Source organism: Tetrao urogallus (assembly GCF_951394365.1).
Source record: "Tetrao urogallus genome assembly, chromosome: 15".
Taxonomy (NCBI): domain Eukaryota; kingdom Metazoa; phylum Chordata; class Aves; order Galliformes; family Phasianidae; genus Tetrao; species Tetrao urogallus.
In genome coordinates, this window is record NC_136828.1 from 2,090,578 (window position 1) to 2,213,560 (window position 122,983).

At 47.7% G+C, this 122,983-nt stretch overlaps 3 protein-coding genes across 3 annotated transcripts in view; 1 reads left to right on the forward strand and 2 right to left on the reverse strand.

Moving 5' to 3' along the window:
• The window catches only part of XPO6 (exportin 6), a gene marked incomplete at its 3' end in the record, with an annotated part of 34,758 nt that extends 31,340 nt beyond the window's left edge, over positions 1–3,418 (reverse strand). The window contains exons 1-2 of the mRNA XM_079543053.1: positions 3,334–3,418; positions 1,946–2,058 (exon numbers count right to left, since the gene is read on the reverse strand). Coding sequence (XP_079399179.1) covers positions 1,946–2,058; positions 3,334–3,385 — 165 coding nt within the window. The 5' untranslated portion in view covers positions 3,386–3,418. The remainder of the gene's footprint in view (positions 1–1,945; positions 2,059–3,333) is intronic.
• A 20,088-nt stretch (positions 3,419–23,506) lies between these two features.
• On the forward strand, positions 23,507–30,755 carry SBK1 (SH3 domain binding kinase 1; the record flags this gene model as incomplete). The annotated part of the gene is given in 5 exon segments (XM_079542927.1): positions 23,507–23,537; positions 23,540–23,692; positions 28,766–28,963; positions 29,052–29,254; positions 29,967–30,755. Coding segments are annotated over 5 exon segments (1,374 nt in total).
• Positions 30,756–37,576: 6,821 nt separating this feature from the next.
• DNAAF8 (dynein axonemal assembly factor 8) lies at positions 37,577–120,309 on the reverse strand (the record flags this gene model as incomplete). The annotated part of the gene is made up of 31 exons (XM_079542677.1): positions 37,577–37,654; positions 38,461–38,530; positions 41,758–41,843; positions 43,385–43,599; positions 45,426–45,546; positions 46,941–47,035; positions 50,486–50,681; positions 55,367–55,536; positions 57,691–57,744; positions 59,278–59,340; positions 60,902–61,228; positions 62,285–62,479; positions 63,939–64,070; positions 67,210–67,357; positions 68,707–68,861; positions 71,369–71,472; positions 74,203–74,506; positions 76,651–76,795; positions 78,903–78,995; positions 87,428–87,622; positions 91,755–91,922; positions 94,491–94,682; positions 107,924–108,080; positions 109,850–110,221; positions 112,846–112,911; positions 113,682–113,828; positions 115,059–115,197; positions 115,584–115,686; positions 116,594–117,070; positions 118,213–118,326; positions 120,163–120,309. The coding sequence occupies 31 exons, from the start codon at positions 120,307–120,309 to the stop codon at positions 37,577–37,579; spliced, it is 5,028 nt and encodes a 1,675-aa protein (XP_079398803.1).
• Positions 120,310–122,983: the final 2,674 nt, after the last annotated feature.

Sequence of the window (122,983 nt, forward strand, 5' to 3'; positions counted from 1 at the left end):
GAGCATTAATTGCTCTGCCTCTAGGGATAATTTACACAGGAGACCTCTTACAGGGACACTATCTGGAGCTGTTTGCAGGCTTACAGCTGCAAAATGCAACAGCAGGGAATGCTGTGCAGTGCTTCTGTGTGACATGGAAAGCTATGCTTATGTTCAGAGCAGATCAGAGATACAGTACCAAGGTTCCAGTTTAGTGTGCAGAGGTGGATATACACATACACACATATAGTTGGCTCATAGACACGACACACAGAGTGTCTCAAAAAGGTTAAAAGGCTTTTTTTTTTCTCTCCTTTCCCCTAGAGAAGATCCAGAAGCATTGCTTAGGAACCAACAATGGCCCAGTTTCCAACTGCAAGACCAGAACAACTTCTGAAGCACCCATAAAACTGGCAGATGCTTCAGCATTGATATCCCTCCCCGTGTTCACAGTTCACCCCATTCATGTGAAAGTGGCAGCTTTCTTCTCCCGAGAAATGCTCTTGGGAAGGCATTCTCTTTTCCCAGAGCCAAAGGAGACAACAGTTCATGTGGAAGGGGGCCAGGAGGGGGGCCTTTACACCAAGTCAGCTATTAGCTTTTTGGATATTCTAGAAAACACAGCATTCAGAGGAAGTTTTAGGGATGAGCCTTGTGTCCCTACACATGGTTGGACCAACACTCAACACAGAGCTGAGGAACAAGGTACAGCTGCAGACCTGCAGAGGAATGGCCAAAGGCACAGCGCTACAGTAGTTAAGATCAGGAATGCCAGCTTCTGCACTGAGAGATCTTAATCTCTCAGCTGAGCTGTGGATTGCTTCCCTCACTTTACACTTGCACAGTGATTTCTTTGTTCTGCTTAGTTCTGGGCACAATTCTTTTTTTCAGTACTACTTTCTCCCTCTGCCCAGGGAGTCGGAGGCTCAGTAACCAAACACGTTTTCCTCTTCATGAAAATCAGTTTAATTACTGTTCCTGTGTAACATCCGCTCCATACAACTTCTGCCACTCCTTTCTGAGAGGGCTCTCCTGATGGTTAAGGGCCACACGGATTCCATTTGTAGACAGATCTACTTCATCCTCCTCCCTTCACAGCCCTGGATAAATGGAGTCTTATACCTTAAGAAGTCAACAACAACACGGACACATAAATTGCCAAAGCAACTTCTAAGAACAGAGTTGTTTGCTCTGCCTGTAGAGCACACCACTGCAGAGGGTATTAACACTCCCTGAGTTTGGAGCAAGGCTCAGACTGCAATCCAGCCCAGAACACAGTGCAGAGATCCAATGAAAAGAGAAACAGACCCAGCTGACCACAACCAAACCCCAGAGTATCATCAGGGAAAGATAACGCACTGCTCACTGAGAAACGAGCTGATAAGACCAAGTTTGCACAGAACACTTTGTTTCTTCCAGTAGCTACACAAACCAATACTCAGCCTTTCAACCATAACTTTTTTTCTCTTTCATAAATAAGCAGAAAGTGGGACGTGCTCTTCTAAGAGTGACCTTCCTTCTAGAACTCACACAAGCTTGCAGGATGTAATTCCAAAAAGAGCACGTCAGAAAAAGAGATTTCAAAGATAAAAGCAATTTGGTTTCACCCCTTAGCATTACAGTTTGCAGCTGCTAGGAGGCAGCCATACACATTTCTACTATAGACAGAGTATAAAAAGAAGTAATTCTTAAAAGCATGGTGCAGAAAACTTGAGCAGCCTCTCAAACTGCAGGTAATTTGTACTTAGAGATGCCAGGAAGTTAATTCTTCAATTTATGTACAAAGATTCTCCTACTGTAAGCCTGCCATCAAATAACTTCTTTAGGAGAGAGCAATAAAAGAAGCTGTATCACTGTCCTCATTAAGGCTGCCTTTTCAGAGAAACATTTCAAACAGAATCGATTGTCATACAGAACTGCATCAGACAAGGAGAATGCACCGTGCAGACAACAGCACACATCTTACCTCAAACACAGTCAGACTGTACATCATCACGTAGTCATTCCTTGTGCTTGACAGGAAATAGAGGCAGAACCTCCAGGCTCCTATCTGCTGGGCGAAATTATTTAAAAGCTCCTCTGAAAAAACAAAGAATTAGAAAATGCATTAAAATACTCAAGCTGCAAACAGAGTCATAACAATGTACATACAGCACACACCGAGCTCAGAAAAAAAAGCCACATCCAGGGTCTCTCAAACAACCAGGGCAGGGGGTATCACACTCAAAAACCTTGAAAATAATCCAACAGCAGGCTTCAATGAAAGAAAATAAGTGTGTCAAGTGACAGAAGTCCTACACTGGGCTAAGTGCTGGATGTTGAGACAAGTTGGAAAGAGAAAAAAATATATTAAAAAAATTGCTCTTGTTTAAATGCAATTGCTTCAGGAGACATTGGCTTGGTAAGTCAGCACCAAAAGCCTCAGCACCTCCAATGATGGTGGGCACCTCAGGTCAAGCAGCTGCACATCAAATTGGGCAGGAAGGAGAAGCTGCAAGGGCTGTGCTACAGGCTGGCCACATTTCAGCCTTCACAGCGGGTTTCCTTCCTGCAGCTAGACTAGGAGAACAGGGAGATACTGAAAGGAACACAGCAATGGTATTTGTGATACCTCCACTTGGACTAAATGAAAAGCTACGATGGAGATCCACTCTGGCACTGCAGGTGATCTCAACAGAAGAATAGTTGGCCAGTTGCTCAATAGTTCATCCAGATTTTTGGAATAAATCTTTCACACTGATCATACCTTGGCACTGAAGTTTCAGAAGTGGCTGAAGTTTGAGAAGAAAAGCAGAATGACCTATTGATGCCCATTAGGCACAGCAGAAAGGAGCTGTTCTGGAGGACCAGGGTGATCTCTGCTGGTTTTCAGGACACATTTAATAACACCGCTCAAAATGAAATCTCACTGTTTATTCCCCCTTCATTTCACATTAATTAGGACATTCTTCTGCTTTCCCTCCCTGGGGCAGGACAACTCCTCAAGTCCACGCTCCATCTCTAGGCAGAAGGTGGGCATTTTCCAAGCCAAGCAGCCTAACACCATGCAGGCAGAAAAAAAAACCCAACATCCCTCCTCCACCCAAGTTCCCACTCAGTAAAAAGAATCTGCAGCTCCATGCTCACAGGAGCAGTCACTGATGTCAGTTACCTGTGGTGGGATCTCCCAAACCCAAGATACATGAGCCCTTACTTCAATTCACACAAGCAGGAGAGACAGTGATGCCAGTTCTGCATCGGACAGGGTGCTCTTCCCTGCTGTATTTGTTTAATAAAAGCACAAAGTGACCTCTGCTGAGGTCTGCAGGCAGCACAACGCAGTGGGACTGGCCCTTGGAAGGAGCAGGCACTCACCTATCTCCCGCTTCCTCTCATTCGTTGTGCAATTGTGGAAGAACTCAGTCATCAAACTCTCCAAAGCCCGGAGCGAGGCCTCTTCAGATGCCTGCAAACATCATCAAGAGGAAGGAGTTAATGCAGATTTCCACTCTGAATTGCGCTCAGTGTAGATGATTTCTTAAAAGACAGCACTTGGAGGTCGACATCCTTTGTGCCACGAAAGCAGAAGAATGAAATCCAGACAAAAAGAGCAAAGCAGTGTAGGATTCAAACTGCTCACTGCACCCAGCAGCAACAAGGTTTGTCAAAGGGAAAGTCGGGACCATCGCTAAAGGATCACTTGCTCAGCTGCATTAAGCAGTGACACCAGTGGGAAAAGGTTCCTCCTTGCCCCTGGGGGTAGTCAGTAGCCACAAGTCAGCTCAGCCGTGTCACATGATTCTCCCCAAAACAGCAAATTCCAGCCAAGATGCTTCCAGCTGATGCCTAGAAGGGCGCACATCTGCAGCACCAAAAGAACTGTGGCGGCAGCAGCTCCAGAGATGAAAGCATTTCCAGCCCTTTGAGAAGGGACACGCAAGCATTCAGAGGTTTGATCAAAGATTTGGGCCCCCTGTAGCTTTTACTATTGGAAATAGTTACAGCTCAGTATGGGTGAGTCAAGGTTACAGCAATTTCATGCCTCTCTGGAGCCGAGATTTTAGTCCAGTAATATCCCTGCGCTGAGGACGGCCTCTACCTGCACTGCAGCTCCCTTTCAACTGAACCCAGTAATGGATGGCCTTAGGAAGCAGCAGGTCCATGGCTGTGCTATTCCCCTCCCTCTCACGTTTTCAACTCATGCTGTCAACAACAAATGCTGCAAGATTCAGGGCCCAACTTCCCTCTGTCTAGAGACAACGCAAACCAGGGAAGAAAACTTGAAAATTCTGCCTCTAAAAATAAAACCCAACCCATCCAGTGCCTGGCAGCCCTTTGCAGAGAGCAGAGCAGGACAGCCCATAGGAGCACCACTGCTGCCCACTCCCAGCTCTCCCACCATCTTCCATTGTTCAGCAAAGGAAGACAGGATTTCAGCCTCTTGTTTTCCTTCTATCCCCTTCCCATCACCCCCCATAAAACGCGTGCTCTAGAAAGCAAGGACTACATTAGCAAAAAATAGAACATTCTGCTAGCGAGCAACCGGCTTAAAATAGCCTACAATCGAATCAAAGCCACTCTGTCAACTTAAGGGAAAGCAAAGCACTCAGTCACTGCCTCCATCCATGTGCACGTGGCCTCTGTGGGCAGCTGCCCCCTGAGCTGCCCCCCCATCCCACAGCCCCCAGTGCCCAAACAGAAGCAGTGCTGTAGTGAGAGCTCCTTTTGAAGAGCCCTGTTGGAGCTGCTTTTGAGAAATCAGGATACAGCTGAGCAGCCACTTCTGTGAATTTCTCTCCTGGATGCTTCATGCTGTTGCAAACTCCTTCCTAACCTACTTAACTCTCAGTAAGATTCAGAGAGAATTTCAGCATTTCCATAACGCAGAGTCCCACTGGCAGCTTTGGTTGCCCAACACCCATAAGGCAGTTTTCATGCCTGGCTCCCATTGACTCGTTGGAGTAAGGCTTCCCCACTGGAAGCATTGCTCTCTCCATCCCCATGCTCCACATTGCTTTAGTTCAATGGAAAGCACTTGCTCCTTGCACAGAGATAGCAGGATGTGAAGGGTTTGGGATGAGTAAGTCAAACTTCCTTTAGGAAGGATACTCAAGATTAATCTTGCTGGATTTTTTAAGGTAAGATTCAAGATTAGGAGGCCCAGGAGAGACTTCATAGCTCTCTACAACTCTCTGAAAGGAGGTTGTGGTGAGGTGGGGGTTGACCTTTTCTCCCTTGTGATAGGATTACAGGGAACGGCCTCAAGTTGCACCAGGGGAGCTTCAGGTTGGATGCAAGGAAAGATTTCTTCTCTGAAAGTGGTCAGACACTGGAATGGCTGCCCAGGGAGCTGCTAGTCACTGTCCCTGGAAGTGTTCAAGAAACATTCAGATGGTGTACTAAGGGAAATATTTAGTGGGGAAACATTGGTGATAGGTGGGCAGTTGGACTGGATGATCTTGGAGGTCTTTTTCAACCCTGGTGATGATTCTATGAAGATTCATTTCCTGCTTCTGGAAGTTGCAGTTTTCATTACTGACCATCTGCTGCGTCCTCCACTGACTCCCTGCTTCCTCAGTTCAGAGATGTGGAAGATGACTGTAGGAACACAGCCTCTGACACTAAGCAGCACTGCTGCAATATCCCAAGTGCCAGGGGCAGGAGGGAAGAGGAGCACAAGGCTGGCACTGCAAAAGCTGTGACCAAAGCACAGCATTGGCACCTCGTCATGTTGAAGCTCATCTCGTTGGCCTCAGCCCATTGATGCACATCCCTCTGCAGGGCCTTCCCACTCTCAGGCAGATTAACTCTTCATCCCAGCTCAGTGCCACCTGCATTGTGACTGCTTTATGCTCCCACTTGACCTCTCCCTGTTGTTCCTGAGGTGTGGCCAACAGCAGATGAATCATAGAACGGCCTGGGTTGAAAAAGATCTCAAAGCTCACCCAGTTCCAACCCCCTGCTGTGTGCAGGTCGCCAACCAGCAGCCCAGGCTGCCCAGAGCCACATCCAGCCTGGCCTTGAATGCCTGCAGGGATGGGGCATCCACAGCCTCCTTGGGCAACCTGTGCCAGTGCCTCACAGGTGGAGCAGCAGTGATCAGACTGGACCTGCAGTGGGCTCCGCACAGACCAAAGCTAGCCAGGTTCCCACATGTGTTATCGGCTGCACACCAAATGCTCCCCACTCTGGAGATGGCCATGACAGAAAGGCAGAGAGCAGCCTTCTGCATTTGGTAGTGCCTCTGGGTATCCCCAGGTTAACCTTGCATGGGGCACGCTGCAATGATCCCACTTGCACGCAGCTCTCAGATAACTGGGTCGTGGTAAAGAGGATGCAAGGACGTGTGCTGCTGGAGAACTGCAGAGGGAAGTTACTGTACTTAGACAGCCCACAGGAATTATCCAGTGAGGCCATAATAAGCACAGAACTGTTTGCAGGACCTGTGCTGAACCCCGCTGTGATATCTCCAGTATCACCACTCCAGGACACCTCTGTGTTGGAGGAAAGGGACAAAAAGGGTCTGGGTAAGGAGCTGCTGCCTCTGCCCCAGGCAGCACACAGACACACGGGGGCTGCCCCAGCCCCACAGAGATGGGCAGGCAGGGTGAGGTGACCCCACAGGCAATCAGAGCCAGCAGTGCTCACAGTTCTCAATTCATTAAAGGCAGCCAAGGTCAGATTCCATGTGTCACCATCCACGCTGCCCCACCGCTTGGGATTCTTTAAGTCCAGCAAATCCCACAGCTTGAGACAGCGCCATCGGCCACAGCGTGGTTGGGTGACACACACAAGAAGTGTGCCAGGATACTGGTGGCAGACCTGCCAAGAATGTCACTCTTGGAATTGCCCATCTGACCCAGTGAGGCTGCCAGCAAGCAGGGTTGGAGCTCCAGTAGCCAGGACACTGCAAAGCTACACCCTGACCACCCCCAGCTCTGTCCTGATAATTTTGTGAAGGGCGATTCAATAACTTATCAAGACAGAGGTGTGCAGTTGCTTACTCACAGCATTTATCTCTGAGCTCCAACCTTTAATACTGGTCCCATACAACCAGACGAGCAAGACTCACAGGTGAGCATGTAGCTTCCTCTCTGAGCAGCAATTACTTGAATACCCACAAAGACATCCTTCATCCAGGAAATCCTCCAAAAATCATAGAATTAAAAAAAAGGAGATCTGTCAGATCCCCAGGTCCGATCCACCCCCCCATGCCCACATCCCTCAGTGCCACATCCCCACAGCTCTGGAGCACCTCCATGGACGGTGACCCCATCACTCCTGTGCAGCAGTGCCACTGCAGCACTGCTCTTTCTGACAATAAATGTTTCCAAATTCCCAACCTGAACCTCCGCTGGTGCAACTTAAGGCCCATTTCCTCTTGTCCTAAATAAAAAGGATCAGCAAAATCTAGATATACCAGCTGACCGTTTTAAGAGGCGAGTGCCATTAACTGACATTAACTTCTCTTTAGGAGAACAGCATTAATAGCTGCCTACCTGTGGCATTTTGGACTGCTCGGGGTCCAAATCAGTGCACCAGACAAGGCTCTGAAGGAGCTCTCTCTCCATACCTGTCATAGGCTCAGCCCTCACAAGGATGAGCTGCAGCGAGTGGGAGAAAATAGACAGGACAGCAATATCAACGATAAAACACTTGGGGCCACGCTGATGAGAGCTGCTGCCAGACGTAGGAATTGGGTTGTGGCTGCAATTTCGACCCTGCGTGTTTATTTGAGCAGAAAATGCTAAGTTTAGTTCACATCAAACCAAAGACATTTTCCCTCTTACAAAAGCATCTGAGTATTCTGGGAAATACGAAAGTGCTTATAAAAGCTATAACAGCTTCTAAAGCTATTTAAGTTTTTCCAGAAGAGCTTCCATTTAGAGCACACTTGCCTTTTTTATCCCCTTACCCCCCAGTTTTGTTTTCTGTTCTCTAAAGATCAGAGCTGCAAAGCAGGAAAGCTGGGTGCCTCAGCCAGCCCCAACCACCAGCTTCATTGGCCGTGGCCACGCCAGATTGTCACTGCACTCTCATAAATAAATGCTTTTAGAAAATGAAGCGATCATTTCTGCAAGAGGAAAGCTTTCCCCTAATGCTTGGCCATAAAACCCCACGCCGTTAACCTTTTGATGGCTGCTATTAACAGCTCAGCAGAGAATCGATCATACAAATGATGCTCAAATACGGCCCTGCAGCTGATGACAACAGCAAGAGGTTTTGTGGGCTTTTTTAATGCACTTGGAAATGGATATCACTAAGACAAAATTATGGCAACCTCCTGCACAAAGCCTTTTTTTCCTCCTCTTTGTTTGCTAAGATGTTAATTGCACCTGCAGCCTCACAGAGGTGCCTCCTGCTGTCCTTTGGGCAGTGCTGTATCAGCAGGGACACTGCACTCCTGTCCAAGCCAGAAGTGCTCCTGCAGGAATTCCCACTGTGCCCACATTGGCAACTGCTGGTAGAACAAAATTCATTAATTCCCATCTCTGCTGCCTCTAAATGATACTGTCCCATTCCCTTTCACTTGGGAACCTTCTGCATCCACTTCTGTGCAGTTACTTACTGACAGTCACACGCACAGATACAAACCATCACACTTTGCTGCTGTATTTTCTTCCATGTATTACCAGGCTGGATGTGGCTCTGGGCAGCCTGGTCTGATGGTTGGTGACCCTGCTCGTAGCAGGGGGGTTGAAACTAGATGGTCATTGTGGTCCTTTTGAACCCAAGCCATTCTATGACCCTATGATACACTATTTACAATATTGCAGATCATTTTTAAGCACGCAGTAAAGGAGAAGTGGATCACACACATAATGTGTATGCACGTGCCCTGACACAACAACTTACTCATCAGCTTTACCAATTACCAGGGTGTCTTCCAGAGTCCCTCCCCGTCCCAGCCCCAACGCAACAGGAACTCCCACATCATCAGTGATGGCCTCAGGAGGTGCTGGGTCATTTCAAGCCTGCATGATTCACCACAGCCTTCCTTCTGCTGCTGCCAGCAAAGCACCAGCATTGGCACTGCTTCGGTGACCTCAGAGCAGCTGTGGGCTGCGCTGTGCAGTGAAGTTTGGGGAAGAACTGAAGCACAGCAGCAACAGAATCAGTGCAATGGAGTGCTTCAAAAACCAAAACACAGCCGTATGACACCCACACACACTCCAGAAGGAATGAATGCACGCTACGCCGAGGCAGAGCTGTGCAGCTCAAAGCAGTGCTGTGTTGCAGCTCCTTGTTCCCAGCTAACTATAGGAGAAGACTGGGTTTCCGTACACATTCCACAGGTCTCAGACAGAACTGCAAAGCTTGCCCAGAAGCCTTCAGATAGGAAGCAGTGCACAGCCCCACGGCAGACGTGTTCCCCTGCAGCACGCTGCTGATGATATCAAGCTCTCAATTTCCTCGTTGCATTTCAGACATGTTTTTGTGGTTTCATGAACTGAAACTAGGCTGAAACTAGTGCCGTGAGAGCAGTGCTGGCTCCTGGTGCCATTTCAGGAGACCTCCCGGCTGCAGCACGCAAGCAGTCCTCTGCTTCATTTGCTCCAAGAGCCACCACTCCTGCAGTGCACTGACAAGGTGCTGATTCTGCAAACTCATTTCTCTTATATCGCAATTTAAGCCAAAAATCTGCCATAGAAGTCATGAATTACTGTTCTGAGGGCAGTGAAGAGTGAAGGAGGCAGTGAACGTGTTATGCTGTGCTCAGATCCACTGTGACAAAGCTGGTGCCCAGCACTTGAGCTGGGGAATCCTGCCTCTACTGCTCATCAATTCAGAACTGTCAGACTGCACCTCAGGAATCAATGTGCTTTATTTAAACATCAGCCTAAAAACAACCATAGGCTGAACAGCGCTGCACAGAGAACAGGCCATGAGAAGGCAGCAGTGATAAGCTGTTTCTGGAGCAGGATAAAGAGATCGCCTTACCTGTAAACATCATCAGTACACAGGTAATCAGGCACCTTTTAGAATACCTACAGGATCATATTTCTACAATCATCTTGTACGGGCAGGTTCAGTTACCTGGGTTCAGGTTTTAAGGCTGAACTTTGATTAACAGCCTCAGATGCGTGAGGCAGATCCTTTCCAAACTGATGGTTTGTGATCAGGAACTGACCCTGGGGCCATCCAGCAGTCATTCTGCTGCTCACAAAGGCTGCTCGACAAATGGCAACTCAACAATCACAAAGCACTGCAACCAATGCTGGAGAAGACTTGGCAACACATTATTTCCCCCAAACAAATAGCTCCTAGAGTCACAACGTACAGCTGAGAAGCGTAGAAGCATCTCACACAGACTACAGACAGTATTCTCCATTATGACTGCAAACTGCCATAGCACAGGGGCATCAGATGGGTACACACAGGTGATATGAAAACTGCTGTTCGGACAGTTAGATCCATCAATCCTGCAGCAGCCACGAGCTGCTCACAGACAGTTCTCAACTGCTGCCTGCTATTTCTTAAGCTGTCACTGATGGCACACTTTTGTCTGGGGCTTTATCAGAAAAGCAGGGGTCAGTGAGCTTTTCGGATGGACGCTGCGGGTGCTGAAGCACCACACGGTGCTCTGCTTCTCTCCCAGGGTTCAAAAGGAACTTGCAGTCTTACAGCAATGTCTAGAAAGTCACATCTGAAGGGCACAAGGCTGCGACTGCAGCACTGCGGTCTGTTCACCCACTTCGCATCCCTGGGGGCTCCCCCATGTCCCACACTGCACAGGACAGCCCTGTCCTTCCTCGTGATGTTCACAGGTGTGAGACAACAGCTGCAGGGCACAGACCACTTCCCCTTTCCTCTGCAGAGGGGAATGCAGGCAAGCACAGACAGGATCACAGCGCTGGCCCCACAAACAAATGCACACAACACATTGACTTTGAGATCCCCCCGTATCTCATCTGAAATAACCCAAGTTTTAAAAAGGCACTGGGGGGAAGAACCCAAACCCACAGCATTTTGGCCAGAAGCACGTTGGGGGACAGCAGGGCCAGGTGTGCCAAGAAGAAATCAAATTCTGAAGGAAAAAAAACACACACTTCTTCACTCAAATGGTCCACAGCAAATAGATGAACTCACAAGAGATGTATCCAAGCATGGTGTCCACTTACAACAAACACCTTTTAGTTTTAGCTGTGTCTTCCTCTTCCTGAGTCACACAAATGCAGCAGCTCCTCTGACCAGAGAGGAGGAGGCTGGAAAAGTGTGAAGATGTGATAGGCATCAGCTGATGTGTATCAGCACCAAGATGTCCACGAAGCATTAACAGCTTTTCCAGAACACTTCCCAAATACTTTAGTGAGTACAAATCCAAACTGGTGTATCTGAGCCTGCAGACAACTCAATATGTGGACATACAACCTGAACTGCAGCTGTTTGCAGGCCCAACTTCAGGAGTCTGAGGGCATGCACACATGCGTGGCTGGAAATTGAAAGCACTACAGCAAGTAAAGAAGAAAGTGAATGCAAAAAGAAAATACTTATTCAGCAACTTCTGAAAATGGCACTTCTATTCAGACGCAGCTCAAGCTGCTCTGCAGGGAGAAAGAAATCCCCCCTTTCTTTGTGGAAAACAGGCTGGGGTCAACAAAGCAAGGCTGGTGCTACAGGGAGCCTGGGACAAGGGCTGCACCTTGCCCAACACCCTGCAGCAGCAAAATCCAAATCCCAGCATGATGACTATGGTGTGCAGAGACATGGTGTTTTCTAGGACACTGGCAAAGAAGAGAAACCTCACAGTATTGCAAACTGAAGTGCTGGCAAAGGCCACTAAAACTCATGTTGGGTTTAAGAGCATACATGAAACTAATGTGGATAACATCATCAAAACACGTCTGTAAGACTTGGTTTCTTTTTTAATTAATGCTTCCAAAGAACAGTACGTTCAGGAAAAGCATCTAGCCTGTTTAAAGCAAAACAAAACAAGATGTTGACACCCGCAGTGCCCCAGCTTCTTGGGCTGCTTCCCAGCAGCAGAGCCTGCTCCTCTCCCTGCACCTCCTGCAGCACTGGGGCCCACTGCAAAGCAAACTCTTTCTCCTTGCGGGCTGAGCCCCACACAGGGCTGTGAGCAGCAAAGCCCTGCTGCTGAGCACCTACCTCAGTGTGCACAGCGGAGATCGTAGGCTGCTGACTGCAATGGCTTCCTCTTTCCTTCAGCCCAACCATGGCAGAGCTGCTCCCTGCAGCTGCCCCTGCAGAGTCCTGTGCTGCTCTCAGACACCAGCTTCAGCTCCTGGAGTGGTTTCAGGCTCTACACTCAGACAAATCTCAGTGGAAGAAGCTGGATGTTGCCCTCAGTCTAGCAGAAAAGAACTGGCAGCGTTGTAACGTACAAGAAATCACCTCACCCACTGCAGCAACACTGCATCAATCAAGCATGACACAATTTGCAAAGTTAGGATTTTTTCCAAATGGGGGATTTCTCTAGAAGGTAAGATCCCATCCTCCTGCCTTCAGTGCTGGCTTGGCACCTCGACAAGGCAGAATGCACATGAGACGAGCACGCTGCTGTCACAAAAAAGGGGACAAAGGAAATGTGACAACCCGTCTCCACACTGCAATTAAAGCTGTAAGAAAACATCACATCAAACTGCTAAAAATACACAGAGAGTTGCAGACCCAGCTACAAGCGTAGAGATGCTGAAACAAACAGAAGATTTGGAGCACAAATGCAGAGTGTTGGAAAATTGTAAAAGAAATGTTCTCAGCGTGATCCCTATGGGAGAGGAATTAGGAAACACTGGGGGAAAAAAATAAGGAATTTGTGATGTTGCTGAAGGAACACCATCTGAAATGTTGAAAGGTAAACTGGAATCAGAAACAGGGAGAAAGAAGGCTGGAAGATGTGCTGGAAAGCCCTTGCTTCCCCGCAGAACATCTCTGCCATCCTTGAGGTGCTCTCGTGCTGAAATCAGAGGTCACCCCAACCATCCCCAGCCTCCTCCTGGAGCACAGAACTCTTCCTTCTGTCCTTGTGGCTGCAGACAGAGCCTCAGGGCTGCCTGGAACAGAGGTCACTGCTCAACCGAGATAACAAGCCTGGAAAGAAGCTCAGTGCTTTCTCTCTACCAAACTGTTAATATTTACAGTCACGTTGGAACACAGAGAGCTTTCCAACAGATCAGGCATCTGCTGCATCCTTCACCTCTGCACGCGGCATTCAAAGCATTTCATTTTGAGACAGCAAAGTTAGTCAAGACCTCGTTCCTCTCAAAATAAGAAGGAAGGCGCCATGTTAATACCTGGGATGCAGAGAAGGCCAAGGCAGCAGTGACCCAACTAAAGACACAGCTACTGGTAGGAAATACCTGTTGACTGATAGAGGACAATGACTTGGACTTCTCAGGACATATAACACTACCAGCCAGGTGCCAGTTACAGATGTAAAAGCAAGTGCTTATTTTTTTTCTCCCCTCTATATTGCATATAACAACAGCAGTCTCCTCCTGATCTAAGAGACAACACCTAACAACACACATTGAAGTAACTGAGCAGAACACAAGCTCCCAGCAGCTGGTAGGTATCTGCACACTGAGCCACCTCTTTGCAGCACCAAACCCAGCTGCATGAACTTCACTGCACACACCAGATTTTAATGCTTTCCCCTAAAACAATCCCAGCAGCCACCACTCACCTCTCAGCCACAAACATCAGTCAGCAACAGGAGGCTTCTCCAGACAGTACAAGGGATCTTAAGGCTCCATACTTTTGCCTTCATACATTTTAGCCTGACTGGAGACAGCAGAAGCAGCATTCAGCTACCCAGCCTCTGAAACAAGACGTGTGACGTGCTTACAGGCAGGTGGGAAATGCAGAGCACTGTGCTGAATGCCATGGCATAGCTTGTGCCACCTGGCTCAGCATCACCACATACTGCCTTCTGCAGCACTAAGAAACAGGTGAACAGCTCGCAGGCATTAAGGCATAGCTCCCACTTTATGGTTTAATAAAACAGGGCTAATGCCACAGAGGGGCAGGAAAAGGTTGAGCGACTTGAAGGCTGAAAAAGGAAGCCAGATGTCAGAGCTGGGGCTGGAACTTGCAAGTTCCTATTCTCTCAGAACAGCTCTAGAACGATTTACTTTTCTTTCTGAACTCCAAAAAGCTGTCAGAACGCAGGCTGTGACACCTCACGGCCTGGTGCTGTCATAGAATATCCCGACTTGGAAAGGGCCCACAAGGACCATTGAGTCCCACTGTCACTATTCCAGCTCCCAGCTTCACCTCCGCCTTCCCCAAGGAGCAGAGGTGACCTCAGTGCTTCCTGCCCTCGTGGCACAGCAGCACGCAGCCTTACCCCACTCTCCTCCACCTCTCACTGCAGGGCACCCTGCAGCTCTCCAGGCAGAAGCAGCAGCCCAAGCAGCACAGTTTACACACCTCCAGCAGCAGGATGGCTGCAAAAGCAAGAGGCTGTTCCCGTGCCACATGGGACCTCAGGAGCAGTCCCACTAACATGGGATCGCCTCACTGGGCCCACAGACCTGCTCTAACCACAGGGCCACCAGCTGAGCTGCGCCAACAATAGACGTGGGTTGCTTCCATCACTCACAGCAGGATGCTCCTTAGTAACCAAGGGTGACAGAATAACTTATTGCTCACCAGCAACCTGGCTAGGTACACCGTGATCCGGGCATACTTGATTCCTTAGCAGATGGAAGGCTTAAACCACTCTCAGTTCTTCAAAGGAGGCTTTAAGCATAAGCAAATGACAGTACTTCATGCTAAGAAAATGACAACAGGGATGTGAAATAAAAGTTAGAATGCTGCCGTGAAAAGCCTGGAAAGATTCAAGCTACACACATCCACTGCCTCCTTCCATTTCTGCAGGCTATGCTTCACACACAACAGGGACACGGCTTTTTTGGAGCCACCACTGCTACTCCTGTTGTGTGCTTCCCACTTTGCTACACGTTTCTGAGGCCTATTGACAACAGGAAAGGCAAGTGCCTGCTGCACAGCTAACACAGGGCTTGAGGAGTCTCTCTGCAGTTCTCTGACAGAACAGCTGATTTCACACGGCATCTTTAAAGCCAGATATCAAGCAAAACGATATGGCTGGGAAGGAGAGCCTTCCCCTGAGCTATTCTTCTGGTGGATGGCATGATACAGGTCTCAGATAAACAAAGACGACATTCTCTAGGAGGTAACTGCCCGACTTGCAGCCTCCCATGAGGGTTCATTACGCACTATCTGGTGACTGCTATGCCCTAACGATCACAACTGACCCCTGACAGCCTCAGAGATGATCCATCATTGGTAGCAGAAGCAGAACAAGAGGTGAAGCATCAGCAGTGAAACAAAGGCAGAGCTTCTTTGGATGCAAAACAGTGCATTTGTTCTACAGACAAAATTTATTTTTAAGCTTTTTTTCTTCTTTTTTTTTTTTTTAAATCAGCCAGGAGGAACCTAATGTTTGAGTAGGAAACACACTGATGCTTTTTTGGTCTGCTCTAGAATTTCCTTACCAGTAGTGTAAGATTTGTGGAACACAGCACCCTGAAGTGGCACATGCTGCCAACACACGCAGTTTTTGAGCGCAGTGCGTGTCACTGCAGCTTCCCCTCCTGCCTTTGATGCTTCTCTCACTGACTGCTGCTCTCATCACTCCTCCTCAGTTAATCAAGCTCCAACTCATCACTGCTTCTCCTGCTTACAGCCTGCAGCTTTAACCCAGTTCATGATACAGAATCTGCTTTCCCAACTCTGGATTTTTACAGCGCAGTTTAATTATGCTGCATTCATTCCCAGTGTGCCTTACAGAATCTCATCTTCACACTTGTCCAACTGCCTCCAGGAAGGAGGGGGCACTAGCAGCAGAAGAGGCCCATCTGCAGGCTCCAAGGAGTGTGGAACAAAAGGAAAATCTTCCACAGGACTCACATGAAGCATTACAACAGTAAATTCTGCAGTGTGGCTTGATGACTGCTTCTCACCTGCCATACCCACTACTTGGCTTGTAGTTGAACCAAAAACTAAATGCTCAAGGTAAAAGAAAACAATGTGTAACTCAGCAGACTGAAAGAATATGTTTGTATGAAGGCAATGGAAAAATCAAGAAGCCTCTTTGAGTCTGTGAGGTTACTGCTGTTCCCCTGAAGCACAGAACTTGCTAACCTCTTTTCACATGCACAGCAGCAGCTTGCTAAACACCACAGGTCCAACAAATCACCAAAACCCCACAGCATTTATTCATCTTCCTGAAGGGTGGTATTCACTGAGAAGAACAGCCTTGAGAACACTACCCTTGGCTCCAGCTTTGGCCAAAGCCACCATCAGAAGGAGCCGTGTTGTCAGGCAGGAGCCATTCCCTGCTATGTCGGGTGAGAAATCCACAGCTGCAGAGCAAGATCCCAACTCCCAGAAGGAAAAGGCTGCAAAGCCTCGGCCTGCAGCATCTGAGGGAGCTTAGAACAGATGGGGGCTGAAAACCAGACCGGCACCAACAGCATTCACTTGGCAAAGCCGCAGTGGGCCAGACAGGCAGCTCCCCATTCCCTGATCACAGAATGGCCTGGGTTGGAAGGGACCTCAAGGATCACAAATCTCCAACCCCCTGCCCAGCTCCCTCAGGCTGTCTTTGTAGCAGAGGTGCTGCAGCCCCCTGATCACTGCACCGTCTGTGCACACAGCTGCCATCTGCCAGCAGAGCACACCTGGCAATGCCGGGCCTTCCTTCAGATGGAAGCAGTGAAAAATAATATCGTCATTGCTTAACACGACCCTGTGAGTGCCCAGAACGGAGCTGCAGACCTCTGGAGATAGACTGCAGGCTGGCTGAGCTCGAGCAGGGCTCTTAACACGCTTCTTCCACTTATCGAGAGGAAAAATAAAGAAAGGATTGTGCAAATCACAGCCGCACACAGCCGGGCCGACACGGCGCTCCGTAAGGCGGAGATGCGGCCCGCCGCCCCAGGCCTGCGGGGAACGGCCGGCCCAAGTCGCCCTGAGCTCGGGGCTCCGTGCGGCCCTGCCCACAGCCCGTCCCGCACTCACCATGGCTGCGGGCCGTCCGTCCCACGGGGCGGCTCTGGGCTGGGCGCCGCGCTCCGCTCACCTCATGGCCGCTCACCCCCCGTCCGCAGAGCAGCCGCCTGCCCCCAGGCCCCGGGGCCCGCCCCCGGCCGCCGAGCACGGGGAGCCCCGGGGCGCTGGGAAGGGCCGCCGGATGGCAGACCGGCGCGGGCCGCTGAAGGAGCCGGGAGCGGCGCTGCTACGGGCGGAGCGGCCACAGCTCCTCCGGGCGCATCCTGCGGTTCTGCCCTGCCCGCCCCGCCCCGCCCGCCGGAAGCGGCCGCCCGGCCCCACCGACCAATCGCAGCCGAGGCCGCGGGGCCCGGCGCGTGCGCACTCCGCCTCAGCACGCCTCTGTCCGCCATCTTGAAGGAGGGCGCGGTGTCTCGCAGGGCGGGGGGGGAAGGTGCGCGCAAGGAGGTGCGCCTCGCCCCGCCCCTGCGCTGCTGCGCGTGCGCGCCCGGCTCTTCCCGCCCTGCAGGAAGCGGGAAGGGGAGGGGCGGGGCTGAGTTGGCCACGCCCCCTTCTGAGGGCTGGGCGTGCCGGCGAGCGGCGCGTGAACGGGGCGGGCGTTGCTTGGCAACGCGGTGGGGCAGGCGCGGCCTGGGCCCGGCTCTGAGCCCCGCTCCCCGCACGGTGCCGGCTGGCCAGCCCGAGGCCTACCTTCGTTTCTTCCTACCGCATTTCTTATGGTTCCCAACGTCTCCTGTGGCATTTCCCGTTGCAAGAGATTGCTGAAACCAGCAGCTTAATAGGCTTTAGGGGACTGCGTACGTACAAAGGTATTGAACGTGCTTGCAGTTGCATTAGAGGATCAAACAAAACAGGAGAGGGAGAGAAATGAGCCACCAGGCAGCGTAACTGACTGCAGGGATTGGCAAGGAGAGGGGGGCTGAGCAGCGCGTGCTTTTCCCACTGCCCATTTTCTTCCCCATTCTGGCAGCACGCTGACCTGCACATCCTGCGCTTTCCGGTGCTGCATCCCCAGCTTTTGTATTCCCGTTTCCCTACAAAGTCCGTGGGGCTGCAGCAGGTACAGGATTTGGGGCTGGCAGTCCGCCCTGAGCTCCACGGGCTTCATCCCTGTTTTGGAAGCACCTCCCCAAGGCCATGAGAGCATCTTCGTGCCCTGGCTGCGCTGGGATGGAAGGTCCTATGCTGCATGGCTGGAGAAACCACTGCGGCCTCTGTGTTTCAATGTGGGGCTCCTTCTGTTTCTTAATCTCTTGCTAATGAGACTTTGCTCTCGTCGACCCAAGTTGGGAAAAGCCACGGAACATTCTTTGGTGAGGAAAAAAAAAAGAGAAAGAAAAACCAATATCTACACTGGGAGGCCAAGGGGAAAGAATTAGTGAGAATTGTTCCTTGCTGCATGGTTTATCCCTTGGTTATCTTTGTTCTCGCTTCAGACCTTCAGACCCAGCCAGGTATCTGTTTTCATCTCGTTCTATTGCTTCTGCCACAAATTGAGCCATAACTCATTCTGAGCGCCATGTACAAGTGAGTGCTTCCACCCTGAACTTCATGGAAAGGGTTAAACCATCTTTTGTAAGTACAATAAAGCAATATTGAAATGTGAGGGAAAGTTTTGTGTGGCCCAACCACGCCCTGTGTGTGCTTGGCAATAAGCAATTTGTTCATTGAGCAAGCTATTAAAAAACACAGCAGGTAAAGGTTCTGAGTGCAAATACCCTCCAGCAGCCATTAGGGGCTCCCATGGCTGGGCACCATTGCCTCTTCCCTTCCCTGGGAGAGCAGCTCTTCTCTCCATGTTCCTGCTCCTCTCCGTTCGGCCCATTAGCCGAGGCATTAAATTTTAACATTTTCCCCGTGCTGCTGTGAGTGAGTGAGTGCCTGGGTGGGTGCCAGGGCCCTGGGGATGCAGAGGGGCTCCTGATGACACCTGTGGGATGCTGATATGTGGGCATCCGTGCCCCTGGGGGCATGGATGGAGGTGATGGATGTGAGTTAGGGACAGCTGCCCTCTGGGTTCGGTCCTTGAGAGCTCTGCACCGAGGACGGGGCTCAGAGCCACACTCCCCTCAGCGCAGCGTGGCTGGGAGCTTTCCGGCCACAAGAAGTTAAAAACCCATCGATGTTTGCCATTAGTGTGGGAGTGGCTGGGATAAATGTGCTGCAACCAAACCAAAGCGCTGAATAATTCCCGGGGAGTGATGACAAATCTGATGGAGAAACTCTCTGTGTTCTCCCACTGCCATTCACAGGGAGCTGCCCCAGGGGCAGGACAGCAGCTGGGGTGAGGGGCTGGCTCCCGGCACCGCTGTGCTGAGTTTGCCAGGACTCCACCGCAGTGCCGGTGGGCCCCATGGCACCGGCAACGGCAGCTGAGGAGTTAATTCCCAGCCTCACCACATGGCTCTGGAGCTATTAATACCCACACGCTGCTGATCTGCCAGAGCGAGCGGCGGCTCTGCTGTGAGACCGGTCCTGTGCAGCCACGGCTCCTCGTGCCACAACTTTCCTCCGTGGGCACACCGAGCACCTGCTCACCGCAAGCACCTGCGCTGCCACTGCCGTGGTGACGGAGCTGGGGGCACCGGGGCCGTGCCCGACACCTGGCTGCCACGTGGGTGCCGGAGAGGGGCAGCTGCATCCTTTGGCTTTGGAAGCACGGTGGGGCTGAGACGGGGCCTCATCGTGCCCCAGCGGAGCCCTCACCCACAGCAATGCCATCCCAGATCCCCGCATGTGCCCGCTGAACACTGGTGCCAACTGCAAGATGGGTGCCGGGACGGCATTGGGCACCGGTGTGAGAGGGATGCAGGTCATAGCCTGGCCCAGAGCTGCCTCCTCTTGTGGTGAGCAAACAGCCCCAGAGCTCAGCCTGATGGTGTGAGGCTCCCCAGCACCATGGCACTGGCTGGGTGAGCCCCACCAGCGGCACTGCTGAGGGCGAGGAAGATGCCAACGCAGCTCCGGTGCTGCCCGGCCCGCTGTCCCCCTCGCCCAGGTGCAACGGCCACCGGAGCTGAGCGATGGATTCCTTCTGCTTCGTCTGCTTTCAGAAAGAGGAGCTGCAGCCCCTGCACCTCCACAGGTCAGTGCTGCGGGGACGCGGCGTGGGGCTGGGTTGGGAATGGTGGCTGATGGAGACCCTCCCGCTGAGCCCAAAGTTTGCATTGGAGCAGATGCAGCGTCTCCTGGACGGAGGGGACTGTGCCTTGGCACTGCGCTGTGCCGTGTGCTGTGCCATGTGCCATGCCATTTGCTATGCCATGATGTGCCGTGCCGTGCCACGTGCCGTGCTGTGCCATGTGCCGTGCCGTGCTGAATGGGAGCAGGGCTGTGGGTTGGGAAGCACCTCCCGCCACATCCCAACAGGTTGCAACAGCTCAGGAGGAGCAGGACGCAGGTGTGCCTGGCAGCCTGGAGAGCTCAGAGGACAGTGGGGTTTGGGCACTGCCGTGCCCCCCCTGGACCCATCCCTGTGCACCAGGAAAGCACTGTGTATCAACTCCCGCTTGGCCGTCCCCAGCCTTGGGACAACCACAGCACCTGGTGCTGTTCCTCCTGCACCGGCTCACCTGATTGTGGCTCTGCTCTCAGCGCTGCAGGACAGTCCCCAGGCAGAGCCACGAGTGCCGGCACTCTGCTCTTTCCCTCCCTGCTGCTTTCTGGCTCCACAACCTCCTCTTCCATCCGCGTTGCTGAGCGGCAGCCAAGGCAGCACACGGTGCCTGAATTAGCCGGACAGCCGGTGAGGATGCGAGGTGTGAATACCGGCACACGCCGTGCCCAGCTGCTCCTCCCCGGCACCGGGCCACTGCCGGCTGCTGTCCTGTGCCACCGTCCCACGTGCCAGGAGCATGGCTACCAGCAGGGCTGTGCCTTGTCCTCGGTGGGCGCACGGCATCCTGGCCACGCTGTGAGGACCCTGTCCTCCTGTCCCTCCTACCAGTACGCTGGAAGGTGTAGGATTTATTTTAGTGTTAATCCTGTTCTTGATCTGATGTCATTGAGCCCATGTGCTGGGACGGTGCAGCGACGCGGGTCACCAGGGCTGGGAGCGGTGATGGGGGATGGGGCTGCCGGATGGAGAGGGGCGCAGAGCAGCCCTCGGACCCTCCCAGCTCCCATCCCGCAGCTTGATCTGCGATAGGACTGAGCGGCCGCGGGTAACCGGCACAGGGAGGTGACATGCCGACATCCCAGCCAGGGCTTAATGACGGGGCAGAGCGGCGTGCTGGGCTGCTGAGGCCGGGTGGGCTCCCGCTCCGACTCGCGACGGGTGCCGGTCCCCTCTCCCTCGCTAGATGGTGCCAGCGGAACGGGCTGCGAGCGGAGGCTCGGTGCCGCGCGGTGCCGTGCTCCAGGAGCAGCGACTCAGCCGCTGTCTGCAGCCTCACTCCCAGAGCAGGGAGAGCAGTGCGATGCCGTGACCCCGCTACACCCCAGATCCCACCTGCCCTGGGATGACAGCCCTTCTGCTTTGAAGAAGCCCGCTCAAAAGAAGAGCACCTTGTTCCTTTTCAAATCTCTCGTCATCATTACGCTTCAGTCAGCGCTGCCTCATAGCTGCCTGCAAGCATCCCTGATGGCTTCATGCCCCCCTCCTCTCCCCAAGAGGGGGGGTGGCAGCGAGCAGAAGGCTTTGCCCCTGCTCAGCTGTTTGGGGTCCATCCCACTGCTGCTCCTATATCCCCCAGGAGCAGAGATCGGGCCTGGGGGCTGCAGGAGGGGCTGCAGGAGGGGGTGCAGCAGCCCAATGGCCGCTGGCAGCAGCTCGGTGTGCCCCCACCACAAAGCAGAACTGCAGCTCATGGCCCATGGCAGCGTGTGCTGCATCCCCTCCTGGACCTTGGGAGCAGCAGCCCTGGGGTGGGGGATCACCAGCTCCCCTGGCCGTGCTCCACCCTGGAAGCCCCCCTGGCCAGGTGCCACCTGGGGTTGAGAGGGCGCTGACCCCTTTATGTTGTGATGAGGATCCGGGCCACAATAGGATGAGAAGCAGAGGTCTGGCAGCTCCCGGCAAGGCAGAGCAGGGTTAGGGGCTCGATGGGGCAGGGACGGGGCAGATCTCTCAGGCAGCAGGGAGGCACCGCCGGCAGCTCCCCGGGGCACAGCGCATCCCCAGCTGCTCCCTGTGCTCCCGCTGCGGCTCCCGGCGTGCTCCGCTCCTGCGCGCTGCCTGCCTTCCCTCCCTCCCTTCCCTCCCTCCCGTTCCTTCCCAGCATCCCCGCGCCGGCTCCGGGCAGTTTCGGCTCATGGCACCGAGGCGTGACAGCTTGCGGAAGCGTTGGGAGCACCTTCGCTTTGGGCTGAGCCGCTCCCAACTCCCAGCGCCGGGCAAGGGGACAAACAAGCCCTGAATTCAGAGAGGCTGTTAGAAACGTTCTGGACTTTCTGCTTCTGGTTTGCCAGCGAGAGATGCTCGGAAGCAAACCTCTCCAGGAATAGGGGAGGCATTCACGGCACCTCTACCCACAAGCCGGGGACGCATGACCCAGGCTGGTCTCCACTTCGTGGTGCACACACAACTTCAACCCCAACGAGGCCCTGCACGTCCCCAGCTCGTCCTTGTGCTGCTCGTGGCAACGTGGGAAGCCATTCCTGGAGAGCCATGATTTGCTTCTCCAGGTCATTTCCCCACTGACTGAGCGCATGCTGGCGCAGGGCGGGATGTTCCCCCGAGCAGCAGCAGGAATCCCAGGCGCACTCGGATGGTCCAGGACAAATGTGACAAACACGTTTCAGCCATCTCCTTTCATTTTGCTGATCGTCGTTAGTTATTAATATTCTTTAAGTGCTTTGAAGACCACGAGCTCGATGCAAACAGTGGCGGGTGTTATTGTTATTGCTGTTCTTATTCGATCCGTGCGTGACCCACATGCCTGCCACGTGCTGGAGCTCTCTCTGCAGCTTCAAAGCGGCGTCTGATGGGAAGGATGGAGCCCCACAGAACCCTATAGAGCCCCATAGGGCCCCACAGAGCCTCAGGGAGCTGACACCCTTCCAGCAGAACACTGCAGGATGTGCCATGCGCTCACCCAAATGCGAAGGGGCTGCAAATGGCATCTCCCTCAGTGCTCCCTGTCCTCTGCCGCCACTTTGTCCCCCGCTGTTCCCAGGGCAGCCAATGCGTCCCGAGGAGCCGGCCGCCGGCCCCATCCAGGTTCCCCCCAGCGCCGCTCCTTGCACCTGACCTAGAAACAGCTATAAATAGGGACAGCTGGAGAGATCAGAGGCGCAGCTTCAAACACCGCAGCTGGGGGGTGGTGGCACAGGGAGGGGACAGAGGGGACAGCCCCACTGCGGATGGGTGCGAAGGGGGGGGGATGTTGGACCCGCTCCATCCCCAGCGATGGGCGCGGCGTGAGGAAGGTCGCGGTGCCTTTCATCCTCGGGTCCCCCCGGCCCTCATCCCCAAGGGTGGGACCGGTGACGGGGACGGGACGTCGCCGGAGGGGAGCGGGACACGCGGGGGGGTGGGGGGGACGCGGCCGGGATTCGATTCCCCCACGCGTGTCCCGCTCCCCGCGTGGATGGCGAAGGCGGTGCTATGGGCGGAGCGGCTCTGCCCTACCGGGGGGCTACGGGGGGGGGAACCGCCGCCGCCGCCGCCGCCGTCGCTCCTCTCTCCGGTTCCGTTCCTCCCGGGAGCGGCGGGATGAACCCGGCGGAGCGGCCCCGCGCTGGGGGCTGACGGCCGCCATCCGCCACCGAGCCCGGCTCCGTGCTGCCCCCGGTAAGGCTGGGGAGGTGAGGGGGGGGGGGAAGAGAAGGGAGGAGCGGTGCTCGCCTTTGTGCGGGCGGCGGAGCGGCCCTTTTGTCTGCACGGCGAGGCGGTGGGGAGCGGGTGGCGGTGGGGAAAGCGCCATTTCGGAAGAATCCTGATAAAAATCATCGTCGTCGCCATCAAATCACCCGAGCGCGGGGGGTGAGGGGCCACGCGCGACCCCTGGCAACAAGGAGATGGAGGGGGGGGGGGGGAGGGGGGGATTTGGGGACACAGCCCCGCACAGCCACCCGCTTTGCTACCACCGCTCTCGGGGTCTCGTAGCCCGCGCCCCGCAGGGCGGACCCCGCCCGGTGCCGCCGCCACCTGCACCGCATCCCCTCCCGGCGCTGCCCTGCGGCTGCGGGGCCGAACTCGGGGCCGGGCTCCGGAACGGTGTGGGTAACGGAGTTCGGTCGGAGGAGCGAGGCCGGAGCCGGGGGGCGATGGGTTCCGCCCGTTGGCACGCCGGGGACGCGCCGAGGACACGAGGGAGAACGGGGTTATTGGGAATACGGAGCGATGCGGTGGTGCAGGGCGGTTGGATGTGGGGAGAGGACGCGGATGGGGGCACCGAGAGCCTGGTGTCCCCGTCCGTCCCACAGCTGTCCCCGTCTTGCCCCGTCCCATCGTGCCGCTGTGCAGGGCTGGGGGCTCCGGGGGAATCACAGCCTTGACGCCGTGAGCCGCCAGCCCTGCACTCGTCCCAGCCCTGCAGCCCAGGTGAGGTCCCTTCTCTGGGCTCTGCACGGTGCACCCGCTCGGTGGGGCTCATGTGGGGCACCAGGAGCCCCAGAGCTGCTTTTGCAGCAAGGTGACAGCCCCACTGCCTTCCTGGGGTGTAAAAGAATGGGGACGCTGGGTAGAAGAGTTTTGGGAGGGCGGTGAAACCAATGGTGAAGGAATCACAAAGCCCTGGTGCCGGCGGTGGGGCTGGGAGAAAGCGGGAGGAGCCGGAGGTTGGGGGAGTGCAGGTCCTGCTGGAGACAAGGGCAGGGAACGCAGCCCGAGAGCCTCAGAGGAGCAGAGTGGAGTCACTGGGGCTGGAGGAACGCATGGTGGGATGGGACAGGGCAGGAGATGGCTCCTTATGCAGGGGATGCTGCTGCTGGGACGGCTGTGCTGGGACAGAGGCCTCTCCCGTGAGCCGGGATCCCGCACTCTCCTGCTCCATCAGCTCATCCGGAGCTGATCCTGGTTTCAGGGCTGCTGCTGGGCATGGAGCCGGAATGGGAAACTCCGGATCCCTGGGAACGGGGTGACATTGCTCAGGGAAGTGTCACACAGCAGGAAGCCACTGTGGCTTCGTGGAGATCTGGGCAGTGTGGCGTGAGGCTGAAGGCCAGCAGCAAGCCAGCACTTCCCAATGCTTTCCAAAATGCTGCAGGCCACTGCTGTGCAGGGTCAGGAGCCCTACCGTGGAGAACAAGGGGACGAGGCACCACGGCCCACCCATCATGTAGCTGTGGGTTGTTCCTTGTTCCTCCTGGCTTGTGGGACGTGGGGCAGCTCCCAAGGTGCCATCTCCCTGCACACATTTGCTGCTGTAGCACTGCTTGTGCCAGTGTTCCCTTGTCACTTGGCTCTCCCCAGCTGCTGCCCTTGGCCGGCATCTGGTCCAGGTGAAGGGCACGGCTGTGTGGCACAGGGTCTGCGAGTCCTGCACGACAGCACAGAGAAAATGAGGGACCGGAGTGAGGACATCAGCTGGGCCCTGTTTTTTTCCCCTGCTCTGGTCGCCTTCTGGCTTCGCCTCGTGGCTCTCACCCTGCTACACCACCGAGCCCAGCACACGCACCCCGAGCATCCCCACGCCGCCATCGGCCTCATTAGGCAGAGGTGCCCTTGTGACGTCCCTGGACTCCAGCAATGCCCCGGTGCCCCAGGAAAGGCAGCTAATAAAGCAGCTCTGCTGCGCTGCTCCCCACGGCACCGAGGAGCCGCGAGGCGCTGCGATGTTCCCGTAATGGGGTCACACGAGAGCGGAGCCGGGAGGCGGCAGAGCTGCCGATGGAGCGGGGCACGGAGAGCCTGCGGCTCGGCCTCGGCTGCAGCCAGCCGCGGTGTGAGCATCGCCAGGGCGGCGCGGGACGCGGGGACGTCGCCAGGTGGGACGGTTGCAGCGGGGCTGCGCCGGGCACAGGTGAGATCTGCTTCTGTCCCTTCGCTTCCGCGTGAGCGCAGAGCTGCGGTTTTTCTCAGCTCGCCCGCAGAGCTGCGGGGTGAGGATCCAGATGTGCGGTGGGAATTGTCCCCCAGCCCTCCCAGACGCGTCCTGCCGAGCGACGTCTCCGGCAAAGTCACGGTGCGGAGCGCTGGGCTGGCCGCCAGCTCTTCTGCAGCATCCTTCCCCGCAGGCCGGGCTCCAGGAGGCGCCGCACCGGCCGCAGGCTCCTCGTGGGATGCGGGGTGGCAGGAGGGGACCCCGTCCTACCCCAGCTGCCGGGTGCTCCCCGTGTCACCGCGCCTTGCCGGGCAGCGAGAGCTGCTGCTGACGCTCGGTGCTGGAGGGCCCCGTTCCGTGCTCGGCGCAGAGGCAGAACCGGGACGCCCGGGGCTGGTCGTGGCCCCGCACATTGTGCGGCCGCAGGAAGTCGCTTCCTTGCTTTGTGCCTCAGTTTCCTCCGCCGGGGCGTGGGGGCTCCTGCTCGCTGCCGCGTGTTTCTCATTCCTCGCTCCGTGTCCCGCGGAGCCCCGGCCCCGCTCGGCGTGCTCCTTCCCTCCTTTTCCCAAAGCCCCACCGCCGCGCTCCGCTCCTCCTCTTAAAGGTTTTCCTATCCCAGAGTAGCCGGGGGGTTATTTTCTCCTTCCCATCTCAATTCCCAAGCGGCCACCGCTCCCCTGCAGCCTCCTCTCCCGGCCCCGTTCTCCTCAACGAGCTCCCGGTCGTTGGCAGAGCCGATGCACCCAGTGGCTGAGCGGCACCGGGTGGCACCGGGGATGGTGGGGGCCGGAGAGCTCCGGGGAGCACGGAGCCAGCCGGCGCCGGGAGAGGAGCGCCTGCCTATAAATACACGGCACGGAGCGAGGAAGCGGTGGGTGGATTATCCTCCTCGCTCAATGAGATAAATGGTTCTCGAGCTTAAACACAGAGCAATTTTAGTCTGAATAGTAGGAGAAATGGTTCAGGACACGCAGATGACGGCGTGAGCCACCCGCAGCGCACGGTGGGGACCCGTGGCACCGGCGGTGGCTTTGCTGTGCCTTTGGCATCGCCGTGGCTTCGTGTCACAACAGTGCTGCTCACCACAGTGCTGTGCTGCTTCCCCGCCAGCGCCCACAGCACCCAGGACTCGGTCCCACCACCCTCATCTCTGTGTAGAGCCGGATGGAAGCGAATCCTCACCCCTGTTTGCACAGAAACCGACGTCTTTTCAAAGCATTTCCTTCTTAATGAAAACTTCTGCCTGTCCTTTTTTATTCCTTTTGCCTGGGTGTTGTTGGTGTCCCGGCCGTCGTCACTGTTGGGTGTTCCATGGCGTGGCGCCATGTTCCCATCCCAACCTCCTTCTGGGGGGACTGTGGCCAAACTGGGAGCGATGTGGGCAGCACCCACATCCCTGGGGACACCCCGTCCTTGGGGTCACCCATCCCTGGGGACACTCTTGTTCCCAGGCACCCATTTCCAATGCCCCTTTCTGCTGCAGGTGTTTCTGCAGCACGAACCCTGAGGCATCCAGGCCCAGGGCAGCAGCCCGTGGCGTGGTGAGCTGCTGTGCAGCACACACTCTCCCATCTCCCATCTCACTGGCAGATTGTCCTCTTTTTTTTTTTTTTTTCTTAAAGAACTTTGCTGGCTTGAATGATTGTCTTTCATCACAGGTTAATTAGCAGCCATTGACAAGCAGGACTGTAAATTCAAGTGCAGACAAAGTTCTTCTTGCAGGATGTTGCGAGCCGTTTTTAGCCCCGTATCCATTGCACTCCTGCATTAACCCACCTCCACCTCCAGGAACCAGACACCGAAATGCTGCTCCTCTTCCACGGGGCCAACAAAGCTCTATGGAGATGAGCCACTTTGGAGATTGTATGAGTCAAGCCGTTACATTTTTGGAACAGCATGATGTTGAAGTTCCTTTTCTATTTTTTGCCCAGCTTCCCAAGAAAGAAAGAAAGAAAAAAATAAAGAACTGGGATGAGAAGCAGCAGGGCCAGAGTGGAAAGAAACAAGGGTGGGAATGGGGCTCAGCTTGGATGGGTGAGCTGGTCACTGCGCGTTGGGGCTGGGGCAGTGCCTGCGCAGGAGGCGTTTGTGTGTGTGAAGGTCTCTGCTCTGCTCTCCTCTGGGATTGCCCCTCCATGCCCTCTATCCAGCTCCTCTTTGTTGGCTCTGTTCTCTCCATGCAGCCCCGTGGGGCCACGTGTGGGGCTCAGCCCCGCTCCTGGGACCTGGGGACGAGGCTTGGCCCGGGTTCGCTGGGATATATTTTGAGTTGTTTGTTGTGGTTTATTTTTCCACATTAAAAATCTAAATATATACCAGCGCCCGCCCAGCTGCTGTCCCATGATTTTTGTCAATCTGCTACGAAACAAAACGCTCCATCCCCTTCCTGCAGCCACCCCTGTGGTGCCTGATGCTCGTGGGCGCGGGGCGAGCCGGCAGCGGGGTGGTTTGGCTGCGTTCCTGTGGTGTTGGTCAGGATGGGGCTCTGGATTCGTGCTTTTGGGGCTCGGAGGGTGGTTTGGCTGCAGAGCAGCGCGGAGCGGGAGCTCAGCTGTGTTCGGTGGGGTCCCAGAGCAGCGGGTCGGAGCCCAGGATTGAGGGAGAGAAAAGGGTGGCACTGAGAGCTGGGAGTGCCGGGTGCTCTGGGGCTGTGCGTGGGGGGAGTCTTAGGTGGCCAAAAGTCGGTGCTGACGGATGGGAAGGCAGAAGTCGATGCCAGCAGATGTGTGGGAGCAATGAGCTGCGGCGCCGTGGCATCGCAGGTCCCAGGAGTGCTGGGCTCTGCAGGGACGCTCTGTGCGGGCAGAACGGGCTGTGGGACAGGACAGGGCCAGGCCCCAGGGGTGGAAGCCGTGACGCACCTCTGCCTTGCAGCGCAGCCATGAGCGCCGGATCGATAGAGCAGGAGCCGTCGCGCAAGCTGGCGTGCTGCGGGGTGCCGCTCATCACCGAAGACATGCAGTCCTTGGCCATCCGCACCCTCTCGGGCACCGACATCAACAAACACTACGACCTCATCCGCGAGCTCGGCAAGGGCACCTACGGCAAGGTGGACCTGGTGTCCCACAAAAGCACAGGTGAGGGGAGCGGGGGGCAGGCGCGGCTCCCGGGGGCGCATCGCCATCGGCCGTGCCACGGGCTCAGCCGGCCCTCTGCCCGCTGCAGGCACCAAGATGGCCCTGAAGTTCGTCAACAAGAACAAAACGAAGCTGAAGAACTTCCTGCGGGAGTTCAGCATCACCAACACGCTCTCCTCCAGCCCCTTCATCATCAAGGTCTTCGACGTGGTCTTCGAGACAGAGGACTGCTACGTCTTCGCTCAGGAGTACGCCCCAGGAGGGGACCTCTTTGACATCATCCCCCCGCAGGTGAGAGCTGTTCTGGGTGCTGGGCTGGGGATGTGAGGGCTTGTTGTCCCTGGATAAGGCCACTGTGCCCAGGCTTGCACATTGCTGGTGGCATAAGAAGGGGCCCTGGTGTTTGCACAGCCCCACATGAGGAGATTGCACATCTGTACATGGGCAGAATGCCAACACCTAGGTAGTGCATCTGAAAGCAGGCTTGGGACCCACTGCTCATGCTGTAGGTGGCCTGCAGCCCATAACCTTTCCCATTGGTGGCATGAGACCCCGCACTCATCCCTTGGGTGTTCTGAGATCCATAACTGATGGCTTGGCCATCCCCCAGATGACATGCAACCTGTCCTCTGGGCGTTCTGGGACCCGTAAGCGATGGCTTGAGACCCATCAAACAACCATAGTGCAGTCCAAGACATGTAACTTGTAGCCTGGAACCCATAACCCTTCCCACAGGTGGTCTGAGATGCGTCGCACATCTTGTAAGTGATCTGGGTCCCATAAGTGGTGGCCTGGGACACATCACGTGTCCTCGAGAAGGCACGGCAGCCATCAGCTGGCCCTGGTGGCTTAGTCCTGCTGCAGCGTGTCTCTTCTCCCCCAAAGTAAAAGGTTCAGGAAGGAGGAGGCAGGGCAGTGAGCGGGAAAGGTGCAAAGAGAGACGGGGGGCAGACGGGTGGGCTGTCGCGGGGCGGCACGGAGTGACGGTGTCCCACGGCCGCAGGTGGGGCTCCCCGAGGACATGGTGAAGCGTTGCGTGCAGCAGCTGGGCCTGGCGCTGGACTACATGCACAGCAAGAGCCTGGTGCACCGGGACATCAAACCAGAGAACGTGCTGCTCTTCGACCGCGACTGCCGCCGCGTCAAACTGGCCGACTTCGGCATGACCCGCAAGGTGGGCTGTCGGGTGAAGCGCATCAGCGGCACCATCCCCTACACGGCGCCCGAGGTGTGCCAGGCCGGCCGCGCCGAGGGCTTCGCCGTGGACACCAGCATCGACGTCTGGGCCTTCGGGGTGCTCATCTTCTGCGTCCTCACCGGGAACTTCCCCTGGGAGGCGGCGGCCGCCTCCGACACCTTCTTCGAGGAGTTCGTGCGGTGGCAGAAGGGCCGCCTGGCGGGGCTGCCCTCGCAGTGGCGGCGCTTCACGGACAGCGCGCTGCGCATGTTCCAACGCCTGCTGGCCCTCGACCCCGAGAAGCGCTGCCCCGTCAAGGAGGTCTTCTACTTCATCAAGTACGACCTGATGGCCGAGGTGCGCCGCCGGCCCTCCTACCGCTCCCGCAAACACGCCGGGGACAAGCTGCCCGCCGGGCCGCACCGCCACGAGCCCGGCGCCTCCTGCACGCCCACCCCGCTCAAGAGGACCATCCTGACCGACGGCCCCGGCACGCGGCTCAACGGCCCCGAGCCCAGCGCAGCCTCGTCCGGCCCGGCCGGCAGGACAGACGGACGGCAGGACAAGGGCAAGGGGCAGATGGTGCTGGCCACAGCGATAGAGATCTGTGTCTGAGGGCGCGGGGCGGTGCGTGGCCCCGCTCCCGGTGGCGCCGTCCCATCCCTTGGCTGCGGGTGGCTGCAGGGCCGGGGGCTGCGCCTCCGTACACAGAAACAAGAAGAGGACAGAACTGGTTGCGCTCAGTAGCACTGAAGATGCCGGTGCCGCCATCTGCCCAGCGGGCAGGAGCTGGGGGGCACCGGTGCTGCCATCCCCATCCCGGTGGCCTCGCTGCCCCTCCGGGACCCCCCCATGGTGCTGTGGGGGGAGGTCCTCCTTGACAATGCGACGGGGCTGTGCGGGGACCCTGGGAAGGCCGATGAGCCCACGCTTGGAGGAGGCCTTCGGGGTGGCCCCCGCCCCACACCGGGCACCGGGAGGGGACGAGGGGACCGGGATGGAGGGGACCCCCCCGGCCGCTCCCTGCCACGATGTAGCAAGTGTCACTGCGTGCCGCCCCATCCTCCCTGCCCGGAGCGATGGCCGCAGCGATGCTCTCTGACAGGGGGGGACAGCCAGCCGGGAGCCACGGGGTCACCCTGAGGACCCCCACGCCGCTGTCCCCTCCGGCCCCCAACTACCGCACAAAGGGCTATCATCACGCTCCCGAAGCAGCAGCAGTTTACACAGCAGTCGCCAGGCAGGTGGGGTCCCACCGCCCCTGCGCCCCCACCACCGGCACCGCTGCCCCGTCCCCACGCCCCCCCGTCCCCATATCCCCACGTCCCCACGCCCCCGTGTCCCCATGTCCCCGTGTCCCCGTGTCCCCCCGCCCGCAGGGCCCAGGTCTGGTGGTAGAAGTAGCACTGCACAGATGTAGAGATGTTAGGTGCGGTTCGTCCTCCTTTTTGCCTTAGGTCCCTCCACGTCCCGATCTTTCGTGCAATAATGTAGATAAGGAGCCCCGGTGCCGATGGCCGCCGTGCCGCTCGGTTTCGGGTTTTTATTTCGGGTTCCCCCGGCCGCCGGGCGCCGGATCTTCTTCCTGTAGGAGAGGCTGTAGTGTCACAGACGTTACCTCAGTTTGTCACTGTCAAAAAGGAAAAAAAAAAAAAAAAAAAAAAAAAAAGTAACTAAATACATTAAAAAAAAAAAACAAAAAAAAAGACACAAATATATCGTTCTAAAAGCCCAAAAAAGCGCTGAGTGGTGGCGGAGAGTTTTTTGTAGAGAGAAGCGAAGCGGTGGGCAGCGCTGGGGGTCGTGGGGACGATGCCCCGATGGCACCGCCTCACCGCAGCGTGGATTCCAGCCACGTCGGCAGGCTAATTTCAATTTCCTGCTAATTATGCAAATGAATGTGGATTTAATTAAGGGCAGATTTCATTAAAGTCTTCTAGGGGAAACGAGAGCAGGGTGGGGGAGAGGAGGAGGAAGAGGTAGAGAGGGGAAGAAGGAATGAAGGCAGCACCCAGGCAGGAGGTGGATGTCTGCAGGGATGCTGGATGGGGCTGCCGGGGCTTTGGGGCACGCGGGCTCACAGTGGGGACACGGGGAGTGGGCACGAGCCCTGCACAGCCACCAACGTCTGCTGCTTCCAATGCCCTCACATCAGGGCAGGGAAAGCATTTCTCGGCCACGTGATTATTGTTATTTTTTTTTTATCCAGCTAAAAATACAGATTTGGCCGCACCAAAGCTCCGGGAAATCAATGTCACTGTCAGCAGGCTGTGCTGGAAGGAGCCTCCCGGCCCTGTGCAGATGAGAGGCGAGCTGCGCTGTGACATCTCGGCCCACCCACTCAGCTGCACTGCCGGTAACTCGGAGCAAAGCAGCCCATTTATCTCAGCCCATTCCCCTCCCCGAGCCCCACGGACTTCAGGTGCTCCTCACTCGCTGTGCTGATTTCAGCCCTTCCACCTCGCACTGCTCTGCTCTCCTCCAATCTCGTCTTCTCAGCACCTCCATCACCCCGCAGGCTGTGGCCCCGCAACCCCAACCCCCCTGGGACCCAGAGCTCCCTGGGGCTGTGCCGTGTGCCCCAGCACCGCTGCATCCCCCAAACCAGCGTCCCCAAAGTGTGGTGTCCCCAAGGCACGGCATCCCCCAAAGTGCAGCATCCACCCGGCCGCTCGTTCAGAGTGCAGCCAACCAGCCCCAAGCAGCCCTTCACAAGGCAATACGGTGCCACCACCACGTACTGTGCAGGATGCACCCCTGCGATGGTGGCTCTGAAGTGGTGTGGAGATGCTGGGGGATGCACAGCAGCTCAGGGAGGTGATTCCTCACTGCACTTTGTGCAGCTGCCAGAGCTTCCAGAAATAGCAATGTTGGGAGCAAATGTGACTCATGGAGACCTGAGCCCCCACCTCGGGGTGCTGCCAAGGCCCGGTGCCCCTGCTGTGCTGCTCAGAGCTGTCCCCTGGCTGCCCTTCTCAGGGCCCTGCTGCTCTCTGCACTGTTGGCTGCTGTGCTGGGTGCTGTCAGGGTCCTGTGGGGACAAGCTGCCTGCAATGGGCATGAGAACCCATCCCAAAGTGGGGAAAAATACAGCCCCAAAATAGGATGTTTCAGCTGGTGGCAGGCTGAACTTCCCATCCCATCCCATCCCATCCCATCCCATCCCATCCCATCCCATCCCATCCCATCCCTCCAATCCCATCCCACTCCATTCCATCCCACCTCATCCCTTCAATCCCATCCCATCCCTCCCATCCCATCCCACTCCATCCCATTCCACCCCACCTCCATGCCCAGTGGAAGCAGCCCTATGAACATCCCCAGGCTCTGTTGGTGCCCCCTTTGGGCTCAGGCGGATTTTGGTGCAGGGCAGAGGCACCCAGGAGGCTGCTGACACCCCTAACCTGGCTGCAATTATATGAGTTTTGAAAATTTTCCTCTAAAAAAAAGTAGAAAATTGACATTTTTTTTTTCCAACAGCATTCTTGGGCTGAAAAAAAATTGGAGCTTTGTCAGTGGGCTTTTTTTGGGGGGGTTGACAAGTTTCAGGGTGCAATGAGGCCCAGGGCAGGCATGAGGGGATGAGGGAACACCTCCAGCACAGCCCCCCACCCGCAGCCCAAACATCTCAACTGTGGGCTCCAGCTCCATCGGCCTCCCATGTTGCCATGGCAACTGCTGCATCCCAGCCTTGGCGAAGCTGGGAGACGTCGGCAGGGATGGGAGATGCTGCAGGATGGGATGGGATGGGAGATGTAATGGGAAGGGATGAGGGCTTTACTAAGCAGCCTACACCGTCTGTAACACCTCGGGGGCTTACAGCCATCCAGAACACCTCTAGAGCACGCTTCAGGTGGATGTTCATTGTTTGCAGCCCTGGAGGTACCGCCACGGAAAGAGACTTTGGCACAAAAGCTCACAGGTGAGGTGGCAGGGCTGCACAGCCCCTCTGCTCAGCTTCCAAATGCACCCCGTAGTCCAGCACGGGTGCAAGCATTTGGGTCAGCCTCACGGCCCACAGCTCACTGCCAAAGGCTGGGGCACGGGCAGCACTGCGTCCCACTGCTGGCAGGGGCTCCTCTGCGCCCACCCGGATCCCAGGGCTGAGTGCTGAGGGGGGAGAGCAGCTCTGAGGGAGAGCAGAGCCCGTGCTGGAGGAGGCAGCTCCTGCTAGAGGGTGGGACGGATGTCAGGCAGGTCGATGGATGGATGGATGGACGGACAGGTGGATGGACAGGCAGACAGATGGACAGATGGATAGGTGGAGCTCCAGTCAGGGAGAAGGGAATGGAGCAGGGATGGATGCAGGCACCGCAGCCCCAAACACCTCCAGGGACGGGTGCTCACGTACACACACATCTCAGCTCTCTCTCCTGGGGCTGCACCTCCTCGCACAGAGCTTCTTCCTGCTGCCCATCAGCACTCCCCTCACGGAAGCATCCATCACCTCCAGCCTTGCACCTGCCTGGCCACCCAGCTCCCAGCACTGGCTAACAGTGAGCTGTGTTCCCTGCATTCTCCCCTTCCAGCTCCTCCGGGCTGGAGAGGTGCAGCTCCCACAGCTCTGTAGGACTGGCCCGGCTGTGCCACAACCCGGGGGCTCCTGAGGAGCCTTTCCCAGGAGCACAGAGCGGGGTGCAGCAGTGCCACACCGGGCACGAGGCAGGGATGGGAGAGATGAGGCCAGGTTGGGTCCGTGGGCTGCGCCTCACATCCAGACAGGCTTCAAGACAGCGAGGTGTTGGCTGATGGGCTGTGCAGGACGAGCACCGCTGTGCGGCCAGGATGGAGGAAGGATGGAGGGCCTGCGCTTCCTGCTGCCCACCCAGCGAAGTCTGCCAGCTACAGCAGCTCAGCCCGGAGCAGCAGCACACGGAGCAGCACAGGACGCAGCCCCCGGCCCCATCCGTGTGCCCAGCAGGGCGCTGGGCTGCGCTCAGGCTCAGGGAGCAGCGGTGCCATCGGCTCGTGGCCCTGCCAGCCCTGGGCTCGGTGCGCCCCAGTTCCGGCAGCTGAAGGAGCTCAGAGCCGATATCTCTACCAGAGCCTCAACTGCTTTAATTACCCACATCTGAGTCATCCCCAGCTCTGCTTTATCAAAGCTCGCAGCCCTGCAGACAAATCGCCCTTTGTGCTCCTCCAGTCCCTGTCCACGGGGAATTGCCAAGTGCCAATTAACCAGCAGCTCCTGCTGCAGCGATGCCGCGGGGAGATGAGATGAAGAGGGGCTGCTGCCCGCCCCGTGGCCTCAGCCTGGGTTGGTGGGGGAGGTGGCAGCTCCAGGATGCTGCAGGTCTGCACCGTGCCACGTCCCCGTGGAGTCCTGCATCCTCCAGTGCCCCTGGATGCATGGATGTAGCCAGCAGGTGAAGGCAATGCCGTGGCCAGCGTGTGCCTCCAGGGCCAGCGTGTGCTCCTTCACCTCTGCTGGCAGTGCAACACGAATTGGGCAGCAAGGATGACCTAAAACCGTGCAGATGCTGCTGCAAGCAGCAGAGCGACGGCACAGCTGTGCTGCAGGGTCAGAGCTGGGCAGGGAGCTCTGCTCTGCTCTGCTCCCTCTGCGCTCTGGGAGGGGCTGGCATACAGCCCTGGTGCTGCACAGGGCTGGGGCAGGAACTGCTTTCTGGGGGGTGAATAATGTAAACATTACAAAAAAACCAACATCATTCCGGCCCAAATCCAATCCCCACATTCAGTGTTTCAATGCCAGGTGGCACCTGCTTGCAGAGCTGCTTCATTCAGCTGAGTTACGGTGGAGAGGGGACGAGAAAGTGGAACATCTGAACACTGCACTCTGGTTGCTCATTAATTTTGAGTTCTTCCTTGTTGTTTGCACTCACGATGGCACTGGGCATCACCTAAAGCCACAAACCAGGCCTGGTGCACGGGGACATCAGCTTTGTAGGGATAGGATGGAAGGAGACAAGGTGAGAGCTCTGCTTCCCCACAGCCGGTGCAGGGTGGGGAAGGGACACAGCCCTGCAGGGCCCGAAGGAGTTAACAGCGAGTGCCACCTCCTGTATGTTATCTCCTCCATTGAGGCAGCTCCATGCTGGCAGCGGAACAATGCCAAATTCTGATGAGCTCTGGTTTTCCAGCTAGAGGGGAGGCACGGGAGGGTGGGGAATTAATGCTATTCTGCATAATTTTTAATCTAAATTCCATTTCTTTTCTTTTCTTTCTCTAGGAAGCAAACAATCTAGGGGGTTTTGTACTCAATTCCTTGCTTTCATAAGCTAAATGGATTGTTTGCAAGTAGGAGCCAGCTGCAAAGCTGGCAATCTCCAATCGGGTCTGCCTTTCTCCTCATTCCAGCCATCCTTAATTCACTCCTCAGCTCCGAGGAGCAGATCCTGGTGGCCCTGGGGCGGTTTGCAGGAAGGACGGCTGAGCTGCAGCTGTTTGTGGCACCGGGCAGCAGGATGGGGCCCTGCAGCTCTCCAGAGCGCAGAGGGGTGCTCAGGAACGGCTGCTGAGCCCACGATGGGATGCCAGCATTTTGGAAATACTGGAGGATGATGTTTTCCCTGCTCTGTGCGTCCTGCCGAGCCTCATTAGCCGGGCGTTACAATAAGGACTGAGGATGCTCCCAAAGCACCCAGCGCTGCCCCATTTCTGTTGTGGTGTCCGAGGCATGAGGCAGTTTCATGACTTGGAAACTGAGGCACGGCTCCCACTGTGTTTGCAGATGGGGTTCACCTCAGCATCCTTTTCATTCTCATTTGTTTCAAAGCCATGTGTGGCTCGCAGGCACGACAGAAGCGCGCTGGAGTGCAGCAAGATGACCTACTTACTGAGCTGCAGGAGCTGCACAGGCCTTGGGTCACAGCAGCTCCTGGGACCCCAAGGGATGGGGACAGCTGGCACACAGAGCCCACAGCTTCTCTCCAGGGGATGCACGGCCCCAGCAGGCAGCCTGGGCAGCTGGGTGGGCACACAGCTGGCAGCAGGGCCAGGGAGCAGGACACGTGAATGCTGGGCTGCCCAGCTTCCAGCCTCCCTCAACGCTCAGCTCCCAGGGGAGCCCATCTCCCTCCTTTTATCTGCATGCCATTTACTGGGGTTCTGTCTTCAGTTCAAAGGCCACAGTAGCATCAGAACATGGAGTCTCAATATGCTCGAGAGTGAGACAGCAGAGAACCTCTGCCCCCGTGTTTACCTCCTGATTTTTAACCCAGTCCGATGAATCCTCCGTGAACACAAGCAGATCATGAATGCACTCCATTAGAAATTATGCTGCAGTTCAGGAGGATTTGTTCCTGGGCGCTGATCCTTCACCACGCTCATTCATCTAACAGGATGCTTCAGAATTTATTATAATGACAAACAGGAGCTGGTGCTCCTGGAGGCTGGAAGCAGCTTTGTGCCCACCTGCACAGACACCCCCTGCAATATCACTGGCCCACGGGCTACCTGGGGGCTGTGACCAGCAGCTAGCAGCTCTGGGATTCAATGCGGAAGGTGCTGTCAGATGTCAGGGAGTCAAAAAGACAACAGAGCAGCTCTTCAGCCTGAGGAGACGAGAAGGAAAAGGAGAGCTGTGAATTTTGTGCATTGCAAAGAAACTCCCTGCAGATCCCTTCCCACCCAAGCTGTTCTATGGTTCTGTGATTCCCCCACGGGGTGTTACCTCCTCTCTTCTGCCCCTCTAATGGTGGTAGGTCCCACCCCACGGCCCCATCCCCAGCTGCACGCAGGGAGAAGCTCTCCCAGGTACAGCTGTATCAGTCTCCATCTGGAAATCTGAATTCTCATCCTATTTCCTATTCCCAGATCACACTGGGAGTCAGTATGAAGTTCCTTTTCTCTCCCATGGCGTGGCTCCACCAGTGAACACCACTCAGACCGTGAGGATTTGCAATCTGTGCTCACTTAACCCTCTGAACTTTGCCTGATATCATGGTGTTGCTCATTAGCTGTAACCTGGAAAGCCTGGCTGACATTTCATAAACTCGTTAGCAAGAGATCAGAGGATCAAACACAGTTTCTAGGGACATCTTTTGACCTGCAGCCATTCCCAGGTGCACAGACCTGGCTCTGTGATTTCCAAACCCACTGTGGACCTGGGAGCAAAAGGGTCCTTTGAAGAGAACCAGGGCTCACTGCTGTGCTTCCTGCAGCCCCAGGGAGAAGCCCTGCAGCCTGCACTGCCCCAGGAATGGCTCAGTCTGAGCTCTGCCCCGCTGCCAGCTGGGCTGCTCCTCCAGAGCCACACAACCCAACTGACATTTTCTTTTAAAATCCGACCCCTCTGGATAAGCTTCATTCACCACAGGGACACAGAAGGTCCATCTATTCCATAACCATCTCTACTTGCCTGCTTCTCATTTTGAGGATAGAGGAGATGCTGCGCCACGTCCAGCACCGACTGCTTCTGCCAACGCACACTGGGGGTAAAGACAAAGGGAAGGCAGAGTTATTTTGCCATCTAAGCTGTTGAAACTGCTGATGACCCAGCTTTAGGCAGGGCTACGCTCAGTGCCAGCAGCTCTGGCCGCGTGCATCTGTTACTGAACTTCTTTACACAGCTAAATCCTGGGTTTTACAAAGCTTTGTATAAATGGATTTGGATTCTTAAAATATAAGCCTCCAAACAAACAGTAATGACCCGTTGCATAATGGGGTCTGTGGGGCAGTGGGAATACGCACACATCCAGATATGCCAGGTCTGTGCAAGGGCCTTTTGCTCACCAAAGACCACCAATGTGTTTTCCCAGGCACTGAAGGCTTCCCGTGCTGCCCCTCACAGCAGGGCGGACTGCACTGCTCACCTCGTGCTTTGGTCCCCTTTAAATCACACGAATTGACCACAAGACATATTAAAGACATCTCAAGGCAAGACACAAAGCTCAAAATTGCTTTCTTAGCCAACCCCGTGCACGGGCAGAGCCTTCAGCCCCTGGAAGTGCTTCCAGCTCCCTGCCCCCACACCCAGCTATTGCACTCGGCAACAGTTTTCCCTCCAGTGGTTTCCATCAGCCCCAGGATTTCACATCCTGCACGTTCCTCTTTTGATTTCTAAACCTCCTTTCCCTCCAAAGCCTCCCAGAGACGAGCCTCCTATAGGGATAACATCGCTCCCTGCTAACAGCAATTAACACTTGGTAAGAACGTTTCAGCAGACAGCACAACATCCAGCTAAGTTCCTCTGCACTTGGAGCTGGCTCTGATTGCCTGCACTCCGATTTTCTTCCCCTGCAGCCAGGGTTTGGGTGTGCTTCAGGCCAGCATTGCTGATGGAGCTCAGCACAACGCAAGCCAGCTGAATTCCTGGGGACCCTACACAACACAGGTGGGTCCCAGCAATCTTACCAGCACCTGGAAGTGCTTTATGAGAGCTCAGACAACCACAAAGAAGTAATTTCTACTGTGGTCACTATAAAACAGCATCTCTTATTAAGGCGACTACATGTGGTTTGCCACGCACACCAAGCAGAGCCTTTCTCCAAGTTGTTGCTTTGAGCCTGCTTGTAAATTCTTCCCTCTGCCACCCTGCAGCTAGGAAATCTGGCTTTAAAAACAAGTTACGACAGGGAAAATTCAAATGCTTTCTAATGGAGACCTAGGCATCTGAGTGCTGGCAGAACTAGAAAGGCAACTCTCCCATCTGTTTTCCTTGTCTGTAGGTAGGATTGTGTCACTTCCTCCCCCAGGATCTGCCCTGGTCCCACTGTTCCAAGGCTGTGGTTCCCTTCCCCTCACCTCTTCCGAACACCTGACTCCACTGCCCTGCAAATTGCCCTTGGCATCCTCCTACATCTCACTCTGGCTCCGCTCTTTGCAGTCAACCAAGCTCACAGACTGCTTTTGTGCCCCCACCTGTGTAAGTTGTCCCCTCCTGTGTTCTTCCTGCACTTTGCTGCAGAAAGAATCCCTTCACAGACACCCAGAGAATGGGCAGAGTGCACAGGGTGGGTGCTGCTGCTGCTGAACACCACCACACAGTTATGAGAGCCGGCAGCTGCCCTTAAGGAACTGCTCCTCACGGCGCATCCTCCGAGTGTCCTCTTCACGAGCCACAGACAGAGCTGGCACAGCAAAGCTCCAGCAGGCTCAGAACAAGCAGCTGCACTAGCCAAGCCTGCTTTGTTCCTTCAGCACCTGATTCCTTCTCATCACAGCCCTGCTCTGCCCTCACATCCCCACGGATGGCCGTGTCTCTCCCCATGGCACAGTGCCTAAGTGACGTGGCTCAGCTGCGAACCGGATCCCAGGGCCGGAAAATAACCTCCCTCACTGCAGTGCTTCAGCAGTGCAGCAGAGCCAGGGCAGGTACTGGGATCCTGGGCCACAGCAGTGATACAGATACGTGGTGATGTATTCAGTGCAGGAGAGGTCACGTGGCTCCTGCTGATGGAGGCATAAGTGCAATTAACCTCAGATGTTACTCTGAAATGTTTATAAACTAGGCAGTGAAGATGCCTTAGCATGAAGTGTCCTTGTGAGACACTGCTTCAGTCAGGTTGGCTCGCAGAGACATTTGTAAAGCTGACTTCAAGCCATCTGATGGCTAATGGTGGAGCAGGGCACTGCTGGCTGGAGCTGATCTAGCCAAGGATCTGTGCCTCTCCACCTCCCAGCCCTGCGCAACACCCCGCTGCCCCTCCCTTCCACCAGCACCATCCAGAACAAAGAGTATTTTTGTAGAACTGGTTTCAAATGGTTGCACGAGTTCTGGCAGCAGGGCTGATGGCAGAGCAGCTCCTGCCCGTGGGAGTGCCTCCAGGATGCACGCACACAACAGCAGGCCAAGGTAAACCTACAGCAGGCAGAAGTGCTGTGCTGCAGGTCGCACCCAGACTCCGACAGCAAAACAAAGAGGTGGGGGATGCTGTGCTGCCTCCTGGCCCCACTGACAGCCCTCTCCTAAAACCTCCTCAGCAGTGATCTCTGGGGCTCCTGACGGCTCTCTTCGTTCCTAAATGCCACCCCCTGTGCATGGAAACTTTCCCTCTGGGAGGCAGTGGGTTAATTGGCCTGATAATCAGCCTGCTTCACTAATCAGTCCCTGTAGAGGAGTTCTGTTTGTTTTATCAGGCTCATAAATCCAGCGTTTCTGGTGATTTATTTACGAGGCTGATTTCTGATTTTGCTCTCTGGCGTTTATTTTAAACAATTTTTTTTTCTTCATAGCAAACAGAATCTGCTAAGATATTTCTCCTAGGAATTGTATCGATTCAGCAGGTCTATTCCCAACGTGAGCCCTTATCTCAGAGAATTCCCTGCATTTTGGAACCATGCTGCCAAGTCTTACAGACACTCTGAGCCCTTAACAAAGCATACAACTCACTAGCTAGCATCCCGAGCGTGACTTCAGCCTAAGGAGCACTCTGATGTGTCAGTACATTGAAAACAACATGGCTTAAAACAATCACAGAATCATTGAGGCTGGAAAGATAACTAGGACCACTTAGCCCAACCATCCCTCGTGCTTGTGACGTGCCTTCCTTCAGAGGAACACGTTGCCTTTGAGTGGCACCGAACACTGTGGGAGTCCAAACCACAAGTGAATTACAGAGCAGTCAGCTGTCCTGGCTTGGATCACACGCCCTCTGGTAGAGAAATGAGGCAGTGGTGAAAAAGTGCTGTTAAAGTGTTATTGTACCTCACTTACCTGTCCAGCAGGGAGTCGAAGCCAATGACTGCGCTGTCTCGCTCTGCTGCTACCACCAGGCACAAACCATCCATTAAGAGGGAGCACTGAGAGAGAGAAGAGCACAGCCTTGGTTTGCTTTCTGCTTAGATAAGGCTGTAAGCCTCACTGATGAGCTGCTGACAGCAGAGATAACTGCTGTCTGAGGGGAGGAAGGAGAGCAGCAGAGGCTCACGCTGAAGGAGTATCACGTCTGAACTGGCGGTTCACCCCTTCCTATGGCATGCTGTTATTCCTGCTCTCTCCTCTCAGAGTGAAAATAAGCTGGGTCTTGGGTGAGGTGATACTCAGTCACTAATTCTGCTGGAAGCAGGAACGTGGACATAACTGCAAATGCCTGAGACACCGCAGCAGAAACACTCCTCACTTGGAGGAGCCCATCGCCCTGCTGGCAAGGGAAAGCAGATGCTGTAAACGTTTGCCTTTGGCTCAGCAGTGCCAGTCCCTAGTGGATGCATGCCAGCTCTGCCCACAGCCATTCATCTCTGACAGGAGGACGTGTTTGCATGGCCAGCAGGGGAGCAGGGCCGTGCTGCCCTCTCCTTCCCACGCACCCCTGGGCTTTGTCCTTCCTGGAGAGATGTGCGCAGGGACGGCATCCTCGGGGGAGCTGCAGGGGGAGAAAGCAGTGCTCAGACTAATTGGATGAAATTGCTATTCTGTACAGATGTACTTCAAAGGGATGCTGTCAGTTTCAAAAATCACAACCTGAAAAGATCTTACCTGCTTTATTATAGGTTGCACCTAAGACACTCATAAGTACTGATGGGTTGGAAACTGAAATGATTTTATTTCTTCACTGGAACTGCTGCATGCCTCTGACAGCCCTTTGTTGATTGCTACTGCCAGTATAAGTAGCTCCCCCCTGTTGATTACTGTCTGCTCCTGACAATGTTTTCTTGCACATTCCCCCTTACTGCTTTGCTCTAGCAAGGTTCCTGGAATGGTGGGTTTATCTTATACCAAGCATAAAGAGAAAAACAGCTCTGAGGCGATGCTGCACTGCTGTAAAGCAAAGTACTGGCTTGCCCCAGAAGCAAACCTTGTGCTTACACCCCATGAGCACTTGCTTAAACCCCATGCTGGACTGCAGTGCGAGTTGTCATCACCAGCAGAACGAGAGATGAAATGAAATCTCTGCCCAGAACTCCAGGGCACCGTCCAAAAAGCAGAAGGGTTATTTAGCATCGTAGAGGAGGATTAATGGAGTGTGATTACAGAAAAGGAAATAGAAACTGTATTTATCGGGAAGAACAAGACAAGATACAACAGCAGAACATACATAACAGCAGCAACCGTGCACTGTGAGGTGAATGGAAGAAAGTGTCTAAAGGGGGTGTAGCATTCACAGTAAGGTTATGTTTGCACATCACGATGTCAAGTTCAGGTGTCTGTGAGTTAATGGAGATACAGGAACACAAAGTAGGGAGAAGCTGGCAAGGCACAGTGCCCAAATTACTTACTAGTGCATAAGAGATCAGATTGCAGTGCTGTGCTAAAGCTGGTTTACTCAGAGCTAGAACAGCACTGCATCAAATGGCTCTTCTTCCACGGGGAAAGAAGCAAAGCGTAAATCCAGACTCCATACCTTTGCTGCCACCCCGCACTTGGCTCTGCTCAGTATCTCTGAGATGCAGTGAGCCTGTGGTGCATCCAGCACAGTGAGGCGTACTCCAGTCACCGTGAAACCTTTGCCAGTGAGCTGATGGAGCAGTTCAACATAAGGGGGGTCTGAGCCCCGGAGGATTATCGCCGGCAGGATGAGGCAGGTGGTTTGGCAGAGGTTACCGAGCAGCGGCCGATCTGATGGGAAAAGATGAAAACACAGCAGATGCTTTACATCGACCCCCTTCCACTGCTAACCCTCACCACCACAAACATGTAAGCAGGAGACCAGAGGCATTATTATGTCATTTGGGATGTTTGCAGGTGTGGCTGCTCATCCCAAACTGCTGTGTGCCTGTGTGTATCTGGAGATCACCAGGCAGCAGGAGTGACCCCATTCCAGGAGTCAGGCAAGGACAGCTGTTGGTTTGCTATGGGAGGTGTTATTCCACTTACTTTCTCCCAAGCAAAGAAATCTGTTAATCCAGCTGCTTTCATAATCCAAAATGTAATTCTCAGCAACATACATAAGATTTAATGCACTTCATATTTTCCCCACGATAAATCTGTCTGTCCGTTAGGCTTTGTGATCATTATTTGCCAAAAGGAGACGTTTCCTCGTGTGCAAGAGCTACCTCTAGCGTCCAAGAGGAGGCCACGAAGTGAATGATGTGTCTGGCTTGCTGGCAGCACTCACTGTATTGTGCCTGACAGCCCAGGCATCACGTGTGCTTGCTTTTCCAGGACAGTAGCTCTTTGAAAAACATTTTCTGAGACACAAACACATCAGGGCTGTACACCGGTTTCCTTTTCACTCTGCTCAGAAATCTTCAAAGCAAAAAGATTCTCACAAAGCAGGAAATTGAGGGCACATACTTTGAGATTTGCTTCCCAGATTGAGCCATACAGAACCTGCAGAATACTCACGCTATTTCCACAAGCAGCTCTGCAGTGTTATTATTACTCTTGTTTCAGGGCTCATACAGTGGCTTAGGAATGGCAGAAATGTTGCAAGATAGACCTCAGCCCAGCCAACAGTTTAGTCTTAAAACTTCACACAGCCAACCACTGATGTATCAGTGTGGAGCACAAGAAAAGGAGGAGATATGGCCTTAATCAGGTGAGGATCATTTGCCAGGATCATGAAGTATGTGCAGGGCACGGCCCAGAGCCAACACAAGGCAATGGAAAGAACCTACTAATAATTCCTCCTTCAGAGGACCCCTCTTACTCCCTGTAAATACCACAGGGATACTTTGCCTGGTCACCACTTTGGTATAAAGGCTTGGGATCAGCCCACAGGATCCCAACACGGAAGCATCTATATAAGAGTTACATCTCCTGGCATAAAAAGCAGAGCATCACAACCTGCATCGTATTCACACCTATCAAGTACAGTCAGCAGAAAAGAACCAGAGAAACTACCAACATCTGAGGGAGCTGACAGGCCTGCTGCTGAAGTTCTGACTCGAAAACAAACTCAGACCAACAGTAACTGGAAGCTCTTTTTAGCTGTCAGACATCCAGCAGCTAGTGGGAACCCAACGAGATCTCAGACCCGTTCCCAAGAGATGGATGCCCACGCTGCCAAAAGCACTCCCTGCACAAACTGCTGCTTATTTACACCCAGAACAAAAGGTCTCCCTGTCGCTCATCACTGCGGTGCCTTGGTCACTCCTGAGCTTTGAATGGACTCGCAAACCACTGTGGCGAAACACACAGTAATAGTTCAGCTGTTGCTTATGTTATCTGTGCTGACAGTGCTTTTTCTTCTGCTGGTGACAAGATCAGCACTTCTCATCAGCCCTATGTTTAAACCCATAAAAGAAGTGGTGACAGAAAGGCCCAGCAGGCAAAGAGTTAACTGGCTGGACTCCACCAGAGCTGTTCGTTGTAGCTCAGAGCTGTCGCTCCCTTCTGAAAGGACGTCAATACCAAATCTTGCTGCCACCAGATGGTTTGTCTTGCCATCCAATTAATCAACAACAGCCTCAATCTACAACAAGAGTTATGCATTTCCTTACCAAGATCGCGTGGTTGCCCAGAGCCCAGCAAACTGAGCTTCCCTCCTGTTCCACCTTTTATGATTTTGCGCCGCTTGCTGATTTCCACACTGACTATGGGGTCACATTTCAGGTTATAGATCTGCAGGAAGCAAGGGAAGGGAAGGGAGAGAGAGAGAGGCAAGTCATGTGAGCACTGTTACCTAATCAGGAAGGACAGCACTTCTCAAGTATTGATTCAGACAAGCTGTGAAGGTTTTGTTGGTGTTGTGTGCTCCTGTAATTACCAGCCTAGAAAACACCTGGTTGTCTGGAGATAAAAGAACATTTTGCACGCATTCTTTCTTACTGGGACTTAACTAAGTGTGGTATCTTGCATCCAGACATCTTTCTAAGGTCTCCATTCCCAGCTCTTCAAGGCCAGAGACTCAAGGACCCCAAGTCTTTACCCAGTGCCTAAGTAGTGTGTAGCAGCTCCCTTCTGTCATGGAACAAATTGTCACAGCCATGCGCCCCAGGACAGTGCAGCCCTGATATTCTAGACTGAGTCACAGAGGAAGGATGTCCACATCGTGGAGCTCTTCAAAGGGGGAACTGCTACTTGATCCCATCCCTTTGTGGGCAAACCTCAGCACTTCAGACTCTCTGATTTTGAGAAGAAGCCGAGCAGAGTGGTCAACTAGTGATTAGTTAGTACAAAACTAGCTGAAGAGGAAAGACCATTTCATTTTAGCCATTGGCAAATTAGGGTACTTCAAAGCAGAGACCAGCATCTACACTGCGTGAAGGGCCAGAAGAGCAGAGCTGGCTGTACAAGTGCTGGTAGGCTTCTCAGCACTGCCAACAATACAGGAGGCAAGAACCTGGGGCTTTATACCTTCAACAGGCAGGGGAAGATGTGGGCATCCAGCAGCAAACTGTGCCTGTGACTTACAGCAAGGAGAGTCCAATCGGAGACAGCTCTGTCTTTACAGTGCTGTGAGTTGGTACCTCTGTTGGCAGGTTATGTGGGCCAGTACCCTTCTCACACCATGGGGCAGTGCTGCATGCCAGGAGCATGTGCACACATGGGATACGTTCAGCAGCCAGCGAGTTCTTTCATTAGCTGTCTCACTTCATCTCAATTGCTGAACACTACGTGTGAAAAGCTGGTAACAATCAGCCTGTGGGTCAGCTATGCCTAAACTATCATGGGTGATGGTGGTGTTGTTCCCCATGACCTGCTTCCAAAGCGATGCTGGCTCAGTGTAGGAACTTGGCTTCTAAAGCAACAGCCCTGAGCCTTCCTGAATTTATAGCACAGGTCACTGAACAAATGCATCTGAAAAAGCACTTTTCCTCTGAGACTGTCTGGGTCAATACAAAGTTAGCACATTGTGGCAGGGACATCCAGAGGAGAAGGAAATCTCGGCAGCTGGTGAAACACAGCAAGAAAGCATTATCTAAAGTGTAAGAGGAAGGAAATCAAGGGCTAGCAGGACCAAAGCCATGGCTCTGACACAGCAGGAGACCCTTCAGAAAAGGGCAGAATCCTACCTCTTCCTCCTGCAGTGTCTGACACTCGGCGCAGCACAGACCTTCTGGGAAAAACAGCTTCATATCCCGCACAGATATTTGGTAGGATTTGGAGCCTGAGAGATAAATACAATGAGAAGATTCTTTCAGGGCATGAATTAAACATTCTCTGGACTCGCACTCATCCTCCTGAAAGATTGATGGCGTGCAACTTACTGAAGTAATTGCTTTAAAGGCCAGCTGTTCTGTATAGTAATAGCAAACATTTAAAACCATTATATTTAGAATAATTCCATTGCGTTTTTGGTATTTTGATTCTGCTCCATTATCACTCACCTTGTCCTCCACGTAAATAAGGCTCCCTCTATTTCCTAACAGTGTAGTCAAGGGAGTTAAGGGACATTAAGGAGTCAGTAAACACCACCTCTAATCCCCTGTTCTCCCCATGCTTTTGGATCATGTCAGGCTAGTCGTGTGGAACGGAGCTACGGGTTACTAAAACCAGCTGTATTTCATTAGAATAATGTAAGCCCCTACCATGTTGGTGACTCCTGTACAACAGAGCAAAAGAAAGAAGATTAGTATGAGACACTACTGACAGCAGTGCATTGCACCGTTCACCTGTAGTCCTGAAAAGCAGACTGAGACTGGAAGAGGTACGAAGAATGAATGTGAAGGTCAGAGAAGGAGCGGGGAATCATCTGAAGAGTCTGAACTAAAGCCCTCTGCCTGATTAACCCAACATAACACAAAGCTAAGAAGGAATACAGCGAGGTGAAGAGGTCAGAGAAGGGAAAACTGCTTACAGTACATGCACTGGCACAAGAGCAAACAGATACAATCTGTGCATGACTGCATTTAGAATCGAAAACGTATGAAAATTTCCAGCTGAGAAGTTCTTTAACAGCAACCCAAATTTGGGTGAATGCTTATGAGAGGAAATAGATTAACTGAACTCAGTGACTTACAGGTCCCTCCAGCTCAGCAGCTGAGTATTTCTCCATAAAGTTACAGTGTTAGAAACCACTGCTCAGAAGGTTTTGAGGTTTGTGAGTGGAAAACGTTTGAGAAGGAAAAGCTCTTTCTAAATAAGCGGAGTTCAGACAGACTGTCAGCGTGCCAGCATGGATCCACACTCCTGGGATACAAATACACAAAAGGCAAATCTATTCTGAAATATTATCACTTCTGCAAACTATGCATTTAAAAAAAAATGGTGCCTTACAACTCCTAGAGCACTCAGCCCTGCGTGGGCAGCCATAATTCTAAGATCACATAGCCAGAGTGCTTAACAGTAGTTTACAGCCCTGAGATTGTATATGTCACTGGTGTATAAGTCATGCTGTGTGCTTTATGTACCTCTGTGTCAAACCTTCCCTGTTTAAATCACTGGTGCCATTACAAAGGGGACACAAATGTTCCCAATGCTACTCTTAGCAACGTTTTACCCTTACTTTTCTCAAGGTGTAATGCTGTATAAGAAGATCTTTGGGCTTGAGAAAAAGCACTGCACAGTGATTTCATAACACACCGGAGAGATGGAAGGAATGCAGGGTTATCTCTACAGCTGAGCCTCAGAATATTAGAACTGCTTTACTTGGTTTGACTGTTATCACCAAACCTGGCCTTCATCCTACCAGAACTTCTCTAGTCCCTTCCAGAGGAAACGCAGCTGGAGTTTGCTGCACTTCAGCACAATGGCACAAGCTAGAGACCTTCCTCAGCTGGAGCAAAACCAAAGAAACACGGCACTCCCTGCGAGGAAAGAAGCTCTTCCACTGTCCCCCAGATGACCACTTGTGCACTGACGACGTTTCCTGCTTAACTTGGACACAAATATTTCTTCCTTTTTGGAGGACAAACTCTAGGAGATGCGAGGCATTAAGGACAGGCTCCTCCTTGGCGTAGCAGCTGGATCAGATTCATGGTTTGAGTTGCTGTGTGCATAAGCTACAGCTGCAACCGTTTTCCTTGAATGTGTGCAATTAAGGCTTTGTGAGCCACGCGCAGAGCTGGGATGCTAATGCACAGTCTGGTCTCTGCAGGCAGGTGGGAGCCAACCAGCTCAGTTCTGTGCCCAGCCCAGTCGTGGAAGGAAGCAGGGATCTGAAGGGAATCACTCAGAAAACATCCGAGGCCTTTCTTAACACACAGCTCTCTGTAACCTCCGAGTGAGAGACAGGCTGAGAGTCAGCTTCCCTTGCTGATGTAAACTAATCTTTAGAAGAATTATGCTAGGGAAGCTCCAGGTGTTGCGTGGGTATATTAAGTTGGGGTATATATTACCCATAACTGATGAGTTCTCATTCTCAAGGCAACCCAGGAAGACAATCCATTAATCTTAAGAGCAAAAGAAGCAGGGGTATAGTGGAAAAGTACTGGCTGAGAAGCCTCGAGCATCTCTTATGTAGGTAGACCTGCCCTTCTGTCACTCCCACAAATGAGAACCTATGAGTAATTGTGGTGGGAGATCTCTCTTGGTTTAGTCTTGGTCCTAAGGACTATGATTGTATCTGACAAAAAGTAACTCCACATCAAGGAGTTGATTCTCTTCCCACAACTACATGTGGGGGGCTCCTGATTGTGAGTTCTCCTCGGAAGACCACAATATGGACAAAAAGAGGGAGCACAATACAGAGTGTAATAGAGAGCACCAATTAATCCAGTGGATCTTGACAGGAAAGTTCTTTTGGAAACCAAAAGCATCCAGTCTCTGCTAGCTCAACTGTTTTTATGGAAATTATTGATTGTGTTATTTTTATACTCCTTTAACTACATCCAGCACAATATTGAGAAAAACAAACTACCGATGAGCTGTCAATTAATAACGCTTAATTCCTTATGAATTTCTGAATGACATCCTTCCTCCTCCTTATGGAAACAGCCCAGATCCCCCATTATGATATCCTTGGTTCTCTTCAGCAGTCCTTCTCATTCTCCCATCCTTCACCTGTACTCTCAGCTGTTTCCCGTTCCAATCATGGCAGCATCCTCGTTCCTCCTGCTGCTGGTAGAGGACCTGTGGCTGGTTCAGCATTAAGGATGCTGACTAGCTGACGTGCCAGCTGGCAAGAGCCTCTCAGAATGGAAAACAGCTGAGTTTACCTGCTCTCCTCAGTGGGAGTAATTTTTGATCGCCTCCCTCTAGCCAGCCATTAATGTTTTGAGACACTACAGGAACTTGGTATCCTGGAGTCTTTTATCCCTCTGTGAGAGATGGCTAGTGAGTTATATAGTTACCAGGAAGAGAGTCAGAAGCATGGAGACAAATGGGTTCTTGGGGATAAGTACAAAATGACCAAGCGGGGAAGAGATTAAAAGAAATCTGTTCTGATGGAAGACAGATGTGGGGCTGTTCTGAGAAGATAACTTTTTGATATATCTTCTGGGGCAATATTTCATAGCACGAGATGTACTCAGGTCAGCCACCAAAAACACAATCAAAACTTTCTAGGGAATAATGGTCACTACTGCCTGCCAAGGCTGGATCTGTGCTGACAGTGCAGGAGGGTAACAGTACATTACGTTTTTACCATTAGCTTATCTGAGCCTTCACAAAAACCTACCATAAAATCCATTTTGGACAGTGCTGATGCCATACTGAGCCCTCCAGAAGCATGGATTTAGTGCTTGGGCTACTTGAGGGTCCTCTGGCCCCAGAATGTCGATCAATTTCTTCACAGCATTTGGTCTCTGAAGACACAGCACAAGAGAAGTGCCTGAGGTAAGGTAGGTACAGTGTGCTTCTAGAACAGCAGGATCCTGGAAAGAAACAGCAGAGAGGGAACAGATTACAATAAATGCAGTAGATGAGTGCTGGATCCCAACCCTCTGGCTCAAACCACCTCTGAAGCAAACAGACCTGACATTATTCCTTGCTTTCTCTTCCCTTTGCAACATTCATGCTAGTGGCCACTGCACGCACAGCTTCCAGAGCACATGCAATGGCCACCAACTCGTGTACCTGCTGTGCCATTCACCAGGAAATGGGAGGCCCAGGTCCCACCCTGGGCACGCACGGAATGAAGAAAAGTTCAGCACTGAGCTTGTATTTTAGCCATAGCAGCTTTCACAACTTCGGCAGTAATATCCTAAAATCCCCACAGTAAGAAAGGAAACAAAATCCTGTTTCTAAGAGGAAAAGAAGCCTTGTGCTGTGACTTGTTCTCCCATCTGGAACACAGACAGCAGAGCTGGAGCTGCCGTTTGTCCTTACCCACTACAAATGAAGTCTCTCTGAAGTTCAGTGCCCAGTGCACACATCAACCACTGATCTGTGGGATGCCCTTTTCACAGCACCTTCAGTGTGACATATGGGTAGGAAAGTGATGGTCATGCATACGTTCTAGGATAAGGAACCACATTTAGTTCTTCTGCTTAGGTAAGAAGACAAATATCAGAATTTTCTTTCTCAGTTTCATGAAAGCAGTGCCCCCACTACCCCCATACACACCGTGCTGTGAGTCTGGCTGGCAGAATTTCATACACTAGATGGGATCAGTGCTACTGAAATAGCGAGCTTTAAACAAGGATGCTCAGGACAGGACACTGGACTGGAGCTGAAAGAAAGCAGCTCAACTCCTGGCTTTCCCCCTGGTATGATGTGTGCTCCATTGCAAATTTCTCTACCATTTTCTTCTTTTACAAAGGTTGCCAGTTCACCCTGAGCAAAGAGATTCCTCACATAGCTGTGCAGGCCGCAGGATCCTGAGATCTTTAATTCAGGATAAGTGTTAATAAGCACTAGCACTCATTGCACTAGTGACAAGAGAGTGATTTGTTGGCCAGGGATGGACATAATGAGTGAGAACTCTTGAGAAAGACAGCGAGAGCCCAGGGCAGAAGGTGGCTAAGGAGCAAAGCAGTCCAGGACCCTGCTATTCTCATTGAACAAAGCCTTGCAGAGCCAGCTTCTTTGCAGATGTTTCCATTAAATGTGAGATCCACAGCAGCAGCTGCAGGCTCTTTCAGAGCCCTTCATCCTAAAGAAGTGGCAGAAGCACCCAGGTCTGCCTCCCTGCCATCCAAGTGACCAAGTGCAGCAATGCCAGCAGAGCATCTCAGCCAGCATTGTGCATACACACAGCAGCATCTGCAGCTTGCTGGCTAAACCAAGCTATGGATTTTTTACTTTTAAAGCCATTGGTGAAGAAATTAAAAGCTGGAGGAAAAGCTCTTGCTTGATTCAGCTGAATCGCATCATTCAGTTCCCCAAAGGTTTTCATTCCTCTCTTTTTTAATCTTTTCAAAGCACCAGAGAATGGCAATTCTCAAGATAAAACATTTCCAAAAGAAAATCCCACCCTTTCTTTCAAAAATATGAAAATAAAACACTTTGAGGCATCTTTTGTTTTTCTATCCTATGAAGCCATTCACTGACTTTGACCCAAATCTTCTCTCACTCACATTCCCCCTAAACTGCCTTTTTGTAAGCAGGCTATAAAGGAAAAATCATTGGCTCAATCCCAATCTTCTCCTCTGTATTTGGAAATGCAGAATGATCTGAGATGCCCCATTCTTAAGCTGGTTATTGAGATAAGAGGTCTGATACAACCTGTGATATTTGTGAGATCCCAGCCCATAGGAACACAAGACAAAGGGCAGCAGGGACAGCTGTGCTGGAGGAACACAGAGGGAAGTTTCAGAGCTGTGCTGTGATGAGGGCTCAGACATCCACATGTCACAGCATACTGCAAATGTGTGACATTAATTCAGTTCTGTATAATGCTAAGAAAGCCCTTTAGGCTTGGAAAACTTTGATAGTTTAAAATATATGCACATAATCCACTTTTCTAAGACGTCATCAGGACTTCTGCTGGGGAGACACAGAACACTGATGACGTCTCCATGCAAACTTCCCAAAGCTCTAGATACAACATTCCATCTAACTCCACGTCACACACCTGCCAAAGAAAATGTTCAGAGGTGGTTTCTGTTAAAAAGAATGCAACAAACGAAATTGTTTTGCCCCAGACCCTACAGAGCGCTTTAAGTTTATGTAACAATTTCTGTTGTCTCTGTATCCCTTCTTTCAGCTTTTCCCTGGGAAATGAGCAGGCTTCGGGCTAATGATGATGTTGTTTCTGATGGCTAGAATGGTGTCAGTGAGACAAGGTGACTTCTCTCCCTGTGCTGCACCCCCAGGTCTGGGCAGGGCTCTGCCAGCCAAACCATGCCTCAAACCGAGCAGCTGCAGCGAGGTGGCACGTGTGCAGCTGCCTGGAATTCAGTGAGCAATTTTGTTGATGCATACAGAGAGGAAGTTCCAGCTGAGTGCTGGCTCCGGAGGACTACAGGATTAAAAACAGCAGAACTGTTCTGCTTCCAGCATCAGACTCACAAGGCAAGGCTGGAGGGAATCCATCATGTTACTGAGTCCGGGGACTTGCTATGGGCAGTCAGAGCAGGTAATCCAAGGGCAGCAGATCAGCCCTGCTGTACAATCAGACTTTCTAGCTAGCAGCCACAGCTGTGAGTTTGGGATCTGCTGAATAAATGCAGAAAGGAAAACCTCCATAGCAGAACTGCCTCTGGAGCAGTTGCTTCTCACAGTCTTAATGCTATTGGGTCATGGTAAAAGCTGAGAAGGCAATGTCTGCTCTATTTAGCTGACCTTTGTTTTTATTATCATCATCATTAGCTTTCAGGTAAAAAGCATTGCTGCATCTCCTGTGATTGGGTAACCTCATCAGCCCATTATTTACTGCAGGCCAAAGGCCAGAAGCTGCTTAGAAGCTAAATGCTAGCATTGCAGTTGAAAAAGCAGTGATGTCTGACAGCATGTTGCTGAGGATATGGGCCAATGTGCAGGTAAGTCACACATTTGAAAGAGGAAGGAGATGCTGGCATTGCTTATAGTGAATAAACCCCTAATCTGACACCATCTCTCTGCTTACCTTGGGAGCTCAGCCCTGTGTGATGAAAGACTTTGGGTATGTTCTAAAAATGAGGAGGAGCCTCCATACAGCAGAAAGCATTTCCTACCATCCATTCCTCATTGCTAAAAGCAGCCTATCATCAGTATTTGTGCACTTTCAAGCCCTGCTTTTTTCCATGGACAAAAGCCCAACACTCTGCAATTCTTAAACTCAGTCACCAGCTCTCCAAGGAAACTGAATCAGTGCACAACAGCCACTCCACTCAGTTTGGGAACTCTGAAAACAAGAGAATTTTTTCCTGAAATAACCTCCCTTCAAATGTATCCCATGGATGTCTACATTTCTCCCTGAGGTTGACATTTAGCTTTTGTGCAATGCCTTCTGTTTCAGACGATGGTCTAAGTATTTTTGTGTTTAGTTGTGCAATTAAAAACCTTATTGGAAATACCTCCTCAGCAATTCTAGTGGCCACTGTCCCACCCTCAGCAGAGATCTGTGAATAATTAAAAACCAGGTGCTTCTGCCCCATTCCACTGCTATCATACAGAAAGTAATGATCTTTGCTGGATGGTGACGTTGGAGCCCTGTCTGAAGATGTTCCCAGTCTTCAAGAATCTATTAATGATTTCTACACTGTGTGCTTTAAACTCTTCCAACTTAACTCAAGAGCAATATCCATTATAAAGGCTTGTTTTCTATAAAAGTTAACTGGTTAAGTGTCTTCAGGAAAGCAATCAGCTAACAAGGATTTTGTTTTTCAAGAAAAGGAATCTAACTCCTCTGCAATGCTCAGCTTTCCATTTCCTGACTTCCACAATACCTTTATTCTGAGATGATAACAGATGAGTATTTTCCAAGTTGGGCGATGAATGAATTCCCAATGCTACAGAAGAGCAGACAAGTCTATCTTTAGCTGACAAACCCCCCTAAACACCCCAAGGTTTAAAACCCTCCTCACTGTCTATCAGACAGCAGAAATAACAGCAACCCCGTTTTCTCTATTTGCAGGTCATTCTTACAGGCTCTTGAACACAGGCTTCTGGAACAAAGCCTCCACTGCATATGTGATGTAGTACCAAAATGTAACCTGGCTCTAGAGGTACATATGCCCTGGCAGCACAAAGAAGGTTTCCCAGCTCCCACATTTAAACACACAGAAGGAAAATGAGGCACATGGGCAGAGCACAGCACACTCTGAACGATGCTCTACCTGGATTGACTGCAGGGAAGAAACAGGGGACTCCTGTTCTGCAGTTAAGAGTGAGCACTATAAATTAGCAATTTAATGTTCCTGGGAGGTCTGCAGCTCCCAGATCCTCTGAACTTTTGTTTTAGAGAAACCAGGTCTGTTTCTTTATGGCGAATGATAAAAGAAACTGTCAGCATGTCAGCTTGCTTTGTGCCTGGTATTGTACAGATCTGATTGTTCTATATAGCTCACTTCTAACAATAACCACTAAATCCCGGATGGGAGTTTTTGCTCTTTCAGGAATGGGTTACTCACTAGCAAACATATTTTCCCATTCTAACCCTAAACACGGCCACAGAACAGCCAGGTTTATAACAAACCTGTTTTGTTTCAGAAGAAAGGAGTCCTAAGGCGATGTCTGGCTCCAGCTGTACGTGTTTCATCCCAACCACAGTGAATTTTTCTAGGTCAAGCTTTCGGAGGATCCTTGCAAGATGATGGCTCCAGGCACCAGGTTTGATCAGCAGCACCGTGCAGAGGATCTGGGCTCCTGTAACAAAGCACACTGGTGAAACCCAAAGCTGCTCTTAAAAGCACAGACAAAACAGATAACTCTGTGTATGAGCCAGGACAGGCGCCTATAGAAGAAAACTGGCATGAAGTTCATAGGAATTTGAATTAAACAAGATTGTAAAAAAGCTGGGCATGTATATATATATATACGTATAAACGATCTACAGCAGTCTGGGCTTGTAGACCTTTTCCAGGAAGCCTGCTCAACAAATCCAAAAGTTTTACCTGGCAGGTCTGCAGCACGAGACTCCTTCCTTCATGCTGTGTGTGAACGCTTTAAGCAGGACAAAACGTTCTTCACTTCATCCTTGAGTGTGTTTAAAATCCGTTTGGATGTGGTGCTTGGGGCCACGATGCCGTGGGGGGCTGTTAGTTAGGGCAGTATGGTTGGGTTGAGGTTGGACTTTATGATCCTGAAGGTCTTTTCCAACCTGAGCAATTCTGTGATTCCACAATGAAATCCTTCAGCGGTTATTTTGTTCTCATTCCTCATGGTTTCATCTCTCAGAGTTCTGCACCTCTCTGTTAGAGCTACGTTTCAGGGAGGCATTAACAGTGTGACAGATCCCAGCTGATGTTGTGACCCTTATTATAGAGGGATCATGTCATCTAAAATTGAAATTTCAGCAAAAAGTTTTGGCTTTTGATAAAATGTCCCCAGCAGACCTGCCAGCCATACGCTGCAGAAGCAAAACAAAATGGACCACAATAGTTTGACTGTCTGGTGGCACCAAACCTCTCCAAAGGCAGGAAACAATCTCACCTCTAAATGACAGCATTTTCAAATCATTAGCTTCGCCAATCTGAAGCGCTGTATTAAATCTAAGCCCCTGTGTTATTGGGACTGTAGTTAAGGTTTTGTCTTGATGACACCCTTGAAGATTTACTGTCCACCACAATGTTGGGAGCAGTCAGCCAGGACCCACTAACTGCCAGTTCCTACCCACGTCAATTAGATGAAGCATGAGGTAGCAGTACTGCAAGCTGTTAAAACTGACGCACGATGATCTGTTTGTGTACATAAAGCACCATTTTATGTTTCCTGTACACCCCATTACTAATTATACAGATGTTGATGCAATGAAGCATCAACAGTGCTGCATGAAATTCGGTGCTTACGGATATTTTCAATTAGCAAGAAGCACGTTGGCGATTCAATGACAGAGAAATAGGGGATCAAAAATAAAAAGCCAGGATACTGACCCCATCTGGCATGAAAACTCAACCCTTATCCTACACAAAGGCCTCCTATTGAAGAATTGATGGTTTCATTTCCACGTATTTCTTGAACGGAAAGATGTAAATGCCATAGCAACAGCCTGCAAGCAGAAGTGAGGCACTCAGATCCACTCAGCCGCTCGCATATCAACTGTAGGAGCTCACATCAACGCGCATCGCCCTCGTGCTGCTTTCCCCACCATCTGCTGTGTTTCTGGGCAAGCTTCCTCATTCTTGTGGCGTGAGAATCACTGCATGCTGCGTATTTATGCTACTTGAGACACCTCAGGAGGGGATCTCCTTATCCCCTGTGCCACCTTGGTCTGCCCAAAGACAAGCACCTAAACCAAGGTGGGACACTTTGCTAGCCAGAGGTGGTTTTCTCTCCCCGGTGACTGTAAGTGCCAGCATTCACCAACACACCACTGCCTACCAAGGAACGGCTCCTGCTCACCATGTGCTACCAGGAAGGCCCGCTTGGCAGCCATCAGACACATCCAGCCCTGGTTCCGGCTGCTCTGCAGCTCTCCTGGACTTGCCCAGTCTTCCTGGTGTTTGTTACATACGTACAATATTTTTAGATCCTTTCCTACGGCCAATGACTCCACAGCTCTCCCCACAGTTATCCACATGCGTTTTGATTTGATGATGAAACTGAGTCACAGCACCGTATTTATTCATATACTATTCATATAAAACACTTCATATACGAGCACGGCTTAAAATAGCGTCAACTGAAGAGAAGCAAATACCAGATCTCCTGTCATGCTTAGAAAAGAGAATGAGAATCACTGCCAGTATTCAAGCCCAAGGGAAACGTTGGTATAATCCTTCCACTTATTTTTGGCTGGTACATCTACATGAGTTAGGTTCACAAAATCCAACCGCATTTCTCAATTTGCTCTTCTCTCACCTGCGTGCAAGTAGGCAAACAGTGATTCTGCGTGGCATCTCTGGGTCTCTTCCACTAAGCAAGAGAAGCAGAGAGATGTGGGTAAGTACATATATGCACAATCTGGGATAGTAAATTGAGAACAGTGCCACTATCTCTACATGACGCAGCTAACGCTGCTCTGACACGCTCATCATAAAATGTGATACCAAGAAATGCACGGCTTGATTCCAGACATGGTGGGAACCCATTTGTATTGGAACATCCTGGGAGATGTAGTGCTTACCCCCTCTTCAGAGACCCCAATTGCATGCACTGAAAAGGACTGCAAGGACCGAATTACGGTGACTCGGTTACACTTTGCGTTCTTTCTCAGTCACCATTTCAGGGAGCGGCTGAATTTTATGCCTATAAATAAATAATAGCATTTTATGCCTATAAGCCACCTTCATGCTCCCAGAATTTTACAATTAAGTTGGGAAATGCCATGAAACCCAGGACTGCTTATTGCCCTTGGAAGCAAAGAAGGGCTGTGTGTTCTGGTACACACTTAGGTAGCAGAGATCTGAAACCTGATGTTCCCTAGACAGGAATGGTCGACTTCAGAGGTTCCTCATGAGAGCAAAGCAGCGTGAAAGGAGTCAGGTGTAAGTGAACCATAACTAAAGCCCACATAAAAATGTTTCCTTCAATCTAATGATAAACCTGCAAGTGACCCAAAGAGGTGAGGGAAACGTGAGGCACGTGGGAATTGAGAATTGTGAATCCTGGACTTCTCTTCCCATTGATCCTTACTGGCAAATTTAACCAGTGAGATGTGCAAGGTAGGTAGTAAGAAAAACAAAATTTGTTTGCAAAACAAAGCAATCACCATTCCTTTGTATTTATTACTGTCTGGAATCCATGTATTTCTGTTTCCCAGAGCAACTTATCTGGAAGGTAAGTTTTTCTTTTCTTTTACTGAGACTTTTTTTCTTTCAAAAGGTGCATTCTATGTTGCTGGAAATGTTAAGAGAGAATATATAAGGTGAAAGCAGCTCTGAGGTCCTTGCCTTGTAACTTTTAGCTCACATCTTCACAGTATCACTTATTCTCTTCAGCAGTGATCTGGAAGAACCAATATCTGTGAAGCGCCTGCTGGTTTGGTGGCACTGTTGTGCAGAGAGCAGAGCTCCTGACTGAGGCTTAAGGAAATGTGTGTTCTGCTCTGATTTCTGTCACTCAGTCATTGAGGAATGAAGACCAGCACCCCTCTATAGGCTCCCACTATCCTTTCTGCTGACAGCTGAAAAGTGCTACTAAAGAGCTGAGATCTTCTCTTCTACATTCCACACCAGCCACAGGTAAGTGGTTGAGGCACACAAAGAACTGCAGAATAAAGGTGATTCTGCAGCAGTACTTCCACCCCCAGTACCAAAAGCAGGGTTATCCAACCTTTACTTCCTAATTGCCCAGGATAATGATGTCTAACCAAAGCTTCACCATTCCATTTTGACGACTCTGACAGAGGGCTTGGAGTTATATTGTTTCTTCCATCTATTTTAAGAGTATAAAATAGTATTTTTTTTTGTTATTGAAGAGGGAACTGGTGCACACGTCTGACCTTACCTCCAGCCCTGGATGTCTTGCCAGGTGGTGGCAGGTATTTGGCAGTAGGATGGTGTTCTGGATCTGTAAAAGGAAGATGTGATTTCGTGGATTCACTGATGAAGAATCTTTACTGTTTGGGAGGTGGGGACTAAGGAAAGTAGTCTTGTTTAGCATGGGAAATGGCAGACCTTCCAGTTGCTACAAAATGCTGAAGAGTTGTTCTCTAGCACAAAGACCCTTCCACTCCTCCCTCAACAACATAGACAGGAGGAAAGATGCAGTGACCTTATAGAAGTGATAGTGCAGAGTGCTAAAGTCATAGTGAGAAGACACAGCTGTGTCGTGGTGGGAAAGGTGATATTGTGATTATTACTGCCCCTCAGTAAATCAATCTCACAGTTCTGGATTTCTTATCCTGCCTTCTGGTGTCAAGACAACCTCAGTGAAGGATAGCAGTACATGCAGTCCTACAGTTTTATGCAGTAATTTGGGATGTCTGTTGCACCCTGTTTTGAAGGCTTCCTCTTTCTGCTCTCCAAACTCACACAAAACACCCACATAGTTCACTGTCAGATCTGACTTTTGTGATACTAGAATGAGTGATTTTTTCCTGACACCACCACATTTTCTTCTTTCTAGTCAGCAAAGCCAGTTTGTTATTCTGCACTACACAAGCACAGTGTGTTTGACACAAGCATCTAACTTTGTCTTGACAACAAAGGACCTTTCTTCCTCAGAAAAAGATAGGAGAAGAACTATAAATTACAAAGCATGAATGCATTTGTGGAACTCCACCATTCCTTCTCAGTTGATATGTGGTGTTATCACAATCTTCATTTATTTATGTGTCTGAACAATCAGAAATCATCAGGTTCAGAACTATTTATCTTGGGGGTAAGGAGTGAAGCATCCCCAAGAGCTTAGGTGACATCCAATGTATTCCACTTCAGAAGAAAACAGTGGGGGCTCATGCACTGCTGGTCAAAAGTATCCAGTATGAATAATATCTCAGTCTGCACAATGATTTAAAGGGTGTGGGCTACACATTTCTTGGTACAGCAGGAAACAAGCAGGTTTTCAGTGCTGAAAGATCAATGCTAGCATATATCATTGAAGTCTGAGAAGTCTTGACAACAGAGGTCTCCATTCCTCATGAACTGTTCACTCTGTTCCAGCATAAAAAGAAGTTCAAGAAAATCTGCTTGCTTCAGCTCTTGTAGATTGGAAGTACCTTCATCTCCCTGAGTATAGGGCAAGCTCAGGGCATCTAGACTGAAGAAGTCAAGCATGACAATGACATGCCCACACATAGATGGGATAGATCACGGCCTCTCATACACAGAAAGAATATTATTTACTAGTCCTGGTAACTCCTGTGATGTCTGTTAAGCATTTGAGTACCCAGAAACCTTCAGAAAGGGAACCAGGCGATGCGTTATATTAATAGGCCAACCTGCAGATGACCTCACCTGACTCCTGCAGATTTAATATCCCTGATTATATAGCCAAGTGAATAATTTAAACCCAAATAATTAAGTCTTCCTGTGCCTTAGAAAAAAAAAACTTAGAAAAGGATTTATTCATCCAAGTTCCCATACAGCCTGTATCTAAGAACAGTGTAAACAATAAAAGCATGGCTTACCAGCTACCAGATCCTTCTCTGTGAAGAAAAGGATGGCTTGTCTGAATGCTACCTCTGGGGTCAAGGCCATTACTCTCTGCAGAGCACTGTCACTTTCGCTTAGCTCCTCCCTGCACTGTGTTAATCTCTTTAATGCATCTTCAAGGACTTGGAAGGCATTGATCCGCCGTAACGCACACACAAGGACTGGATTAGACATCAGTGTATCAAGGCTTCTCCGCCAAGAAGCATCTCCAACCTCAAAAGGGGTTACTTCTTTTGCCTGACGCCGAGTGAGACGGGGCAACCACTTGAGACCTAGAAGCTCAAACCCTGCATCAGGTCCTTCTGCAAGTCAAAGGAAATATTTCTAGTATCAGTTGACAGCATACGTTTCATAAAAGTCACAGTACTTTTGCAGACAAGTGCTCTAATCTATTAGACTAGAAGTCTCAAAGTTGCAAGGGGAGGTTTAGACTGGATGTAAGAAAACAAGTTTTTTTGTGTGATAATGGTGGTAAAACAGCGGAACGGTCTGTTCAGAGAGCTGCCCATCCTTGGAGACATTAAAGGCCAGGCTGGCCTAGGCTCTGTGCACCTGACAGAGCTGTAGGTGACCCTGCTCACTGCAGGGGACTTGGACCAGACAGCTTTTAACGATCCCTTCCAACCCAAACAATTCCATGATATTTAGAGGGTCAGTCCATGAGTTCAGGTTGCTGGAAGTTGCAGTCAGCTGGAATCTCCTCTTTACCTACTGTGATATAGATCTCACTAAACAGCCCCACCTCAAGAGAGCAGGACATAGAATAAGAGTGCAGACAGTATGCCAGACTTCTGCCCTTTATCAGGGCAGTGACTGCATTATTGCACACTAATGCAATCTGCATCATGAAATTACATACAATCTTCATCTTGTTAGCACCTGACAGCACTCATCATTTGTGATCATTTAATGCATGGGACAGCGTCATCACTCCTCCTTTGCATGAGGAAATGAGGCATTAAGAGGTGTGCTGTCTTGTTTCTGGTCACAAAGGATGTCAGTGGACCAGCAGTAATAGAATTTGTGACTTCCAAATTCCTGTTGCTGTGCCTTCCCTGCACAGCTGCATTTTCTCTCGCTGCTTAGAAGACGGGGAAAACATAAAAGGCTTCGCACATACTGGAACTATTTTGACCCTCTCTGAAGAAAATGCCTGCCTGTGTCAAATGGAAAGCAGCCTTGCCCACTAACTAGCCATGACAAATTCTTCAGCACTTCTGGCAGGTAAATGAAGAAATCATTTGTTTAAATACGTATCTCTTCTTTTCAAAGCTTTCTGGCTATGTTAAAAGCAGCCAGACAGGCTCAACTTTCCTGACCAACTTCTACAGCCTCCCCCAGGAGCTGCCAGCAATCACCCGCATTCTGATACTGACTGCTGCTCCCAGGAAGAAGGATCTGGCAAAGGAGTTCTCCAGCACTGCCCATCGCATCCGTCCCAACCAGTGTCAGCAGGACTACTTGCTCCATTTCAGGATCGGAAGCAAATCTTCGGTTGCAGAAAAAATCCAGAGGAATGTTACACGGGTCTGGAACTGCACTGAAGTTTCCTCCTGTCCAGAGACATCATCCAAATAAACGTAGTTACTGCCCATAAACAAGCATCCATTCCTGTTTAGCAAAAAGGAACTGGCTAATTCTCTATTAGGCAGTGCACCACTGCGATGCTGCAGCTCAGCACAGCTGAAAAAAGAAACACATGTAAGGAGCAGAATCACAGCAAATCCTCACTAATTAGTCACACTCCTTAACTGGAATTGCTTTTGGCATGTAAAGCAAATATACTCAAACCCTAATTTTGATGTCCTTATTCGCACTGTTAAACAGTGTTGATAGATCTGTAGCAATATGATTTAAGGCATAAATTTCAGATTGATAACTAAGGCTTGGCTTTGCATTCAATTGATACTTCATTTTGTGTTCTAGGAGATTACACAGCATGAAACGGAGGACAGAAAAGCAGGAGACACTGTATTATGCACATATCCGTTGTCCTACCAGGAACAACACAGCCTGCAGAATTCCCAGTCCCATCAGAAAGCTGGGCTTGATTCTATACTGTTTCAAGAGCATGAATATTTAAACAACTGTACAGATTAACACCCATGTACTTAACTATTCCCACATCTTAGCATTTCATAATGAAAGAAAATAGTGAATGACATGCACTGGATTTTCCTCCCCCCCCCCTCACAATTTATGTTAATTTGGTTGTAGGGAGAGATAAGACTAGAGGAAATGGCTCCAAGTTGTGCCATGGGAGCTTCAGGTTGGATGTAAGGAAAAAATTCTTCTCCAGAAGAGTGGTATATAAGCAGCATTACCCGTAGTTAGCAAAATAACCTTCTGGTTACTGTAACATCCAAGCACACAGAACAAGTAGCTCTAGGACCCTCCAACCCATTTGAGTCATAAGTCTGTAACAAGTTTACTTGCTTTTCCAAACCTTATCAATTTTCCAGCTTTGAATGAATGAGTTACTGACATGAATTCAAGTGCATGCATTGAAATTAAGGGCTTCAGAGTAAAGAGAAATGAAGTGCCTTCTCTGCAACTGCAGAAGGAATTGCAGCTGTCTACGTGCATCACTTCAGCAAATCCTAGTTCTACATACTGAATGAGTGATTTATCTCATTTGAATATTTTGACTTGTCTTTAGAACTGTGTCAGTAAATACACATTGGTAGGATTCTTTTAATCCTGGCAATTTTAAGGCTTCACTGCTTGTTGTCAGGTCATATTTAATGTAAATGTAAGTAAAAATACATTATTTAATCTACTTCAAAGTTATTTCCATATTGCTTTTCCATGGATTCTTCCATTCGCTTTGCAGAAGTATTTCATTTCAGAAGACATTCAATGAGTTTTTACAATTGAAGGACATTGGAACACTAAATGAGTTACTGTAGAGAATGAGCATTCTCCTAATGCTCTTAATCAGGGAATTCCTCTGGTAAAGGTTGTCAGACCTTACAAGAGATAGAATACTGCATTCCCATAGCCTTTACCTACCCAGCATCTGCAGCAAGTTCTCAGTGTAAGGAGCCACATGGAAGCACATGGAGGAGTCCAGCCTGGCTGTGGCAGGCAAGCTGCTCTGCCTGTTGCCAAGGAGGCCTTGCCGTGCCAGTTCATTCATCAGTCCTGTGCACAAAACAAGAGCTTGTGAGGAGCACAAAGCCCCGTGATGCAGTCTGACATGAAAACCATGCTTCTTATCGAGTATTTTGATTCATCTGACCACAGATGCATTACAGAGACATCTATATGGGGTCACACTGAGCTTGCCTCACGAAACGCAGTTCTATCATTCCCTCTTCCCCAGCCCATATTCACATACAGTCAGGAAGGGGGCTGTTGAACGCTGAGAGCTGGTCACAGCTTTCTCTGGAGACACCTCTGCCTTCTGACCAGGACTCATTTGTTTCAGCTACAGGCAGTGGACTGAGATAAGGAATGCACACACACAATATCCTACACAGCTCCTGAACTGCCGTAGGTGTCCTAAGCAAGTTGTTGCCCACAAGAAAAAATAGCTCTAATTTTGGACCCACTGTTTGAGTCCAGACCCTCAGTATCAGTGGCAAGGCCAATATTCTGCATCCTACACAGCACCACGAGGCCAGAGAGCTATTGTAAGGTTAATAGATGTAAATCCCAGTCTGGAAAATATCTTAACTGCACTTTACAAGTACTAAGTGCTGGAAACTAACAGCCATCGCTCCCATTCTTTCCCAAAGGGCCAGGCTATGCACAGGCTGTGCACTAACATACTGGCATAGAGTGCAGTTTCACAACAATTGGTTGTGTTTTACAATAATATTTCAGACATTTTTTAAGGTTTGTTATTTTTAAAGTTATTTTGCACATATCTTTGCTTTCCATTCTACAAGCCTGTCAACAATTTACTGCAGCACGGCATGGAAAATGGATTGTTAGCTGTAGAGATTGATGACAAACCTCAGATGCCAAATGTGGCACTGACACAGACTTGAGCTTGTCCCACTGACAACTAACCACCTGCTTTTTAAAATTCAGATGGCAAAAATAAATGAAACCTCCTTTCAGTACCTGAAGGATGCTACCCTCCAGTACTTAAATGGGTCCTACAAAAAGCTGGAGAGGGACTCTTTATCAGGAACTGTAGAGCTATGACAAGGGGTAGTAGCTTTAAACTAGAAAAAGGGAGACTTAGGTTAGATATTAGGATGAAATTCTTTACCCAGAGGGTAGTGAGGCCCTGGCTCTGCTTCCCAGAGAGCTGGGGATGCTGCATCCCTGAAGGTGCCCAAGGCCATGGATGAGGCCCTGAGCAGCTTGAGCTGGGGAGAGGTGTCCCTGCCCATGGCAGGGGGTTGGAATTAAATGGTCTTTAAGATCCCTTCCAGCCAAAAGCACGCTGCGATTCTGTAACTTGCCATAACTTATCCTAGAGCATTATCTGCTCCCTGTTCAAACATAGCAAAGGAAAGCTTGGTCAAAAATTGATGGTGTTGATACAGAAATGTTTCCTGTAGGCACCTATCTCTCTGCTCCATTTCAAGAATGACTGCTAAGTTTGCTTTGCTTTGAAGATTGAGCAGTGGTGAACATCAAAGAAGTGACTGCTTATCAGGGGTTTATTGATTAAACACACAAAACTGCTTAGTATGGTTTTGACCCTACTCTATTCCTAGTGCTGTCCTACACTTCCCAGAAGCTAAGCCAAAGCTTATGTGGCAGCAACAACTTTCCTCTCCAAGGCTCTTGAATATAGAATAAGCTAGCTCTCTGGATCACTTCTGAAGCAAAGAGGGTACAAAAGAGGCATTTGCAAAATCTCTCTACAAAGGAAAAAAAAAAAAATTGACAGCTCTACAATAAGAGCAAATATTTTACCCTTCCTGAACATTTTTTGTCCCAGTGTCCACACAGATATTTCTAGTGCAAATTTCGCTGTGCAAAACAAACACTGTGAATGTCATCTGCAGCACTTTTTGAGGGAAAAAGCAGAAGCTATTTTTCTTTAGTGAGCAACTTTCCTTAGGTCTGCAGGCAGGAGGGACATGGTGCTGTAATTAGTCTGCCATGATTAATCCATGGAGTCTAAATACGTTTTCAGGACATATTGTGATGGTCTTTGGAAGAAAAAGAGGAGGACTTCTTGAAGCTTTTTTTTTTCCTCCAAAAACTTGAGATGTTCTTTTCTACTGTGGATGGATTATAAGAGGTAAATATCATAAAAGGCAATGGATGAACGCCTCCTTCAGGAGCAAGCTGCTGTGGTGTAGTGGAGGGGTCAGCAGCTGTTCTGGAACTGTTCAGGCTACAGTGACCCATTTATCCCAGCAGTCTAAAGGGCAGGCTGTGAAAAAAGAGACGCTGGAATGGACCGTCCTGCTGCAGGCAATTTGCCCACTGCCAGGGCAGGAAGCAGCAGGCAGGTCAGGGTTCTCTGTTCTGTGCTGATCACTGCTGCTGTTTGTGATTTTCCCCACTTAAGGCCAATGTCGGTTTATCCTTAAGAAAACTAAATAACTCTCATCCTGAATCAGAGAATCAGAACAGGGTTTGAATCAACTAAGAGGATTGGGGGCAGCTACATGTCTGTTCTTTTGGCAGTCTCTACATATAAAATAAGTTGCAGTTCAGATGCTTGGAAGTCACAAGCACAAAGAATTCCGGGCTGAGGTTGATAGGATTGCATGATATCCTCAGGCCCAGTGACTGGCAGCCTACTCCTCTGGGAAGTAATAATACCTAAGAGAAAACAAGAAGCCAAGCCCATTACAAAGGTGTATAGTGGGAAGCCAAGGGGCCAGGGTCATGAATTCAAACAGAGGAGGTTCCACTTTGACATAAGGGGAAAAAAACAGTTCTGTATGTGGAGAGTAAAGCATTGGAAGAGAGGACCAAGAGAGGCGGTGGAATCTCTGCCCTTACAGATCCCCAGAGCTTGACTTGCCTACAGCATCCTGGTCTGAATTCATTGCTGAGGCTGTGCTGAACAGGACATTGGATGACTGACCTTCTGTCACCCCCCCCCCCAACATAAATTGTTCTATGATTCTAAACTCAAAAGGATTTCAGTGCTAAAGATCAAGTAGTTGACAAAGATCAATCTGCTGTGTAGGATATGTAGAAGTGGCTGATCTAGAAAAATGGGCCTGGAGATTCAGGCAGCAAAACTATCAGGCCCCAGCATCCTCAAATCTTCCCACAATGTAACATATTTGGCAAGGCTTTTAACCTCCAGTTCAAATGCTCTAAAATGCTGAGGGTTTTTGAGAACTGAAAGCATTACCTTCTACCAATGCAAGAATATGATGACTAGCATCCTCCTTTCTCAGCAACAAGACAAGACAGTGCACGTGTGGCTCAGCAGAAAGCTCTCCTCGTGCAGAACTGTCCTCAGGAAAACTAGAAATCTTGCCAGGGCAAAATAGAGCAATCTGAAATAACAAGGACCAGATTAGAAGACTAAATCCAGATTTAAGCACTACAAGGCTCAAGCAAACATTGAAGTCATGATGGCATATGAAGACACAGCAACACCAGTCGAACCACATTAACTTCCATTAATATAGCAGGTATTAGTAGGTGTTCATTTGCCATCTCTTCATGAGACAGAGGAATTTAACTTAAATCTCATGAAAAGACTTAACATAAAATGTTTTGCTCTACAACTGGGCTGAACAAAAACCACAATGGTCATAAATGCAGAGAATAAGTGGTAGTATTCTAAATTACTCATTCAAAAACGATCTTGAACCCCAAGTCCTGAAACACTTAGCACCAGAGAACACATTAAAACAATAACTTCTGCTGATATCTTCTGAAATAGCCATTTAGGAACATGCCCCAGATATCTGCCCATTTTTGCTGTAGCATTCCATATATAGGCCTTGCTTTCATTCTACAAGATATTATGGGCAGGGAAAGTGTTCTTCCTCATGCTTGATTAGAGAACAAGCAGAAAAGAAGGCTTCTGTGCAGTTTAGTTTGCAGAATGAAACATTTCCTTATTAACGTAGGAAACAACTCTAAGCGTGAACATTTGAAGTGAAGGAACACAGCCCTCTGTAAGACAAAGCGTCACAGGGTTCCTGGGTGATTTACAGTACAGAGATGGACTTCTTGTACAAGCTCAAATGTATTTTTGCATTTATGATCATTTATTTCCCTAGGTTGACAGGTCAAAATGCCAACTTCTCTCTATTCAACTCAAATCTATCGTGTTACACAGAGCTTGAGAGAAAGAAAAAGGTTATTTTTGACGATAGGAAAGCTCTTCTTGCAAGCCATCTGAATGCATGAAGTTAGGGGACTGCTTCGTGCTGAAAGGCCACAAGCAGACCCAGAGGGACTGTGAAGCACACAGTCACACATCAGTCTGTTAGACAAAGACTGTTCTGAATACAGGTTTCTAGATCAGAAATTGTTATTTTCATTTCTGAAACTTCTGAAACATTTACGAACTGTCTGTTCTTTCTTATTTTGAGATCAATGGCAAAATTAATGCTTGCTTTAGTAGAAGCAAGTCTGTTTATGGTTAGGTCCAGTGAGGGCTTAGGTCTAGTGGGATTTTCTTACTAATGAAAAAAACCAAACCATCAGCACTGAAAGTAACCAGAAGGCCACTCACAGGAACATAGAGAACACGAGTGCTGGTAAAGAGATGATGTGTGCCCTCGAGAACACTTGCTAAAGGAGTGTCAGCTCACACATCAACTTACAACACAGTAAGCTTCAAAAACGTGAAGCCAAGTTACACAACCAAGCAGTGCATTCTGTCTGGTACCTGACTTGTTGTCATGCTCAGCACAATTGCTTGCTTGTGTGAAAGCTGCAGCTGTCTGATTCCTTGCAGAGCAAACCCTCGACGAGTACAGACTGCAATCACGTTACCATACGCGTGAGGAGGTACCAGAGGTGACACTGTCAAAATGACGTCCCCTAGATCGAAGAGAAGGTAAGAAAAGCTGTGGTATTACTGCAAAGAAACTCTCAGCAGCCAGATCCTACTCGAAGCACATCCCAAATAGAGACACCGTATTTCATGGTTTATTTCTTCTATCCATCTTATAATGGCTGCTTTCAGGAGCCAACATACAACAGTAAAGCTTATGGCATTATCAGTAATCTCTTTGTGAATCACCTGCTCCAGACATTCTATCTCATAAAGTCTATCCAGCCATCAACGAGCTACTCATCTATCTTTGAGCTATCTGTGCTCTCAGGCCCTATGATGGCCCTGTGTCCACCCCTAACAGGCTGTGCCTGAGCAAGCTGACAGCACTGAGATCCCCAGAAGACTAAGAATAAATCTGGCCAAAGTGATGAGTAACTAAACGAGGTCAAGACTGGCTGCTGACTTGTCTACTACAAGGCATGTGAGGCAGCCTCAGCTATTCCTCTCTGCTGCCGCTGCCAGTCTGCAGGACCACAATTTACACAACCCTGACCAGCATGAATCTCTTCAGCCCAGTCTTTACTCTTCATCCCAGAGGCTGGCACGTGGCATAGGCTACAGAATCTTTGGACCAGCCTCTGATCATGATGTTACTCTACTCTTCCTTGGTACCACCAGTGGCTTCACAGACTCCTGTCTTTGGTGATCCTAATGGCACCAGCCTGCTTTCTACTACCTGAGTTTCCCTCCTACCTAAGCTTTAGCCACTAGATCTGGTTACTTGTGCTCTGCTTGTATTCCTCACCCCAGACAAGTCCATAGAAGCAACTAGAGTTGATAGTGGGTTAGAATCTCAGATTATTAACTTCTGTTTTTTAGGTTTAACTCCAAGCTCACTGCCAACAGGGTGGCAGATCTCTGTAACTTCCAAGAAAGCTCTAAATAAACAAAATTCAGGGTTGCAGGTGGTAAGATTTTGGTTCATCTCTAGCAAATAACACTTAAAGAAAACAAACATTTTTCTTTTTTCACATGCACACATCCCAAACAATGGGAAATCTGCTAGGGTCAATAGAACTTTTCTTACTGGGATGAAGTGTATACATCTGATGGGTGGAGCAGCATATCTGTTCTGCATGCTCTGCACGGGTGCATCTTTCCATCTCAAGGAGAAGCTGCTGCAGACCTGGTGGAAGGAATAAGTAAATGTTTCCTTTGCTTAACACACCACAGGGTGTCTGCTCCCAGATCAGTTTTTTGGCTTCTCTTTGAGAGTCATGATAGTTATCTGAGGAGAAGCCTGAAAGTGATTTCCTGAGCCCAAATACAGATGGAACGTGGTGTAGTATAACTCAGCAGCCCACATCAAATGTGAATCATTAATAGCCATAAAAGGAAGGGGAGGCAGAAAATGTGAGTCATTCCATCAGCAGCAACCAGCTGCCATCAATACCAATCCCAAATAACATGGAGCCAATGGCTGTATGCCAAGCTACTTGAATTAACATGCCCAGTTAAACAAGAGACTGCATCTCAAAGGTAAGACTTTTCTTTCTTTCCTTTTTCCATTTTTTCCTGTCACTTTCCCCTCTTTTCATCTTACGTTTTCATTCCTTTCTCATAACTCCTTTCCTTTAGGAATATAACCTTCTTTACCTTCTCTCTACGTCAGTATGATCCTATTTTCCTCCAGTCATCCTTTCCCTGACAGCTGCTGAGATTCCACACCCCTCTGTGCTTTTTGATATTGTCCCCCCCCTCTCCCCCCCCTTCTTCCTGTGGAAATCTTTTCAACTGTGGGAGTAGAAACATGATAGCAATGTTCTAATAGCATTGTCTCATAATCACCTGCACCTGAGATCTGCTTTGCCAGGCCCAACTACAGAAGATGAGGAGCACACTGGCCCATCTGCAGCAGACACCTCTCACATCCCTCAGAGCCAGTCCTAACACCAAGTGCTCGGCAGGCTCCCTTGAACACAGTCAAGCTGCTGCTAGCTAGCTAGAAATTTAGAAGCTAGAAGATTGCTCCTACAAAGGGCACTTGGATAGAGGAGTCAGGTGATAGTTAATGTTAGTCCCATTAAATGCTTTCTTTTCTGATTACATAGTCAGTCCTGGCTTGAATGAATTCTTAACTATTTCACACCCTATTACATTCAGCTACCTGTACTGGTCTAGAGTTGATTTCTGATCAGTTAAGCAAGCAGTCTAAGGACACTGTTAGGTAATCACAATAGTTCCTTGATAAACAGCCCCCTTACAAGCACAAATTTGTTGTGGGAGTTTTTGTGTGTGCGTTTTTAAGTGAAACCTAAGCAGCCTACAGGACTCAAGCAGCTGCTCCCATGAGGAGGATGATGTGATAACAGTTCTCTGTCACTTCATTTTAGGCAACAGCGTTTCAGTAGAAATTCATTTCTGGCTCTGGACCTGGCCAGATCACAACACTGAGTAAGGCAGAATTTCCTGAAGCAGGTGCACTGGAGTGAGGTAACTCTGTCAGTGAAGGAGAGCCATAAAACCTCAAGATTAGTTCCCTATTACAAACCGTTGGTAGGTGAGACAAGCATTGCTGGAGGCTGAGACTGCACCATGCCCTGGAGATAAACCTTTTCCTCATCTGCTTCTCTAGTTGATGAAGGACTCTGAGATCTAAAGAAAAACAGCAGATATTAAAAGATGTTGTGCCAGGTTCTGAGTCCAACCCCCTTTCTGCAACAGACCCAGGGTCAAGAAAGCTGTAACGGAAAGGCCATTCCAACCCCCTGTTAATGCCACGAGCTACACCAAGTTCTCTCAGACTGACTGTCTCTTCTATTACTCCCTCCAAGGGTCTCTTTGCTCAATGGAGGATAATTGTGCTATTATCCTCCACTAATACAAAGTGGCCAGTTTGGAAATAAAAAAATGTCAGGCTACATTATCAGTGTTTTTCCTACCCTGCAGATACATCACAGCTGCTATTTACTTTTGGTTCTTTAGCCAGAACTTAAGTAGTTTTAAATCAGCCATGGTGCTCTGCTGCTTTGTGTTGGGTAACAAGCACCATCAAGACTGTCACAGATGTTCATCACAGTGAAACATGTGTGAAACCTCCCCACATTCCTGCATACCCAAAAAGACCAAACGAGGCACAGCGAACATAAGGTGCGGTTCAGAAAGCCAGGGACTGAGAAGGCAAACTGCAGTCTGCACAACAGCTTGGCTAGGTCTGTGAAATGCAGGCTGTTCAAGCAAACCTGTCCGCCTCATTCCCCTGCTACTGAGACGGAATACATCCTGCTTGTTCACTCCCAGGAGACTGACAGAAGCCACTAGTATTTGCAAGTAAAATCTGACAAACTGAATTCTGAGGTGCAGCTTGTATTCTGATCTCCCAACGGGTCAAATTACCAGCATTAGGAGATGGGCACATTTCTAGCACCACTCTGGACCGGCTGAGTTATACCAGAGGAGCAGAATTCATCATCTCTGTAGGAAAAAAAGCATCCTTGAGGAAAATAAATAAAAAGAATGAAAGTTGGCCAAATTGAGTTTTACATATCATGAAACTAAAAATGATGAATTGTTGCTCATGAGGAAACAAAGCCAAACTCTGACACATAACCCCCTCTGCGGGCATCAGATCAGCTCTACATGGATGCACTCCTCCCCACAGCAGAAAGCACCAAGGCTGTAGAGCCCCTCACCCCTCACCCTCTGCCACCAGCAGTGTGCTTGCAGCACTGAGCAGCTGGGAACTGTAAAACCTGCCCAGAACTTGCAGGTTCAGGGCACTGCCTGAGCTGCAGGGGAGTTCCACCACACCAACACATCTTTAATTCAGTTATATTGAAAGGAGATGCCTAAGGCCTAAAAAACCCAGTGGCTGGCACTCCACATGATTATTACACAGCCCTGTAGAGCAGCCAGGAAAGGGTGTCTCAGTTTCATATTACCCCAATTGTTGGAAATTCCTTGAAGCCCTAAGCCAAATCTTTTGATAAAGCACTGTAGGCCAAATGTTTTGAGGCCCAGATCCACTTCTGCCTGGAAAAACCCAAGGGGTGTCTTTCAGAAGCCCAAAAAAATGCAAGTGCTTCTTTTCTCTGACCTGTGCAGGCCAGCCTGCTCTGATGTGTCTGCAGCAGCAGTCTGAGGAAAGGGACCTCAAGCACAGCAGGGCTCTTCATTTAGGAAGAGGATTCATAGGACTGAGTGAGACTCCTGGGTCTTAGGTCTGAGTCTCCATCTGGGAAGTAGCAGGGTTGTCAGGAAGTAAGTGATCATTCTGCACTGTAGGAAGGCTACTGAGGGGAAAAAAGTGCTGGGAAGGAGTAGAGCCAAGGGTATCCCCAGACTACTGACCCAGCTTCCCTCTGCTTTCCTGCAGCTGTGGACAATGTGAAAGGGCTGCTGAGTGCTGACTTCAGAGCTGAACAGAAGCTTTTCTCCTTTCCTCCCCACTCCTTTTCCCTGATGTATGCACCTCTGTTCTGCTGAGGAAGGCCAAGAGCAGACTTTATAGCAGACCACCACCAATGTCACAAACCAAGCAACTTTAAGAATAAAAAAAACATTGGAGAGGTTTGGCTATCTTGAACAGAAATGGGAGCCTTTGGGAGCTACAGCCTGCCTCCTTGTAGTTATGCACAGTAGAATACATATTGCTGAAGGGTGCATGATGGATTAATAGCTACTTAATAACCCAGTTCCTTCTGCAGCTATACTCAGCTCTATCCAAGAGCAAGATTCCAGGCTCCTGAGTCTTTCCAGTTCCTTAAACTTTTTGGCACCCCACTGCTATGCCACCAGTTCCTAAGCTGTTTTTATTCACGCTAATTTGCTTAAGAGCCAATTTGCTTTATAAGCCATCCTTCATTCTCACACACACTTCTGTCATAATCCTCCCAAGAACCTTTTCCATCTGAAGCTCCTTATCTCCAATCTGTTAATATGAAAGGGACAAAGGGCAGAGCTGCACCTGGAGAACAGGCTGCTCAATGGCACGCAATCTTACAGCCTTTTTCCAACACCAGGCAGAGCTAGAGGAGTTTTCAAACCAGGCTGATCAGCCATTATTGACACAGAAGGGGCCCAGGTGTTGCAAGTGTAGGAATTGAAGGTCTTCCAGGGAAGAACTGATGGGAGGCAACTGCAGGAATCCCACACCTGACACATCGAGGGGAGACAGTGATGTGAGAGATGTGCTTTTACAGACTGTAGTAACCCATGTGAAAATTGAAACAGTATACAGATTCCATCCTTCACTCTTGTTCTTTCAGACCTTTGGCAGAAGACCAATAAAGACAAAGCATGCCAGCTGTGTGCTTGTCTGTCCTCCACACTGCTTTGCCTGGGAGAACTACCATCACTCAAAAACATGCAGGCCAGCACCCTCACCTTGTTCTGTTGTATCTGGGAGTCGGATCCAGGATACCACCATGCAGTGCTGCATCAGCAGCCCTCCCTCCAAACCAGAGGCACAGCTCCCTGTGCACACAGCTGTCCTGCTGGGGCAGGCAGACAAGAGGCTCTGTGTGGCTCGTGCAGTAGATGGCACTGATGGAACTGCAGTCTGTCATGCCAGCCAGCTGCTGGTCAGATGGCCCAGTGATATTCTGCATGGTGCTAACTCCTTTAAGCCCTCTCACCCCTAATGCCAGCACCTTGTCAGTCTCTGAAGCATAGGAAGAAGGCAGTTTTCCTGTGAAAGACAAATGCATTCAAATAAAACATGGAACAGCCCACCCCAAGGTCATTCATTCCACTCCAGTGCTTTTTTCAGATCTGTCATAGTTGGGCACAAAGTAACCTATGGGTTATCTGTCCTGCGGGTGTTACACTGGCAACCAGCTGCACATTTCTACCCAACTGTAAATCTGAGATTGCTCAAGGTAGCTTACCTGATAGAGAAAAAAAGAGTGGGATGCTTCATATTTGCTGTGGATAAGGGTGTGCATAGGGTTAGTTACTAAGCAGCAGCTGATACATCAGAAGCCAGCACTTTAACTTCTGGTGCTGTATACTGTCTCACACAAGGAAGGCTGGTGGGTCTGAAGGGGAGACAGGGCAAGAACATGGCCCTGAGAAGAAGAATACTTTCTGTAATTTTCATCAGATATGAGAAAATAGGGAGAGGATCGCAAGCTGAAAATCCATCCACATCTTTCCTAGTTTATTTCCCTCTGTATAAAATAAAGATTTGTCCTATGTTATATAAACGTAGTCCTATGTTTATGAACATATAAACAAGTCCTATGTTGTATAAAGATGTATCCCAATATTTGCTAAGCCAGCTTTATTCCCCTTCCAGGATTTGTGGCTTTCCTCATTTCCTGCAGTAATTCTTCCTTACACCTCTGACAAACCCTTCTCCATGTTCACTGTCAGTACTGCTGGGGTTCAGTAAGTAACCCCAGAAAAGAGCAAGTTTGGCTCCTCTCCAGTTCTTACTGTACAAAAGCAGAAAGACTTGTCATTCTCTTCCCTGACACTTAAATGCATTCATTTACATCACTAGCTGCATGAGAATCAGAAGGCAGAACATAAATCTCCAAAACAGGTAGAGAATGGAGAAGTGGTCTGAAAATATTCAAAATAATCCAGTCTTCAAACTCACAGAGCAGTTCTCAGCTGAAATTAATTGTTCTTCACACAAAAATGTTAATAATGGTAAGAGTTGGGAGCACTGAAGCAGATCTGCTGCCTGTCAGTTCTTAATGACTGGTGATTTTATGGTTTTCTTACTCATTTCTGTAGTCCTCCTTCATTTCTCCAGTTATCAGCATGAATGTATTACACGCACAATGCTGAGACAACTGCAATCCCATTTTTAAGGCAGTCTGCTTCTGTGGTTTTCAGATGTAAAAAAGGGTAGGAAGATTGCAGAGTTTCTCTCTAATTAAGCAGGTCTGCATTCATCTTCTGTCTAAGCAGAAGGAAGCCTGTTTCTCTCTCAGTCTGCCTAGAACTTTCCCAGTAGAGACTGATTGTACTCACTGTGGTGTCATACACAAACCTCTCAGGAGAACTTTTTGGCTTAAAAGAAAGCACTAGCCACAGTACATCAGGAGCCATCTCTACATTTTGCTGCTGGTATAATTGCTTGTTGTTCTAGGGTTATATTCCATTAGCAACTAGTAATCTGCTGTACACGCTTTGAGGCAGGTTTCATTATCACTGCTTCACAAATGGAAAAATATGAAGACTTGGCACAGGCAAATATTTGAAAACACTGGTGTCTGACGTTAAAGGCTTTGGGATCTGACATCAGGGACCCAATATAGTTTTTGTTTGCCTCATCTTTCTGCTGTCATATCTCAGACTGTCTTCTATTCACAAATTGTGACATGCATTGTCTGATAAGCCATCACCAAAATGTCAGTTACAGAATGGCCACTAGTTTCCTTTTGCACGTGCTCCTGAAGAAGTTAAGACTGAAGTCCCAGAAGACTTGGAAGTGGGGCAATTGAGGAAGAGAGGTTGGAGTATCTATAGCTAAAACCTCCAGAAAAATCCATGGAAACTTAGTGCATCTAATTTGCATGAGCCTAAACCTGGAGCTTAGAGCACTGGAATCTGGGAAAGCCTCTGCAAAGGAAGAAAGAAACAGGCTCGAGACACAAAAATATATTGAGAGCTAAAAATTAAACGGGGGAATATTCAGCACTGGGAATCGATAAGAGACCTTGTGCTGCTTCTTTCTATCACTTCTTTGGGCAAAGATACAAGCACTGATGTGAGGCTCTTGGAAATCTGTTACCCTCTTCCCTATGTCCACAGCACCAGGTGATTCTTCCCCTCAGCACCATCACAGGATGGAATCTCTGAAGGAAAACTAGACCTCACCTGAGCTAGAGAGCAGCACATCACGCTGAGAGCAGAGCAGGTGGAGTCCACAGGTATCCAGCCCAGAGCCGAGCACCAGCTGCAACACGTGATGGGCAGCTAGGGATCTTTGGGAGAGAGCTTCAAACGGCAACACCATGGCAACCTGGAAGCAAGAGCACAGTGGTGGAATGAGCCAAAATGTTTCCAAGTCCACAGTGACCTCACAGCTGCATTCCTTCCGCTCACCTTTAATTCTCAGGCCTTGCCTGCACTATCAGAGCTACGAAGAGGCTTTTCTTCTGTGCTTACCTGCAGTTCAGCACAGTAGGTTTTTACCTTCAGATTGAATAAGTATGGTAGCTGTGATTGAATAATGATTATGTATTACTACTGATACAGCTGTGCCTTCTGTCACATAAACCTACTAGTAAAAAACTGCATGTTCTCTGGGACAAAGAATAAAGTGCATCACTCCTGCTGTTTAACTTTGCATACTACAGAAAGATGGTTAAATTATAACAGACCAACTAGTTGTTTCTTTATACCTACAAAAATACCAAAATTAACATAAAAAATAAATCAGACAGACACTGCCCCAGATTTACATTTTGAACTTTTCTTTGCCAGATGAATCCATCAGCTCATCTTGGCAAATAGAAAGACATACAGTTGTATGTACTGAATGTCTGCAATCTAAAGGAAAACAAACAACTTTGAGCTCTGGATTTCCCTATGAAAAGAAACATACTGCTTCAAAAGGCACGTGCTTTACATCAGAAAGTTTTGTGGTGCTTCACACACTGCAGGTAATGAATTGTCTAGATCAGACAAGCACGATTGTATTGGCCTCAAATTTGTGCATGGTTCTCCTGGGTGTAAAGACACACAGTGCTATTGCCAGCAGCAAGCTTTATGTCTGCGCTGAACGCAAAATGAATTCATCACTCCTGGTCGCTTTAAATGAAATGCTACTCCCCCCATAAACACATAACAGGGTTTATAATATCATGATAAATGAAGTTATAAATTTACTTAAATCATAAGAAAGTGTACCAATTAGGAATAAAAGCTCTTTTTCTTTATGTTCATCTAGCTCAAGCTCTCCTGATACTAACCAAACGCTCGCAGCAGCCAGTAAGGAAGCACGTTTTTGTAGCAGCTCTGATAGTCCCCAGGGTTTAGCTGCCTGGGCTCCAGGCCAGTCTTGATATTGCAGCTGTCTAACACTGAAAAGCCTCAGCAACTGCCTGGTTCCCTGAGCCTGGGAGCCAGGCACTCAGCTTTGGCCTCTGAGCATTGTTGCAGGCTTTCCTGTGCCCAGCCTCGTATATCACTGATTCTGGCTGCTATCCTAACCTGCTGACTTGACTTTCCTACTTGGCCTGGTCCCTACGGGCTCATGGCTGACCCTGGTTACTGCTGCTGGACCTGCTCTGCCTTTCTTGGGAAACATCTGACTGCACCCTGCCTTGCCGTTAGTCTCCTGCCGTGCCATTTCCTCATGGAGCATCCAGCCCTTGCTGTGCCATGTTCTGTATGGACCCACTTCTGAGAAACACTGAGGAACTGTAACAAGACACAAGGTATTTCCTGACTGTGCCAAGCGCCCAGCATCTTTAACAAGTAACTGTGGTCTTCAGGTATCTTCCAGGAGCAAGCCTGGTGTATGCTAACTGCTCTCAGTCATCAGCCAAACTTGTTGTTCAGGAAGAACGTAAGATATCTCCATCTCTCTGAATCAATCCTAACTGAAACCAAACTCTGTGAGATCAAACATGCCACGTGGTGCTGCACAAGAGCTAAAAAAGGTGAGTTACCACAGTTACCAACAAACATGGGTACAAGTCCTGTACGTTTCGGTACGCGTTCCTAAACAGGGGGAAAGATGAGCTAATTCAAGTTACCTTCTTCTGGGTTAAAGCATATAGGCTTTCTTTTTTTCCCCAACACAGACAGTTACTGTAGCTAAGGTAGATAGTACATGGAGCAAAGTTAGGTGCAAGTTGTGTTGCACACTGACTCACAGTCATGTATCTTCAGCTTATCAGAATTTCTCTCTTGTTCCTTTCTGCAGCAATTTCTTCAACCTGTATATTTCATAGCCAGATCTTTTGTGGCTCAGAGCAATCACTACATCAATACCGATGACACAAAAGACTCAGTTGATGCATTCAAGTTTGAGTGAAAAATACCTCAAGTATTTGTACCCAACCTAAAGACTGAAACATTGCAGGTCACTTAAACGTGATCAGTTTATTCATTTATTTTACCTCGGTGTCACTGCCATTAGGGCAGCATTTTTCATCACTTTCAACAGTTTGCCAGTAAAATCCCCTTGGCACTGCAAACATCTTCTCCACTGCCTGAAACATGTGAAAGGTAGCTCTTACCTGTATGTCATTGTGATCCCTCAAATCAAGAGCCAGGAAAAAATCAGTATGGCTAGTTTTACGGCTGGAGAATACATAAGAATGTACATTAATGGATGAGAGTTATTAGCCAAGTCCTGTTACCCTATAATTTGCTTTCTTGCATCAGTATCACCAGCTATAATTATATCCCAAGAACATGAATTTGCAGCTGCTTCTTAAGAGGCTGAGCCTTCCTAGGGTCCAAAACTGTGGCCCTGCAGTGTGGACATTGCCCACTAATGTGAACAGGAGCTGCGTGTAAAAAGCACTGCAGGATCAGGCTCAGCAGCTTGAGGCCTTGTTCTCCATGATCACGCTGGGAAGGCAGCAGAGAAGAGCTTTGTAAAGCAAATGCTCTAATAAACAAACCAAACTGAAGGACGAGGAAAGAACTGCATTGTTTTCTATATGGCTGTAACCAAAACAGGACACGTTTTCCTGTGTTCATGTCAGTCCTAATAGCACATATGTGCAAGTCTTATTGTGTCATTTAGTCCTGAATAGGCAAAAGGCTCTGGCATTTAGGTCACGGCACTAAAGAAACGTGGCATTTCCCAATCTCAGCACCTTATTTTGTTTCTCATCCATTTTCTGGGCAGCCAAGCAAGCAACCTGTACAAGTGCAAATTTAAGGATGTTTAAGGATATGTCACTCACGAGAATTTGCTGTGACTGTAATGCCTCATAAGCAAGGCCATAGCCCAGAAAGGAGCGCAGCTTCTGGAAGACAAGTTTGTCAAGTTCTGGTTTGGGAAAAAGTGATATTCATAGCTATGCTTCTCTTGAGGCATTCCAGAAATACAGATGCGTTTACACAGAGCACCGTGTCTCTGCACCGGGCACAATTCATCCCAAAACTGAGAAAAATGTCCCTTTGGAGGCATGAGGCTTGGGAGGCGCAAATCAAAAAGCAGTGGAACTGTTCCAAGTCTCTGCTTTGATTTTCAACAGCCACAAACCTGTCTCCTCGTGTAATTTCGTTCACGTGCTGCAAAACCTTTTAGAAAGAAAAAAAATTCTATTTCAGCATGGTTTCAATAAGACTATGAACAGAAAATGGACCAACTGCATGAAGTGTCCATTCTGGAGGATGAGCTACTTACGATGCTGTCATTTACTTGTGGCTTTTTTGAGGTTTTTTTCCTTGTACTGCTTGGCAAAGAAATTAAGTGCTTCATCCTACAAATGTTTAAAAACAACTGGGAAATGAAATGAATTTGGATAACATTAAAATCCCTCGGTCACCTGCCTTCCTGCTTCAGCAGACTTTTGAGTTTCCTCCTTCCTTTACTTGCTGTGCTTCATAAGATATTTGCCTAAAAGTAGAACTGGGAATTTCATTTTTCACCTGATTTCAGTCACCACAACTACACAAAAATGAACATTTTGACGTCTCTCAACGATTTGCTCATTTCATCCTGCAATTCATTGTCCATCAGCCTTGATATTACCCTTGGTCACTGTGGAAAATAACAGAAGAAAACTGCTGGTTTCAGGATATGGAAGATCCTCCCTTGTTCCAACACTTGATGCCAGCTCCTGTGTGCAATGCTGGCATTGTGCAATCAGCACAGAGGGAAGAAACAAGCCTTTCAAACCACATATGTAGCAAGACTCCAGTCTTTGCTTATTCAAGCTGTTCCTTGAGCACGCTTTAAGACTATAAACTTCCAAGAAAGAAAAGATAAGGGCTATATGTGGTCAAAGCAACTCCAGCCAATATTTCCATGGAGATCTTCATAATAACCACCCAGACAGAGAGGATACAAGCTGAGAACCCTAAGGTAAAGCTGACCTTTAGAGAGTTTCAAAGTGCAAGCTGTGGATCAGCTGCGATGCAAGGCAAGCATGCTGTTGAATGGCTGGCCTCCCACCCCATCAGAGCAGGGACGTGGCCACACACATTAGGGAACCGATCCCACAGCAGATTGTTCCTATGATCTGTCAGACTCTGTTTTCTAGCAGCCAACCTGAATGAGATTTCACAAAGCAGTAGAAAATGAAGCTTGAAAAGTCTTAGATCTCCCAGAAAATCCTTTTTTTTGCCCCGTGGGTAGGGAAACATGCATAGATGACTGCAGTGTGAAAGCCCCTGTTTTGTCTAGTCTCACAAAAATGTAATGTAAGTGGAGGGTAATTCCTGAGATCACCTTCCTATGCAATGCATAGGAAGAAAACAGCTTTCCCATGCATGTAGCAGAGAATTGCATCGAGTCAGAGCTCGTCTCAATATTCTAAGAACTATTTGATGCATAATGCACAAGCGATCCTTCCTCAATGACCTTACTCCTCCCAAAACAATTTTGGTGATTTTGACACTATTTAGCTCTAAGCTACTTTCATCTTTGGTGCTACTTCCAATACTGCACGAATTGAGACAGAGCAGGCAGGAGAATTGCATCAGTTTCACCTCAGGGCCAGTTTCTCTCTTTTATGCCTCCAACAATATTACAGGAGCTGTGGAGCTTCAGTGCAAACACAGCAGTTCAGAAAGTCTCCCCCAGTCTAGCTGATGTGTCATCTGAGTGCTGAGCTGTCTCTCTTCCCGTGCACAGTGCAGAACAGTAAAGAGGCAGTCCAGCTTCAACACCAACCCAGAAAGGCCTCTTCTGTAAGACTCTGCAAAATGTTCAAATTGTCTTAGGTCTCACAGTATACACCAGGGAGAAAAGGTACCCTACATCCAGCCACTAATAGCTACAGGAGCCGCTGGGATACTTTGACCTAGGTTTTGACATGCTTCAAAGGCCCAAATCACTTTGCCATCACCACCTCCAAATGTAATAAATGAAGTTTCTTACAGCACTGATACCCTCTCCATACGTATTTGTCATGGTTTGACAAATGGGTTGACAGTATTGGTGCTATCAGAAGGAGCAGGAATGGAAGGGCCTGTCTGCAACCTCCCATTATGGGTATTCATTTTTGTCAAAAGTTATCCTTCTCTGGGGGGAGGAGGGACAATTTCTGATTTCTCCTACCTTAAAACAGTAGAAAGAGAATCAATTTGCAACACACCTCAGATTGAACAGATATCGTTCTTCAAAGAACATTAAAAAGAAACCCAGAGCCACTGCTTTCTTTCAGACAACATTACCAGGATGAAGTCAGACAGTTATGGGAAGGAAATTCACAGCAAAAGAGTGAGCAGAAAGAAGAATAAGCACATTTCAGAGAAGACCGGAGCTGTGTACAGCAAAAGCATGAATCTTTAATTGTCATACACAAGTACGACCAAATCTAATGTCTCTTCTTCTTGCTTACAGTGTATTCTGTTTTCATTTCTGAGAACAAATAAATAGCTTTTGCTGTCAGATGATCTAAGAGAGTCTTTCAAGTTGCAATGAGTTTTCTAGACTGTTTCCCAGCCACAGCAGGAAAACAGGAACTGTAGGAAGAATTTATGTACTCCATCATCTCATCTCCTTGCACACAAAGTTCTTTCCAATACGAAGACTTGCTCAGCTGCCCTGACTGAGGCAGCACCCAAAGCCCTCTCAGAACGATGCTGCATCCTCCACTACCTCCAAAGTCAGACTGTGAATGCTGTACATATATAACATCTCCTTTCAGCTCCACCAACCACAGCAGCAGACAAAGCACTAACGCACAGGCAAGGCTTACTTTGATGTGACGCTCTACATCATACACTTGAGACTGCATTATCCTATTGTACCAAGAGAGTGGTGAGGTGCTGGAACAGCTGCCCAGAGAGGCTGTGGATGCCCCGTCCATCCCTGGAGGTGTTCAAGGCCGGGTTGGATGGGGCCCTGGGCAGCTGGTCTGGTATGAAATGTGGAGGTTGGTGGCCCTGCATGCAGCAGGGGGGTTGGAGCTTGATGATCCTTGAGGTCCCTTCCAACCCAAGCCATTCTACAATTCAATGATCCTCAAACCTTCTGCTCTCTCTACTGTCTTGAATCCAAATGCATCAGTGCAGTATTCCTTGTGCAACCCAGATTAACACAAAGTTTGTTTTCTTCACACCTTTCCTTTCCCATTCTGCATGCTCACTTCAGATTGCTCCAGATCCAGTGCAGGAAACAGGCAAGAACAGCAGGAATGTGCCAGGCAGCAGAAAGGCTGAGGACAGAGAGGGCTAATTAAGGAACTTGTCACTGAAAACGTGCAGTGCTGGTGACTGCATTGCAGACAGTGTGAAGATGCATTCCACTTCCTCTTACCTCCCTTTTGAATAAACAAAGATGTCTTAAACACAGAAAAGGATGAGACTCATTTCCAGCTCTTCTGCCCATCACACACAGTAGTAATGGCTAAGAACATTAGTTTGATGGTTCTTTTAAACTGCTGTCCTCTGCAATAATTGACAATGGCCACAATTTAAATGTGAGCTTCCAAATTTCAGGAAATGTGAACAACTACAATGGTTCATTCTTCCCCAAGCTATGTCTTCCATGCTATATCAACTCAGAGAGACATCAGTGTAGTCCTTCCTCCATCCAAAAGGTGAAGGCTTTCTACTTACAAATACCAATGACAAACTATCAGGGCTCAGCTAGCAGCAGGATGTCAACTTCCCCACTTCTGCCCCGTGAAGCCTCTGAGATACAGCTGTGTAGCTCGGGATTCAATTATATAAATGCATATAGAAGAGGCCCCAGGATGTCTCACCCACAGGTGACTCATCTCCACATGGACTCATCAGCCAAATGACGTGCGAGATGTACGTAAGTGCTCTCACCAAAGCTATCGAGATGACTTTATCAGGCTGCACAGCAGATTCAAGGTGCTTTAGGCAAAAGCCGGACCCTTACGCCAACTCAGGTCAAGATGAGACACAAGCAAAGTTTGGAAAACAAAGGACAAGATGAACAGATCTCCTGTTTTACCACTTCACCCTGGATGAGCTGTAGGTCATAGGGGCCAATGTGTGCCACGATGCAAGTCTCAACACCCCAGTGACTCTTTCATTTGGGCAAACAGATGTGGAGGTGCTGTTCTGGGTCCTTTGCCTCCCTCACGCGCCTGTCCAGCGCTTAACACTCTGTTCAGCAGCTCTGTGATCAAGTCCTTGAAGCTTTGGCATCAGGCTCAGCAGCCATGATGCTCAGCACAGAAACAATATCACAGTATCCAAACTGTACAGCTCAGGGTCTTCTTGTCAGGCTCAGTGTAAAATACAAAATAACAGCTGTACATTTCCTACAGGATGTATTGTATGGGGAGGAGCAGAAGGAAATGTGACAGGTGAAAGTAATCCTTTCTATGCCTTTTTTTCACCTCCAGCTTCTCCTCTAGAAGGTTCTGGAACCAGTGGAAAGGTTTGGTTTGGAAAGGGCATCCTCATTTCTAGGCAAAAGTAAAGAACCCAGAAAGTTTCTTTGCATGACCCGGCTTATTCTGTTGAGACATCTCAGTTTGTCAGATTGTTTTCCACTCTTGCTTTGAATGTTGCACAAGCATTGTTTCTGCTGCATCTCCTGGGAGATTTGTTGCTGGCACTGAAGTTTCACATTGAGCAGCTTTCCTCTTTCCATGCAATTTAGATGGAACATCCCAGACAAGGATTTAACCTGAGTGCCCGAATTGGAAAGGTCACCTTGTGCACTCTGTCACCATCAGTGGATCTGGAATACTGTTCTGAAATGCCCTTCACTCTGTCTTCAAAGACTAACATACCCATGTCCACATTAGGTGCCGTAAATGCACAAAGGAACAAGCGATGAACCTGTGCCATAGCATGAAGCAGTGATTTGTAATCTCATCAACCACGTAGCAGAACAATGTTGCTGTTTCAGTCTTGCGTGGATCTACACGTAGAGATCTTCTGGTAACACACAGGTGCCCCCTACTTGCCAGCCAGCAGGAAAATCCCATAAGTTTGCATCTGTGTTACAGAAATACCATATGAAAGAGCTGCTGCACATTTTGGAAGCCCTCACCCACACATCAAACTTCCTGTTAGTTCAGCCTCTACCATGTAAAGATTTTCACAGCATTGAGTTGCAACATCAAGGCAGATTTGGTGTCCTGGATCCAGTTCTGGAATTCTTATCCATGCTTAGCCAAAACTGCTTAAAATAATAATAATAATAATAATAATAACAACAACAACAACAGAGTTTTGCTTCAGTGAAAAGCAAAGAGGGCACTTTGTGTAGACCTGCCTTTAACTGGCACCATTGTCTAAAAAAGAAGATGAAACAACCCATGTGCTGGAAGTCAGGAGGGAAGCTAACTGAAGAAGGAGCACATAGGAAACGAATCCCCAGGAAGTACAACAAAAGCATTTATCTGGAGCTTATATACACACACATATATATACATACATATATATGCTGCTGGGGGGAGTTAGGGCTGCACCCTGGGCAAGAGTCCCAGGGTCCAGAACACTGTGAAGAGTACAACAGAACCTAGCACACAGTATTGAAACAAATGAGAAGAGGTACACGAGCACCAGTGCTGGCCATGCATCTCCTGTGTCCCCAAGGTTAAGGTTTGCATTCTAAGGCTTAACAAGAAGTATCTCTATGTCATTTTGGCACAGTTCTCCTTTTGCTGACAAGGATGTCACAGTTAACGTCATCTATGAGGATGATGTCATTCCTAACCCGGGGTTTTCATGCTCTGTGAGTTTACTCTTCATATCTAAAGTCAGTTACTGCAGGTTGATAGGCTGTATATCCTGTATTAATAAGAAAGCCTGAAAGAAAGACAGCAAGAAAAAAAGCAACCTGTTCCAAGTTCAGAACGGACTGAAGAGAAAACACTAGAACAATTGGCTAAGAGCAAGACCTTGGCTTACACTCCAACAAAGTGCTTAAATGTAATTACAACTACTACTACCAATTGCTTGTAAAGCCACACACAGTCAGTACACAAGCAGACAGCAGTTCTACCTGGTGTTCCTCTTCCCTCCTCCCTTACCCATTTGTTTCCTCCGCTCCTCAGGACTTGTGCTTCACATGAAGCAAGCTGGGCATTCACTGCTTGCTTTTCCAACACCCAGTACTGAGTGCTTGATCAATTCAGGTTTGTATACATCACCCCAAAATAAATAAAGAAAAATGAAAACCTATAATCACAGGCCTTGAACAAAGTCTTCAAACCAATGAAGTTAAAAATGCGATCCTGAATTTTCAGTACAGAACTCACACTGGTGGTATTTTAATGAGGCTGGGGAACATTCTCAGTTGGTAGCACTTTGTGAAGCTTCAGGGCAGACATCAGGGTTAGCTGCTGCCTGCTGACAATCCGGCTCATTGCGCCTTGCTCAGAGAAGCCAGCCTTCCTATTTAACTGCAAGACATCTATTAAGCAGCTGTGATACACAGTGGTCACAGTGTAACACCACTCTGGAAACCTGGGTGGCACGGAGCGTTTGAGCATAGAAAGAGAACGTGGCCTTTATATTGACTTCCACTTTCAATGGCATCAAGGAAAGATCCACCTCCAGAAAGAGCCAGCTATCTCGCTGTTCAACTCCTAATGATTTATAATTCCCCTAATAGGGGATTTGCATAAAAGCCCAGTTTTCAATGATGCTTTACAAGTATACAGCAGATTTATCTTTTACAAGAACGTCAGCTTGCTTTATTGCACTTGCCTGTACTTGAAAGCTACAGTGACTGCAAATCAACAATATTAAGCCTCCTCTCCCTTCACAGAAGTGGGATAAACCTTTAGGCAAATTGCTAAGTGCACTGCTAAGCTCCTAAGCTTTATGGCATTGATTCTCACATTGTAATAGCAATCTCAATCAGGTTGGGGGATTACTGGAAAGTTGTTGTGCTACATTATTTTCAGAACTAAACTTTGTTGTGAACCAGAATTGCAGTCTTTACCATTACCTAGAATTGTACCTCCTGATTTTTTCAGGATTTAGGAACACTGGGAAAAAATCATGAACTCAGTGCTGATGATGTCATGGGAAAGTAGAACAATTCCTCAAAAGGCATAGAAATCAGGTAGTGTTCACAGATTCTTTGAAAACCTAGTGCAAATATTTGAACTATGTAGGATAGAGCCCTAATAGCAGGGTTTGATATCTAGTGAGGAATTAGCTCCTCCAATTAGCACAAAGCACATGAATCACTGGAAGGGTTCACTCCCTTGAATGCTAACTTGCTAAGCTGACAGAAGTGAAAAGTTGATCATTCTACTTCTGAATAGTGTGAGGTGGTGAATGTTCTTCCAGGCACTTCTAGGCAAGCGATTTTAACCACTTGATCTCAGGCAGTGCTGTCTCCTTGTAATCTCATACACATCCGTGCAAAAAATCAACACTGCTTACAAACATTTACTTTCAAAGAGATTTAAGCCCTCAGCTAAACCAAACAAAAGTATCTGTAATGCAGGAGGATAAATTCTACTGGACACAGGAAGGAAAAAAAATATCAAGTCCAAGCATTTGTATACAGTACCTGAGGATCAGGATTAACAGTAGGGATGTAACTGAGCAGGGCAGAGGGAATTTCAGGAAGAAGTGGATATAGGTGGCTTTGGAAGCAACTGCACAGTTCTGCTCTCCACCAGGTAACATCTGGAAGCCATATAAGGGATAGAAATTCAGAAATCCTCTGGTAAAAAATGGACGTTTCTTGGAGATCTTCTTTAGTCTGCAAAGAATCAACAATTAAAATGCATCAGTGATGGCAGCAGAGGCTTCCTGCTCTGTGCTGCACCACGTACCTGCAGCAGCTCTTTCTACCTGCAACGATCCCAACCTCGTGCATTTACCACACAGCTGCATTTCAATGCCTCCAAACCCAAATCCTCATTTAACTTGTAGCCTCCCAAACCATCACAACCTCCATCCCTACACTCAGACCTTCTAAAGTTGGCCCCTTACCCACAGAAAATGCACTCCTCCCCCAGTTCTGCTACAAAACTATAAAAGTTTCCACTTCCAGGTCCACAGGCAGAACTGAAGGCCCTGACACTGCTTGGGTTTCTGACACTGGTGATGGAGCTTGAGAGCAAATGCTGTCCACACCAGTCAGTCATGCCTGCATGGAAAGGCCCCCCCCTCGAGCTGGGGACATGCTCCCATACAGACTTGTCTCTAAGACCCCTCTGGTGAAGGGCAGAGGATGGTTAGCAGCACTGCTAATCAGAGTCCTTGATACACTCAGACTGCTCAGGTACAAAACTCCATCATAGATGACGATGGGAGAGTTCATGGTAAGATACTGGTACAAAATAACAGGCTTGTGACATCTGTCGGCCCACCAGTATTATTCTGAATCACTTTATATACCATATTGAAGAGGGAGAAAATGTCATAAACAGGACTATAAAGCAGTCAAACACAACAAAACATTGATTTGCAAAGGGTTTCATAAGGATAAAAACTAAAAATCCTGAAATTAATAAATATTTTCAAGATTGATAATAGCATTAATATTGAAAACTGCGCGGCTTTGTTACATCCTTCCATCATTTAACCTCCCCTCTAAGCCCTTTGTTCTTGCAAGTTGGTTCCTAATTAGAACAAAATTTGTGACCTCAATGAGGCCCAGTCAGAAATGAACAGAAGCAGCAATTATGCAAAGCATTTTTTTCTACTTCATCTATTACAGCAGCCAGAAAGGAGAGCTCAGGCAGTGAAGGTCTGCAAAAAAGCCCCCAGATCCAGCAATGGAGATCATGAGCTCTTCCAAACCACCAGAGCCATCAAATGATCCACGTGTGCAGAGCAGCACCATGTGCTAATGTGCCTCATTGGGAATGCTGAGCAGATTCTTAGAAAGCATTCTCTGTACAAATCCAATTCCCATCACACGTGCCTGTAAACACAACTCAATGTGCATGCAGAAATCACAAGAGGCGAGTGCATAAGCATTTGTTCTAACAACCCAAGAAACCAAAAACACGCAGGAATATTCTAATATGCCTCATTGTCATCAGTTGTTTGGAAGGAAGACTAAATAAATAAAAACAAGGCAAACAAACACACCACCCAGAATGATGTATGCTGAATAAAACCTTGCAGAAACCCTCGATAAAGGAATGAATGCCATTGTAACCGAATAAGCCAAAAGCTGATCTTTAGACAGCTTTTTCCCTGAGAAACCAGTGGTAAATTCAGCATCGTGTGAAAGATGCACTCAGGATGTTCAGCCACAACAGGCTTAGGCATTATCAGTGAGGAAAGCTGCAGAAAGTGAAACCTTGCCCTCTCAATACAGTCAGCTCCTCAGGCTTGTAGACCAGCAACCCAGTGTCTGCTGTAAAAATCATATTCACATTGCATTCTGAAGAAAATCTATGGACAACTGTCATTTTGCTGCTTTCAGTGAGATACAAAGACACAAAATTGGACATTTCTTTCCTAGTATCTGCATCTAATGTGTTGTGTGTAGTCTGTGAGTGTCCATCTTCAGCACTGAATATGGACTCTGCACATTGCAAACATTAGAACATCAATTTGTCATAATGCTATCAGTTAAAATTGACACTACTTGACGTGTCTTCATCATAATGAGAAAACAACTAAAACCCTCCAGCATTCTTTTAGTCAGTAGATGTATCAAGAATGCTTAGGAACAGTTATTTTTCCTGACTATTCATATTTTGAAGGTAAAGCAAGTAACTGGTTCTCACTGTGCCATAAGAGACAACAAGAACCAGTAAGTGTCACAACAGAAGAATTTTGTTAGCCAGTTCAACCATTAAAACATTCTACATTAACTCTACAGCACGGGACTGAAGACCTGTGTGAGGAAAGTAAAGCCTGCCATGTTTCTCTCCAACCCATGCTCATGGGGAGACAGAACGAGTTGCTGTTTTCTGTTTGTCTCTGCTGTGGCTGACATTTCTGAAGGACTTCTGTTGTTCCTATCAACTTAAATCTCTGTTGGGGAAAGAGCAGCAGCTTTACAAATGCCTCAAGAAAGCAAAACTGACAAAAGCCATTGTTATCACAATGACATCCAGTAGAGCTTCTAATGAGAGAAAACCTCCGTTACACACTCTTGCTTTGAGCAACACCATTGGAATGAGTGGCACGTTCACCTCTCCCCCTTACCAGCTGAACTCAACAGCACTGTCCATGGCTGTAAACAGGGCAGTAAAACAGCATTTACAATTTATACAAGGACTGGAAACTCAAATGGCTCATTCTGCCAACCAGTGATACAACCCTGCCCAGCTCCAACCAAACCTTCAGTGCAACCTGAGCTTGCAGCTTCAGGTCATTCAGTTTCTTGACACTGGATACATTGAGCACACTCAGTGCTCAACAACTCTGATGCCTTGGCCAACTCCCCTCTTGAAATTAGAGCAAGAAGGCAAACAGACCGAAGGCAGGTCAGTCTCTATTCCTCCATTTTCTTTGTTTCACAGGATGCTTCTTGAACTCGGTCACCTTAGACAGCAACCAACATCAAGCCCTCTCCCAGTCCAGCAGGGTGCTCTCTCTCATTAGCCCTGGGGCTTTTGCCACGAGATGGATGAACAATGACAGAAAAGTTGCTTATTGTTTTGGGGTTGGTTTTTTTCCAGTAGTATTTTAATCACGACATTTGTTGGCAGCATCAATCATTTACTTGTGTGACACTGGAGCCGCAGCTGTCATACTTTATGATACATCATGGGAAATTCAATCTGTACTGCTCGTAGGCAGACAGTTGCAAGCAAAGAATGCTTGCTGCAGCTGAACAAGGAAAGCTTAAGCATGTTTTTAAAACATACCTCTTCTTCCATTTAAGAATTATGTTGGGTAGGAATAGAAAACCCAGCCCCAGTTTGCCAAAGTTACAAGGGTTGCTTTGAGTGAGCTGGGAGATGCTTGCATACCCAACAAAGCACATGGCAAGCATCTCAGGTAAGTCTATTCAATAACAGGAACATTATTCATGCAAGTGACTTGTGGGAGATCACAGGTATGCAAAGATCACTGTTCACCCAATGCACCTGGCATATCTTCCATCAATGCGACATAGGTGTAGGTGTCTGCACCAGGCAGGATTAGCAAGGCCACAGCAGGTCTCAGGGCAGCACCTAACAAGCAGTATTTAAAAGAGGAAAACAAAACAGATGCATCAAGATGCTCAGAGAATCGTTCTTGTCCAAATCAGGAGTCAAGAAACAGAACCAACAAATTATGGCCCAGAGTTGCTATATCATATCTTCCCTGTTTTCAGGACACAAGCTCATATGGTGCCTTATGTTACAACGTGTCACCTACACAGGCTAGATTTCAGCTTGTGCTAGACCTTTCAGCTTGTTTCGTTGTGCAAGACAGACACTGTAGTCTAGCAGGACAGAAGGAACAGGATCTCAGGTCCTTTCTCTGGGTCCTGTCTCTTGGGAGTTTGAATAGCAAGACAGTATTCCCTCTCATAATTCACATTCTTCACGTGGTTAAAAAATAACAGCACAAAACATAATACATGTCAAAGATAGGTCTCCTCTGGACCCAGGCAAATCTCTGCACCATGAGGTTACAGCCACCAAAAAACACATTAACAGTTAATGAGCAGCAGAAACAGAAGACTGCTATGTAGAGTTGGTTTCTCATCTGCACAACATAACCGAGGGCAGCTTGAGCTGGCAATTAGCTGCAAGCAGTCCTTCAGTTCCCACAGTTCTGGGCTTCATTCTAATTTAGAGCAGCACTTACACTTTTCTAGCCTGGCTCACTGAGATTTGAGCTTAAATTGGCATACCAAGCCTGGTTCTTAGTGAAAGGTAGTGGTAACACCCTATGGCAGTTCTGCACAACTTGCACATTTAAATGCTCCTTACTTTAATCTTCTTTAACCTTTCTTTAATCAGCATCAAGTCCTGGGTTGGAGATTCATCTGTTGGCATTACACAAGCAGACGGGGCCAATCCGTCCTCTTGCCAGGTCTGCTGTAGACATACTGCCTGAAATGGAGCCTTGGGTCCACCTTTCATTTTCACAGGAGGTACCTGTAAATCCATTAGAACAGAATTTCATTTTTACAGATGGCTGTACTTAGAGGCTGAAGATAACCCCCTTATCTTGCTCTGTTGCTTTTAAGTAGAGCCACATAACGTATAATAATCCGGGGAGCACTCTCACTTGATTAGTGGATTAGGCTGAGGTTTAGCCAATAGGAAAATCAATAACAACAAATTAAATAGGAATAACATGTAGGCTTTGGTAAGTCAGAGGATTTATTTTGTCAGCAAGGACTCCCATAACTTGCACACTCTAACTTCTACCAGTTTCTCTACGTGAAAGGAAGAACCTACATTTCCTCCCAAGTGAAGCAAGAACTGGGAACAGAGTTCCTGTCAACACTGCCCATTCATGTCACAGCGGCGCTGTGTGCTGCCTTTATTAACTGTAATGAGATAACACAAACTTAATTCAAGAAAATCAATGCTAATTGATCACATCATTCTGAGGAGCTAGTACAGGCTTTAGAATAAGACTTCATCGCTCATATAAGTGATTACTAATGGTCAAAGCCTTATCAGTCCCAATCCAGTGAAACCACATCGTAGATAGACTTGAGGCAATTCCTTTTTGATGGATTTTCTCACCTCTACTCCTCTGTGAGAGGCATTCTATCTACCAATATACATATCTATCCCCATTGTTTTAGACCCAAAAGGGACCTCTGCCAATCCCACCATCTTCTAAAGATACCAGTTTAGCACCAAAGACAAGGCTTCAGGAGAATAGATAACTCATTAGCTCATAATGCTGCCCAAAGTAGAGCAGAATACATCAGAAACTGGGCTGAAAAAGAGACAGAAAAGATGAATGAGACAGCCTGGGGAGGCATCATAGTGCTGCAAAGCATCCCAAGACCTGGGTAGCAGGGGAAAGAGTGCAAAGTATGTGAACATTACACACAGGCAATCAAAGCAGCCTAGCAAGAGAAGCAGCCACGTAAGACAAAGACCCCTCACCCACATCATGTGCTAGATGAAGTCTGCATTAAAGGATTGCAATTCTTTGCCAGGGTTCTGGTGAATACAGAAAGCACTTGATCCTTGTCATGGTTTATACCATTGCTATGATCTCTAGATGAATTAACAGCTTTGTATTTACTGCATACATAAAACAAAGCTACTTACAGTGAGATGAGTGCCTTTAAAAATATGTTCTTAGCACAGGGCAGGAGTGCATTTTCAAAGTGCTGTATGGGTCAGTGGCATCACTCATAATAGCACTACCAAGTCCTTGACTGCTTTCACAGTGGTTTTGCAAAGGAACTTCCATAGCAATTCTGCTACTGGAGAATGCTCACATTTGGAAGACTATGTTCTCCACTGTTAGAAATCAACATATCTTCAAGAAAATCAATACAGATACGTTGATTTACACGTGCCAGGAAACCAGCAACACAGTGGGATTACACAGATGCAGGTAAGAATTGGGTCTAAAATGCTTGAACTTCTCTTTCAATACAGAAAAGCAGACTCTTTCTCACTGCTATCCAACAGCTGTTTGGGAACCTCAGGATATGCTACAATTCTATGAAATCAATTTGTGGCTTTTATCCCAGTTTGTATGAGGCACAAAGTCCATCACAACATTTGACCCTACAGTCCCAGCAAGCAACACTGAGCCCTGGAGGCTGAGATACCCTTTCATGCTTGGAAAGAGCTGCTGCAAATCAGAGCTCAGGATTTTTTATGTGGGAGTAATGGGAAGAAAGCTCACACTTCAGCTGCTCATGAGCTAACTATTTTCTGAATGGAAGATTCAGACTCTGGGGCTGCTCAAGTGGCAATTTTCATTAGTACTGAACTAACATTACAGAATGTTAGCAAAGTTTTAATGGAAGCTTGAACATCATTAACAATTAATAGTGTTTAAGTGGAGTTTAAGTGACTTAAAAGCCATGTGCATGCTGTCCACTCAGGGTGAAATTTACCTTGAGTGCATGAATTGATACATCAGTGTCTTTAAGCAGGGAAAAGAATGAGGCCAACAACCAAGGAGGGGTGGGGGAAGGAAAAGAAAAAGGGTTGTTTTATTCCTTCCCCTAGAAGAAAAGAGTAACAACAGATTAATAGAAGTGAGGAAAAGGGGTTTTCTTTGGAAGAGAAAAAAGGTGTGAACCAAAGGACAATTAAGATGAAACAGACCATCGCTTACTTACAGCTCCCTTGACTTTCAGAAAGGATCTGTTCTTAACGAGAAGTTGTGAGAAAAGCAAAAGAAATGACTGTTTGGATGAGGACAATAATTAGTCCTCTGCTTTCACTGGTTGCTTCTGATTATTTTTAATTTAGCTCACCACTATAAAAAAAAACAAAAAATGAAAACATTTCTTTTTAATTTTACTTTCGGCACCATGCTCTTTGTAAAATACAGGTGTGATCCAGCTGGAACTTGATTTACTTATTTTAGGGCAAGTTAGGACATCATCTCCCCTTTGCTGAGCTGTTCTGCAGCTGTTGGAAAAAGGTAATTTCAAGAAGCTTTTCACTGGAGGGAAAAGCACGTCCTTTGTCACGCAGAAGCTTCTGTTGTGCACTGTCACTGCATGCACTCACCAGGGACAGAAGCCATGTCACGAGGGCATGGTAGAAGGCAGCTGCTCTCAGTGCAGTGCTATGCCTGCCCCCACTGCTCTCATCTGTGGGTACCCGGCCACAACTCCACAGCCAAACTGTCAGCAGCAGCTCTTCATCTCTCACACTGTCTGGTCCAGGCAACCTGTCAACAACTGGCAGATAAGAGCTTTCCTGTAAAAAATAATAATAAAAAAAATAAGAAAATGAATTTAATTTGGATTACTGGAACTGTATTCATTATCCCAGATGAATTAAACTCGTTGTCAGCACAGGAGAGGGGCAATTAATACCTAGTGAGTATTTATTAGGGAGGAAGCAGAAGCCATAGAAGGTGGGTCATTGTATCAGGGACACTTTCTGGAACACCCCAGATTTTCTTGGAGAGCTGCTACCTTCATTTAGTCTAACACTGCTTGTTAAATGGAAGACCAGGTGGTCACAGCTGAATGTAGTTTGATCAAATTTATTTTACATTCTTTAAGATTCAGCATTAATTTTTTTTTTTTTAATCAGTGAAACACTTTCAAAACAATCATGACAGAAGTGTCAAAATTTTCCATTATTTTCTGCTTCATCTAACATGCCTCATTCACAGATGATGTTACATTTCGCTGAACTCATTTCTTTTCTCCACTTTAACACTGATACTTGGTTATTCAGGATGCAAATCCCTCTCCTTTGGGACCTATTCTTTAGCAAACAACCCCAAGCTAGAGTTGTGAGATTATAGTTTATGGGACCTCCATTCTTTATCCAAAGATGCAGTAGCTGCTGCTGTAACTGTTAGCTGGTTTGCTATTTCTATCTCTATTCTGCTGCCCCGACATTCCTCCTGTAAATTAGGAAGCTAGTCTCAAAATCAGAATTAATTTCCAGTATACATAAGAGCATTGCTTCTCAACAATTATGATCCTTTACTAAGGACCCTAAGGGCCTCCCCAAGGCACCCTGTGAGCGTTCATCCTAGGGGTATGGCAGGTACTTATTTACAAAGAGCTGAAGCTGTTTATGGTGTAACTGTGTCCCAGCTACTTGTTACAGCATCACATGAAGGCTGTGCTCCCCAGTGCAGGGTCAGCAAAGTGCACTGTGACCCACGTCTCCCATGCACGTCAATGCAATCAGCCAACAGACTGCACTGCTAATTGAGGTGAGAAAATTCATCTGAAATGATCTACCACAGTGCGAGCCCAGCAAGCACCCCGTTCTGTGAGCACAGCAAGAACACAGCGAGGGCAGAAGGGTGCTGAGGAGCAGCTGGGCAGTTGTGCTCTCAGGTGCTCCAAGGAGCTCTTAATGAGGATGCCTGCCCACACCCTTACACCAAATTAACCTTAATTTGATTTACCCGAATTCACTTTGGGAGCAAAATAAGCTAAATCCAATTAAAGCCACTTTAATTCTGAATTAGAATGTTCACAAGCAGACCTACCGTGTTGCCCAGTTATTTTGCTGCTAATGTGTCTGCCACAGACACAGTGCCACCTAAAAGCACCAAGTGAAAATTGCAATTAGTACTAAATAGTCACAAACGTTCTGATGCTGCAGATCTGCACCACTGATGTAGTCCTAAGCAGCTAACAGGGCTTTGGAAACACCACCACAGTTCTCCAAGAAAGAGGCTTGAAATGAAAGTTGGAGATTTTCAGGAAAGTATGGCTTCCTTCTGCATTCTGTATTGAAGAAGTGCTTTCTCCTTCCTGTCTCAACAAGCACGTTGGCAGCACCATAAGTGACAGGCAGCGACTCCAGAGCTACAGATTAAACCAGCATCTACTGATGCTTAAGCAGCAATTTCAAGCCATTCCAAACTCGTTTGGTCCACCAGCACAGGATTTTGATCAGAAAGTTTACTAAGAATTGCAGTTCTCTGCTTATTGAGGCTCCTCCTGAGAGCAGTGAGGTTCTGAATGCTGCTGCTCCCCCCTCCTTCCTCCCTCTGTCAGCCTCCTTACTCCAGCAAGGACTGAGGCATAAAAGTTAATTGCAGAAATATTAATGAACAAAAAACTGAAAAGGAGCTCATTCTACCTAACTGCAGGCAAGAACTGCTTAAGTCAGTGACATTAAGTGCTTTCTTAATATGCCTTCCCTCAGCATTGGCCAATTAGACCCATTACCCTAGTCTATCTATGAGAGAGTCCAATTTCTCTACACACTACGCTAGCTTTTGTGACAGTATTAGATTGTAAAAAAGACAAAAATGACTCAAATCCTGGGCTATTTTTGGCTGCTCTGGCTAGAATTGTGCTGTCAATCACACACAGGCTCGCAGCTGATGGCACTCAAGTACCAGCAATTACCACAGAGTAAATAAGATAAAATTCCCTATTTCCAAAGCGCTTGCTATTTTATTTTTGCAATTGCAGTTTACAATATTGCTGCTTACAACTCTTCAGCTTGGTTTTCTAATGTCCCTTCACACTCAGTTCCATCCTCGTCCACCTTAATATGAGAACAGCGCAAGAAGCAACACCAGCACACCGTGCAGCCAAAGAACAGCATGCTTCTTTCTGTCACTTTATAGAAAAATTGAAGTAATTCCTCCTCCCCTCCCCCCCCCAAAAAAAAAACCCCAAAAAACCACACCAAAAAGTGTGAAATGAGTTGGAAGATACTTTAGGGATACCCATATCTTGCAGCATGCAGCTACAGAAGTGCTGAATTTATGCACAAGGAGGCACAGCCCCAAAATAAACTGTATCACTAAAAAAAAAAACCTCAAAAGACACCATCTGAAGGGATCAATCATCTAACAAGTGCTATTTTATCTCTCTCTCTCTTTTTTTTTTTTTTTAATTGGAGCTGTTTATAACCACAGCAAGCTGAAGCTTAGTAGAGGCAAGTTTGTCAGCCAAGATTAATGTCATTTTGTTTCTAATAAAACAGCTCTAATTGATTAAATGATGCTTTTGTTGATGGGTTTTGAAAAGACCAGTTGGCATTGCTTTTTCTATGCTTCCATACCGGATTGGACAAACAGCTCTGTTGTCCTAAAAGTGGGAAACATCAAAGCTGGTCGAGGGTGGAGTGACTGAGGGGCGGCTCAGGCTGTGCTGCTGGTTCCCAGTTAGGCACAGGGCTGAGAGCAACCACCAGCAGTTGCCATCCAACTGCTGCTGAAAACCGCACTACAGCACGCAGCTGGGAAGTTCACTTAGATATTTCAGAGACACCTAAGAAAGCAAGCAGTGTTTCTCATTAGAGTCACCTCACCCAGCCTGAGGGTTATCCCCCAGCGGAAAGGCAGGTCAGGGAGAAGCAAACTTTTTACAGCCAGTTTTGCTTTTGGAGCTAAAGAAAACTTCAGCGTTTCCCTTCTAGCACGTTTTGCAATACAAGCTCAACTGATGCTAATGCTGAAGGAAGATACCACATTCAAAAGCTACTTCCTACTATGCTGAGAAGACCCTACAGCAGCAAGAGCCAAACCAAAGCATCCCCTGCGTGCAAAACAGGTTAAGTTATGCCTACAAAGTCTCCTCCTTCTTCTCTGGAAGAGGTGAATGAGGGGGGAGGAGAGGAATAGGAGAAGGAATCTTACTCTCATTGGCTAGAGGCTTACTCAAAATAATTGTTTTCAGCCACATCTAAATTTATCCTCCCATGTCATCCGCACCCTAGCTTGGATCACAGATTTCAGAGGCAATCCCTGATGAATGGCAAATTACTGACTGCAGAAATCTTCTGCCAAAGGATACATCTGCTGTGCGTTTGTAAATGTGAACTGATTTCTAGGTACTTCAGCAGCTCCAGCTAATTTCTCTAATGAAAATTCTGTGCTCTTATGCTCTTATGCTGAAATTGTTCCTGCTTTGCAGTGGGCAGAGCTCACAGTACAAAACACAAGCATGCTGATTATGTGGTTACCTATCTATTCTCCATAGAATTAATGTAGGACAGTAGATAGTTAGGATACATTTCACATTTCCACCTCTCTCCCTAAACCAAAGCAGATAACACTGGTTCATGGCGTCTAAAAAAATCCTGCATTCAATGGAGATGTATTGGAAATACCACGTGTTTGTTCATTTTCATTCTGTGGGGATGGAAAAACGATGACAATGCCATCTGCTAGATTATCTGAAATTCTGCAGTAAGTTGTGGAACAAACCCTGAAACCATTCAAAGAACTGCTTTGTCGTTGCCAAGTGGAAGCAATGGATGAGAATGAGGAAAGTATTTGCGTTCCCTGTACGCAACTGGCAGAGCATGCTGTAAGCATGAAGGCAGCATTTAATAACAAAAAGGAGAGTATGATTGATGTTAATGGGCTGAATGGTCTTTCTGCTAACGCAATTTTTACTAGATTCACTCTATATAGCACAAATGGCTTCTGAATATCAAATGTGCTGAGGTTACGGACCTGAAAAATACGATGGTGGCAAAATACTGTTGAAATCTTCTGACTTGAACTGGGCTTCAGATTGCCAAAATGGAGGAGGAACGATCCTCCAAAACAGATCACTCTGCCAGAGTAGGAATTCAAAGAGGTCAATGATGGAAGCATGATTTACTGTGATCTCTGTAGATCTCCAGCCAGGGGATTACATATTGTGTGAGGTTAAAAATAATGAAGAATATTTCTTTGCTGAGAATTTTCTTCCTATTTTGAATAGTTAATCTTAATTTTGGCCATAGAGAATACAATGCCTCCTGATTCAGAGGAACTCCTCATTCATTCCTGGCACCACAGAGGAGCTAGCGCCAGCCATTGCTTCTGCTGAAGCACAAACAGGGCAAATCGTCAGAGAGAAACATCAGCAGAAATTACTGCATACAGGAGCACAATTCAGAGGTAACACACAGATGTGACACTAAGCTCTGCTTGGCGCAAGCGCCACAGACAGCAAAATTCACTGTGCACACCTTCTTATGCTGCTGCCATCCGAGCACTGCCAACTGGAAATGCCACATAAAGCAGCCTTACATCCACCACAGTGCTGGCAGGCAGCTCATGACAGGTAGGATCAGTTATATTTCTGGCTAAAAACACAGCTGTGTTCTACAACAATCTCTTCCCACCCTATCCATATTATCCTAGTCTCAATTCCCCATAAGGAAATTTTCTTCCACTTCACTAGAATTAATAGCTCATCTGTGCTAGCAGAAAACGTATAAACCTTCTGGCATAAGAGTCAAGGACACAGCCCAAGGAATGCATTATCATAGAGCGTGGTCAGGAGCATGACTGTGTGGTCATTCAGGGTCACAGGCAGCAGAAGGCTTTTTGGACCAAAATTCATTATACATTTATTCTGCTTTCAAAACAAGCATTTGCTTCCAAAGAAGAATCTTTTCCTTTAGACTAGGCTGCCTGTCCTAACCTGCTCACTCCTGGCTGTGCTGTCAGTACTCCTAATGCGAGCTCACAGCACTGCCCTTGTCATGCTTACTCTCTCATATATGCCAGCATGACTTCTGTCATTTCTCACTTTATCCTGGATCTGGAATATTGTTACTATCTTACACAACCAGCTAATGCACATCCCTAGTTAGCCTGACATCACTAGATCGTAATCCCATGAATGAAAAAAGAACACCTATCAGTGCTGCAGCAGTGATGGGGAAAGCAGGGAGTGACTACGACTTCCTTGACAGAATTGCTCCTTGAAATACTTAATTAGAACGTTCTATGTGCTAATGAGTTCTTCACGCCTGCTAGGAGCATGTGTCAAATACCAGCCTAGTTTTCAGATGACTGAAGACAATGCCAGCATAATTCTAACACTCCTGAGAACACAGAGCATTTGTGTGGTAATGAAGTATGTTAACAAAAAAAATGTTTAGAAATGGGTATTTTTCACCTAAATATATTCACACACACACACAAAAGTATAAACAGCAACAAATCTGAGTGCAGCTAAAAACATGCACATGACTGGCACAAGTGAACAGTAAGATGCTGCTGTTTTACACACTTCTATATTTGCTAGACATGGGAAAAGTGTCTGACAAAGGGCTCAGCTCCTCAGGTAAACAAACACTGAAAATTGCTCTAAAATCTAAATCAAAGTAGCACTGAATCCCATTGATTTTGTTTGCTTTCTGAGACAGAACCATTGAAAACGAGCAGTGTCTTTACCACAATTGGCGTTTACATAAAGGGATTCAGAGCCTTGCTGCGCTGGTGTTCCAAGCACATGGAACAAAAAGCTCCTGCTCTACTGAGTTCCTGCTTGTGGTTAACAAACAGCAGCTGAAATAAATAAGAAGCTTAATTACAGATCTCATGTGAGGGCAGGACTGGGAATTTACTCCTGGCTCTGGGATGGATTTCTCTATGAAACTGCAAAGTGAGCGTAACGTTTCCTTATCCTGGTTACTCTCTAACAACACTAATTATCAAAAGCCTGTAACACACTTTGAAAAGGAATGGTGTAAAATTATCAAGACACTTTTGAAACTCATTTCTGTTCCCTCCTCCTTTGTTCTTCAGCTCATTTCCAGCTGCCTCTCAAACAAAGCATGCCATACATGCAGCAGGGAAGGAAGCTGTACAGTCACTTTGAAATACTGCACAGGGCACAGAATGGTCCTCAGCCACCTGGAAGTGAGGCTGCTGTTTGGCACGTGCTCCTGGCATGGCTGGCTTTAAATACTGGTGGCAGGGCTCTAATTTGATACTCCAGGAGGTTCATTTTATCACTTAACTGTGATAAATTCATCTTTTTATGTACATTGACTTGGTATCCTATGGAAATCCACAGGAAAAAAAAAAAGAGAGGAGCTAACTATGCTGTCTCAACTCCTCCAGTCACAGCACTCTTCAACACATCAGCTTCCAATTTAGAGTGTATCCAGCTTGTCACACAGGCTCTGTGATCCTGCATCCAGCTACAGAACGCCATATACTTGCAACTCTTTGGACCTGTTTACTGCCCTGCAGAATTAACACGGGTTATCTGTGATTTTGAGAGCTGCTAGTTGCTTACAACCCCTACTGAATCTGGTAGTTAATCCAGGTGCTTTGCACATAGCTGGGCAGAGCTTTTGGTTTTGCAGTAAAAATAACTGCAGGATTCTTCCACTTGGTAATTTCAGATAAAGCCTTGGATTCCTTTCAACAGCCCTGCCACTAAGAATAATGTTTCTGTAATTATTTCTGTAATAATGTGTTTACAAGCCATGACTGAGCTTATCCCTCAGCGTAGGGCTGTAGTCCAATCCAAATGGTAACACTAAACAACAGGGCATGAGAAAATCTAGGAATGCATTTAAACCACAAGGCTTATTTAACAACAGTATTACAGCCATATCAGCCATGCCTGCACAGCCACTTAGAGAAGCAGAGGGCTGCATTCAGCCTCCTTTCGGTTACAAATATCAACACAGATCACATCTGTGAGATTAGACTGGGAGTTCTGAGTTCCCAGACGTGCATGGCAGAAAGCATTGCCCTAAGTGCATAAATGTGACTGGTACCTGCTCATATGCCTTGTGACCTCATGCTAGCTATCCCTCCTGCCAGCACACACAGGACCTGTCAAAGAACAAGACCCAAAAAAGACACAAGATACAGCAGAATCTTTCTCCTCCTGCCCTCTTCTACAGGAAAAAATAGATATTAGCTCATGGACATTTTATTTTATTGCTTTCTCTTTACGTTTAACCTGAAGCATTCTGCAATGTAAATAGAGGAGTGTTTAGGACCTCTACTGGCAGCAGGTTCATGCATGTAATTCTGGAAACTATTCTTTTTACTTAGATTAACCTCTGCCTTAAGCAACAACGAGTCTGTCAAGATCATCCAAAAGTACATTAGATAATAATTCTAAACTCATTTTAATCATCTCCAAGATGTGCCAGGGAATATAAAGGACTAAATATTTCACATTTTCCTGGGGCCTTTCAAACTCGCAACAGAGAAACAACACTAAAAAAACAAACAGTCTCTTCTTTGGAAGGACTTGAGTACCCATTCAATCCAGAACTGGAAAATGCAACAAAGGTGGGAACTTCTGCAAAACAAGCAGGCTAGGTCTATGTGGAAATTTAAATGGAAAATATGGCATTTTGGTGGTCCTGCTGTGTTCAGTACAGAAGGAGAGTTTCCTGGTTCTGAGCCTAGGTGCAGGTCTGAGGCTTGAGAAACCTGCTGAAGCAGACAAGAGGTTATTAAAGCAGGGTGAGCATATGCCATTTTTAACTGCTCTGGTTGTATGCACAGGAGTGGTGTCAGCAGGGTGTAAAGTTCCTAACTTGCCTTAACTGTACTCTAACAGTGCCAAAGCACACACTTCTATAACATCAATTACTCTGAGAAACCAAAGAGCAAGCAAGCACACTGCCACGTAAAGGAAGTTGTTCACAACAAAGGCTTCTAAGGCCAGAATTCTTTGCTTTGCCTGTTAAGGTAAATCTTGATGCATCTCTGCCATCGTGGGCCACAGTGGAGGCAGTAGCAGCCTCGGCTCCTCTAGCTTGCTAACTACAACCAAGGAGAGAATAAACCAGCTGAGCTTAACCTTACCAGAAAGCATGCCAGCAAATCCTCCCTTTTCTTACTCTGGCACTATGTGGGCAGATGAAGAGGAGGCCAGAAACACAGGCTCAGTGCCAGGTAACAGTTGCCTGTGCTAGAAAAACATTTTCTTAGGAACTTCCACATGATTCCAAATCCTGTGTGCTGGACTGATGGCACAAACAGGAATTTTGGCCTCCTTCTTCTGCAAGCTAAATTTAACTACATCATCTCTAATTGCTTTAGTTTATTTTTACGCCTTTCTTGAGTTGAGACAGCAGGTTCATTAAGTAGAAAAGACTTCAGCCTTGCTCCAGGAACTCATTAAATACCTCACTGTATGAAAAGGGAGGAATGCAGGGGCCATCTGCTGGCTGCCTGGCACATCACTGCTGGCCACAACCCCAGAGTCAGACCAAGGCTGAGAAGATGGGAAAAACAAGCCAAACTCAGCTCCCATGCCAGAAAAAGATGTAGCGTAGGAAATACTCTAATTTTTACAGTTGGTTTTTTTTTAATTTATGGTAAAATGAGAAGGGCTAAATGGTCAGTTCAGTTGCCTTCACAAAGGTATAAGTGTAGTGACTGCTTTAGTTTAGTGTCAATTGGTCACGAGGTGACTTAAAGTTACAAGATCAGGACTCAAGGAATACAGATATGGAAAACCTCAGTTACTGCATCAAGATCACTTAACTGAAATAAGATTTAAGTTTAAGTCTAAGAATTTTACCTGACATCAAGGAGCTGAATCAAAGATATATTAATATAAAAAACATAATCCTGCCAATTTTGAGAAAGGTTATAGAGTCTACGTTTGCAATTTGGAAAAGACAGCGTCTGCATGATGTATTTGTTAAGCTAGAATGATTGCTGCATACTCGAATGTTTTTGTTTAGTAAGCCAGCTGTAAGGCTAAGCTGCAATAAGATGATGATTACAGTAATATAATTACTAACACAAGGTTAGCCAAAGTGATTGTGTAGCCAAGAAAAATTAGATGCCTCAGTATGAGTCAATGCATTCATTTTCTAAATAGTTTGACTGTATGAGATAGATAAAACAGTGTTTATAAGGTACTGGTAACAAGGTGGTTCCTAATAGCTTTGGAACTACATGATCTTGTTCTGCCATAGCATGGTAAAGCAAAAAAGGTAAACAGAGAATCAAACTGTAGCCCTACTGTAAAACAGCCTTTTGTCCCAGTAATGTAAGAATTTAAGAAAAACTGACTGACATTTGTGTGGTAAATTAAAGATGGATAAGAAGCATCAGGGCCATGAGCACCACCCTCTGCAGCAGTTCAGCTGCCTGTGTTCAAGGCCAGTTCTGACACAGCACAGCTGGGTAACTTCTGATGCTGCTGCTGCTGCAAGAAACAAAACCTGCATGAAGCCTCTGCTGGGCTACTCTCTCTTTGCTTTTGAGCTGTGTTTAAGCTGAGACACTTACTTGTCCTTGACCCAGCTACACTGCAGGTACACCTGTGCCTGGCCATATGCTTCACTCATCTAACTCTGCCCCTAATTCACCAATCTGGCTTTGCTGCCTTGCTCTTGGACCTACCTCATCATTGCAGAGTAAGCAGCTGGTTACCCTCACTGGACCTGATCTGCTCCTCTGGGCACTGCACTCCTTGATAGTGAGGTCCCCATCCCTACCTGCCTCGCTGTCACCTTTAGCTCCTGGTGCGCTTTCCCTTACAGAGCAACCTGCTTGTGTTGCTCCCTAACAATAAAATAAATAGATAGATCAGATTTGAGCCAGGCAAAAGCAACTATTATTACTTGCATCCTACCAACATGTCAATATAATATGGAAATCAACATTAGTACTAAGCTACTCTACCATAATAGACAAGATCCATTAAATGACAGGCCAAATCCATTGTAACACTATAACACAATGGAAAGAACAGCAATAATAGCAGGGTAGCAAAATCTTAGGCTGCAGCAAATGGGGATAAGCCCAAGTGCAGCAACTGTGGGTACAGACACAAAGGAAACAGTCAGCTTACCCTAAGAAAGCTTCAGGTAGGCAGGGATCTCCAGCAAGACACCTCACCTCCACTGCCAACCCTTAAACAAGGGCTGGAAAGGGGTGGATCCTGGCCCCAGCCCTTCCAGTCACTCAATACATTGCATGCACCTGAGCTCCCCTGGGTTGGCCCTGCCTCCCCCCCAGGTGCTCAATCACTGCTTTAAGTCTTGACTTAACATCTGCACTACACCCATTTTCTCTTTACACCTTCCACGTAACTGCTTCACACGCTGCACAACATTCCTTCTCTATCCCCCTTGTAAATAACACTCAGCTCAAACACTTGACCAAAACCTGCATGTTACTTTAAGCTATTAATTCAACCTGACCTTACAGCACAGATTACGTCAGTGCTGGCTTTCAGCAAAACAGCAGATGCTTAAATCAGCTCTGAACTGGATCTAAAGGTTAAAATGTGGCTAAGGGTCTGTTTTCAGAAGAAAGCTACTTATGTCAGCCTTAAGTTTCAGTGAAAGTTGTGGCGAGGGCAGAATAAGCAAATAAATAAATTAGACTCCACCATGCATTTTCGAAAATAAGATTTGGGTCAGATTGCATGAGCAGTCTGCATTTCTTGGTATCTGAATGACAGGTAGAATTCGGAGAATGAAACTGCCAGTTTTCATGGGAACTGGATACTTGCTTGTCTTGAAAATGCAAAAATGCCACTGCATATCAGCCCCCTCTTTAGATGCTGAAAGACCCTGAAAGTTAACTCTTGCTATCTCAAGTCACCCATGCAGCTTTGAAAGTGTTCTTTGCAAACTTGCAAACCTGATCCTTGCTTATATTAGTGCATCCTACAGAGTGCAGAGGACTGCAGAGCCTGACTGAACTAGGTTAAAAACCAGCAATATTAAATCTGAATTTCACTGCTTTTACATTTTAGACAAGAACTCTAATGTAACTATAATGCAACTTTTATTCTGTATTTTTTCACATTTCTTTCTGAGCGCCTCAGCTCCACTAATTACAGACTTTCTAAACTTCCTCTCTTATTATTATTCAATTATTTATGTACATTAAAAAATGGTCAGAGGAATTCTGGAAACTATGACAAGTGTTCCAGATCTGAACATCTATCATTGCCAAAACAAAGGACTCGAAAACAAGTTTCAAAGCGTGCTACTTTGTCAAACGTTTTTGCTTCTTCTTTGGGTATACATGTTTATATATAGATATTAGATATTTTCACTGAGAGAAGCAGCTGCCAAATTACATCTTCTTTAGTTTCAAGTGTCAAAACATTCAAGTTTTTCTGCCTTCCTGTGTACAGCTGAGGAAAAAAAGAAAAATAAAAAACAACAGAGAAACCTGTTCTAACTCAAAGATAAAAAAGGCTGCTGTCAAGACAAATTTCAAGTAATCTTATAAATGACTCGCATTTGATGGATGATGCTGATCCATTTTTCATTTTTAATTTTAATAATGAATATTGCTGAAGAAGAAATAAGAGCAAAGACGCAGTAAAAAATAGCTGCAGTAAAAATGATGGGTTGCACTGCTTTTGTATCTATCAACAGCGCCTCGCAGGTTTGGGCACGTTTCCCCCACGCGCTCTGACCATTGGTGTAGGGACCAGCCAGCAGTTGGGCCGCATCAATTAGCTTATGACGCTGCCTTGACCAACTGGCAGTAATATGGTTAAAGCTATGAGGGGTACATCTGCACTGTGATTCATTTACAGGGAGACTACAGGGTAGGTACACCCTGAGCTGCACTCGAGAGAAGCCGCAGTACCAGGTCTTTATCTTCATTTCATTGGCGTCAGTGCAGCAAATATGGGAAACGATCAAGATGCAGAACAATCCCGTAATCGCTCGGTACGCTGCAAGGAATGAGTTAGCAAAGCTCAAGTACATCTCTGATGAGAAAGTGCCTGCATCTTAATGAGGGCTAACTGGAATCTGGAAGCACCTCCCAGCAGACTGAGAAAGATGCAAGTCTGAGGGCTGGGTTCTCAACCTCTGCAATCTTCAGAACAGGGACTGAAGGTGTTAAGAGAACAGAGCCCTGTGCAGTGCACTGTCCATTCCAGAGCAGCTCGATACAGGAGGAATTCACCTGCTACTTTGTTGGTCCTGTACTTCTTGACAGCAACTAATCCAACATGAAAAGTGAGCTCTTAATCCGCAGAAATGCAGCATTCAATTCATTAAAAACCAAGCACAGCTGAATAGTCCAGCCCTGAGCTTAGGTCACACTGTATCAGTGCTGTTGGTCCAGATAAGTCCTTACGGTGCACCTGTGGACAAACTGTGCAGTCTATCTTCTCTTACATTCTCTGCTCACTGAAATCAGTGCAAGGATGAATTAGGATTACACATACAAACCTTCTCTGAAGGAACCCTGCTCTGTTCCCTGAGCCACGTTTTAGGAAAAAAACAGGATAATTTCATGTTCCCCTAATCAGGGCTCCAGCCAAAAGCCAGATTTATTATTTAAATCACAATCCTCAATGACAGTTTATTTAAAAATGCCCACAGAAGAGAAGTACAAAGCTGCTAGACAGTACTCAGAATAGGCTTTGTTTCAGAAGTACAACAGTGAAAACATATTTTTCTAAAAAGTTATGAAAGATCATGTGTGAAAGTCTGGCTCCAGTGAAGGAAACGTGCCTGAGCCTGGTGACTTCAGCAAGCCAGGACTCCTGCCATGCCCTCACACACCAAGCCTGGTGGGCAGCTATACAAGGAGCACACTTCATACAGGAGAGATGAAAGAAATGTCACTAACATGAGAGAAGAGCTGTAGGACTGCTTGTCCACACAGGTAATGCTGCTCCACAAAAAAAAACAACATCCCACAGATTTTAAATAGTGCAACAACAGTGACTTCTTGCTTCTAGGACCACATCTAATTTGGCCAGGAAGTCACTCTGAAAGGGACAGTCCTATGCTGAACTACTAACCATGTAGAACAGAACAGGTGCTTTCTCTGCCATAGGCTGCTTTCCAGAAACTGACTGAAGCTGCCATCTCTCCAGCTGCTCCTGGAATCTGCATCTCATGTGCTTCTCTTTCATCTGTTCTTCCTTTTGGGATAGCTCTCTGTTACTTTCTTCTGTCCTGAAAAATATACAGATACTTCTTTGCTTTAAACTTTTTACTTGGGAGAAAGACACCCTTGTTCTCCCGTTTACATTTTTTTCCCTTATATTTATACCATACACTTGAGGGTGAATCATGATTTGAAAGGCTAGAATAGTCTTAAAAAACACTTATGGTGTTGGAGGTAGAGGACCACAAGAAATTGTCATTGCTTAAACTGTCTATGTAAAAATAGCAAAGGAAAAGAGCAGACCTCAAACCTCTGATAAGTGGTGACAACTGGCTGGATACCAAAACATGCCAGTTAGCAGAGACTTGTTCAAGATTTCACTCCCTTTCCCCTCACCAAAATAGTTTTCTGACTCTGTTTCCTTTTCTATGTGCTGAACAGCGACAAGTTTTCCCCAAAGCAAGACCTGCCTTTCTGTATTTTGATGTCTGCAGCAAGATTTCATCTGCCATTTCCACAGCAAACACTAAGTTCAATTTCTTCACAAGCTTGCAAGCCTCAGGTACCCAATGATTATAAGAAAGAAAACAGAAATTTGCTAAAACCATCCTGATATTTTACTCAGCAACAGCTTGCCAAGCCACATCTATGTGGCAGGCTAACAGGCAGACAAAATGGTATTTTACAGAACTGATAGCAGCATTGAGCTTTAACATCAGGAATCACTTGACAAAACAACCCACAGTGAACCACGTGCCATTTAAACCAAGTACATGTTAGCTGTAGTGTTTAAGTGGTAGGTAGGCAACTGCTAAACACTGAAAAAGTAAGGCTCTGGAGCAGGCAGATCATAATCTTTTTCCAAGGGCTTGTGAGCCATATCAAAATATTAAGTGTCATGCTGAAAACAGTGGGCAGAATATAACTCAGCATAAAGGAGATCTCCCAAATAGATGGGCAGGTACACAAGTCGGCCACCTGATCTCAGTTTGAAATTAGACTTCGGCCTGAATGCACTTCACTGAGCCTGAGGAATAACTGGAGCAAGCTCTCTGATTGCCTCAATTGTTACTGTTTCTCCTTTTTAGCTTTCTGGAGTGTTCCTGTGGTATAACCAGCTCCTCGTGGTTACACTTTGCTCTCTGAGTTCTTTCCCTTCTTTCCTTCATGACAGTTAGAATTGCTTTGTTCAGGGGAAATGAAGATACAGGGAGACACTATACAACTTTCAGTTTGCACAGGTATTTTTTATGCCAAGAAAGGGAATAAGTCATTTTCCATGTTATCAGGAATGCAAGAAGTAATAAACTTAAATTGGAGCCAGGATAATTTAAATTGGATGAACTGCTAGCTTTCAAACTGTAAGAATAATCAAGCAGTGAAATGTACTACCTGGGGAGTCAGGGAATCCTCACCATTGAAGATTTTGAGATTAGGTTGCATAAAGATCAGGAAGAAAGGATTAGACTGTAGCTCAGCTTACACTGATGCAGAGGAATAGACAATTCCAGATCCATTTTCTATGATACTTTTTGTAGTAAATCTGTTTTATCCTTAACAATGCAGATCAATGCTGTTATCCTCCTTTTATCTAGGTTCAAAACCTAGAGGAAGTGGTCAAACTTACTAGGTCTAATCTCAGTCCAACTCTCTGATCTACTAAGTCTGTCTGCATCCACAATGTTCTACAATAGCTGCCAGGCTTAGCTGACTTCCTAGGTAAGAAAACCAGACAACCTTTCGCTCCAACTCACATCCCATGCAAGTAGTGTTCTTTAATCTCACACAATTTGATAAGCCATAATGAAAATCACTGGTGACTTTTCTTGTGTGATACCTTGGAAATTCTTTTGTAGGTAGAGAAGATTCTGAAGCATTTCCTGAATGTTGAACCTTCTCAGCTTTCATTATATTTTTTGTTCCTGTATCAGTTCCATTGTCTCTCTGGCTTGACAAGGAAGAATTTCTTTTCTCTGGCTCCAGCCTCACCAGTTTCCTGGTAATGACCTCATTCATCCCTTCTCTCACTTTAAAATTTTGATTTTGACTGACTTTAAAGGCATCCATCTCTTCCAGACTTTCTGGATCCTGTTTTGTGCCCTTGAGTCTTCCAGCTGGGGCAGATGCTTTGTGAAGAACCTCTGAGGCCTCTTTACGGGCTCTACGGAGTTGTTGCAGTAGCTGACACTTCCCTGACCAATTCTTCCTGCTAATAAAATAAAGATTTAATTAAGATAGAGCATTTTAAAAAAAGCCCACACTGAAGAATTTCTCATGGGGGCATCTTAAAACAAGGATGGGTTATCAACACAGATAATAGTCTTTGATAACAGTACCAGCACATAAACAACAAACAAGACAGTGACAGAACATGATCTGATCTCATTGGGAATTTGTTTCCCTTTTCTGGATTACAGTCAGTAGAGAATTAGTATAAGAGCCCTGAACAAATGGCATGTCAGCATGGAAATCAGTGTCTGCAAATTTCTGTCTTCTTGGGATATGAGCATTGGAACTCAAACACACATACAGGAAGAGTCCATCTAATAACTCACTGCATTTTGAGGTGTTTAGCTTCATCTCACCTGTGTCTCCTCCCAGTCCATGGGGTGTTGAGCTGTTAGTAGTACAATACTGTGATTGTTCTCCCATGTGAAGTGCCCTATCATGACAGGGTAAGCAGACAGAACTCTTCTGCCTTGTAGCTCTGTTCAGCAATGAGGCTCCCAAGTTATCTACTACAAAACTGCCACCAATTTGTAGCTACTCCTAAGTAGCAGCTGATAAGAACAAAGAAAACCCAAAAAGCACTTTTTCTCATTAAGAAACTCATTTCTCCAGCCATTGTATCAACATTTAACATTGACAGCTGCAGCATTAAAGAGCATTAAAGATTCCTAAGTAATACAGGTACATTAACCCCTTCCCACTGGATACCAAGGTCAGTAGGAGAGAATTGGTCATGGCATCAAGTCTCCTGGAGTTCAAGTTTTGCGCAGTGTACGGGGCTTTGCTTGATTGCCTCCCAGGTTAAACCACAATAGTTTGGACAACATTCTCAGAAGTATGGTTTGATATTTGGGTGGTCCTGTACAAAGCCAAGACTTGGACTTGACGATTCCTCCCTTCCAACTCAGACATTCTGTGGGTAGTACAACATTCCCTGCATTTACAAGACAAAGAACTCAGATTCTGAGCTGTGAGTGGAATTCATCTGCACAGGTGTGGGCTGCTAGTGATTACTTTCCTGCTGTTTTTTTCTTTTTTTCCTTCCTGAATCTAGAAGAATGTCCTGAAACAGTCAGAGTCGCAGGTTAACACCAACCTCAGGCCTTCGAGCTCTACCACAGAGTAAGTCAGACAAGAACAGAGCAGGTGAGAAAGAAAGAAGGATTCTACCAACACATCTGTAAGTTCCTGAGTGTTACTGACCTTTGTTTCTAGTAAGAAAACCAAATTTGCCTTGTGCTCTCCTGCCTGCTTTAGTAGAGTCAGAAAACAAAGCAGGAATTTTAGGATGGAAGCATGTATTGGACAACAGCCTTACAGCACAGTGCTAGGGATGGCACTGATCATCTGAACACTCAGGGGATAAATTAACAGTGTTTTCCTATGCTAAGAAAGTGCCCAGCTATCATCACTCTCTACTTAAGGCCCTAACATGGAAGCACATTGTGCTACAGAACATGCAGCTCTGTTTAATAGCTCCATCCAGGTAAGATGGAAAATGGCACTGAACTCACATTAAGGAGATTAGCATCTCACCCTTCTGAGATGAGGCTTTCTTATTTAGAAACAGAACTGAATGTTTGCCACGTGTTTCATGTGTATTTACTTCAGCAACTTTAAAACAGATAAAAATGCACTCAGCTAAGCTCTGCTCTCCATCACTCCAGATTTACATTGATGTAACTTCTGCATTTGCGTCAGTGCCAGCGAGAGTTCCCCAAGCAATCTCTCATCCCTGCTTTATGCTGGTTTGGGATTAGATGTTACAAATTATGCTGAGTAGCTGGCTTTGTTCCTTGTCGAATCATTTGTTCTTTCAGACTACTTAAAATCAAAGGCAAAACAATACAGAATGTTCCTCTTTGCCCACTGCACTGCTGAAATGCGAACTTCCGTGCACCAGGCTTCTAAATATAACACAGGATAAAAGCAGTCAAATACTTAAGATCCGACATACCTACTTCACGTTAAAGGGATGAATAACCACCTATGAGTATGAATCAAGGCCTGAATTTAGTAACAGGAAAGGCCTGGCATCTGTGCCTATTGAAGAATCTACAGTGCAGGATTCCATAACCGTACATAAGAACACATGTAAGAACAATTAAGGGGAGCTGTGAGCATCCCTGCCCACACAACGTATTCAATGCTTAAACCAACATTCCAGCTTACTTTATTATTTCTAAAAATAAAGGTGTGACTGAGTCAATTCCCTACAACATTTTGAAAGTAGGGTTTTGAGTCTTTTGAAATTTAAAACAGCTCTCACAGCACTCAAACCTGCCTGTAGAAAGAGCCAGGTTTCCCAGCCACTCATGTCTACTTTCTTTAAAGTGTTGTCACGCAGCTGTAAGGAGGCAAGGTGCCACACAGCCTCAAACACTGACAGTTGGTGTCTAACTTCAGTATCTTTAGCATGCAAGAGAACTCTGGGTCCAGGCTGAAACACTTCTGTTATTAGGCTGGACACTTCTGATGTAAATACAAGAAACAGAGATACTTTCATGTGTGAGCTCTCACTCTAATCACTGTTAAAGGAATAATTTTAATTTCAGAAGTTAATTATCACATCACTTGAATTACAGTCAAGGTAAAGAATCTTACATTTTCCTCTCTTCTTGGTCCATAACAGACACAGTCTCATCTTCATCAGTGGAGCTGTCACCTGCACTATGAAATAAATTGGACAGTGTTCAAACTGAGCATTGACTTGTGGTCATTTCCAAGATTCAAGTTTTAGGGCCATCAGGAAAAAGAGGAGAGAGTTTTTGGGCAGATCTCTAGGCCTTATCGATAGTTTCTAATCTTATTATCCCAGGAAAAAAAAAAATTCAAGCACCCCTAGGTCATGTGTTAGCTGCACTTTGCTCTTTATTAAAGAGGGTTCTCATAAACATGCATCCTGAAAAGGGAGCAGAGCTATCTCAGGCACCTCCACCTCTAAGAAAAGACACCTTTGCTAGAATCTGTTGCAGATTGAGGTGAATTTGGTTTCCAAGAACTGACTATATAGGGCCTCCTTATCACATGGGAGACTGAGATACCAGCATCAGCAGCTGCTTGCCATGAACATAGTCAAGCAAAGCCATTCCATAATCAAAGCTGTCGGAATGCTAGCTCAATTCCAACCAACAGCTGCAAGCATTGCCTTGCAGTCACTGCTCACTTCTTCAGAGAATGGAAAACTTTCTAAGTGTTATTCCCTGGACAGTTTGCATGTCTTTTCTGTGTTTGTCTCCTTTCCTGCACCTGTACTTGTTCTGAGAAAAGTTATTCCTCTCTTCAGAGTACTTGCATGCCCTGCTATGGGTTATGCTTTCCTACTAAGGTCATAGAAGTTTAATTAAAGTTACATTTCACAAGAATGAAGCCTTCTGTCTGCATCTCAATTCTCCACTGATTGCTGCTGACTTCTCACTACTAACAAAGCCAGAATTTACCTCTGTTTCTTATCAGGGAACGTTACCAACTTCTGTGGTTCAGCATCTCTTAAATCTACGTACACAGTTAGAGGCTCTGGCAGGCACTGCAATCTCACTGCGTCCATCCTCAGAGAACTTGGTGAAGATGAGAGGAAGGCAACATCCCTGAGTATAGAAAACACTGTTTCAGCATTTCCTGCATCTTATCAACACAAGATGTCCTGCGGGGCACGGATTACAATAAAAATTGGATTGTGAAAGGAGCTTAATGCTCAGCTACTGCAGTCTCTTATTCTGCCTACTATCCATCACCTTTCAGAACTGAACTGTAAGATTCAGGCTCCCTTAGGAATACAGATCACTGGCAGCATGATGAGGGATATTTTGTTCTTAAAAGCCAACATCATAAAACTACTCTGTAGAACAAAGGCAGACAGCTACAGTACCAAAGAAGTTGTGAGTCTGAAAAGAGCCCAGCACAAATCAGCAAAAACAGGCCCCTTTTTCCTCTCTGCCTCCTTTGGCAATCCCATCTTATCCTTTGGAGCATAAAGAAAATGCAAATCACCTTCATGGCTTCCCCTGCTCTGGCAGCAAGGATGCTTTTCACCTTTCACTTAATAGGCTTGTTCCACTGTTACTTCCTGTTGTAACAATCAGAAGGATCAATGTGGTGGAATGGTGACAGAGGAAGTGTAATAACAAAGGGCAGGAGGAGGGCTCACCCATCTCTGAATGTCTAGGCTCACAGGGAAAAGTCCACAAGGAAAGGATCTCCAACCAGAGATCCTTCCCCAGTGGCAGTCAGCCCTTAAATGAGGTCTAAGAGGTGCAGCCAGGCTCCACCCCTTCCCCTCACACAGCTGAATTGCCTCCACCTGTGCTCCCAGGGCTGACCAGGTCTTTTTCCCAGGTGCTCAATCTGCAATTCAGGCTTTGACTCAATAGGTCCCATACACCTCTGTACCACTACCAGTGATTTTGAGCAGTCTGGAAACCACTTTCCTTCACAAAGGATCCTGCAAAACACATTGACATCTAAATGAATACCTTAAAAGAGAAAAAAGGCATCTCACACTTCAGCTAGATTGGGAGCAGCAAAAGAAACTGCAAACCCTAGAAGTATCAAAGCTACAAAAAACACGGCCATGACCATTTGCTCAGCTTTGCTCCCCTGATTTCCTCAAGTGTGTCTGTTAAGATGTAGAGAAAACTCACATTTGGTGGAGAATGCTAAGGTAGCAGGATACTGACTGTTAATGATCAAGCATATGTGAATGACCAAGACCTAGCTTCCTCCTTTAACACCGCTGTAGCATATTCCAGCCACAACATGAGCTTTTACTGCTAATAATGACTACCTACTGTATATGACAACTGGAGGGAAGGACCTACTTCTTGTTCTCCTGCTCTTCTTGAATGGAGATTTTGGCTGATGGCCACCTGCAGCGTGAAGACAGTGTCCTGGATTGCCTGTCACACAGCTCTTCTAATTGTTCCATGAGCTGCTTTTCAGATCTACCTCTGAAGGTCTCTATAGGAGAACAGCAAAAAAAAAAAATCATTTGTGGTCTTCTGTCATTGAACTGCCCAATATACCCTTTCACCATTGTACCTTTCTCTACAGCCAGAGAGAAGGGAAAGGATAAAGACACCACTGTCATCCAGCTCTGACTAAACAAACTGCAAAATTTTATCTGCCTTGCCCTGGGCCATTGCAGGCCACAGAGCACTGATTTCAAACCACAAAAGCAAGACCCAGAGGAAGCTTTGTGTTCTAAAGAAATTGTCAAAAAACCCCACCACCACTATCACCAACACATCCAAGATGATGTAGCAGGGAATGAGAAATATACAAAACTGAGTTTCACTTGTTTTTACATATTTTCAGTGTAGTTGGTATTAGTTGAACAGCATTACCATAATCTGTTGAGGAGAAGGCAATTTCTGCATGAGTGTTATGTGTATTTTTCTGCTGCTTCAGCTCTGCAGAAGTCTTGTCTAGACCCCAGTTCTTGGTATTCTGAAAGACAACCAGACTGCGATGAAAAATCACCATCAAAAGGCTGCTACAAAATAGAAGCTCCTTTAATTCAGCTCTTGGTGCTAATCTGCTTGGCTATTCTGCCATACATAAACACACTAAATACAGAAGTGTAACACTATAATGGGATGATAATAGTGGCAAAGTCCTTGGCTACAGCAAACGAGGAGGAGCCCAAATGTGCAGACACAGAAGCAAAGGAAAGGAGCTGCATACCTTTGGAAGGCCTCAGGTAGGCAGAGATTTCCAGCAGGAGGTGCCCTCATCTCCACTGCCAGCCCTTAAATGAGGGCTGGGAAGGGGAGGTTCCTGGCTCCAGCCCTTCTGGTTACTCAGTGCATTGCATGCCCTTGAGCTCCCCTGGGCTGGCCCTGCCCTCCCACCAGGTGCTCCATCACTGCTTCAGGCTGTGACTTAGCATTTCCACAAGCAACACATAAGTTCATTATATAATACAAACATTAAGGAAGAAATGAATAATCCAAGTGAATTGATATTACCATAGTGCTACAGAAGAGACAAGATGCTGGAAGGCCAAAAAGCTCATTGTTTTAACTAACAAAATAGATCCCTGCTTTCCTAGGGACAGATGCCATGGTTGGTGTTTGTGAATAAGATCACTAACCATGCTACTGAGCAACAACTTCTGCTACCATTATGGACACACAGTGGCATCCCCATGAGACAAAGACAGCTTCTTGGTAGGTTGCATAGCACGTGACCCAAGAAAACCCAGATTCAGGACATCAGCAAAAGCAACAAAGTAAAATGCTGTCACGTGCAGAGTCTGGCATTTTGGTTCCTTATTTTAGCAGAATTCTCAAAGCAATACAGCAGCTTCTCTACTGAATGAGCAGCACTCCATGAAAGTGTTTGGGCCACCTACCTGCAGTGACAGATGGGTTAGTTCCTGAAGATGGCCAGCTGCAGAAGTTTCTTCTTTAGCACTTCTTTCCAGACTTCTGCTCATGCCACGTGAGGGAGGATTATTATTTAGCTCAGCGTGGCCTGGTGATGGCTCTAGAAATATTTTTGAGAGTATCTTTGTCTCTATCAGCTTTCTTCTCTCTTTTTTACTGCACAGTTCCTCCAATAACAATGATGTATTAAGGCAAGAGTTCCCTTTTTCCCTGGCTTGTTGCCTTCCTGATTCTTCCTCTTCAAGGCCATCTGTGGAATCTGCAAGAGACTCTTCAAGAACAGCTTCCATTTGGCTTGGAATTTCTTCAGTATGGCTGGAAAGATTGGAAGCCTCGTCTTTAATCACTTGAACATATTCTTTTGAAATGACTTGAGCACCATCTGTTTGTTCCTGATGGCCAAGACTCTTCAGATCTCCATTCCATTTCTTTTCCCATGTTTTCTACCAGTAAAGGAAATATATACATGCAAAAAGTTACATCTCCTGAGCTATAGGAGCTGACAGGAAACCAAAACAAATGATTGGCAGATAGCAGCTCTGGCTCAGTCACCATCTGGTAACAGCACAAACCACATCCACCACAGAGCAGTAAGACCTCACTTTGCAAAGACTACAGCTTTAGGATGTGCTAAAAAACATTCTTGACATTTATTAGCCCTCTATCTGCTCACCATACAACACTTCTTACACTGAGATTAATGAATGGGGAAAAGCAGCACAGTAAGTTGGCCTTCCCGTGATGAAATGGGTTCAGTTGGCTTCTCTTATAATCTCTTATGATGGCTAGTCTTCATCACTGCAGATGTAATGTAAACATTTTATCTCAGAATAGCAGTACAAGAGATAAGCTTCATACTGATCCTCATTAATATACTGCCATAGTAATTCTTTTTCTGCATACACAAAGTAATGGCTGAAACTATTTCAAACCCTCAGAAACTTAGAAGCCACGGCAGTGCTTCTGTGAATGCACAAACTGAGGACAGAACTCCTCAGCAGCTGAGCTGCAGGTAATTTTCCAGTACTGAGCTTATTACAGAAAGGTCCATAAAGTCAGTGAGCAGCATCTTCCTTCAGGACTTGGTGTTATTGTCAGCCTACAAGTATTTGTATGATCTTTCTGACTAGAAATTGGTGATTTGTATCTCAATGTGCACTTGTTATTACACAAAAAATTTATACCTTCCCCCTTTTTATTATGTACATTATTCAGAACAAGATTAGATTTAGAAGCGACTGAAAAATTCCTTGAGAGACAGGACGATGAGCAAAGAAAAGGCTAGTTAGCATTTTAATAAAAGAGGGCATCTGTGTCAGTTGGAGCTAAGGAGTGTCATTGTCTCAAAAATGTAAAAGGAAAATAAAACTAAGAGACGATAGCATGAAGAAAAGATCTAAAAAACGACAGCTTAAAAGGGTCACTAAAGGGAGAAGATCTAATTTCTGATGGGAGAAAGTACTGGACTCCATGCTCTTCTGTCACAGCACTCAGTCAAACTGGTCAGATAAAAGCAGCTGTTTGTAGTGGAAACAGATGGAAGGGTGGGTTTACAGCAATACAGCCTGCACACAACGGTCACAACCTGCATGTCTAAGTCTTCCAGGGAAAATTCCAGTAGCTCATCTGACAGGTCAGGAATTAAGTTGGATTGCTCTCGCTGGAAGATGAAAAGCTCCCCATCGCTCTCACAGTCAGACTATCAACGACAAAAAAAAAAAAGAGAAGTTAAATGAAAACCTGTAATGTGACTTTCACCATTCTGTGGTGACAAACTCCATGTTGTCACCACTTGACTGAAGTTCAGAAACCAGTTTTCTTTTCAGTTACACCTTCATTAGGCAGCCCGATAGCCCAGCGCTCCGGCTGCTTTACACTGACCTAACATCTGAGCAAACTACAGCAGTAGTTTATACCCCACAAATTAAAAAAAGACAACAAACAAAAACACATCAGATGTGAAATTGCTGCACTCGGTTGGGCAGAATTTAAATAGCTTTGGAAAAAAACCCTTATCTGAACATAAGACAGGTGTTTGAGATTAATTGTTTTACACAGGCAACAAAAAGAGAATAAGCAGCTTCTCAGAAGCCAGGACCCAGCTTCCAAGCTTATCTAAGTATGCATTTTCAATAGCTCACACTTTGGAGAACTCCCTCTGGCATAATTATTTTTTCCTAACTTGGAGGAAATTCCAGTGCAACTTCTTTCCTTTTAATAAAATGCATTTCAGGACAATGAAAGTACTTCAAAACGTGCTGTTTGTCAGCACCTCCTCTCAGTGTAGGAGCACAGCCCATAGGGGTACAGATCTCAGACACATAAATGTATCTTCCCACAAGTGGAAACCTTTGGGACAAAGGTGCAGCTCTGAAGCCACAGGCTCAGCAAGCTACTGTTGTACAGTAAGCAGGAGAGGGATCACACAAGCAGACCTTCTGAATGCAAATTAAAGGTAGCACATAAGTGCCAAGCAGACTGCTGCAGTTCCTTCAGCAGGAAATTTGTTCCACATGTGACAGAAGAATTTGGATGCTATTTATGAGTAAAAGAAAAAAAAAAAGGATTCAACATGACTTAAGGGTTATAAATTATTTGGCACGAAGATACAAAACGATCACTTTGTCAGAACTTTTTTTGTACGCCTATAGAACAACAATGACCAGAAATCATCCCTGAGTGCTGGCCCTAAATCTATACTGCATAAACACATATTAAAAAGCCACGGTTGCTTTAAGTAACTAAAATAGAATTTTCACCAGATTGTTGAGTCCTGTGAGCAGAGATCTTTAGCTGTCAGCAGGCAGCCTGTTCCAGCCATTAGGACCCAGCGAGTAAAAAAACAGCACGGTGAAAAATGCCTCACAGTTTCTATAAATCTCATGCTTTCTATTAAAAGGTTAACAGCATTATATTTCTTTGCAGATGGAATTAAAGAACAGAAATCAACAGTTGGCTACAGGCAGGGAAAGAAGTAGAAACCAGGGATCAAATATCTGCCAAATGCTTTTTCAGTGGACCACAAAGACTTCAGGAATACAACCGAAACCCTCAACTATAGAAAACCATGCTAATAGCCTACTGTCTGGACAGCACATTACTAGCCTAAATAGCACAATATTATCCAGGATAAAATCTTAGCATTTGATTTTAAGTCAGCTGTATGATTTTTTTCATGCTGTATTTTCGACCAAACAAGCTAAGAAAAAAATGTGTGGTCATTCTGCAAGATGCCCACTACCCATCTCTTCCTAACCTGGCATTATTTAGCACCTGGAAAAATCAGTCCCACCTTCAATTCCAAAGAATACAGTGAGAAAAGATGGTTATTATGCTCTGACTATTAGAGGTAAAATAAAAGGTTGTGGATTAATATACACACAACAGTCAGAATAAACAAGTACATAGAATCATAGTCGTAGAATCCTTAGAGTTGGAATGGACCTCTGAAGGCCATCTCGTCCAACTCCCCTGCGATGAACAGGGATTTTTTTCTAAAAGCCAGTGAGAAACACAGTCAGGTTGCAGTGCTTACTGTAGAAGTGTCAGAGTCCAGAGATGGGAGCTGATCTTTCACTGCAGCAAGTATATCTCCCCATCGAAACCTGCTGTTACTCCCAACAGGAGCTGTAGGAAGCTCAGATGGACGCTCAGCATCCTCACTTTGCCCTTCTGAGGCCATTTAAACATCCAACCTTCCACCAAATGAAAGCACACCTCAAGAAAGAAAAGGATAACATCAGTACAGAGCAAGAACAAAGCGTGTGCACTCAGGGTCAACATAACCCTCACTGCTCCCATGGTAGGACTGTGATTCCTTAGGGAAGGCCATTCTCGCAGCTGCCCTGGCAGGGAGGGCTGCCCACCCTCAGCTGTTCCTTACTTCCCTGTTTCTTTCACATTCCCCTCCTCACACATCAGATGACAGATAAAGTGGTTTATGCTGGCTTTTTCTCACCGCATTTGTATCACAATTGAGACCAGATGATCTATTAGATTTTGACCTCTTTTTAAGAGGTCAAATTTAAGCTCCCTCTTCACGTTTCCTTCTCATGTGTAAGAGCAACCAGGACAGCTCAACAGGGCACTACTGCTGTTCCAACAAGTCAGAAAATTAACCCGCTCGTAAAAGCTTCACTTCTTAAATTTTGTTGTGTGGTTTCTAGGTCATCAAAATTGGGCGCGCATCAGTACCGTTCCTAAGAAAGGCGGGCAGCTTCGGGGCGTTACACCACCCAGAACCAACAGCTGCCAAGATGGCGGCGAGCGCTGCGCACGCGCACTTCAGCCGGCGCCTGCGTTGCCATAGCAACACGAGCAACGCGGCCCAGCCCCCCTGCCCTCACAGCAGCCCTTGGGCGCCTCTGAGCGGCGCAGCGTACGTCCCGGCCCCTACAGCGGAGCGAGGTGAAGAACAGTAGCTGATAAACGGAGAACACACGGCGGCAGCACAGCACAGCCCCGCGCCCTGCTGGGGCTGCTTTCCCCTACCTCAACCACCGCCAGGCAGCGGAACGCCTACTGCAAGCGCCCGCCCTGCCGCAGCGCTCGAATCCCATTGGCTGTTCGACAGCCCGCCCCTTGCGAGCGGCATCACTTATTGGCCCGCTGCCGCGGGGGGCGGGGCTTAGCTCTTCCGCCAGTTGGGACTCACAGTACCTAGCGGGCGGCGGGGCGGAAGTTCCCAGTATTCTTTGCGCGCGTTTCCGGTAGTGGAGCCCACCGGGCGTGCAGGTGAGGAGCGCGGCGCGTTGTGTCACCGCGCGGGGTCCGGCTGTCTGTAGCGGTCTGCTCGGTCAGCGCTGCGCCGCCCGGAGCCTCGGTGTGTCCCGCAGCAGTGCGGTCAGAGCGTTTCGCCCTGTCATGCCGACCCGCGGTGGGTATAGGCCTGGCCTGCCCTCCTGGGGCCTGAGGGCCCCTGAGGTTTTAATGCTGCTCTTCCAGCTCTTTTCTCTAACGTCGCTTCTTGGAGTTATCCTTCCGAGAGGGATGCTAAGGTGCTAATCACTGCAGACTTCATGACAGTTCTTACTGTTTCTTTCTTTCTTCCTGCATTCTGGTTTTCTCTGCACCCTGAGGACAGGGCTGTGTGGTGGCCGCCTGCTCTGAGGCTCAGCGCAGCAGGGTTCTGATCTTGGTGAGTCCATAAGTGATGATGCACTGAAATATGAAGTCTGGCTCGTGGGGCTGAGGAAGGCTTCCAATGGATGTCAAGCAAATTGCTTTGCCATAATGCGAGAAGAGTCTGTAAATGTTCCTGAGGTGTTGACCTAGTGTGGCAGGTGGGATGTGACATCCAGCTTATTTTTAACCGTCAGATCTTTAGTGGTAACCCATCCAAGTACTTCTGTGTATGGGAACTGAGTCATGGCCTGAACCACTCATTGAGCACATGGGGAAAGGACCTGGGAGAACAGGTGGAGGCAATTTAGCTGTGAGACTGGAAGGAGTGGAGTCTGGGTGCACCTCTTTTAGACTTCATTTAAGGGCTGACTGACACTGGGGCAGGGTCTCTGGTTGGAGATCTCTCTGTTGTGGACTTTTCCCTGTAAGCCTGCATCTCCAGAGATGGGTGAGCACTTCTCTTCTTTTGTAACACCATTCCATTTGTGCTGGTCCCTTTGCTACTGTTCTCCTCTATTTCCTCTATTGATCCTCTACTGTATTGACCTTTCTGATTGTCACAATCTGTTTTTAATTATGTAGGAATTCCTATGCATTTTGGCCCAAGTCTTCTATGCTACCATTTAAGCCTATTACATCTTGACTTATTCATTGTGGCCACAAGAAGCAGGTTACATCTGACCTCTTTCTCTTTGCAGCAGCCATTTATGTGCTTGAGAGTTCTTAGCATATCCCTAGATTTCTTTTCTTTAGACCAGACACCCTCAGTCAGTCTTTTCTTTCTAGTCTTTAGTTTCTGATTGCTTCTGTTGTTCTCAGGGTTCCATTCAGTAGTTCTTTGTGTTCTCTCAGATGACTGCTCAGTTGACATCATGCTTCAGGTTAGTGTGGAGTGAAACCTTCATTTGTTTTAAACTCTAAACTGTAAGTACTTTGAGCAGAGTTGGGTTAGTAGGAATCAATTTGAAAGTCTCGAATGTTCTGGAATGTTCTGGAGTTGAGCTGCTACTGAAAGGCTAATTATGGTGTCTCTCCTTTGTTTTTAATTGGTGCCAAATGTGATGTTTGTGTAGCCCCTGTATGAATCGGTCTGAGGAGTTAAACTGGCAAGAAGTTATCAGGAAGGAAAAATGTCTCTGTTAGCTTGTTACCCCATGTAATACGTGGTGGGATCCATCAAACCCCAGAAGTGCTGCACTGGAGGCAGCAAGACTGAGGTGTTGAGACAGCAC